The sequence below is a fragment of the Sphaerodactylus townsendi genome, linkage group LG15, assembly GCF_021028975.2.
Source record: "Sphaerodactylus townsendi isolate TG3544 linkage group LG15, MPM_Stown_v2.3, whole genome shotgun sequence".
In the NCBI taxonomy this organism is placed as follows: Eukaryota; Metazoa; Chordata; class Lepidosauria; order Squamata; family Sphaerodactylidae; genus Sphaerodactylus; species Sphaerodactylus townsendi.
This window is the reverse complement of record NC_059439.1, coordinates 3,613,286-3,740,534: the sequence shown is the minus strand read 5'-3', so window position 1 is coordinate 3,740,534 and position 127,249 is coordinate 3,613,286. Positions and strand designations below refer to the sequence as shown.

General features: G+C 44.7%; 3 protein-coding genes across 12 annotated transcripts; 2 read left to right on the top strand and 1 right to left on the bottom strand.

Annotated features, from left to right (window-relative positions):
- Positions 1-12,929: 12,929 nt before the first annotated feature.
- RMND5A (required for meiotic nuclear division 5 homolog A) lies at positions 12,930-40,700 on the bottom strand. Of its 3 annotated transcripts, none has more exons than XM_048517203.1 (9): positions 40,450-40,700; positions 36,940-37,082; positions 30,530-30,664; positions 30,290-30,390; positions 28,410-28,576; positions 23,771-23,936; positions 20,826-20,928; positions 19,401-19,555; positions 12,930-13,335 (listed from the first exon to the last, which is right to left on the bottom strand). In XM_048517203.1, the coding sequence occupies exons 1-9, from the start codon at positions 40,589-40,591 to the stop codon at positions 13,272-13,274; spliced, it is 1,176 nt and encodes a 391-aa protein (XP_048373160.1). In that variant the 5' UTR covers positions 40,592-40,700; the 3' UTR covers positions 12,930-13,271. The 3 variants fall into 3 exon arrangements, with proteins under 3 accessions (XP_048373160.1, XP_048373161.1, XP_048373162.1); XM_048517204.1 differs by having other exon boundaries at positions 40,491-40,645; XM_048517205.1 differs by lacking the exon at positions 40,450-40,700 and adding an exon at positions 40,172-40,378.
- A 6,270-nt stretch (positions 40,701-46,970) lies between these two features.
- On the top strand, positions 46,971-67,222 carry LOC125444839 (charged multivesicular body protein 3). Of its 4 annotated transcripts, XM_048517560.1 has the most exons (7): positions 47,022-47,483; positions 48,080-48,219; positions 60,582-60,642; positions 61,521-61,700; positions 63,153-63,274; positions 63,605-63,719; positions 66,799-67,222. In XM_048517560.1, the coding sequence occupies exons 1-7, from the start codon at positions 47,258-47,260 to the stop codon at positions 66,939-66,941; spliced, it is 987 nt and encodes a 328-aa protein (XP_048373517.1). In that variant the 5' UTR covers positions 47,022-47,257; the 3' UTR covers positions 66,942-67,222. The 4 variants fall into 4 exon arrangements, with proteins under 4 accessions (XP_048373514.1, XP_048373517.1, XP_048373515.1 ...); XM_048517558.1 differs by lacking the exons at positions 47,022-47,483; positions 48,080-48,219 and adding an exon at positions 59,991-60,124; XM_048517559.1 differs by lacking the exons at positions 47,022-47,483; positions 48,080-48,219; positions 60,582-60,642 and adding an exon at positions 60,009-60,124.
- A 5,153-nt stretch (positions 67,223-72,375) lies between these two features.
- On the top strand, positions 72,376-126,995 carry REEP1 (receptor accessory protein 1). 5 transcript variants are annotated; one of them, XM_048517354.1, is made up of 10 exons: positions 72,376-72,649; positions 86,628-86,700; positions 90,920-90,996; positions 93,224-93,344; positions 96,778-96,891; positions 99,751-99,934; positions 111,180-111,215; positions 116,807-116,928; positions 119,724-119,798; positions 121,463-126,995. In XM_048517354.1, the coding sequence occupies exons 1-10, from the start codon at positions 72,618-72,620 to the stop codon at positions 121,532-121,534; spliced, it is 906 nt and encodes a 301-aa protein (XP_048373311.1). In that variant the 5' UTR covers positions 72,376-72,617; the 3' UTR covers positions 121,535-126,995. The 5 variants fall into 5 exon arrangements, 4 of the variants coding, with proteins under 4 accessions (XP_048373311.1, XP_048373312.1, XP_048373313.1 ...); XM_048517355.1 differs by lacking the exon at positions 119,724-119,798; XR_007246246.1 differs by lacking the exons at positions 111,180-111,215; positions 116,807-116,928 and having other exon boundaries at positions 121,463-121,598.
- Positions 126,996-127,249: the final 254 nt, after the last annotated feature.

Below are 127,249 nucleotides of genomic sequence, written 5' to 3'. Positions count from 1 at the left end.
TAAGCCCCACGCTACTCTCTTCAAGTAGCGCGGGGTACAGCTGCACTCCCCACTTCAGGGGCGGTGAGAACGCAGCCGCCCCAACACTGCCTCTCTCGCGCCCCCTCAGCGCATGTAATTCCTGGCGCCTTTTGATGACGTGGGGAAGCTGGGGCGCGCACCAGGAATTGCGCACAGCAACCCTCCGACAGAGGTGAGTGGGGAAAGGGCCTATCAGAAAAGCCTGCAGAACTGGGGTACGGGAAAGATCCTTTTTCAGCACAGCATTCCAGAGGGCTGGAGCCACTGCTGTAGAAGGTTCTGACAGGGCCACAGGTGGGGCTCTCCCCTTGGAAAAGCTGTGCAGCCTGAGAATGCTTTTGCTTTTGGGGATGACCATTAGGGGAGAGGGTGCTTAGCAGAGGATATAGACTGCTGCTTTGTAGGTGAATGCTATTGGCAAAAAACCCAGTTGGAATGTACCAGTTCATATCCCAATGCATTAAACCTGATTTCTGCAACCCTGATTCTGGTTACTGGGAGGAGGTTGGCAGACATGACATCTTGCTGAATCAACCACAGTTCTGACAACCCTCCTTGCACAGCTGCTATGACTGACGAAGGGGATTTGACCCAAGGATGTGGACGCCCAGATAGAGAGTCTAAGAATGGGACCTACCTGGATAAGGGCTCCCAGGTTGAGGAGGCTGGTCTGAGGAAACCCTCATGTTGGGAACCTCACAGGTGGCGAGAGGCAAGGCAGTAGGATGGCAGAGAAGCTGGACCCCCTAATTAAGAGGACCTTCCTTATGAGGAGCGGCTGCATCGTTTGGGGCTCTTTAGTTTGGAGAGGAGACATCTGAGGGGGAATATGATTGAAGTCTATAAAATTATGCATGGGGTAGAAAATGTTGACAGAGAGAAATTTTTCTCTCTTTCTCACAATACTAAAATGCTGGGAGGAAGAATTAGGACTAATAAAAGGAAACACTTCTTCACACAACATGGGATTGGTGTTTGGAATATGCTGCCACAGGAGGTGGTGATGGCCACTAACCTGGATAGCTTTAAAAAGGGCTTGGACAGATTTATGGAGGAGAAGTCGATCTATGGCTACCAATCTTGATCCTCTTTGATCTGAGATTGCAAATGCCTTAGCAGACCAGGTGCTCGGGAGCAGCAGCAGCAGAAGGCCATTGCTTTCACATCATGCATGTGAGCTCCCAAAGGCACCTGGTGGGCCACTGCGAGTAGCAGAGTGCTGGACTAGATGGACTCTGTTCTGATCCAGCAGGCTCTTTCTTCTGTTCTTATCAGCAGTGGCATGGGCCCCTATATGAAGAGAGGTTGGCTGGACAGAGAGAGACATTGGCCCTTTGAAATAAGCTGAGGGAGATCAAAGACACTTCTGACACCTGGAACTACCTGATCCATTAAGAGGCCAACTTCCCACGGGCATGTGACTCAAGGGTACAGCCCCATAAATGACATTAATAAAAAATATATATATATTAATTCAACCCACTTTTTTGATATACCAACCTGCCCTTGACTGTAATAGAATCAGCTAGGTGTGGTCAAACATATATCAAAGAGGCAGCATACTGCCTTTGTATACTGAGGTATAAAATACTGCTTAATGAAGAGGGGATAATGTAATGCTTGCTAAGATTTCTTAATCAAACTTAGTGCTGAGTCATGCAGAGATGGCGAAGATAGGAGGAAAACCCAATTGAAAGTACAGTTACATTTTAAAATGTGGATTATAAATAGAAAGGTATACACACACATAAGAAAAAGTGCACACACAGTCCTTTTGGTCCCAAATCAAAGGAAACCAAATACAGACCGAATTGTGATTACGTTAACATACAATAACATATAACCAAGTTAAGGATATTCAAAATATTTGCATTTGGTCATCAGTGGATAGTTTTGTGAGAGGTTTTAGATCTGCAAGCAATAAGGAAGGTGGCTGTTGAGAAAGCTGATATTTATTATAATTATTCACTGAATTTAATATGCCACCCCTCCCCTTGACGTGGCTCACCACACACACACACACATATATAAACATCTAATATGTACAAAAGTATAATCAACTGGCATTCAAAGTTTCCAATTCAGTAAAATTTAAATAGACAACAACAGCAACAATAGATTCTGAGGAACCAACTAACAAAGTTTGTAGTCAGAAATTGGAGGCCTACATGGTTAACTATAGCTGCCTCAACCATATGCCTGTCAGAACAACTCTGTATTATAAGCTCAGTGGAACTGCGTAAGGTCCTGTAAGGTCATGGTCTCCTCAGACAGAGCATTCCACTAGGCTGGGGCCAAAGTCAAAAAGGCCCTGGCTCTGGTTGAGGCCAGCCAGACTTTCCTAGGGCTGGGGACCACCAGTAGATTGGAGTTTGCTGAATGGGGGGATGAATTAGGAGAGATGTTTGGGGGATGTATTAGGATAGTCCTGTAAGTACACTGGACCCAGACTGTTTAGGGCTTTGTATGTTAGTACAAGAACCTGGTATATGATTTGTTGCTCCACCTGAAGCGAGTGCAGCTGGCGGAGCACAGGTTAAATATGCATCCAACACAATAATATTCCCTGAGGGACTCTGCACTGCATCCCCAACAGCCTTCACCAACCAGGATGGGCACGGTTCTGAGAGGCACGTGGTCTGCTTCACAGCTCCAAATATTCTGGCCACATTGCCCTGGGAGAGTCAACTGAAGTCATCCAAACAGGACCAGAAGGCGGGTGAGGGGGCTCTAGTTTACCATCTGCATCAAGTATGGCTGAAAGGTACGGAGCAACAAGATTTTATCCACAAAAGAGCTCACAAAATCATCACAGCTAAGTGCCAATTCACTTACTATTTGTGGCCTTTATGATAAAACCATTAACTGTCACCCTAAACAACTGAGCAGGGCGTGAGCTAACGGATGTGATGTTGGCTGAAATGTTCTTGTTTTGCACCCTTCACTGCCATCTCATAGGATTTCCTAAGAGTCCTATAAGATGTTCTTATTGCTTCATCACAAGTCTTCTGCCAAATCCACTCCAGCCATCGGAGTTCTCACTTCTTCCCTCCCTGGAGCTAATTGGAGCAAGGACCCAGAGGGCACCAGGGTGTGATCTCATCAGTGGCTCCAGCCAGCCAGTCCTCTATCAGCACTTCCAATGAGTTGCTGGGAAGCATCAGGTCCTATGCAGCATTCTGGAATCCTCTTGCATCCATAAGCCTCCTAAATCAGCTCGCCGCCTATATGAGGATGGTGTCATATGGTCATGTGAGCATTCAGAGCGTGGTGATCTGACCATGGCACTTGCATTTTAGTAATCAGATCCATCTGAACTTCTGCCCTGAAAATTAAATTCAGAATGTGATCTGCTCTATGTGTGGAACTTGAAACAAACTGAGTCTTAGTACAGCCATGGAGAACTCCAGGTCCAAAGTCTGTCTGGAGAAGGTGTCATAGACATGGCTGTTAGTCCTCCAAAACGATAAGCTTGGAGAACTCCAAGGCCCAGCCTAACACCGCCTCCAGCAGTATCGTCAGCCAGATGGCCAAACTTTCCTCAGTGTTTCACATTAGGCCCACACATTGAATACCTAAAATTTCCAGAGTGGAGAGTCGCTTGTGGGAGAAAGACTCCTGCATGATCATTGCCTTCACCCCCCGCCCCTTTGTTCACAAATGATGGACTGAGAATCCTGGTGGGGCAAGTTCTTGTAGGGTGACCATCCCACCCTCCCTCAACCAGGTCTCAGTCACTCATACCAGGTCTCAGTCACTCATCCCTGCACGTGAGCTCCCAAAGGCACCTGGTGGGCCACTGCGAGTAGCAGAGTGCTGGACTAGATGGAGTCTGGTCTGATCCAGCAGGCTAGTTCTTATGTTCTTATGTTCTTATACCAGGCCCACCTTCTGCTCTGAGAAAATCTCTTGCAGAGTACTGGCCATTGTTAGAAACCTTTAATAGCATTAAAAAAATAGGTTGTTAGATCTTTTGGCCTAAAAACAAAATTAGAATATGAAATTAGGCAAACAATGGGTACTCAAAATATTACATTTTCTGAAGGCATCATTTTATTGATTCTCTTTTAAGTTCAGGATATTCTGTGTGGGATCTTTCCATTGGAACTGTGGCCAAAAAAAGTGCCACGGGAGCTGTTATCATCTTGTTCTTGTCAGTCAAAAAAGTTTGGATGAGAGATCTATCTGAACTTTTCTTTCCGTTGGCCATTAGAGGCCCAATTAAATGAGAAGGATGTCTTCATGCAGCAGGCAATTTAAGATGATGTGTAGAATCGTATCTGGAGTATCAGTGCTACAAGGGCATAGTCTTTCCTGAAACTGAGTGTGTCAGAATCTTCCTATCATTACTGAAGAAGGGAAGGCGTTTCATCTCGACAGGGAGAAAGCTCTTCTTTTTGGTGTGGTGCGGCTAATGAAGACAGTTGCTCTTATGCCATACCTGGAATACATAGGATTCACCACTGGTTGTCAGATTGCCCAATATGCCAATTTTGTTGTGGATTAATTCAGAACATCAGGTAAATTTTTGTGTCTTCTAGCAAATTTGTGATCAATTATTCCCACTGGACCAATGATGGATTTTATTAAGTACTTAATTGTTGAAATCCATGTTTTGGTCTCCAATAGTTGTTGGCTGGATTCTACACAGAGGGCCATTTCGCAAACACGTTTGAGTACGATCACTATTTTCCTTAAAAAGCTGGCTTGAACTTGTTCTAAGTCTCTGTATTGTGTCTGCATCCAGATCGGTATGCCATATAGTAATTGTATGATGGCCTTGGCATTAAACACTCGGAGCGCTGCTGGCATTAGTTGATAGCCTTTATGGAAGAAAAAGTATGCCACAGCTAGGGCAGTACATATGGTTTGCAAAAGACTGCACAAGATCGATGTCCAATTGAAATTAACTTGGAAGTTCAATCCTAGATATTTGAATTGTTCCACAGGAGTTTCCCATCTTCCATGTAAATATCCAACGACTCTTAGAAAATGTCATAACTTTTGATTTATCAAAGTTGCTTGTTAGGGAATTGGCTTAGCAGTATTGATAAAATGCCTGCAGGATCATTGGTTGGTCATTTGCACATATGAGTAAGGGGGTGGGATGGCTCCCTAACATTGGAGGACGTCTGTTGACTTTTCCCATAAATTGGGCCAGGTCGCTTTAAAAGAGGTTGAAAAGGTGAGGGGTTCGTACGCAAACTTGTCTCACCCCTTTTGTGTTGGAAATCTTTTCTGTAAAGTTACCTCTTGCGTTTGTCTTTATTTGACACGATGTCTTCGGATATAGCGGCTTGGCTCCAGTCGGGTCAGGGCCTTTACGGCTCTGGCCCCAGCCTGGTGGAACACTCTTCCTCCAGCTGTCCGGGCCCTGCGGGACCTCGGTGATTTCCGCAGGGCCTGTAAGCCTGAGTTGTTCCACCGGGCCTTTGGAGAGACCAGTTGCTGAATTGTGCCCCCTCTGATCTCCTGTTTGAGGGTCCCTTCACATCTTTGGGACCCACCGTGCCCCCCTCCTCCATGTTAGGATTTTAAGTAAAGGTTTTGGAACAAAGGTTTCTACACAAGATGGCGCTGATGAGGGCTGCTTCGGTGGAATGCTCTCAAATGGCTTCTACATTTTCTACTATTTCCTGCAATTTACAACGAATTTCATACTCCAGAGACCTTCTGCTAAGAATTAGGGAACGTTTCCATAAGGAGTGGCTCTCTGCAACTTTACCCCTATCTGTCTTTACAACCACGGAGGAAATTTCAGCACAGGAGGCAGCCATTTCCCGGCAACAACAGATCTTTACAACCACGGAGGAAATTTCAGCACAGGAGGCAGCCTCAGCCTTCCGGCAACAACAGATCAGCAAGAAAAACAAAGCACAGGCGGCAGAGGCGAAGAGGTAAAAGGGCGGGGAATTTTTTTTTAAATAGGACTAAGGAATAAGGGGAAATTAAAAAAACCCAGCTCCCTTCAATCTCTTCTTACCAATTCTATGCTCACTTGCCAACAAGATAGATGAAATACTTCTCTTTTAAACAGATGCAATTCTGATTTTTTACAACGCATCCTGCCCTATGCTTCTACTGAAACCCTGGCTAAATGAGAGCATTGATGATAATAGCATGTGCATACCGGGGTTTCTAGATATTTACGTTCAGGACATTGGGGATTGCAGAATTATCAGGGAAGAAGAAAAAGGAGGAGGATTATGTATATATACATCCAACAAAAGCTGGTGTCAGGACATAACAATAATTCAAAAAATTCTGTGATGAAAACTTGGAGTCCTTACTTATTAATTGCAAACCCTTTTATTCCCCTCGAGAGATAGAATTCCAGTTCTGTTCTTTTTTTGGTTTCACGTTCATCCCACAAGTGTCTGTAAAAAAGGCATTAAGAACTCTAGCCCGATCAGATTATGGAGGCTGAAGCCAAAATACCCTGATTCACTGGTTATTATTTTGGGAGATTTAAACAAAAGCAAACTTAAGTAGGAAAGACCTACCAAAATACTTTCAGCATGTCAACTGTCCCACCAGAGGCAAGAATATCTTAGACCACTTTGCTATACAACACTGAAAGATGCTTATCCGGTTCTTTACCACCTGAGCAGCTGTAGGGCCATTCTGATCATTGCATGATTCACCTTGTACCTGCTTTGGCAAAACAAAGATTTAAAAACCACAAAACCAATAACTAAACTCCAGTGAGAACTTGGACTGAAGAAGAGCAAGCAGTTAAAGCTGCAGGCTTGCCTTTGACTGTAAGCAGACTGGAATATTTTTAAAGACACCTCTGCAGATTTGGATGAACTCACAGATACTGTAACATCATATGTCAGCTTCTGCTGTGAAGATCTTTCCTTATGTACCAACCAGGAACTTTAGCATATATATAGTAACAACAAAACCTTGGTTCACAGCTAAACTTAAGCAGTTACGTCGATTTCCAAAGAAGAGGCCACAGAAAGGGTGATAGAATGCTGTATAATCCAGAGCCAGAAATGTATTAACAAAGCTGAGATCAGAGCAGCAAAAAAGAAACTACTCTGAAAAGCTAAAAAAATCAGTTTTCACCAAGCGGAAACAGCAAACTATGTGGAAAAACTCTCCCCACCAAATATCACCGGGTTACAGCAAACCACCTTCCCAAGCTGAAGGAAATCAGCAGAATTGGCAGATCTGACCTGAATGTGTTCCTTTACTGTAGGTTTGAAAACAATCTACAGTCACCTTTTCTCCCACAACCTCTATCTCCAGGCAGCACCAACAATAGCCTAAACTTCCACCACAACTGAACCCATTTCATTGTTGGGTTTACAACCCCTGGTGATCTCAGAAAAGCTGAAGTGCAGAGATCTATTTCTACAGACAGAAGCCTGGAAAAGCACCAGGCCCAGACAAGATAACACCTTCTTGCTTTAAAAGTCTGTGTACTGTCCAATTGGCCCCATTTTTTCACCCAAATCTTCAACAAATCTACTGAGAGATTTGCTATGTTCCTTCCTGCTTCAAACACTCCCACTATAGATCCCCAGTGCCGAAGAAGACCCAACTCCATCGAAGGAACTGAACGACTACAGAACTCAGCCGGTTGCTCTAACATCTGTAGTTATGAAAACTTTTGAAAGGCTAGTGATGTACCATTTGAAAACCATCACCGGATCCACTGTTGGACCCCTTGCGAGATTTGCATACCCGAGGGCAAACAGATGCGACCAGGCGATGCTGTTAATATGGCTTTGCACTATATCCTACAGCATCTTGAATCGCATCAAAGACCTATGCAAGGGGTCCTCTTTGTTGACTTTAGTTCAGCATTCAATACTATCAGACCGGACATTCTTCTAACCAAATAACTAAATCAGCTAGGGCAGTACCTGAGCATATTTGTAGAGGTGGATCACTGAAGCTTCCTAACAGATAGGAAACAGCAGGTGGAAAGCTAGTGGAAAAAATTACATCAGACACCTGTAAAATGAGCACAGGGGGGGCCCCCCCCATTTTCCAGGCTGTGTACTTTCACCACTTCTCTTCTCTCTGTATACCAAAGACTGCATCTCAAACGATCCATCTGTTAAAATACTGAAATTTGCAGATGATACAACAGTGATTGGTCTCATTCGAGACAACGATGGGGAAAAGCAACCCGCTATACAGACGGGAGGTTGAACAACTAGCCTCGTGGTGCCACTTTCGAACAATCTAGAACTGAACACACTTTAAAACCGTAGAAATGGTGGTAGATTTCAGGAGAAATCCCTCCCATCCTACCTCCTCTCACAATACTAACTAGACAACCACAGTATCAATAGGTGTAGGAGACCTTTAAATTTCTAGGCTCCATCATATCTCATGACCTAAAATGGTCACCTAATATCAAAAATGTCATCAAAAAAGCACAACAAAGAATGTTCTTTCTGCGCCAACTCAGGAAGCTCAAACTGCCTCCAAGGAGCTGCTGATACAGTTCTACAGGAGAGAATCATTGAGTCTGTCATCTGCACCTCTATAACTGTGTGAGGGTTTGGTTCTGCAACCCAACAAGATCTATTGACTACAGACTTCAGAGAATAATCAGAACTGCAGAAAAAACAATTGCTGCTAACCTGCCTTCCATTGAGGACCTGTATACTGCACGGGTCAAAAAAAAAAGGGCTGTGAAAATATTTAATGACCCACCAGCATCCCTGGACATAAACTGTTTCAGCTCTTACCCTCTTGATAACGCCGCTACAGAGCACTGCACACCAAGACAACTAGACATAAGAACAGTTTTTTCCCTGAATGCCCATCACTCTGTTAAAACAAATAATTCCCTCGATAATGTTAAACTATTTATTATATACTTATTATATAATTACTGCACTACTTTTTTCATCATTCCTATTACCCATCTCCTCCCACTTATGACTGTATGACTATAGCCTGTGCTGACATTTTATTTTATTTTATGATTTTACATTTTATGTTTTTATTACTATTGTTTCCTGATTGCTTACTAGACCTATATGACAATCATTAAGTGCTGTACCTTATGATTCTTGACAAATGTATTTTTCTTTTATGTACACTGAGAGCATATGCACCGGAGACAAATTCCTTGTGTGTCCAATCACACTTGGCCAATAAAGATTCTATTCTATTCTATTCTATTGCGGGATGCCAATTTAGTGTAGCAATCGCTGTTTTAAATTAATATTTTAGAATTTATGGGGCTGAGTTCTTAATGTTAGGTATTATTTATTTGTTGTTACCTACTCGCTCCTCTTGTTAATTATATTTTATGCTGATTATGTTGTACACCGCCCAGAGCCCTCCGGGGATGGGGCGGTATACTAAATTGAATTAATAATAAAAATAATGATGATGATGATGAAGAATTGGGAAAAGTAGCCTGGAACCCATTTTAATTTGTTTTGATTTCTCCCAAAGGTAGAGAAACTATCCCATCAAAAGCTCCTCTAAGGTCTAGGGACACAACCAAATGCTCCTTCCTGTGCCCGCTTGTATATTTTCCAGCTAAAAAAGCTGTTTAAACAGTGGTCAACGGTAGCTCTGCTTTGCCTGAATTTGTTCAGGGCCTGGTATATTCAAAGTGGGCATCCAAGCAAGTAATTTCATCTCCAGATGATGGGCATATGTTCTGCCAATGATTATTACCTGGTGATCTGTTCAATTTCAGTTTATCAGCTTCAGAACTGGATGGACCTGGCATTGTTCTGCCTTCTATTTTTCAATAAAGGATAATGGAGAACTCTTCTTGCCACCTTTGTATGTTTAGCTTGCAAAAATACCAATGTGGGGATGCATAGAAGATGGAAAGAGAAAGCAGAGTAGCATTTACCTATAACTGATGTTTTTGAGTCCTTCTTTGTAGACACACATTCCCTCCCTCCTGCCCGGCTGCAAGTTCTTATCGACGGACTGGTAGTGCTCAGGTGGAACCAAGGGAGAAAACGCTCTGCTGTCACCGTTTGGAGGAAACCTATCTCAAGGGGTTTTGTAATGAGTGGAGTGCTCTCTAGAGATAGGAAGCGTGAGACTTTTCCATTGCTGGCCTGAACAAGTGCAGTCCCAGTTCTGTGTGCCTGCACAGAAGACCTCAAAGATCAGTTACAGGCAAGTGCAACCCCTGTTTTATTGATGCGGTAATCAGTCCAGACCACTGGCTAACTCCCTGGCTCAGAAATGGCCCAGGGCACTGTGATTTTTCACTGTCCACTGAACCAGACCAAGGACTATCCAGATGCCTCGTCCCACACCCAGACCCTTCATGGCTGTGCCTGACCGCCTGGAAACTGCATGACAAGCATTACTAGCTGAAGAATGTTCAGAACAGCTCACATACACAACGTTATCTGAATGTAAACTGTATACATTTCATCTGTACAACTTGACCTACTTGCCAGCCATAGATTGCAAGAAAACATTAGGAGCGTCTATACCTGTCTTTCACAGATCACAAGAGCTACATTTACCTTCTTTAGCCATCACATCCAAAAGAGCAAAAAGGCATTTACTGTATCTACCCAGTACTTTGTGTATTTGTCAGGCTGCGTCACCAAGAAAGCCTGAGGCAGTGTTCCCTATCACCCAGTGATGCCAAGAAAACGGCAAATCTGTTCTTTGCAAGTAGTTGGAAAAGTGCATGTTGCTAACCAACACATCACAAAGCCTTGCCCCGCCTGAAGGAATTACAACCCACTGCATCAGGAGCACTCCTACCACAGCAACCTTCCACACGAATGCCTCAGTGGAAGACATATGTAATGCAATGATCTGGGCATCTATCATTTATCAGATAGTAGAAATTGGACTCTACGGGAGCAGCAGACTCATTCTTGTGCCAAAGGGTGACATGGTTGTCATTTGAGACCCTCCTATTCAGATGTACAACTTTGTAATACCCCATGCATGATGGCATGCCCTCCTTCCTTCAAATGAAAATGGACCATTGGACTTGAGAATGAAGACTGAAACCAAGGACTTCTTGGACCCTGCCAGGTTTTCTTGGATTGCCATCATCCAGTGGTGAGAGACCCAAACTGCCAACTGGGACGTCCTGTGCACGTTGTTCCCTTCTGTTTCTGCAGCATTACATATCCCTAACTTTGTTTAGATTATGTTAGTTAGACCAAAGGTCAGGATTCAGGAAAGATTAAAGGCATATGGAGCAATCTTTGTAGAAATACAGGAACTTCTGAGCTGAAGAGGGCAGACACTCTGCTCTCCATGGGGGGAACCTAGTTCCTGCCTCCAAGGATGAGAAGTACCTAGACATGGCCAGATGTCCTCCCTATTCTCAAACAAAATGAACCTAAAGTATAAGTCCCGTGTACTGCCAGCCTTTATAAATGTACCTCCCCTCCACAAGTATCATCTGCAAAGGGATAAGGAATCCACCTCAACCATGGGCACATTCATTGCAACTCTTTTAGGGGTCATGGATGTAAAAACTTCCACAATGGCCTTTTTTGCTTGCACCCTTCTCCCTCCTCAATGAATACCTGACAAAGGCAGGTCTAACAATCCCAGACAGGCTGCCTGATTGAGAAGGAATGGGGATGGCATGCTGCCTCTCAGCCATAAGGCCACCACTAATAGCCCTGCCACTACACAATGCCTCTGCTGAGTGCTTCCTTGCTGTCACTGCTAACTTCCTTGCCATTGTCACTGAAATCCATTCTCTCTTCATTCTTCAATGCCCAGATCAATGCTGTTGAGTCCAACTCGGACCCCTGCAGCAGCTGCATAAACGTGGGAGGGGCAGAGCGAGGATTCTGGCTTCCAGGTCCGCCTGGAAGCTGTGGCCCCTCCCCCAGCCGACCCAGGTGCCTCATTTGCTGCTGGTGCTGCGGCTGGGGCCAAACAGCTCTTTACATGGGCATGGAGCCAGAAGGGGCACCAACTCCTTCACTTGCTCCCCAGCTGCATGCTTGCAAATGCAGTCCTGGGTCAGTCCAGGGGCCAGTGCTTCATGGCCATATTTGTCGCAGCAGCCCTGGCTGCTCCTAGAGGTGCCTCAAAATATTTCTTTCGCACAACCTCTCTGCACTTATTGCATGTGTCAGGCTGTCAAAAAGAATTTCAAGCAACCACTGATGCATCCAGCAGGGATGTTTTGGACATGTCCGTGGGGGCAGCACTGTAATACCCACAAGTTGGTCTGTGTACAAGTCTGTTATGGGGAGGGGGGAGCCCGTTTTGATCCTGTGAGCCACACATACAATACATTAGCAGATTCTTTTCCCATCTTAGCAACAATAATTATCAACAGTTTATTTGGTTCCAATAACTTTATAAATAACATAACTAGCAAACTGTACAGCACTGACCAAAGTTTCTTTCCAATCCAGAGCTCCGTTTTATTGAACACTCTTAACTACACAAAGAGCTCTTGAACAGGAAATCATCTGAAGAGGATTCACTTGCTATCTTAAATTAGAAATGGCTTTAAACTCTGTATTATATATTTATGTTATTTATTTATCAGCACATTAAACTGGAACTCTGTTTAAACGCTGAAAAAGGTTCAAAAGAAAAAAAAATTCTCAAACTATTACAGCTTTGGGTTGCAAAATAAGAACAGAAATACAAATACTTTTATAACTGTTATTCAACTTATCCATTTTTTTTTCTGAAGTTTTCTTAATAATATACATACTAAAGAAATAAAACTTTCCCCACACATTCTTTATGGAGACATTTATCAATCAAGGCATTAAAATTAAAGCAGGACAAATACTAGAGTCTCCCATGGTGGCGAACCTTTGGCACTCCAGATGTTATGGAGTACAATTCCCATCAGCCCCTTCCAGCATGGCCAATTGGCCATGCTGGTAGGGGCTGATGGGAATTGTACTCCATAACATCTGGAGTGCCAAAGGTTCGCCACCACTGTACTAGACCTACAAGGAGGTTGTTTGCCATCTGCTTTAAAAAGTGAAGAAACCACAGAGTTAAGTACAAAGTTCTGCATTGAATGACAACTGCTGGTGTAGTTTCTTGGTCAGCTATGGAGACCAAGGATAGAGTAAAAGCCCTAATATATATATTACTTCAGCAATTTCCCCAATCATATGCATACAGTAACTGTGGGCAAAAAAAATCTGGTGCGTTAGGCTTGAACAAATATAGGGAACATTCCACTTTACGATGTGCAGATGGAACATTTGCCTGCTGCAGTCTTCAAAACCAAACCCATAAGTCAGTGTCTGACTCTTATCTGAACTAAACAGTCAATCTTGTCCTCAGAAGAATATCTGTTTGGCATCTCCTGGACTCTGCTCCATGGGACAATAGGGACACTTTAATCTAAAGACAAAGAAAATGGATTAGTTGGTTGCTGTTTGCCGGGTTTTTGCAATAGTGCCCTAGAAACATGTTGGAATAGCCCTTCCCTCCCCCCTTCAATGGCACCATGGTTTTCAATCAGGTTGACAGACAGTAGGCAAAACAACCAGAGGCCAAGATTTAAGAGCTTACAGTTCTGCGCCCTTTGAGTGGCTGGGTTCCACCCTTCAATTTGTCTAAAAGCAGGCATTGGGGCTATTCTAATGCACTTCCCCCACCCCAGGACTGTTTTAATTTCCTGTGCCTGTTGGATATCCCCTTGTCCCTGAGTCTCAAATCATATGAGTTATGTCACTCATTTTCATTTGTTTTTCTAATCCATCTTGCATTCCAATGCTCAAAAGAGAACATGCACAGGTAACGCCAATCCCACGCCGAGACGATTTCATTCACCAGTTTCTGAACCCATACTAATTTCCTGACAAATTTCTGCTGAGCCATGGTTAATGTTTCACACATGCTGCTTACCTTATAAGACAGAGACTGAAATATTGGACTTACAGTGAAAGGGGTCTTCTCTCATCCAGTCTGGTTAAGTCACTCCTCCAACTATTCATGTGGCCAACACAAATTTTTAGCATGCTGTCCAGGACTGTAGGGGGTTGTCTCCTTCCAGTCATAAAAAGCCTAGCTGTATATTTATCACCCTTTGGCTTTCCCTTCATATGAGGGGTTTTTTTGTGGGAAGGGGGGTAGAAGGGGATGACTTCACCCCTCTGAAAACAAGACACCTTCCCAATAAGTCCAATGCGTCATTCTCTAACAGTGGGGCTCCATCATCCCGGCTGGTCATATACCACAGCCACCTTTCCTGGGAGGAAAAAAGCACACAGAAAAAAACTACATTACATGTATATGTATGAGAGCCAGTGTGGCTTAGTGGTTAGCAGCAGGCAAACTCCAATCTGGAGAACCAGTTTTGAATCCCCACTCCTCCACATGAGCAGTGGACTCGAATCTGGTGAACTGGATTTATTTCCCGGCTCCTACACATGAAGCCTGTTGGGTGTCCTTGGGGTAGTCACAGTTCTTTGGAACTCTCTCAGCCCCACCTACCTCATCAGGTGTCTGTTGTAGGGAGAAGAAGGGAAAGGAGTTTGCAAGCTGCCTTATAGAAAAGGCAAGCTATGAATCCAAATTCTTCTTCTCCGTGTGTGTGTGTATATGCACACACATAGAGACACGATTGTACCTCAAAGTTCTTGCTCCACGACCTGTTGCAAGACTCTCCTTCAAAAGACAACCTTGATGGTTTCATGTTGATCCAAACAGTGTCTCACAAAGGTGGAAAATGATGACTAGGAATGACAAATTTCTTCAATTGGAGCCCTGGTGGTAAAAACCACAAATTCTGCCGCTGGCTGAGTTGAATAGGCAGTAACACTGCCTGGTGCCTTGAAGTTGTGGATCTCACACGCCATCCTGATGCAGGCCTTGATCCATCTGGTGACTGAAATCTTCAAGGCTTTGCACTCCTTGGTTCTATCCATATAAGTTCTGAGTGCCCATCACACATCCAACTTGAGCCAATTCTTTTCTCTTGGATGAAAAGGCTTAGGGCAAAAGGATGGCAGGCTAATCTGCTGCTACAATGAGGGGCTACTAGTAGCCCCAGAAACAAGAAAAGTATTGTCAAAGGCTTTCACGGCCGGATTCAACTGGTTGTGGTGGGCGGCCGTGTGTTCCTAACGTTTCGCCTGCATCTGTGGCTGGCATCCCTCTGTGATACACCTCTGAAGATGCCAGCCACAGATGCAGGCGAAACGTTAGGAACAAGATCCACCAGACCAGGGCCACCACACAGACCGGAAAACCCACCACAACCAGAAGAAAAGTATTTTCTCACCTGGTGGTTCTGTTTGGTTGCAAATCAGTCCATTGTTGGTTGCCCAATTTTTTTACTATCAGCTGGAAATGTGAAGGATGTAGAGACCACTCCCTCTGGTCTTCCACAGTGTGGCTGAACATGTTAATCCTAATGTTTGAAACGCCACTGAGAGTCCAAGCTCTTAGACTGGGGACATTGGCCTTGGCCCTGTCTACCAACAGCAGAGCCTCCTTGTGAAGAGACGTGCTATGGTTTCCCCGTTGATGGATATGAACCTTTGTGGTGGTGTTCTCTATTTGGACCAGAATGTGTGGTCCCTTGACAATCAGCTGGAAGGCTAACAAAGCGAACTTGACCACTCTGAGTTCTAACCAACTGATGCTGTTGATGGTGGCTTCTCTCACTGACCACATTCCCTGGACCACCTGGGCCAAACAATGAGCACCCTAGCTGCTCTTGCTGGCGTATGTAGTGACACTGCTCTGTTGTTGCTGTGCAAAGGGAATCCTTTGGTTCAGATATGTTGGGCATAGCCACCACCTTAGTTGTTTCCTCAAGGTCTCTGGAAAGACAATCGACTGGTGCCTTCTTTTGTCAATCTCCTTTTGAAAGGGGAGCAGCATCCACCGTAGGGGCCTGCTAGGGCGGTGGGCTCCAGGCACCCTGTCTGAAGTGAAAATGAGAAGCCCCAGCAGAGCTGAGAGCTTCATTTTATCCTCTGGGCTCTTCTTGCATGTCTTTTTAATCTGGTGTCTGATCTTTAACTGTTTCTCTGATGTTAAGCAAACTCTGCCTACAGTGGATACAATCCTGGCCACCAGGTGGACTAGGTTCTTCTGTGGGGGAAGATAACTCTTGTCCTTATTTATAAGGAATCCATGGAGGTGGCATATCTTTTTAGCACCCTTCAACCTTTACAGGGAGGAGAAACAGAACATACAGACGCCTCATCCCCCACCTCCCTGTCAGAGCCATAAAAGGGAGAGGGAATGCCGTGCCCATTTTGCAGGAGTGGAGTCTCTGCCTTTCAGCTTTCTTGCTGATTGTACAGTGATATTGGGCTCCCATCTGACCCTGAAGTTTCTCTTGCTCTCCCTTGTAATTGCTGGGCCAGTAGCAACTGAAGCAAGGTCCAGGAAAGCATTCCCACCCAATCTCCTGATGACATGGAAAGGGGAGAGGTGGGAAAAGGTGGCTGCAGAGGCACAGAAGATGGCTTCCTGTCAAGAGAGCAGAAGGATTTGGAAGTCTAGGTCATGCAACGGATTCCTGGCCTGATGTCCCCGGTATTTGGGCCCCCGATCTCCTCCACCCGAACAGGCATAGCAAGGACGGGTTCACCATTGTTCTGGCTGTTCAGGTTGAGTTCAGGTGATGACTCCTCCGCTCGCCTTAGAATCAGAGGGCCTGGGAGATCTCACAATGCACCCTCCAGTTCCAGTGATGAGGCTGCTGTGGGTTGGGGCAGCTCTGCCGGAGCAGATCACCCGGCCCCTTTCACCTCCGGCAAGCTTGGCAGGGCTGCTTCTAGTCCCTTAGGTCTTCCCAGGTAAGGTGTCTTTTGTCTTTTTCTTCTGTCACCGCAGCCATGGAGGCAGATGATTTAGCTCTGTCTTCACCCTTATCTGCCATTTTATAGAGGAGCTTCTCACAAGGTGACCTGTTGGATGCAGGGCTACAAGAACTGGAGAGAAGGAAGAAGGACAGCCCCCTGGAGTTCCTGGGAAGAAAAATGTTCATAGCTCTGCTTGGACAGTAGGGGGAGTGACCTAGCCATCAGTGGATGATGGAGCCCCACTGAAGGAGAACTACTTGAACAGCAGGGCTATTCCAACCGAAAGAGAACAGCCCCCTGCAGTCCAGAACGGCATGCTAAAAATTTGCAAAGCCCAACCTGAACAGTTGGAGGTGTGACATAGCTAGCTTGGATGACAGAGTCCCACTGTTAGAGAATTATTCAGTGCTTTTCTGACCAAGACACAATTTTGTTATGATTTCTATTAGCAAAGAGGCATTTGTTCAGTTCATGAATTGTATAGAAATTGCAGTATTCTTGTAGAAATGCACAGATCTATCTCCTTGTGCCGTTTTCCTGATCAACCTGGTTCTGCCGTCCCTGAATATTGTTTGATGGTCCCTTGAAGACTGGGGCAGAGGGACTAGGGGGCAAGTATCACGGCCAGAGGCTCTGAAGTTCCTGCCCAATATTTTATAGATTTTATCCGCAGGCCTAGTGGTTTCTCACTTTAATTAATCTGACTAACCTTATCAACACAAGACAATAAATATAAAGTCCAAGGCACAGTGAAGCATACATACATACATAAGCCTTTATTGGCACTTGATACGACAGCTGGTGCCTGAATAGATCTGCCTTATGAGGAAGAGCAGTCTGTCCTCAATACCAAGAGCAGCAAGCTTGGCCCAGAGAAGTCCTCTGGGAACTGTGTCAAAAGCTGCCTTCAAATCAATGAAGGCAGCATAGAGTTTGCAATGTGGCCTGCTTGCATATTTGGCTGCTAGGTGGGCTAGAACTATCGCATGCTCGAGCGGGGATTTCCCTTTGGTAAAGCCAATTTGTTCGAACCCGATGGTATGTGTTTGTTGAACCCATTTCTGGAGTTTCCATAAAAGGAGCGTCGCATAGATCTTCCCAATGACAGATAGGAGACTGATGGGGCAGAAGTTGGAGGGGTCAGAGGTGGCTCCCTTTTTGTAGATGGGTACCACTATCGGGTACCACTATCGCCGATAACCAGGATTTGAGAATTATACCAGAGTTGTTAATTTGTGTGAACACAGTGGCTAGGAGAGGGGCCCACCAATCGACATGCGATGATGGCACAGTGAAGCAATGATTTACACTGAAATGCTCTTTAAAAAAAAATCAAATCTATATGGCGGAGCACCAGTTAATATGTGCCTGCCACGAGGACCTCGTAAGGAACCTTGCTGCTGCATTCTGCACCAGGTGGAGTTTCCGCAGCAGGGCCAAGGGTAGCCTTGTGTAGCATGAGTTCCAGTAGTCCAGTCTACAGATGATTGCTGTATGGATCACTGTGGGTAGTTCGGTGTCAAACTCTCAGCTCATGGAACAACTCGCTTGATGGGCTCAAGGATTTTATTTATGACAGCAAAGTAACAGCAGAAGTCAGTTCTGGCGAGATGGTGCCAAAACTGTAGATAATATAATGTAGCAATCCCCACCCTGCATATGAACCAAAGTAACAGAAAGGGTCCAGCCTGAGAGTCAGATTCAACCACAGAACTTCAAGGGCAGTTTCATGATAAGCACCTGCAAAGCAAAGGAAAAGCAGAGCACATCCCCACAGCTTCCCTCCCCCCGTAGGAATGGGACAGGTAAAGTGCCAACTGTTCCACCTGGAGGAGATGGTAAAATGCCGAGCTTAACCATTGTCAAAGAGGCATCAAGGAACATCCCCAGATTCTTAATAGTTGATGCAGCCATCAGCTGGATGCTGTCAAGGGTAGGCAATCAGCACCTCCCACCCACACCCTCCCAGCCCAGGCACAAGACCTCCATCTTAGCTGGATGTAGTTTCAGTAGTTCCCTTTCAACCATTCAATCATGGCTCTCAAACAGCTGGCCAATACATCTGGAAGACTGTCCATCAACAGATATAGCTGGGTGTCATCAGCATATTGATGGCAATCCAGTCTAAACTTCCTGATCAACCTGGCAACAGTGTGCATATAGATGTTAAATCATATCCAACAGGGAAACACCCCTTATGGGACTCTGAATACAATGGAATGGCATGTGGAATTTCTCCCACTGTTTGCTACCCTCTGTTCCTGACCCTGGAGAAATGGGTGCAGCTACAATAAGGCTGACTCATGACTCCCAGTGTTGGCAAGGTGGTTGGTCAGGATGCCACGGTCAACCTAGCAGTAACCGCAGTGCCAACCCGCCTCATTTCAGGCTTTACTGGAGGTCATCCGTGAGGGAAATCAATACCATCCCTGTCCTTTGACCAGCACAAAAACTGGATTAGAATGAGTCCAAGACTGTTGTTTCCTTCAGAAACCCCTGACAGATATTCTTCTTACTTCCAACCTCTTTGCAGTTATGAATGTAATGGTTCAGTTACTTATCACACCATTCCTCATCTCCAAAACAAGCATACTAAATTTTGTCATGAACTCAATTTTCTAAATGAGTAGGATATTTACTTACTTGCTGCCATTAAACATTTTATTCAGAGCATCTCTTGATATAATATGACCACAAACCAACTTCATAGGAGGGTTATTATCTGTTGTTTGCTGACGAAGGATGGGGCAGGCGAATATTGAATGGTACCAGCACTTTTTACCGAGGTCGACTTCAATCTGTACAAAAATAAAAGATGGAAGGTCATGGCAAGTTTTAGATCAAAAACTCACATGGGTATCCAAAATTTTAAAAAGAAGTTCAGGGTTGCTATATTTGATATCCAAAGCAAACAGTTCTTGCTGATGAACACACAGCAGTAGCACCAACAGGAAACTTACCTTCCTGGAATGGAAAGCAAGACTACCAGTGGCCAAGTGAATGCTGGGAATAGACGTTGACTGTCCCTCACTACCTTTTATGGAGGTTAAAACAGACCAAAGAGAGCAGGAATGTACACATACTATCACATAAAATCTCATCCTATGACTTCAAGAGAAAGGAAGTCAGGATGGATGCCGGAAAAGTTACTCATCAAGCACTTGCTTACAATGTATCAGTGTTAAAATCATAAAAGAAATTTTAATTTGAACTTTTTCAACTTTTACCTCCTTACTACTCTGTTAAAGAAATATCCTTCTCAAGTAACTATCCACAATGGCTCGATTCAGACATCACACTAAACCATGATTTGTACTAATCACAGTTCTGAAGTCAAGTAAACCCATACTTCAGAAAGGCTCATGGGTTTTTTTCTGTCTCTTCCATATTCCTCTCTCTATAGTCCAGAAGCTTCCAGAGGTGAAGCAACAGCTGTAACTATTATTTGTCAATGTAAACATCATACTAAAACATACAGAGCACAAAACATGTTTTACAAAAGTATCAGTGCCTAATTCTGGTATGCTAATGCTCAGTTCAGGCACCACACCAAACTGACTTCCTAAGACAGGTACTAATAGATGTAGTTCAGTTCAGTGCTTATTATGGCTTACAGGCCATTTAGAAACAGAAAAACAAACCGTAACAAATAAAAGCAATATTATACAATTAATTATCTACATAAAACTTAGCTTAGTTCCATAGGGTGAAAATGGTTACAGCAGTGGAGCAGCAGTAGCATAGGAGGTTAAGAGCTCGTGTATCTAATCTGGAGGAACCGGGTTTGATTCCCTGCTCTGCTGCCTGAGCTGTGGAGGCTTATCTGGGGAATTCAGATTAGCCTGTACACTCCCACACATGTCAGCTGGGTGATCTTGGGCTAGTCACAGCTTCTCGGAGCTCTCTCAGCCCCACCTACCTCACAGGGTGTTTGTTGTGAGGGGGGAAGGGCAAGGAGATTGTAAGCCCCTTTGAGTCTCCTGCAGGAGAGAAAGGGGGGATATAAATCCAAACTCTTCTTCTTCTTCTTACATCAGCTTGTCTGCTTGGATACACAAAGGTACTCACCGGTAATTCATCTTTCTGATTCCAAACACCAGTGCACTGTCTCTGTTCAATCACAGCTTTGATATTGATTAGAGCAGGCAGCGCTACACAACCTGCTGAAAAGCTGGGGAACAGAGCAATATGTTAAGACCAGAGATTGGTCGGCAGAGGGACATGTTGAAACTTCAGCTACAATAAGCAGAGGACACAGCAAGAGATTCTGGCATTCCTTTGTGTACTTCTGGACCATTAGTGTTTATAAAATAATGCATAACTATGAGCCACAATGGAATGCCTTTGGGTGGACAAAAAGTAAATGAAAACAAAGAGTAGCTCCAGGCATAAGCATCAGGATTAATTTCCCTCTGTATATACAAATCCACACTGGAGCACATGTGAACTGCAACATCCTGTCCACTTTTATGAGGAGAATGGAGGAAAGAAATAAGCCCCAAACAGAACTGCTCTAAATACACCAGTACAATTTAATTTTCATTACTAATGGCCAACTAATGGCTAATGTCATTACTAATGACAACAGAACCAAGACCAAACCGTACGGCATAATCTGGGATGGGAAAAGCCATCACTCAGCACTCCTCGGTACTGCACTTGGGAGACTCATATTCATTCCTTAATAAGCTTACAGAGAAATGAACAGGCATTACAGGAGGCAGAAGACTTCAGAGAACCTGGCTTTACGGCAGTGGCCTCCACCTCTCATTGTGGGCTCTACAATCCACGTAAAGGGGTCATTTCTTCAAGCACAGCCACTTTATTTGCACCCATCTGCCAATTTGTGACGCACATTACTAAGCATTATGAAGCCAAAAAAAAAAAAAGAATCTCTGTTTACTTCTGTCTTCTTAATCACAGCAAGGCCCAATGTCACCAAGCACACCTCTCTTGAAAACGCCCCATCCAGATGGCTAACATTGGCTTTTTAAAATGCATGTTCTCCCCTATTCAAAAAGGGACTTTTTCTGCCAATTCTGCGAATTTAGGAAGATCCTGAAAGGGAGGCTAGGAAAGGCTGCACCAGTGCTTGGCTCCCTTGGTCCTTCCTTACATGCCCGGGGGAATGCCAATTGATCACCACTTTGGGGTCAGGTTTAAAAGACCCAAAAAGGTAAGTGGACCTTTCCCTAGAAATCAGCCTTAATTTCTTAAGCAAACTAGTGAAGGGCAAACCTTGTTGTGAACCGCCCTGAGCCCTCAGGGGGAGGGCGGTATATAAAACAAACAAACAAACAAACAAACAAACACACAAACAAGTACGTCTGCAGCTATGGCTAAGGAGGCTGTTGGTAACATAAGGTAGACCTAACAGATTAATTAGATAAATCTAAGAGTACACATAGTATGATAAAGATTGATCCAAAGAACAAAACAGCTGAACATAAGAATATCAGAAAATAAAGCAAGGAAAGGAATGTAGTTGTTTATTTTCTAGAGAAATAAATTATTCATTTTATTCTAACTGATGTCATTCATATTGACGATCAAATTACCTCTGAATCTCCACTGGGATTCTTAGCAGAGCTATTTTAAGAGATATTGGAAATTTCATAGTTTTAGTTCATGAGCCAGTCACAATATGATGGAAACAGAACTTAAACCACCAAAAGGAAAAACTCTGGCAATTCTTTACATATAAGAGAGTCACAGGGAAGGTCATGGAAGATTCTTCCTCGAACATCTATGGGTCAGTCATAAAACTTTGGCAAGTTTTGGAGAGGCCAGAAATGAAGTCCAAAGAGCTGGTCTGTAAAGAAGCATGTAGGAATGGCACTTTTGATGAGTTCATCTAGACTACACTATTGATAAGACCCTAAATGTTTGATGTATTTATCTGTCTTTTATGGACAATTGTTTTATTGTAACTTGGAATGCCAATAAAGGCTTGTCTACTTATTAAGTCCAAAGGGCAACAGCAGATGGGCTGAAATAATTCAATCATTCCAAAGAAACATGAATCACATATTTATTTATTGCTGTCAAGTCACAGTTGACTTATGGCGACCCCACAGGGAGGTTTTCAAGGCAAGAGACATTCAGAGGTGGTTTGCTCAAAACCCTGGACTTTCTTGGTGGTCTCCCATCCAAATATCAAGCAGGGCCAACTCAGCTTCTGAGATCTGATAAGATCAGGCTATCCTGGCTATCCAGGGCAGGGCTGATTACATGGATGAAATTGGACGGAACTCATGAAATGGAAGGAACACCAAAAGAAAGCAAAACAATCACAGTATTAAAAACAAAAGATGCCTGTAGTTACAAGCAGAAGAAGCTTTGTTTTGCTGCTAGATTTGCCCCGACTGCTGTAGAGCTGGGGAGAAAGTCCTTGCAAACAAATGACATTACAATCAACTGAGAAACAAAAGCAGCTGCCAGCTACATAGTGGCATTCTTGGCTTTGTGGGGTATTTGCCTACAGGCAAATGTTATTTTGCAAAATATTAATGGTTTTAAATCATTTATTTATTGTTGGTCAACTGATGAATAAGCTAAACCTCTAAGGACATCCAGAACAGCATCTCCCTGTCAACCTTAACACAAGGGAGGGAGGCATGACATGGGAGGTATTTTCCACTAGGGATCATGTTTTGGTATCCAACATTATTCTTTGTGTGAAATAAGAGTCTACTATGACCTTGGGCCAGTCACAGTTCTTTCAGAACTCTCTCAGCCCACACAGAGGGAGGCAATGGCAAAACCCCTCTGAACGTCTCTTGCCTTGAAAACCCTACAGGGACGCCATAAGTGAGCTGTGGCTTGACAGCATTTTACACACACACAGTTCTATGACAGATTGTCAAAGTAATCTTTTCCAGGTACAACTTCCATTTCATAGCTCTCTTTGTTTAAAGGACTGTAGGTCAATCTTCAACATTCCTGAAGTACCAGTGACGAGATGTGTTTTAGGCAGGCAACGTTATCATCATCAAATAGGAAAGCAATCATACCTAACACTTAAAGGTGATTCAACAGAGAGTCCCAGTAGAGCACAGGCATCTCTGGTGAAGATGTCGCAGATGTCTGCCCACTGGTTTGCATCCAGTAAATGGACATATGGTGAATTTTCAATTCCCTGCCTCAGGTATACTAGACTTCCCATCAAAATCTGAATATCTGTGAAAGAACAGATCTGAACATCAGATATTTCACAATATATACATATATATATATGCAAAAGATACATTCAAGCAGGAAAAATTTATTCCAGAAACAAGGACAATTTAAATACACAGAGGCAAAACAACTTGCACTTACCATCTTTCAGATCAAGTACTCTTAATACATATTTAGTGGAACTTAGAATGCTTAAATGAATCTAGTTTCCAGATTGTTCATATTTTTCAGCCTCAAGAACAGGAAGGAGTCAGAAGCAGAGGACCACCAATCCCTGGGACAAGATCTATAGAACCACAAGTTCTGCATGCTCAAAGGAGTGTTCAACGCTCACTTTGCTTGAACAGCCTCTCCCTGTCCTCAGATAGGAAGTCAACATCAACGTATGATAAGAGATGGGAATCCAAAAGTAAGAACTCCAGAATTTCACTGGGGTTAGCGCAATCCCCTGCACTTGCTTAAAAGAATTCCATGGAAACTAAAGTCAGGGAAGGCCAAATGTACATCTTTGAGAAATAAAAGTAAACAGCTTTACAAATAGAGACAGCATTGCTATAGTATAGAGAAGAATTGGGAACAGTACAGTAGTCTTGTTATTTCTTGCTTCTTGTCTTAAATGCTGCAACAAAGATAATTAAATAAAACCCAGAAAAATAATTCAGTAGATTCAGTTACCTATGTTTGCAGTGAAACGCTTTGCGCCTGCATATTGTAGCAATTCAGAAACTTATAGAGCTAGGCACAAAATCTCCTCCCCACAGAATCCCAGCTTCAGATTATGAAGGCCTAAAGAGGTGAAGTCACACCTTCCTGTCCTTCCAACTGTATACAACAAGTGAAAGGTGCCTGATATGGGGAAGGTGGGTGGGTCATCTGAATGCACAGACGAAGTATGACAGGTAAGCAACCTGCCTTTGTGGTCTCTGTGGATCACTATTATTTTTATCCTACTTTCCTCCCCAATGGGTAACTAAAGTGGTTTGTAAAATCATTCCTGCCATCTCTGTCATGCCTCACACCAACTGTATGTGCAGGCCGGCTCAGAGATAATAACATGCCCAAGGTCTCTCAGAAACCTTCGACAGCAGAGCAAGAATTTGGACCTGGTTTTTTATCCTAGTCCAGACTATACCACACTGGCTCTCCCGGTGGACATAGGCTGGTACAGGTGCATCAGCCGAACCGCACAAAACAGCCAATTCAAAAGAAGCTCATGCAATACATAATGAAGGCTAACAGCTAAGCCTAGATGGCAGTTCAACATCGTTCTAAAAGTGGTACCGCTCTGAAAAGGCCAGAGCACCAGTGAAATGGGCTCCCATTCTCCACGGAAAGGGTTTGTGGGCCAGTTCATAACGAAGTTAGACTGTCTAATAGATCCACTCACACAGTCTCTGAGATGCAGGTCTATGTTCCTTATATGGACTTGCATTACAGAGGCATAACCCTTTACAGTCACAGAAAGCCGTTTTATGCCTCCCCTGGGGCTTTCTGTAATTTTTCCATTGGAAAAAAAATGGAAGGCAAGCACTGTGGGAAAATCTCCTATGATTTCTTAATTTGGGGAAGTACCAAAAATAAGCTCATATACAACATTTAAATTTTTTTGCTTAATCATATACAATTTTCTTATGTAACTATTAACATGCTATAATGTGTTCAATGATAGTAAATTGTTACCACACAGTGGCACAATAGTTAACTTAATATCCAGATGTGTCAATAGTTCACTCACTGTAACTTAATAAAAGCACTTCCATGCAAACAAAATACTGCCTTTATTACAGAATTTATTTTCTACCTTCAGTGTTTATTGTTTCCTACCTGTCAGAAGACAAAATTAAAGGCTATGGTATCATAGGTTACAGCAATTTCCAAATGCTTTTTCAAGTACTTGGTAAATTTGCAGCTTTTCTTATAGAAAACAAAGATATGTGTGGAATTTAAATATATAAACATCCTAAACAGTACAATTGTATATGCTATGCTAAGTTTTAATTATGCATTTTATGTTGTTACATAAAATAAGTTTAGGTTTAATATTGCATATTTCAATATTTCTCAAAATTTCCACTTTTTCAGAAGAAGAAGGGAGAACAGAACATTCCCCCTTTTGTGACTTAAAATTTCTGGACATTTTTAATCTCTTCTCCTGATATCTTGGGGGAGGGGGGTCTGCTCAGAAATGGGCAAAGGATAAAAGATGGGACAGATCAGATCTTGGTTGACATGGAACCCCAACACCACTTTAGGTGGAAAAAAGGTATTTGACCTGAGAACTATTATGGTCCCTGTGATATCAAGGGAAAGGGAGTCAGCATTCAGGCACAGAGTTCAGATACCTTCTGGCAGAGTTCACCCCTAAACATGCTAATTTGACTGACAAAAGATCACATGCGGCTACTGGCTTAAAAGGCTTATCGATAAGTTGGTGAGGACAGACTGCAGGTCCTAAGAAGAGATCAAAAACCGAACTGCACAATAAAGCCCTGGAAAAATTATTTAACTTTTGTTTGAGAGAATAATGAGAATTCTTCTGTGAGAGGTTGTGAGAGAAAGTCAAGATGGCAGCCAAATGACTCCTGAGAGATGAATGTGCCAATCCCAGAAACTAGAGATGCAGCAGTCATTCTAAGAGGGAATCGCCTGTTCTAAGAAGCTAACACTGTGAAGTGCTTCTGCTTACACATAGTATCTTCTGATAGAAGGTTTTTGGGTATTGAGCTGAGCTTCCTTCAATCCTCCACAAGGTTAGCTGTAACAGATCACTAGATGCAAGGTACGGTGTGAAGAATCTGGCTATGAAGTACAGATAGCACATCTGGCAGCCTGGGGAGAATCATAAAATTGGAAGGGGCCTGAATGCAGTCTAGAGCATCCCTGACAGGTGCTTTAGGAATAATGGGTTGACCCTCAGGGCTGCCAACTCATTTATACCTCTAGCAGACATCACTGCCATGAGAAGCTCACTACTCATGGTGAGTAGGGTCAGTGAATGAGAACCAAGGGGTTCAAAGGGTGGTCCCAAAAGCTTCTACGCTTGCTACATGAATTCCTACCTGTCTGAACAGACAGAAATTTGGTGTCCAGTAACTTGTTTCCAGATGCCATCACTACTAGGGCGTTGTATAAATATACAACGCTTTATTGTTCTGAATGTATTCACTGAACTGTGTTTCTATTGTGTTTTATTGTTTCTAGCTGTGTTTCCAGTATGTTTTATTGGCTTTGCTTGTAAGCTACCAATCTCTATTTCTTCCTTTTTTGTTTTTTAACAAAATCCCAAAACCCCTTAAATATTGTGTTGCTGAGTTCCTGGGTCAACACACACACAGTACAGTGGGACCTTGGTTTTTATTGCCTTCGGTTTTCATCGATTTTTTTCAGTGAAAAATGTGTCATTTTCATCGATTTGCCTTGGTTTTCATCGATTTGCAGTAAGGTGCAGGGGTTTGTCACCCGGACAAATCACCCAGGCAAAGCTGTTGCAGGCCGTGTCTGCAACTTGTTTAAAGACAATGTCTAGCCACCTTTTCAGACAAATCTTAAAGAGGTGTCAGAAACAGACCTCTTTGGACAGCTTTCTGGTGCGACATTGGTCCACTGGCTCTGAAGCTGGTCCTAGTGTTATTGTTTGTTACTGTTTTCAGCATTAAATACTATGCTTATTCACCAAAAATGTGTTTTTGGTATGTGTTTTTGGAGTGCCTAGAACGGATTAATTGGATTTACATTGATTCCTATGGAAAAGTTTGCCTCGGTTTCCATTGGTTTTGGTTTTCATCGATTCTTTTCGGACGGATTACCAACGAAAACCGAGGTTCCACTGTATAAAGAAAAGCAGCAAGTCCTCCCTTTTGCCATCACAATCCCCACTTTTGAAAATGGCCTTTAGCAGCACAGCACCTGAGGCCACCTAAAATACAAAGAGGAACTATATGCAGGCTGCCTGCCTGACTTTCTTTACTTTCTTTTCTTCAAGTTGCATTTGACGTATAGCAACCTTGTAGGGTTTTCAAAGCAAGAGATTTCAGAGGTGTTTTGCCATTGTCTGCCTCCACATCATGATCCTGAACTTCCTCGGTGGCCTCCCATCCAAATACTGTCCAGGGCCAACCCTGCTTAGCTTCTGAGATCTGAAGAGATCAAGCTAACCTGGGCTATCTGGGTCAGGGCTGGCTACCTATCCACGACAAATTAAAACAATAGCCAAGAAACATCAAGTAGTAAGTACACAAAGAAGATCATAACAGTTGTCTGACATAACGATGAAGCCACTGTGGAAGACATAACCGAACTGAGCAGACAGCTCCATGGAGTTAGGAGTGAACAGTCAACACTGCATTAGGAGAGAAGGTTTGAAAAGCTTTCAAGCTGACCCTCTAAGCAGGCAAAACCCCAGCAGTGAAATGCAAAGAGACAATGGAAAAGTAACGCTCAAATCTAAACTCTATCACATTTAACTTCGCTTACCTTTCTGATGGTTTAGAGCAAATGGCTGAAAATTTTTAGCATACTGCAGTGCTTCTCTCTGGTTTGCAGTTCCGTCCATTAATAAACTAATAAAATATAGCCTGTGCAGTTTAAATTCTAAAGAGCTATTCTGCGCCATCAGCATTTCTCTGTTTGAAACAGCCCACCTAGGAGATATTGAAACAAAATTAGATTTGGTTCACCCTAATCAGAATAGTGGTTTATCATTTCAACATTTATCTCAAGTTTTATAGAAGGACAACTAATTTTCTGCGCTTACTTATGAACCTTAACATACAGCCAATAGAACATCCCAGAGGTACAATATAGCCCTTCTGGGGAGGGCGGGATATAAATGTAAACAAACAAACAAACAAATAAATACATACATATAATTAAAATCAACTCCTGTTCAGTCAGTTGTCACTACTTTGGGACTGTTTCATTCTGAACCCAGTGTTGAAATCTGAAGATTATTTCACAGGAGCTGCTGCCTAACAGAAGCTGTGGGAGGGGGAACTAACTCCACGACAAGCTGACAGTTACTTGCAACCAAGCCAATGCTCCGGGGAAACCCCTTTGATTCAACATCTCTCATCCTAAAACAAGCCTACTAACAGCCACTGCTCTGCACACCTCTAGTAAATAAAAATGATCACCAGGTGATCAAGCCAGGACATTTCTGTGAACTGGGGAAAAGGTGGCTTGGGGGCGGGGGTGGGGGCAGTGGAATGCATCAAAATTACTTGCATAGTGGTCAAATGGATTAAGCAGCTTTTGTAAACTTATTTCACATTTGTTGTATTCCACGATGGATCACTGGGCTTAGTTTAAGCTGAAAATTTCCCATTGTCTAATTGCAGTTACTACTAAGTTATGCTGTTCATTTCACAAGAAACTGATATTCTAAGAATAAATAAATCACCAAAACAAAATGCAGCACAGGAAGAGGCACCTATTTCAAAAACACTGTTGGGAAGGCAGTGCTGCCTGTGACTCAAAGCCAACAAGATCGCCAAGCTTATTGTCTAACTATTTCCTTATACTTTATATCCAGATGACTAACTCGTAAGCCTTGCACCATCATATTAATTGGACATAATTGTGTGTAACCTATATTTCTATCTGTTTACAACGTGCACTCTGTACCTCATACTTGCTTTAAGGTACATGACAATCTCCTATTTACAGACATAACTTTGTAATCATCAGTCTAATTTGAATATTCCACACATTAAATGAGGGTCTGATCTCATCAGCTGTCAGAAGCTAAGCAGGGCCAGGCCTGGTGAGTACCTGGATGGGAGCTTACCAGGGTGTTTATGAAGGGGCAGGCAATGCAAACCATCTGTTCATCCCTTGCCTTAAAAACCACAAGTGTCACCATAACTCAGCTGTGACTTGACAGCACTTTCCCCAGCAAAAGACAAGCAATAAGCTTGAAACAGTTGACTGGGATATTTAAAACCACACTGCAGCTTGAAGCAATATTTTTGCCATAATCTTTTATATGTTTTCAGGGGACATTTTGAAAGACTCCACAACAATGCCATCAAACACAAGCTCAAACGACAGCTCTGCTTCCTTCAAATTCTCTTTCAAACTAGAGCTCTGCCTCCTTCAAATTTTGAAGTCAGCAAGCTATTTAGATACTGCACTGGACTCAGACCATACCAGGTATCACCATGGATGCTCCAGAAGAGGTCTCCATTTTTTTCCTGTGTCCATGAAATCCTAACCCCGTTGAAACCTTGGGATCTCAGTGCAATTAGAACAGGAAACAAATTCAGCTTAATCACTTGCAAGTTCCAACTTGAGAATTTCTTAAAGGAAATACTTCAAAAAAATGTTAAAGATTCCCACGTTGCTGAGTAACTCACTCTAGTGCTGGTCGCAAAACTTTAACTTTAAGCGCTTCCAATATTCGGTTAAGCTCCACAAATGGTTCTTTTTGACTCTGATCTATTGAAAGTCCAGATTCCTGAAAAACAAAGCAACATTCATGCAGCCGTTAATCATTTTTATTGATCGACAAAAATATTTTAATATCTCACTAGAACATTAAAATAAATAAAGATTTATTTTGCTTCCTAGGAGTGAGGAATTCCAGCTGGGCTTACCTGACAAAGCTCTTCAGCTACGTCCAGCATCCCTTGTCGGAAAAAGTGTTCAACCATCACCTCATTTAGAATTTGCTGGCTGTCGGCCTGCCAGCATCCATCGATCCCCACACTACTGATGTCAGAGTCAAAATTCTGTGAAGTATAAATCCAAGAGTTCAGTTGGGGGAAAACAAGCCCTTCTGCATTTCCACTAGTGAGGCAGACTCTTGGCTCCTCTAGTCTCCTCACCCAACATCAGCTTCTTCAGTATAAAATACACCTTCAGAGTCACACAATAATAAACAGAAATGATTTGACTTATTCATCTCTATTCCATTTGGCAGCCAGTTATCTGACAAACTTTTCAGAATTTAAACACAGGAAACGCTACATGTTAGGAGAAGATTTGAGAGTTTCACAGCATTCTTTCCTCAGATACTTAAACCTCCGTCATCTATTTAATTACCTATAGCATTTAATTACTCTACAGCATTCCAATTTATAATGTTTTCATGAAGCTAAGTCTGGCAAACAAGGGAGAAAAACTGTTGCTCTTCCTCCAGGCCAAACACATCATCTGTGTGGTCAAGAATTGGGTGCCCAACTTTTTGCCCACTTATTACATTCACATCACAGGCCAGGAAAGGTCACCTATGACTGCTTCCTTCATGACCCACTATTTGATAGTTGCACTGATTACAAGAAGCTGGAGGTCTCCAAATAATTGTAGTTACCTCTCTCAAATTCCCCGCTCTGAAATACTCCACACAAACATGGGGGAGGGGCTGAATGGGCGGATTCTTTGAATTTTTCCCCACTTATTTGACTCTCAGTGACTCTGCACAGTCAGTCCTTTCTGGAGTGTACTTCATTCACAGTGAATTGTTTGTGGAATTTCCCCCTCTTTTCTATCACTTAATGTATAGAGTACTGTGGTTTAGCATATTCCAAAGGACTACCAGTCAAAAGAGAACTTTTTAAAAAGGGGGATAACAGAATGCCAGCAGGCAACCCATTTAGACTTTCCTCTCCCCATAATGGACATCTTGTGCGGTAGGTGGGGCTGAGAGAGTTCTGAGAGAACCGTGACTAGCCCAATGTCACTTAGCAGGCCTCATGTACAGAAGCAAGGAAACAAACATGGTTGAACAGATGAGAGTTCATCGCTCATGTACAGGAAATCAAACCCGGTTCTCCAGTTTAAATCCACCTGCTCTTAACCACTACACCACATTGGCCCCAGGGTTAATTAGAAGTTGCATAAGCACCTTGCGCCTGTCAGCAGTGGCTATGCAAGAACTACTAGTTAAGATAGCATAGACTACATTATGGAAGAGCATCAATAGATAGTGGATACAGAATTCAGAAGTCCAAAAATCCCATCTTTCATTCCTTTAGAAAGTCTTATGGAAAATGGGTGCAGAGTAAATTTTAAAAATCATGATGGAATGAGGACAGTACTATGAATCTTCACTGGAAGGTCTTCTCTCATGTAGGGTCACCTTGGGAAAAACCATTGTTTCAGCTCCAGTCCACATTCAGCAATACAGGAATGAGAAGACCCATCCGCCATTATAGAGCAATAATCACTGACAAGGTAATGTATGTGAAGTCCACTGCTGAGTGCTGCCTCCCAATCTAAATCGGATGCAGCCAGGTAGAAAGTGGTGATCCACTGCTATGTCACAGCCCAGCAGTACAAACTCTCCTCCCTGGGAGACACCAACAGTGGAGGTAGGAGGTTCTAACACAAGGCCTCAGGCAATGAGGGTGTTGTCACGGGCTGCACTCCTGATGCTTGATCTCAAGAGTAGGGTCAGATGCAAGGCGTGGTCACAGAGTCCAGTCAAGCCAAGGAAGTAGACACAATGCCCAAGCAGAGTGCCAAAGCTGTCCAGGCAAGTCAAGGAAACACGAAGACAGAGAGAGTCCAAGCCATAGTGTTGTCCAAGAGAGAGCAGTCAAACAGTCCAAGGTCACAGCCGGTCCAGGTTCAGGCAAGCAGGCAGGCCAAGGTTGCAGGGAGTGGGAACACAAGCCAAGACATGTTGCTCCTGCAGAGGCAGTTCACTCTCAGCTTCTGTTTTACGCCTGAGAGTGTAATCAGGGTCATCAGCTGAGCTGAGTGCCGGCAGCTGTCATCAGCTATCCCCAGACTTTCTTTCTCTCCTATACTTCTTTTCTCATACACCTGCACCTGCTTTGTAATTGGAGGTAAGGGTGGGGAGTCCGGTGGGCTGAGAACAGCAGCTGGTTGTGAGGGTCCAGAGTCAGGAGGAGCGGAAGCTGTTCGATCACCAAGATCTGAGCTACTTGTCTGTTCTGCCTTGTTAGTTCCGATTTCAGCTCTGTCAACAGCAACAGGGTCAGCCAGCACTAATGACCCATTAGAGGCTTCTTCCTCATCTCTGGGTTAGCTGCAGTTGTGTTTGTGTCAGGGTTGGAGAAGGTCAGGACAGAGGGAACTGCCTAACAGGCTGGCAAAGGTGTGGCCCAGGAAAGCCACTGATGGATTGCCAGAGATCACATCGCTTCACATCTGCACACTGTCAGCATCTTTTGGGGACAAATAATGTTCAGGCAGGCCACCAGCAGATGCCCAGATCTGGTGTGTTCCCCCCACAGCTGCTACCTACAATCTCGTAGAAGTACTCTAAAGACTTTGGGGAAGTACTACAAAGCACAAGTATACTATTAATATAATTACTATTGTGTTATTATTTGCTGCCTTGCAGCATAGCTTCCTGCCAATAGCTCATGAGCAAAAGAAACAGAATGAACTAGGTGAAAAAACCCAAACAACAAATAAATGGACATGTGCTTAATTTGACTACAGCAGAACTCAGTTTTTCCTGCTACAGAGTTTGGACTGCCTTCCTACCTGTCGTGGACTTCTCCCACAAGAGCAGGTGGAAGCCAGGAGTAAAGGGGCCCACTTGCCCACCGGTTCTGGAGCACCCTTCTGAAACAACACCACACACACTCAACCTGCCACGTCACTTTGAGGCAGTCTGACAGGCCCATTCGAGCGAAAAGCACAGCCTCGTTCACTCAAGAGCTGACCAACATGTAATCCAACTCTTTTATGCCCAGGAGATCTGGGAACAGGCTCTCCTGAACAACAGACCCTAATAATCTGGAGTAAACAGAGTTAGAAGGGAAGGTAGATGCAAGAACTTGTAGGAAAGAAATAAAGAAAACAGAAAAGGACTTCAGACACAAAGGAGAATGCAAAACGGAGAAAACACAGAAAGCTGCCACAACCTGACTAAATTGGTTCCTGAGTCTGATGGCTCACAGATCCGGAGCCATGTCCCTGCAAAGGACTCCGCCCCACTTGGTTGCTCCTAGGAAAGGCAGCAGGAACTTCCCCTTCAGGATCTGATCAACTGTGCTGCAATCACACACACATACAAGGATAGGTGAAGGTTTGTGCTCAGTGGATCGGTGTTTATTTTGTGAGAGACGTTTTGTTACCCCTGCAGGGCCTTTGTGATGTGTAGCCCTGTTCTCACTCTTACTAGAGAGACGGCCCAAGGAGCCAAAAGAATACCTGATTTGGGAACTGTATTAAAACCAGGAATCAAGGGAACCAAGATGGGGCTCACAGCCCTACCAAATACAGGACTACTCAGAATTCTATTTTTCTCAGCAAAAAGGATCATGCTGGTTTCCATTAACTTTTCTCTGAAAGCACAATGCTTCTGAGGGGGGCACCTTCAGTCCAAAAGATATTGTCCAACCCAGCTCCCACTTTTGAAAAAGCACTTTCTAAGAAGGGGACAGAAAGTCTGCACTGCCCCAGTTGAACAATGGATCACTTCCCTTACAGTTGGTGTTGCCACTTGAAAGACAGGAATCTGCACCCACAACCTGGTACCTCCTTCCCTCTTTGATTACAGCAATTTTGAATAATCAACGCCTTATAGTAACATCTATGAAACAGGAAGAGCTGAACAATTAACAGAGACACAGCCCAAACCATCCACTTATTCCCCCCACCCCCCAGAACAAAGCAAGCCCAGAAAGAAGAAGATAGCATTCTCTCTTTGGAAACTATGCTTGTCAGCCAGCCAAGCCTGACAAAATAAAACCACACCCTCTTTAAAAAGTACTTTACAAAACCTGACCAGGGAAGGTGTTTTATGCATCTCCTCTGATAGTCCACTCAGTAGGAGCACTTGTCAGAGTGGGAAGTAATATGCAATTGAAACCTTAAAGCAGACAAATGTTTCCAAACCATGTGTGTTGCCACCCCAAGAGCTCCCCCTTTGCACAAGGAGAGGATTTCTTGCAACAGGACAAGCCCATTTAAGCCCAGTCCTAAATTCAGGTATATTCTTAGAGCACAGAATCATAGAGTTGGAAGAGACCACAAGCGCCATCAAGGCCAACCCCCTGCCAGACTGCAATACAGTATCAAAGCAATCCCAACAGATGGTCATCCAGCCTCTGCTTAAAAATTTCGAAAGAAGTAGACTCCTCACACACACCTCTCCGAGGCAGCATATTTCACTGTCGAATAGCCCTGACCCTCAGGAAGTTCTTCTAAATGTTTAGGTGGAATCTGTTTTCTAGTAGTTTGACTTTGCTACTCTGTCCAAGCCTCTGTAGCAGCAAAAAACAAGCTTGTTCCCTCTTCAATATGACATCCATTCAAATATTTAAACATGGCTAACAAGTCACCCTTTATCTGTCTCTTCTCCAGACAAAACATACCCAGTTCCCTAAACCTCTCTTCAAAGGCCATGGATTCCAGACCTGTTACTATTTTGGTCGCCCTTCTTTGGCCCTGCCCCAACTTGTCAAAATCCTTCTTAAACTGTGGTACCCAGAACTGAACACAGTATTTCAGGTGAAGTCTGACCAACACAATAAAGTGGTACTATTACTTCACTTGATTCTAGACACTGCACTCCTACTGATGCAGCCCAGAACCCCATTGGCTTTTTAAGCTGCTCATCACACTGCTGACTCGTGTTCAGCTTGTGGTCTACTAAGACTCCCAGATCCCTTTTACATGTACTGTTGTCAGGCCAGGTGTCACTCATCTTATATCTGTGCATTTCATTTTTTTCTGCCAAGTATAGTACCTTACATTCCTTTCTGTTGAAATTCACTTTGTTAGTTTTGGCCCAACTGTCTAATCTTTCCAGGTTATTTTGAATTCTGACTCTGTCCTCTACCCTCCTAATGTGATGTCACCTGCAAATTTAATTCGCCTACCCTCTATTCCATCATCCAAGTAATTAATAAAAACACTGAACAACACTGGATCTAGGACAGAAATAGTCACTGTGGCACCCCACTAGTGACTTCTCTCCATGATGAAGAGGAACCACTGGTGAGCACCATTTGGGTTCACTAGGTCAACCAATTACAAATCAACCTAACAGTAGCATTGTCTAGCCCACATTTTACTGCCTGTTTTGCAAGAATATCACGGGGAACCTTGTCAAAGGCTTACTGAAATCCAGGTATGCTACAACTACAGCATTCTTGTAAGCTACCAAGCTTGTTACTCTAACCAAAAGAGAGAAAGAGAAAGAGAGAGAGAATATTAGTCTGGCATAAAGTATTTAACTAGTTATCTGTTAGTAGAAGGCTAAGTTAAGGTTTGGTGAGCCCAACAACTGCTAGACAAAATATAACCTGAAAAGCCTGTGAAGTGAATGAGGAATGGTGCAAGAGAGTGGAGAGATCTACATGCTCCTAAACATCACCAAATATACTATTACAGTGCATTCCTAAGCAGAGTCACACCTTCTTAAGTTAACTGATTTCAATGGTATTAAAGGATGTTTACTGTGCTTAGGACTGCAACAGTGATCAAACAAAGGATGTTAAAACACAGAGATCAAAACAAAATGACCAGGGCTTGAGGGACTTGAGAATGTGCAGTCGGGAAAAGAGAAGCTTGAGTGGGAACATGATACCACTCTTTAAGAATTTGAATGGCTGTCACTCTTAAGAGGAGGGCAGTGAGCTGTTCCTGTTGACAGAGGATAGGACATGCAATAATGTGTGTAAATTATGGGGAGAAAGGTTTCAACTGGGTATTAGGAAAAATATTTACAGTAAGAGTTGTGCAAGGGAGCTGCCAAGGGAGTGGTCAGCTCTCCCTCACTGGAAGTCTTTGAGCAGCTGATGGACAAATACCTTTCAGGGATGAGATTCTAGGCTGATCCTGCATTGAGCAGGGGGTTGGACTAGACCAGGGGTAGGGAACCTGCGGCTCTCCAGATGTTCAGGAACTACAATTCCCATCAGCCCCTACCAGCATGGCCAATTGGCCATGCTGATAGAGGCTGATGGGAATTGTAGTTCCTGAACATCTGGAGAGCCGCAGGTTCCCTACCCCTGGACTAGACAGCCTGTATGATCCCTCCCAACTCTATGACTCTAAGAAAATGCAAACCATGAAATACCTTGTCAATTGCTTTTCCAACTCTGGAAACGCTACTGTGAATGTCCTTATGATCCGAGGCCAATTTTTGGACAGTATCTTTTATTCGTTTACAACATTGGGTCATAACAAGCGATATTGTTCCAGAGAGATCCCCGTCTTGATCTAGATAAGAGAAAAACAAAGAGCTAAATGTGTTGTGAATAAACATTGTTAGACTGCCAAGATTTTAACACAAAACAAAATTACACATCTGGAATGAAATTTCGAAAATCCAGAGAATTAAAAGGAAAAGAAGCCAAAGAATAATTTAACATAAAGACACTATACACTATTAAAGAATGGCAAATCCTGCATACACCATATATGTATACAACATACTTTAAAAGATACGTTCATTGCTTGAATTTGGCTAGTTTTACCCACAATTAACATACTATACTAATGCACGACTTCCCTGTATTCAATGCTAACTTTTAATGGAATTCAAATATGCTGCTATGCCTTTCCTGACTTCAGAAAATAGTTATTTAAAGATGCAAGTAGTCTTTCTAGACTACAAATTGTGTGCTTTTTAACTTTCATTTTTTCATGCTTCTCAGATGATTGAAACTAAGGTTCATTCCGCACATGCAGAATAATGCACTTTCAAACTGCTTTCAGTGCTCTTTGAAGCTGTGCGGAATGGCAAAATCCACTTGCAAACAGTTGTGAAAGTGGTTTGAAAACGCATTATTTTGCGTGTGCGGAAGGGGCCTAAGTTACATGCACCAAGATAGTGTAAGGGTACAGCAGCTCACATGCTCTCTTCCAAGCACTACATGTCTTTACCACTTTGTTTGCAAGAAACAAAGGGGGTCCCCTAAATATACCAGGTAGTATGTTTATTATCCTAAATTATACACGTTATGCTGAGCCCCACTTTGAGGTGGAAGGACAGGATGCAAATTTTAAATAAATAAAGCAGTACAATAAGTTTCGGTTTGATAAGAAAGACAATGGGGTGTTGTGGGGTTACCAGGATGTGGCCGTGTTCCAGTAGCATTTTCCTCTGAAGATCCTCTGAAGATGCCAGCCACAGATGCAGGCGAAATGTCAGGAGAAAATGCTACTGGCCATACAGCCCAGAAACTCCACAAGACCCCAGTGATTCTGGCCGTGAAAGCCTTTGACAATACAAGAAAATCAATATTGCACATATTTCATTCCCCCCAAATTTTGTCATGCAAAATGGGGGGGGGGATTCAACTCTTCCCCACCCACCCCATTTTCAATATTGTCAGAAATGCTGCATTTCTAGAGATGTATGCTCATTTCCCCTCCACCTATGGCATTCACATAAATTCTAGCACCAGGCAATAGCTTCTCCATGAAAATTACCAAAAGCAATATGCTAGCTCAGTCCTACACCATCCTACAACATGCTAGCTCAGTCCTACACAGCTCTACTGTGTTGGTAATAACTGAAGTAGAGATATTCCAAGTAGCAAAATGTATGTCTCCTGCACTCAAAACCACTTTCTAGATATCCTTAGGGAAAGACTATTTGAGGGAAGGACCCTCACATTCTAGAAACACCAGAAAAGATATCCTGCAAAGAGAGGAAATGATAAATGTTACCCAGTCTGAGCTGCCAGATCAAACTTCCAATATATCCTCCTCACAATACAGTGACAGAAGAGTTTAAGGCATGTAGTGGACAGAATGTAAGGTCAGTATTAACTTATTCCCATTTTATCAGCTGCCTATAATTTTCTATGGAACATCTACAGGAATATTTACTTCCACCTTGGAGAGGAGAACAGCTGAGGCTGTTGGGAAAAGTAGTGTTGTTCAAAGTAGGAGCATACAGCCCGAGGTCATCCTACGCACATTCTTATACAAAGCAGATGCTGGTCCTGGCTTAACCCTGAATGGACACTCATATCATGGAGAAAAATCAGGCTGGTTCTTCTGAAGTAGTGATTTGCCAGAACAGACAAGAGTGACAGGGGTCACAACTGCCCTGCACCCCAGGAACACTTTCTCCACTAATTCACAAAGCAATACTTTTTATAACTCTAAGGACTTCAGAGTCTGCAGAAACTATCTGGGAAGGACTGGAACTTTGCCTCTGAAAGCCTCCCCCCCAATGCAGATCCGTGAAGGAGGCCTGGCAAGAAACAAACTTGTCAGACAAGTCGCCCTCCAGATTCTCCCACCTCAGCTGATGTGGGGACATTTCAAAGGCAGGGCTGGGCCAGTGTATTGCCTGCGCACTGAACCTTTAACCTGACACCAGCAGACCTGTGCTCTACTGCAAGAGAGTAGAGAGTGGCCATGGCGGTCGAGAGCGCCGGTTTGTAGTCCCCGCTCCTCCATAGGGAGCTGCTGCGGGACCCTGTGCCAGCCCCACAGCCTCACAAGGGGCCCGTTGTGGGAAGGGTGATGGTCAGCCCCGCTGAGACTTTCGGAAGGGCTGAGGAAAGTGGGCTGTGAAGCCAAGCTCATCTTCTTATCTCAGGAGCTGGGTGTTTTGGGGCAACAGGACGGGGGACGCTCCTGTTCTTGGTTTATTGGTAGCCTTCTTGTTATGCCAGAAGAAATCTCCGGGGCCTCCGTTTTCACTCTGCAGCCACGTGGGAACTTTGAGGAACATGGACCAGGGTTAATTTTCAAACGTTACTGGTTTACCTTACTGAGATCACATTTGTTTTCACCTTTGCATCGCTCAGTCACCCTGTCAGCTTTTAATTGTAAGTCCCAGTCAACCTAATACAACTACTTTAAGATGAAATGGCTACTTTTGAAGTAGAATTCCAGCCTGAAACCTCACTCATTTCAAAGAAGGGAAGGCACCTTCGGCTTTTTCTGGATCGCCCACTCTCAAGCCCCCCCCCCCCCCGCGTTCTTCGGCGGGAACATCATCGAGCTTTCCTGCCCATCCAGAAACGGCCTAGGGCTACCTCCTCCTTCTCTACCCCACCATGGCCAACGGCCAGAACCAGCCCGCCCTCAAGTGGGGGCTTCGCTGCCCCCTCCAAGGCCACAACCAAAGGGCCCGACATGGAGCCCCCGAAAACACAGCAGCTCCAGCGGCCTGCGGGGCGTCAGAGCCAGCAAGGCCGCAACACCGCACAAAGGCGGCCCCTCCCCCACGCCCGCTTGCCCTCCCGCCCGCCTACAGCAGGGCCTTTCGGACGTGGACCCCGGCGGAGAGGGGGCGTCAAACACTTCCTTCCTTCCACCCGCCCCGCGAGCACCCACCCACGCACCGGCAGGGAAGCGGAGGCGGCAGCGGGGCGGAGGAGGCGCAGCCTGGCCTCCAGAAGAACTCAAACGACTTGTTGCCCCCGCCGCCGCCAGGTGCCCCGGAGTCGGCGGAGCGAGGCGAAGGGCCGGCGGGGGAGGAGAGAGCGCGGCCTACAGCCGCCGCCAGAGGTCCCGAGGCAGGCGCGGCCGCCCGGCGCCTCTCCTCGGCCCGCCTCCCCTGCGCGGCGCGGAAGGGCAGCCGGGGGCAGCAGGGAAGGGATCCGCGGGGCCCGCCACGTACTCTCGCTCTGGAGGATCTCGCGGCGCAGCCCGGCCACGTACTGGATCAGCTCCTCCAGGCTCCGCTCGCACAGCTGCCCGTAGCCCGAGAACTTCTGCAGCACCTTCTCCAGCTCCCGCTCCACCGTCACGCACTGGTCCATGGCCGGCCCGCCGACGCACCGAGCGGCCGGGCGGGCAGGCTGTGGAGGCCTTTCCGGCAGAGGCTCGGCGTCGCGACTCAGGCAGCGCCGAAGGCAGCCTGCGGGGTCCTCCAACGGAGCCTGGCGCGCGCCGAGAGAACGCCCCGCCCACCGCCGCGGTCGTCCGGGCGACGAGGAAGCGGCCGAGGGCGGCGTCGGATGGCGCCGGTCTCAGCAGGAAGGTCCTCTCCGCGTGGCCGTGGCGGTCCGGAATTAGACAGGAACTGGGCGGGACGCCAACTGACTCGAATGGGCGCCACTGAGGTCTGGCCGAGCTGCAAGGAAAGCCAGGGGCGTGGGTCCTGCAGTTGCAATGGGGCTGCAATCCTTTTTCCGGTTGGCCAGCAGCCTCAATGAATCAAAGGGCCATACTCCCAGCTAGACCTATCTACGATGGCTCTGTAAATTCTCTAGTTCAGGAGTGGCAGATGATCCCAACATGGAACCTTAGTTCCTGGTGACAAGAGTGTGTGTGCTGGGATTTAAATGACAAACTGCAGAGTGTGGTAATGATAGTCAACAAAGTGAAGCGGCACTTCCACAGCGAGGAATGAGAGGACACAGACTAGTGTGAGTGCTGTGGGATGACAGGGGCAGTCTCAAGAGTAGCAGGAGTCCTTCTGGACTGAAAAAATGTCATGTAAAAATGTTGCCAACTGTCTTGATGGCAAGCCCCTCCCCCCCCCCCTCTGCACTGGCAAAAGGGCCACAGATGGAGCTGTTTTCTACTTCTGCATGTCTATCAGATGGACAATTGTCCTGGTGATGCAACAGTCTATTGTGCTCCTTACAATAGTGCAAAAGCTGGGATACAGTGAGAGCATAGTCAATCTCTGCAGCAGGGCAACCTCCGGGGGGTGGGCAGTATAAAAGTTAAACAAACAACAACAACAATAATAATAATGGTTGGTTGGTCACTGGGTTGAGGGGAAAGTTGTAAAAATCTGCCAGAGTTTTCTGCAGCATAATTTTGGGCCCACGTTGGGAGCCAAGTAGCCAGGGGGTGGGGAAGGTTGCCCAGTGATGGAGAGCCTTGGGAAGCTGAGTCAAACTTTGTCTTTCTTACCACATTCCTGATGCTACCTACTTCTAAGCTGATGCTATAGGGTTACACCAGTGCATTGTCAGCATATCTCAGGTCATTGTATTTCACAGTGTTTTATAAATATTTTTAAAGTCAAGTTGGTACAGAGTATCACCGAAAATTGCTCATTGGAAACAGGTAAAGAAAATAAAATTACATTTTTCTCATTATAAGTGGGTCTTAGCAGAACTGTGGTGCAATTTGCATAGAAGTATTTTTATTTTTTAATTCAATAATCAACACTATTATACAAAAAATTAATCAGTAATCTAGAACAAGCAAAACAACAACATAAATTACAAAGTTTTCAGAAATACATAATAGACTCAGCTTATTCACTCAAATAATCATATAACCAGTAATTTGTTCCATTATGAATTACATTAAAATCTACAACTTCTTGCTAGGGAAAAAAATTAAGTATAGTTCCAAATTCTGCTTTAAGAACATAACTATCCAGACAACACAACATAACATTTCTAGGAAAATCTTTATCGTATCTCACGCCATGATGGTTGCTGGGGCTGGAATGTATGTTAAAAAAAATGTAAATACAATTTACACAAAAGTCTACTATTTACAAATACTGAAAGATTTGGTATTTTTTCCAAATTTACAATTCTTTTCCAAAGGAGTCCAATGAGTAGCACAGTGTGGTGCTACTGATATACAAGACAGAATGTGAATCTTGTTTGAAACACTCCGCTACCATTAAACAATCAAAAGAAATCTAAGTTTATAGACTGCAGTCATTCAGATCCCAGGGAGTTCCATTCCATTCATGGGGTCAACTGCCATTCCAGTCAGTCTCAAAGCACTCATCCCAAGGGCCAGCGTACAACTTTTGGGGCTTGCATTCCAGTCCTGGAGGTACTCATTCTACTCCCAGGGGCCACCGTTCTGATCTGAAGACATTCCAGCCCCAGCAACCATCATGCAACTTGTGGAGGTTGCCCTTCTGTTTCTAAGGATCATCACTCTGGCTCATTCCGCACATGCAGAATAATGCACTTTCAAACTGCTTTCAATGCTCTTTGAAGCTGTGCGGAATGGCAAAATCCACTTGCAAACAGTTGTGAAAGTGGTTTGAAAACGCATTATTTTGCGTGTGCGGAAGGGGCCAGTGTTCTGAAGTACTTGGTCCTCAGAATTAGATTGCATTTTATTCAATGAGACTGATTCCCATGAAAGAGAATTGCCCTCATTCTGATTGAAGAGTCCATTTTTGACCAATTCCCTTGGTTTTAGTAATCTATGCCTTGTCTTATTTGCACATTGGCAGTAGTTCAATAGAGAGCCAATATAGTGTAATGGTTAAGATGTTGGACTAGGATCTAGGAAACACGGGTTTGATTCCCTGTACTGCCTGGAAAATTGCTGGGTGGCCTTGGGCCAGCCACACAGTCTCAGTCTCAACCCTGGCTAGTACCTGGATGAGAGACTTTTTAAGGAATATCAGAGTCATGACAGAGGTAGGCAGTGGTAGCAAACCACCTCTGGATACTGCTTGCCTTGAAAACACTTAGGGGATCACCATAAGCCAGCTGTGACTTGACAGCAAAAAAAAAGTCTTCCAGTGTTATCAGTTGACATTTGTGCCTCTCATTTATTTATCTTTTAATCCTATTTATACCCCACTCTTTCCCAACCAGATTGAGCTCTAGGCAGCTTCCAACAATAATACATTACAATATAAAATTTATAATATAAGTTAAAAACACACAATTTAAAACTATAAACACCAATTTAACTTAAAAGGTTATATCCAGTGAGCCTTCCGAGACCTCTAATAGTTTCCAATTGCCATTTTTTCTAGTATATTCCAAATATATCATAGGTCCACTGAAACCTTAAAGGTTTCTTAGTCTCCAAGGTACCATTTAATTCTTGTTGCATTTTTAAGATCTTTAAACACACTTCTGTGATCACACTCTTGCATTAAACTGTCAGAATTGCCTTCATATATCTCTACGTTTCTTCCTGCCACCTCCAGCAGAGGTGGAGATGGAACCCTCGCTCTGAGAGGTTTTACCAGCTAAACAGTCCCAAGTGAGGAAGAACTGGAAGTGGTTGGAAAACTCTCCATCTTCCCACTTACACACTCCCTTCTCAAAGGAAGAAACAACTCTTTGTGGAAAAAATATTTAGTTTTCTGTTTTCAAGGGAGAGAGCTCAGCTACGGTTTACTGCTGGATGTACAAGTCCAGAGATGTGCGAACATCAGTGTCGGTATCCCTGCTGAGGGAGCCTGGTTGTCATGTGTCTTCCCTAGGATGAGTCCTGGATTTTGCTTGTCATTCAGCTGATAGGGAGTGCCCTGAAGTTTACTGGGTTTTATTTTTTCTGTTTCAGTTAAGATCCTTCAGATTTTATTGGCAACACAGAAACACATGAATGGGCGCTACAGTGCTCCCATATGACTGATCTAAATGCACTTAGCAGGTAATGCTAATCACCTGCCCAAAGAGCTTCCTCACCACCCCTTGACTCAGTGTTAGTAATTGTTCTTGCTTACCCTTGTTCCAGAGCCATATCCAAATGGCTAGATTAAACAAAAATGGCGGCTACAAGCCCAATGTGTGCCAGGCAAGTCTGAAAATAGGATAGAGGTACTCTAGGCATCCCTCGTTGTCTGATACGTCACACATCCCCAAAATCAAAATTGATACGATATGCTTCGCCCACGTAGCCCCAGTTGCCAATCTCCAGGTCATAACCTGAGGAGCTTCTCACACACCTGAAAATGACCTAGCTGCGTTCCCCTCATCGTGTACAGTCTATACATATATGACATGGCTGCACCAAGTGAAAAGTTGACCCGATTAGGCTTCTTGCTTTTCAGGCAGAAAACCCCAAAAGCCCTCTTTGAAAAATAATACACACGTGTCAATGTGCCTTCCACTATCCGTCCCTAACTGCTGAAAGATCACATCCGTGCTTATCTCAGTTGATTGAGACATTTCTACCTTGCAAGTTTGGCATGTACTTTTTCATGTGTGCTTCTAAAAACAATAAAAGCCGGTGTGATCTCATTCAGCTATTTTTCAAACAGTGAGGCTCCTGTGGCCATTTTTCCTACTTACATGAGAGAAACATAACAAAGGCACATGGGGTGTCACGGCTTCAATCTTCCCCACACACAGAGCATTCACTGGCTGGCAAAAAACTAAGTTTGGCAGTGAGCCTCATAGAACACACCACCATTCCAACGGACCAGCTCTGCCTCTCCTTTCTACCTGCAGCAAAAATGCTCATTTTGGGTGAGAAAATACCCACATGCAGCCTGGGTGACCTCGGGCTAGTCACACTTCTTTGGAGCTCTCTCAGCCCCCGCCCCTCCCCCCCCCATTTCCAAAAGCTTCCAGCAGTGCGGTCTTTTGAGAAGGAGTTGAGGAAAGCTGTGCTCCTGCCATTAGTGACAGAGGGTGAGTCGTTCCTGTTTGACAAAGACAACCATAGCTGTATCAAAGCACTGACCCAACTGACCATCCATGTGGGAAGCACTGTGCCAACCCTCCATCTGTGGGAGAAAGAGGGAACATGTAGAAAAAATCATCAACTTCCCAAAAAATAGCCTCAAAGAGCCAAAAAATAGCAGGGGAGCCTGTAGCTGAGCACAGAACAGACCACGGGTCATTCAAACACCCGCACCAACCAAATACAAACACATTGGCACACATATCCCCCAGTCAGACACTTTCCCTTCCAAGTTCTACAAGGGCACCACATACATGCCCCATTGACTCCGAGGCACCAGCATCCCCCAATCAGATTTGTTCTACAATGGCCCAAAGACCTGCTCCTATAAATCTCACTCCCTTCCAATCAGCCCCGCTCTCAAGACTGTCAGATTTGATGTTGGTGTTTTGTATGTCTCTAGACTGCTGGAGTCATCTGGAGAAAAGGAGGGGGGGGCGGGGCAAAAATAAGTTGGTTAAAACCATAACCAACTTTTAGTGCTAAAAGAAGAATTAGCATCAGAATGGGGAAAATGGAGATAAAGCTTCTGGAGAGAAGCTGGAAAAGTGTGTACAAACCTGTTAGAAACCGATGAGGCAGCCAGCAAGGCAACTGATTTAAAAATATGCCACCAACAGGAAATGTAAGCTTTAATAATGTAAATTGCAATTCAAACTCTGAGATCTCAGAAATCACAGATTATACTTTTGTACCTGTGGAATTGCAGAGTCTGGGGAGAGAAAGGCCCTGTCCCAGTTTTCTGGTAAGGTGCCTCTCTGATCTCCTCTATTATGCCTGAGGAGCATAACAAGGGCACCCCCTGCATGCTCCATTGACTGGAGGCACCAGCATCCCCCAATCAGGGGGACATCAAATTGTGGGTGTGTTGAAAAAAGGACATAAGGAAGACCCTTTGCTCCCTCTTACAATGAAGCTGATGGTCAGTAAGACCAGGATACATGAAAGGAAATACTTGTCACTCAGGAGGTAAATTGTGGAGTTATAACATGCTTTAAACGCCACCATGAAGGACGGTTCCATGAATGGCTACTAGGCATGCTGACCAACAGAAACCTCCACACCCGCCTCTAAACACTTGTGTGGGATGTGGGGAAGACGCTGCCTCACCCCCACCACCCCCCACCCCACCTCCGCCCCATTAGCCGGACCTCGAGGGCAACTGGCTGGCTGCGCTTGGAAACAGGCTAATGGACGACGAGACGGCCCTTCATGGCGGGTGTCCTCTCCGGTTCTACGACTGTCGAGGCACCTGATGACCCCCATTCCAAGGAGAAGAGTCGCTGCTGCTATTCGGAAAGGGCCAACCGCTCCTGCCCCGCATCACCACAGGAGCGGGAGGGCGGGCGGGCTGCGTCGACCCTGGGTTCGGGAGCCGGCCGGGGGGTTGCCGCTTGATTGCACAGGCTGCGAGGAAGCCGGGCCAAGCGACGCCACTCGTACAAACAAGGCAGCGAGACTGATGATCTGAAACCCCCCACCAGCAGGGAGGGAGGGAGGGAGGGGGAAGAGGCGGGCGCCAGAGCACCGGGGAAGAGTGAGGGGCCCGGAACGGCAGCCCCTGCGAAGCGCCGCAAGGCCAGCGCCACTGCCGCGTCCGCGGCGGCCGAGATCTGCCCGCTTCCCCGGGGGCCTTTCAGCCCGGGCGGCCGCCGGGGCGCCAGCAAGCAGCGCCTTTGCTGCCTGCTGAAGCCTGCGAGCCCCGGCGGCCGCGCGCCCCCGTCCGGCCTGGCGCGCGAGAGCGGCAGCGTGCGCGGCCCCGCCCGCCGCCCCCTCCGGCTGCCGACGTCACTTGTTATGCCTGGGCCTGCGGGGGCTCCGCTCGGGCGCGGGGAGGCGCAGGAGTAGGGCCGCCGCCGCCGCCGCTTCTGCTGCTGCTGCGGCGCCGGGGGTGGCTGGCCAGGCCGGGGGGCCGCGCGGCAAGCAGGGGAGGCGCGGCCTGAGGAGCGGCCCGGGTGTCGCGGCGGCGGCGGCGGGTGGCTGGCCTGCCCTGCCCTGCCCGAGGCGGGGAGCGGCCCGTGGGCGCCGGCGCTGCGTGCTGCTTGCAGGCCCGGCGGAGGACGACGATGTGGCTGAAGCTGCTGTTCCTGCTGCTGTACTTCGTGGGGCTGTTCGTGCTGGCGCGGCTGCTGGAGGCCGTGGTGTGGTACGAGACCGGCTTCCTGGCCAGCCAGCTGGTGGACCCGGTGGCGCTCAGCTTCCGCAAGCTCCGCACCATCCTGGAGTGCCGCGGCCTGGCCTACTCCGGCCTCCCGGAGAAGAAGGACGTCCGGCAGCTGGTCCAGAAGTCCGGTAAGCGGGCGCCGCACCCTCGCCTGGCCGCCGCCGCCGCATCCCCGGGGCCCGCCCGCCCGCCCGCCCGCGGGAGGAGGCAGGGGGGCCAGCCCGGGCCGGACTCGGGAGCCTCCGGGGGCCCGCAGCCAGCCAGGCAGGCAAGTTTGGGAGGCTTGGTGGTCCCGACTAGCGCTCCGCTGGCGGCTTTGCGTCCTTCTGTGGGCTCCTCCTCGGCTTTTTTTTCCTGGCTAAAATACTTTAAAAGCCCGTGAAAGAAGCGGTGGGCTGCTGGGGCCTCAGTCGAAAATGGGGCCTGAACGACAAAGGGCTTGTGGAGGCTGAGACCTGTTCACTGCTTCTAGTCTATGGTAACTGAGCCTCCCGACATAAGATTTTCAGGCCTTGTTAGTTCACAAGTGGATGTGTAAAGCACCTTAATTTTTCTCTTAAGCCAGGAGTTGTTTGGACTCTAGAATGTATGTAAAAGTATTGTCTGCAGTTTTGCTCACCTCATTAAAACTGCCTCAAGCCTGCAAGTTTTTGTACCACCTTCCTTTTGACTAGTGTGAATTCTTGGAGTTTAGAGTACTTAATTTTTTTGTATTTTTATGCAGGCGACCTCATGGAAGGTGAACTTTATTCGGCTCTTAAGGAAGAGGAAGCTTCTGAATCTGTTTCAAGCACAAACTTCAGCGGTGAAATGCATTTTTATGAACTGGTGGAGGATACGAAGGATGGTATCTGGATAGTACAGGTGCGAAATATTTCTTTTGGGAAGAAACACAGTGTATGAATCATTTCATGAAACATCCAGTGAGCTCCAGCTTTTGATCATTAAGGAGATTATGTGACGTGTTTAATGCACTTGAGCAACATAAAACAACATTGTACATAGCATATAACAAAATTGCATGTAATTAGTATTATTACATAACTGAATCAGCAGTCCTGTACAGATTTTCTCAGAAGTTTCTTCCCTTGAACTCCAGAGGACATATTTCCAAAGAGGCATGCTTATAATAGGGCTGCAAGTGTCATAGGTCTGGCTTGCATTAAGTAAAATTAATATTCACAGCACAATGTGAATTGGATATCATTTCCTGTTTTCTACTATAACTGTATAGCTACTGGATGTTAACATTAATCCTTCTCCCATTTACTTAAAAATCCCACTGATTTCAGTGAGTTTGCATCCAAGTAAATATTTATAAGACTGTCACTGTCCACCATTTACATTCATAGTTCTTGCTACCATAGTTAGCTTGTGGATAGTGTGTCAATTACATCTGGTTTGTCACAGTCTGTTAAAATGTAGCCACTGCTCACTGCCCATTACTGTTAACTTTCTACTCCTCTCGTGGTCAATTAGGATACACTCAAATACCCATTTTTTTCAGTAGAAAATATATTCTATAGGCCCACATTTCTTTGCATGGTTACAGTTTATCTGCCATGTCCCCTTTACCTTTCAGGTAAAGTTCTCTTCCTCTGCTGGCTGAGGGTTGACCCTATGTCACTCTGTAGAATGTAAAAATATTTTTTTATTACCAAATGTACATTCTGCTGTAGAGCAATAGAATATTTCTTTCACATTCCTGATGAGGCTCGATAGTGGAACCAGAATTCATAGTCTGGTACAGAAAATGCCTGTTGCATCAGGTAATTCCTGTTACGGCATGAACAGTTTTGGGCTATTTCCCTTTTCCTGTTTAATGCCGTAAGAAAATGGTAGACGCAGCAGATAGAGATATACTGAGGTATTCAAAACAGAATAGAAATGACTGTACCTTTTCTCAGCATTATTTCTACCTTATCTCTAATGAAGAAATACAGAATGACTGTTTAAATATTCATTTGTACAGTCCTTCAGTACTTTCACTGATAAGATGGGCAGCCCAATCCAAATCCTGAGGTGGCAGGGGACGGTGCTGCCACCCCCCTGCCCTGCCACCTCCAGAGGGCTTTCAGGTGGTGTGGGGGAGGGGGGGCAGAAAAAAACCCTCCCCAGCCACCTGAAAGCCCTCTATGGGGCTAAAGGGTGATGTAAGTCCAGGGCACTGGCCATGGAACTCATGGTACAAAAGCTCGAGGAGGAGCCAACTCCACCCCCCAGAATACCCTGACCTCCAGCCCCATGCTGGCATCTAAACGGATGCCAACATTGGTCCATAAAGGCCCTGACTTCTGGGTTTCGCCACTGTGGAGCTGGGAATTGCAGTGTGTTTACTCCCTGCACCATGTGTGTGTGTGCCCTTTGCCGCTCCCCAAAGTTGGCTGCTCCCCAAAGCTGTTTCAGCCCCCCACTCTTAATTAGGCCGCAAAACATTCAAAGCAAACCAAAGTTCAATATATTGTACTTGAAAATAGGCCTGATTTATCATTTTTTTCCCAGTGGTAATTATAGTGTTTTATAAGTACATTTTCCTTCCTTGTTACGTTGCTTAGTCTCTATATGACCCTTTCAGAAGCTTTCTATTTGTGAAATACTGCCTAATCTGGAAAAAGCTAGGTGGGGATTTGCAGGTGTTATGCATGAGGGAAAAATCCGTTCTCCTTCTGCCCTGCCAGACCCGACTTTTGATACTGAAAATCAGGCTTCTGGATATCTTATCTTTGTTTGGCTTTTGAAATATAGACATAGCTAAGATCATGGCATTTATTTCTTTATTTACATACATAGTTTGTTTATAGTCCACCTTTCTCAAACTGGATTAGATCATTGAAAGTACTGCAATAATAGCAGTATGATACAATCAACAACAAATGTGATAGAACTGGATTACAAAATGAGAGAACAATGTGCTAAAAACAGTATAATACAGACAACAAACAAGGGAACAAATCCAGATTACAAATTGGAGAACAGTGTAATAGACAGGTGTTCGGCTCCACACCTACCAGAGTCCTATCAACACTGGCTTGGGGAGCACTGCTGAATCGGTCCAAAATTGGGCTGGAAGACAGCCAAGGGCCCTCCAGTTCCTTAACTGCATCAAGGTTACCTGGAAGGTCTTGGTCGAACAAGATTTTATCTATAAAAAAGCTTGCAAATGCCTCTCAGCTAATAGCCAAATTTCTAATATTTGAGGATTCCGCAGTGAGGGTCATTAAAGATCTAATTACCTACAACTGAACCAAGTGTAAGCTTGTTGATGCGGTGTAGGCCACATAGAATATCTTCTTTGTGGTCTTCACCGTCATCTCATAGGCTTTCACAAGCATCCTATAAAATGTTCTTATAGCTTTGTTGTGAGTTTTCTGCCAAACTTGCTCTAGTTTCCTCAGCTCTTCTTCCTCCTTAGCGCCAAGATTTACTACAGAGCTAGTTTGGACATTGGGGCACAATCTTGACAATGGCCTCAGAAAACCAGCTTTGCCAGTCCTCTATGAGCTCATCCAACAAGTCCCTGAAAGACATCAAATTCCACAGAGCATTCTAAAAACCAGTTGGATCCATGGGCGAGCATAAATTCGTTGTCCACCTACACAGGCAGGGATTGGAATTCTCAGAAGTACCTCTAGGGCAAAATGCACTGGGCCAACATCTATCCAAAGATCAAGTCTAGGGGGTGGCCTATTTTATGTGCAGGACCTGAGACGAAGAAAACGTTGAGAGCTCCAGTGTTGCCTGGGAAGACACTAGACTCATAGCCTGAGTGGAAACAGTGGTACCCACGTGGACATTGAAATCACCCAGGACTAATAACCTGGGAAACTGCAAGACCCACACAGCCACTGCTTCCATCAGGTTTGGAAGGGTATCGGCCGGTGCTTTAGGCAAACGGTACACCAGCCAGGTAGCCAAACTTGCTTTGGTGTCCCACATGTTTGAAATTGTTCATGAAACGTAGAATGGCTATGCCTTTTTTTGTGTGGTTACATTATTCCAAAACAATCCCAATGCGCAATACCTTGCTCAGGAGTGTTAGCAGAGTTGTCCAAGATATTAATCAGAATGAAGAGTGCTTTGCCAAAAATTGTATGGTTATGCTGGAGTGGTTATGCTGAGTGATTATGCTGGCGATCATGGGACCTACCTGGACAAAAGCTATGTGGGTCAGAACAGAAGCTGTAATAAGGACAGTGAACAAGATTTAGTGAAAAGCCCCAAAGAAGTCCCTTCTTCCCTGCTTCATTGCACTCCTGGAATATATGTCTCTGTCTTTATTTTAAACTTGTACCCTGCCCCTCCTCTCGATCGAAGGGCTCAGTGTGGCTCACAATATTCAATAAATATAATTGGAGATAAATGAATCTTAAAATACAATCTCCAAGAGATTATCCTAGCACAGGCATCAGAATAAAACAGGATTGTTTGCCACCTACCAACCAACATCCCTGACTGCTGTCAAAAACAAGTTACTCTGCTAATAGATGGTGGAAAACTGGCCTTGACCATCCTCAGTGAAACACCTGGTGGGGCAACTCTGTCTTACAGGCCCTACAGAGTCTAGAAAGATAATAGGATATTTTATTTTCTAGTTTCATATGAATACTACATTTGTCAGATTTCATCTTGAGGATACCTCTGAGCAGAAATGACTTGACTTGGTTTTTTTCTCTTACTGTTAATGCCTCAATGGGATCCCCCCCCCCTTTTGAAACATTCTGTGCAGATTCAGAGGAACAGTAAGTTGTTTGGAGAGCAGTGAAGTCACACTGGGGCCCAATCATGCAGTTATATGAATCCTGGCCATATTCTTTAATTCAACAATAGTCATAATTGTACAAATAAAGGAGGTGCATTTATGTATCCCCCTTGGAGTTGACTCTGGTGATATTTTCATGTATGTGAGTTTAATTATCAACTACTTTCATATTTAAGTTGAGGAGATAGTACATAAAAATTTACAACATGTAGAAGCTGATTTTCTATGATGTGTGCTTCTTAGTCTTAAGCTTGTTTTAATATTCTTTGATAAACAGGTCATAGCAAACGATAGGAGACCTCTTATGGAAAAAGTCCATTGGGAACAAATGGTTAAGAAAGTATCAAGATTTGGTATACGTACAGGTACTTTTAACTGCTCCAGTGACCCAAGGTATGTTCTTGAAATTTTATTTATTTATTTTAAGTAACCGTATCTTGAAGATATTATATAGAATTTTACACAATCTTTCCAAGTTCTGTTTGCATGTTCTAATAACTACTCTTGTGTGTTTCCAGTGGGAAAATGGCTTATTTTAAACAGCAGCCAACAAAGTTACAAAGAATGGCCAGGTTAAAACAAGACCCAACCAAAAGAATAATCAGTTTGTGCAGTGTGGATGGGGGTCTTTTCTAGCTGCTGAGGTAGAAGCAGAATAGGATCCCGCTCCACAGGGGGGAAAACAGGGGGGAAAACAGAGTTCATCTTCGGTCTTCAGAGCAGCCCCACACTGTGCAGGACTGCCGTTTGGCAGAGTTTTATTCAAGCCCCTGTCAACAGGAGGGGGCGCCCTTCCCCTCTGGCCATGATTGGACAGCTCCTTCCCACTCAGACTGTCATGTGGTCTTGGGGTGGCGCCACCTCTCCCCTCAGTTCACTTTTTGCCACCGTTGGGCAAGACATCTGTTTTAGAGCTCTGTCAGTTTTTTCCCTTCCTGCAGTGGCTATTGCCAGCCCAGCATTCCTTGCTGAGGTAGCTTTGGTTGACCTAGCCTCCCCAACTCTACTTATTCATGGGAGGGGGTTTGCCTGCCTTGGCATCCAAACCAGTATTCAAGATGTGCGCTCTAATGAACAAATGGACTCAGTCCTGGACAGGATTAGAAAAAATAAAAATACTGCTCATTTTGTGAGCATTCTTTTTCAGGCCTCGGGCTCCCTCAAGCCTAGATATTTCCTGAGCTGTGTGCAGCGACATAACAAGCCCTATAAATATCAGCCCCCAGCTTATGGGGCAGAGGAGGGCTCTTACAAATCCTCTTATTCATTTTCCCAGCAAGGGAAGAAATATCAGTCTCAACCTGAAGGGAAAAAGGGCAACAGGTCCCCCCCTCCCCATACTTGTCCTCAGGGGAAACAAGCAGGCCCAACCATTGGATTCTTTAGTATTCGTTGTTTCTGTTGGTTGTGGTGGGTTTTCTGGGCTGTGTGGCCGTGGTTTCTGTCATCTCTGATATTTGGTTGTTAAAGAATGGTTCCAGGTTAGAGTTTAAATTGCTCCCAGTCTCTTGTGATTCTGAATACCTCACAATGGACCCACCTCTTTTGTTGCAGGAAAAGGTGTCTTCCCTAATATGAAAAGTAGCCATCAGACAAGATCCTGACAATTGAGCTACTGAGGGTTTTTACTCCTGATATTTTCTTATTGTGCGGGTGGGGCAAACACCCTGTCCGAGAGTTAAGGAAGGTCAACAAACATTTAAATATTGAGAGGTTCTGGATGATCTCCCTCCAACACGTCCTCCCCCTTCTTTCTGCTGATCTCTAGTTTGCTGTCTTGGACCGTAAGAATCCCTATTCCAAATTGCTATTAGTGAAAGGCATAGGAAGAACTTATGTTTTATACATGGTACAAAGAGATATGAATATTGCATCCTACCCTTTGGCTTAGGACTGCTCCAAGTGTTTTTACAAAGTGTCTTTCCATGGTGGCTTCTCACCTGGCAGTGCAAGATTGTCAGATTTTTAACTGGTTGCTGGTAGCCCCTTCTGCTACTGAATTGTCGACCCACATTACACTTACAGTTTCCACCCTAGAATGTTTGGGTTTCATTATCAGCCATGAGAAATCTAAACTTCAACCCCTTTAATTTCAAAAGATGATTTCCAGTTTGCATTGGTGAAGGCTGTCAGCAGCTAAGATAACTAGCTTGGCTTTTACTCCATCTGCTCTTCTGGGTGCGAGTCATGATCAGACAAAGCAGATAATAAAAGGAATATAGATATAGAATGACATAGGTAGAGCTCCAGCCTTCCTGTCTCCAGCTAACAGTAGATGTGTAATTACTGCTGCTCCCCTACCTAGCTCATTTGGAACTTTATAGCCACAGGAAGACCTGTACTCCTGCAAAACGTAACTTATTGCCTTCTACTGTTTTGGATGGCCGGTTTTCAAAAGTCCCCATAGTGGAGAGGATTTGTTTTTGCAATAGGAGGTCAAAAATATTGAACATGTACTCTCTATCTTTTTCAAGTTTGTTACCCCATTGCTTAATAACAATCAAGGTCGCTCAGCTCAGGCATATGCAAGACTGTTACTGGAGGATGGGAATATAAAGATGACAGCATTTATTGCTAGGTTTTGTGCAATAGCCTCCAACAATACATTTTTGTGCAACAGCTTGTAAAATTCGTTGAATGACTGAGTTAGATATATGTGGTAATTAGGTTATTTTAATACATTTTAACACACATATACAAAATATAAATTTTAATATATTGTAAACTTTACATATGCATTTTAAATTATAAATTAAACAGTTCATTAACTTTTGTGAAATGGAGCAGCTCACCATATGTCAAAATAAATCCAAAGTATTGCTGGTTGGAGACTCTAAGAAGACAGAATGCCCTTGGAGGTTGCAGAAAATGGAGTTTGAAAAAGTTTACTCTTACAAATACTTGGGCATCTGAAATTAAGCTGTGCCAATCATTTTGTGGCTGGCTCTACCTCCTGCTGCAGCAATTTCGTTGCAGTGCCCACAATACTGTATCAGAATTCCAAATGTGCCCGCAGATTCAAAAAGGTTGGGGACTTCTGTTATAGATCCAGTAGAGTGGCCATTCACATGTATACATTTTTGAGAATTGTTTGTGCATTCTGAAATTCGTAAGATCAATTAAGCAGATCATCAAGACTTTTATTCTAAAATATTGATTGCTTTCTTTGTAGGTACTGCAAGAGGAGAGGCTGGATAAGATCCACATTGATTATGTCAGTTCCACAAACTAGAACATCCAAAGGAAAAGTGATGCTTAAGGAATATGGTGGACGTAAAATTGAGACAGAGCATATTTTCAAATGGATAACTGCCCACACAGCTTCTCGGATCAAGACCATCTTTCGATCAGAACACTTAAAAGAAGAATGGAACAAAAGTGACCAGTATCGAGTAAAAATATACCTGTTTGCTAAGTTAGATCAGCCTCCTGCCTTCTTCTCTGCACTAAGTGTAAAGTTTACGGGAAGAGTTGAGTTTATTTTTGTAAATGTCGACAACTGGGACAACAAGAGCCAAATGGCAGAGATAGGTATCTATAAGATGCCATCTTACATCCTTAGAACTCCTGAAGGCATTTATCAGTATGGAAACAATACTGGCGAATTCATTTCCCTACATGCCATGGACTCTTTCTTGCGCTCTTTACAACCTGAAGTTAATGATTTGTTTGTCTTAAGTCTGGTTTTAGTTAACTTGATGGCTTGGATGGACCTATTTATCACCCAAGGTGCCACTATAAAGCGCTTTGTTGTTCTTATAAGCACTTTAGGGACCTATAATTCACTCTTAATTATTTCTTGGCTACCAGTCCTAGGTTTTTTGCAGTTACCTTATTTAGACAGTGTCTATGAATGTAGTTTAAAACTGTTTCGGTATTCTAATACAACTACATTGGCTTCCTGGGTGAGAGCTGACTGGATGTTCTACTCATCACACCCTGCCTTGTTCCTCAGCACTTATCTGGGCCATGGCTTATTAATTGATTATTTTGAGAAAAAAAGACGGCACCATAACAGTGATGCAGTAAATTCCAATAATCTAGAGTGGCTTTCAAGCCTTTGGGACTGGTACACCAGCTATCTGTTCCACCCCATTGTGTCTTTCCAGGACTTTCCCTTCGAATCAGAATGGGATGAAGACCCAGATCTGTTCCTTGAGCACTTGGCTTTCCCTGCGCTGTGGCTTCACCCACTAATACCAACCGATTACATTAAAAACCTGCCCGTGTGGCAATTTAAATGTCTTGGTGGCCATTTGGAAGAGGAAATGGTGGAAATCTCTCAAAGTGAAAGTGATTCAGACTGTGAATGCAAAGATGTATCAAGTAGTAGAACAAGGGTCTCCGAGGACCTTCAAAAACCTCCCTGTGAAGGTGTACTTCGGTGCAGTGCCAAGATCTGTTCATGTGCCAAAGCCAGGTCCTGCCACGCTATGGAAGATATGGAGCCTGATTGGTCAGCTTGGCCTGCTGGTACATTGCATTGTACAGAATGTGTTGTATGTCTAGAGAATTTTGAAAATGGATGTCTGTTAATGGGCTTGCCCTGTGGCCATGCGTTTCACGAGAGTTGTATTGTTACGTGGCTAGTTGGGGGGCAGCATTGCTGTCCAGTCTGTAGATGGGCCTCTTATAAGAAAAAGAAACCATATATAAATTCCCATGCTTTGTCAAGTCGCAACCCATCTTAGCTGTGTAACCTCCCCACACATTTCTTGCTTGCCTTTTACATGTTAGTCACAAGCGGACCTTGTGGTTTGAAGTTTTAGTTTAAATGTTAGTATGGTGGATGAAATAAACACGATGCTAACCTTGATGACTGATTCACTTGATTGCCTTGTATGTTGAAACAATAAATACTTATTGTACAATGACACTTTCCTTCTCAACATTCTGAAGTTCAAAAGTTAGCATTATTTGGGTTTCTTTTGCTTTTTTTGCAAATATATTCCAGCAATGCTCATCTGGAGGTAATCTTAACAATTCTAATGTAAAATAATTGTTTTGTTTAAATGTTTCTACTTTTGGTCTCTTCAGCCCACCTTCTGTTGAATAATGTACGGTCTGTGAGAATACATTTGAAAACAAATCTATAAAAATAAATTATTTTAAAAGACTATCAATTTTTCAGAATCATTCCAGTAAAACGTTGTGCTTCACAGTGTGTTTCATTCAGAAGATATTTCTCTATCTGTATCCTACTCTTGTCTTCAGGGAATTTGGAACAGCTTATGGGTTGAGTGAGTTGAGTTTGGATTTATATCCCCCTTTCTCTCCTGTAGGAGACTCAAAGAGGCTGACAATCTCCTTTCCCTTCCCCCCCCCCCCCCACAAACACTTTGTGAGGTGGGTGGGGCTGAGAGAGCTCCAGAAACCCAAGGTCACCCAGCTGATATGTGTGGGAGTGCGCAGGCTAAACTGAATTCCCCAGATAAGCCTCCACAACTCAAGTGGCAGAGCTGGGAATCAAACCCGGTTCCTCCAGATCAGTGCGCACCTGCTCTTAGCCACTATGCCACTGCTGCTCCTTAGATCCAGGTCTGTGGATCTTGTTGACATTGCTCTGTAAAGTGTCCTGCACATTGTTTATTGTCACTTATTAGAATCATATGCTAAATGTCAAGATTCATTTATATCCTGCCTAATTAGATGTCTTTTAAAAATGCATCTAATTCTCAATATGGCCTTTGGATCCAGATTTACTAGGCAACCACAACATCCCAGTTCACTCCTCCAGGAGTTTTCTTGCTGACATTTTGATACCTGCTTGGAAAAGGGTGGAGGGAGGGAACTTGACCCATCCCACGGACTCTTACCTCCATTAGCATTTCTTTAAAAATGGCTGAGGTGTGGCTGGCAAGCAATTAAGCTGACTTCCCCATTACTGCTGTCAGAGGAAAAAAATGAGGCTAAAATTTCCCTTCAAACCTCAAGTGGAAAAAGCCATTTCTTCAGACCCTCTAACAAAACCTTGTGGATTCCATTCTTGAATCAGTCTAACACAACAGTTTTAGCAAGAACTCTGGTACCTACACCAGATAAAGCAGCTGACAGTGACCAACTAAGCCAGGGAACAACTGACACATCTTCATTGACCTGCAGAAAAGTTCATCTCTGGAGAGCGGAAGAGGGAGGTCCAGACACAAACCAGGCCTTGGATCAAACAATTTTTAATCTTACCTTTGAGACGGCATCTCTAGCAGAACCTCCTCTAAAAGTCTTACAGCTTGCAGTGTGGAGACATGCATATAGTCAATGTGGAGATTACAGTGCCTCTGCAGTTTTAAGAATCCTTTCCTGGAAGTAAGCCCCGTTGAACAGACTGAGTAGACCTCATTAGGACTGCATGTTTTGTCTTTCCAATATATAACAGGGTTGGATGAGGGCTAATAAACTGAACTTCAGTCCACATACGGAGAAGGTATTGTTGGTCAATGCCAAAGCTGCACAAAGATGGAGGAATTACCCTGGAAGGGCTGCATTCCCCCCATAGAAGCAGGTTTGCAACCAGAAGATGCCAGTGAGTCCTGGTCTAGGAGTGAAGGCCCAGGTCTCTGTGGCACACAGAACCTTTCACCATGCCAGCTACAATAAATAATAATAATAATAAATAATAATAATAAATTTGATAGACTGCCCACCCTTGAAGGGCTCTGGGTGGTGTACAATTCACTTTATAACAATATGAATAAAACAATTCACAATACAAATATTAATTAAAATCTATATTCCAAAACAGATATAAACTTGTAAGCTGCATCAAGCAAGAGTATGAATTGCCTAAAATAAATAGTTATAATTGGCTGTCAACAAACCGAGCATAGTCACACTCCTCAAGTCAACTGACATAAATTTGCTTAGAAAGGTATAATAGCTATTAATAGGATTTGAAACACTGACAAATAATGTGTATTAATATGACATTATATAATACAGCAGTTGTAAAATGCAAAGATAAAGTTTCTGACCAACAGATGTCTTAACAGCAGGGGCCCAGGGGGACATATGGGGTCAAACGTCCCCCGGGGCTGCAGCCATTTAGTCAGGTGGAGGCTGCAAAGCTTTTACCAGAAAGGTTCTGATTGGCTGAGCAGATTAAAAAATACATTGCTTTCAGCAGCAGTTGCCACTGGTCAAGGGTTTTCAATGAATGAGGCAAGCTGTGTGCATGCAAGAAAATATTCAAGCAGCTGGGAGCTCAGCATAATTTGGGAATACAAATGGAGAGAACCCAAGATGGAGGTTTTCTTCTCAACCAGAAACCCACAATTGTGGACTTTATAGAGTCTGTGAATATGATGGATGCTAAATGAGTGAGCACACCAATGGATCCTGCATACCCGAATCGCCAAGATAGAGAGCCACAACTCAGTCATGAAAGGGATAACTGTGTGTATATAAATAAGTTGTTCAAGTCACTGTTTAAGACCTAATCTATTGATTAGCTATTGGTCAGTCAGATAGACATTGTTTACATGTGAGTGAGCACATACATCCGAAGTTATAAAGTTAGTCTGGGTGGATTTCGCCGCATTTCATTCCACCACCTCTGCTCCAACAAGATGCGTATTTTCTGTTTTACACCACCACGATCCGGCCCGTTTCAGCAAGAAAAGAGGGTAAGGAAGGACATAGGGCTGCTCAAAGCAAAGAAATGGCCGAGGAAGGCTATTTCCCCACGGGAGGAGGAGGAGGTTCACCGAGGGGCGGAAGGGCCCTCCCCCGCAGGCCCCATGGAGCGCGAGCGGACAACCCTGCAGGGTTGGCTTCACCGGAAAAGCGAGGGCCAATTGGAGGCGTCCCCGGCTGACGGCCGCCCGCCGCGCCTTCCCCTCCAGTCACAGCGGTCCCAGTGCGCGTGCGCAGACAAGCGTCCGTTTCCGCCGCCGTCTCTTCCTGGTCCGACTGGGGAGGAGGGGGAGTACGGGATCCGGGGAGGGTCAGAGTGGGCGCCGGCGGAGGGCGATGGGCCTGTTCGGCAAGAGCCAAGAGAAGCCGCCCAAAGAGCTGGTGAGGGGTGAGGGAGGCGCGGCGGGTCCTCCGGGGCATCTTCTCCGCTCTTCCAGGCGCGGCGGCCGGGAAGGGGACTACCGCGGCGGCGGCTGCTACTCCTCCTCCCTGAGAAGGGGAGGCCCCGCGCCCTCCTGCCCGGCCAGCACAGCTTGGTGCGGGGATGGCTGAGCTCCGTGGGCCGCCCGCGATCCAGCCCCTGTACCCATGCGGAGAGTTATGCAGTGGCGGAAAGGAGGCCCCTCCAGCCCTGTTTTACTGGCTCAGTGGTGAAACTGGCGGGCAGCCCCCTGGCGACGCTTGGCGCGGCCTCTCTCTCTCCCCAGAGGGGGTTTAATCCTGGGGGCTGGGGGTGGGGGCCTTGACTGGCCCCTGAGGCGGAGGAGGAGGAGGAGGAAGACCCTTCAGGGTCGCCGTCTCCTCCCTCCCTGGAGCTGACGGCTGGTGGTCTTTGCAGGTCAACGAGTGGTCCCTGAAGATACGCAAGGAAATGAGAGTGATCGACAGGCAGATCAGAGGTGGGTAGGTTCCCGCAAGCCAGGCTTCCTTACGTGTCTCTGGCCTTCCTACAGGGCGCTTTTCTGTCCCCACAGCAACCTTGTGAGGTAGGCTAGGCTGAGAAGTGGTGGCTGGCCCAAGGTCGCCATGGGGACCTCTGGTCTGCAGAGGGCTGATCATACATCTTCCCAGCCAGAGTCCACCATTCTGGAAAGCCACATTTAAATGAGTAGACAGTGCTTTAGCCCAAAATCAATAGGATTTCAGCTGGTGAAGTATATCAGATGAGATATCTTCCCATTCACATGCTTAATAAGGGGAGCTTCCTATCAGGAAAACCAGTGGCATATTGTTATAGTTATTAAGTGGCATTCTAAACTCTGTTGGAAAGTTGATGCCATGTCTTTTATTGTCGCCATGAACCAGTGAATGTGCTATTTGATTCGGTCTTGAAGAGGAGACTGTGTGATTTCTGATGAATTCTGGTAGTCAGGGATTCACTCGGCCAGAGTCCTCAGCCTTTTTGAGCCTACAGGCCCTCTGGAATGCTGACACAGCAGACAGCAGGCAGCTGCAAAAAATGGCTGTTGAAATTGTACCTTTAGTCACATTGTGCGAAAGAACTCCAGTGTTGTGGTGGCTGCTGTCAAGGCGGCAAAGCAACTTTTAAAAAATCTACACAGCCAATTAGAAACCTTGCTGGGAAGTATCCCCACCTGGCCCCACCTACTTTCTAAAGATCCTTGGTAGGCACCAGGAAGGCTGCCAGCAGGTGCCATGATGCCCATAGGTGCCATGTTGGGGACCTCACCTTTATTTTGATTCTGCAATGACCGGGGGTTGGGATAGATGGCCTTTCCAACTCTATGATTCTATATTCATTTTCTCCCAAATGTAGATATTCAGCGAGAAGAGGAAAAGGTAAAGAGGTCAATTAAAGATGCTGCCAGAAAGGGTCAAAAAGATGTCTGTGTGGTCCTGGCAAAGGAAATGATACGTTCACGGAAGGCTGTGAGCAAACTGTACGCCTCCAAAGCACACATGAATTCTGTCCTGATGGGGATGAAGAACCAGTTGGGTAAGGACATTGCTGAGCTGGTCAAGATTCTGTCCCATCTCTTTCTTACACCCATCAAATCTCACCCATCAAATCTTTCTTACACCCATCAAATCTCAGACTTACACCCATCAAATCTCAGTGCAAAGCAAACAGAGTACAGTAGCTTACATCTAATATTCTATTTCAAAGCATTTCTGCTGATTCGGTTCTTGTTTTTTATCTGCCATGTCCTTTTCTGACTGCAGCTGTAATGCAGCAACTGATCTTGGTTTTAAAATGTGTTGGCATGATGAGAAGCCCAATTTCTGAGCTCAGGTTAAATTGATCTCATTTTTGTCCATCACATTTTTAGCTGTGGTAGCTAACAACTGCGGTCTTTCTGCCATCCTCTTAGCCATGTCTGGACATTGCGAGGTTTCAGTCTATTGCTGAAGACAATGTGAGGCTTGACTCTGGGTTGTAAGCCTGACCTGGCCTAGATTACTGAGACCTTGTTGGATGCAGTAGGAGAAGCTCATTTCTTTCCATTTTGTCCAGTCTCTGCTCACTGATCAAAGAGGGGAAACTGCTGTGGTCTGTTGTGTTAATGATGCCCAAAGTTGGCTGGGCAGGGCTCTCTGGGTGTGTAATGTTCAACCCACTGCCTAGGCATCTCCAACAAAGCTGTGGCTATTAGACCCCCGGGTGTTTTTGTGCCTCTGTTTTCCACAGGAGATCATGGCAGCATCATGCCTGGTTCTTGCTCCATTTCATCTTCATAGCAACCTGTCAAGTAGGCTCAGCTGTGAACACCCAGCACACAGACTCAGGCAGGCTCAGCCTGTGGTTGCTCCCATGATTCATGACAGAGTGAGATTTGAACTAATATCTCTCAAACCCTGGTTCAACACCCCTCACTTTACCACACTGACTTATAAGACTTTTAGTCCTTGACGCTGAAACCTCCTGGTTGGGAGACGTGACAGGATCGTTCAGGAACAAGGCCAGATTATGGCAGTTTCTTGGTATCATTCAGAGGGCTGTTGTCCAAGCCTACTAATAATTTATAAGCCTTGCAGATAGAGACTTTAGAGATGTGTGTTGTGCACCATTAAAACATGGAGGAGTGGGGAGTCAAACTCAGGTTCTCCAGATTAGAGTCTACCACTCTAAACCACTACACCACGCTGGCTCATGCTAGACTAGATGCTCCATTTCTCTGTTCTAACAGGACTTCTCTGTCCCTTAGGCATTCTTTGTTTTTTTCCCAGAAGTGTAAAGAGAAAACTCCATGGGTTTTATTAAATGTTTTATGTAAGCTTACAAAGTGACAGAAGAAATAGGGATCTTGTAATCTTGGGGTCCCTAGGCCACTTCCAATGAAACTGATTAGAAAATGTGAATTGGTGGCAAGCAATACATTCACTACTGGAAATGATCTTTCATGGATATGAACTTGACCTGAAAGTCTACCACTGTTTCCCTTTGCAGCTGTTCTTAGAGTGGCTGGGTCCTTACAGAAGAGCACAGAAGTCATGAAGGCCATGCAGAACTTAGTAAAAATTCCTGAAATTCAGGCTACAATGAGGGAATTGTCCAAAGAAATGATGAAGGTAAGCTTAGCAGCTTCTTTGTATATAATCTAGAAACAAATCATGGCAAAGAAAGAGATGTGGGCCTATACTTGCTTTCAAGCATGTCTCCTCTGCTTGTAGCAACTCTCTTCTTCACCAACTATGGCCACTTGAATTTCCATTCCATGCGTTCTGTTTTCTCTTTTCTGTATGGATTTTAGATTTAATGTAATGCATGCAAATGCTTAGACCGTTTCAAGCTATAGCTGAGAAAGAGGCCAGATTTCCAGAAAGAACTGAAGCTACATTGTCCAGTTCTATGTATATGAAGCATCTGGTCTGTTATCATCTTCATATTAATTTCTTTAGGCAGGTATTATAGAAGATATGCTGGAGGATACTTTTGAAAGCTTGGAGGACCAAGAGGACATGGAAGAGGAGGCAGAGATGGAAGTTGATAAAATTTTGTTTGAAATCACAGCTGGTAAGTATGAGAGTATACATATGCATTGAGTCTTACAGGTCAATAAGAACACCAGGTTCGGTAAGCTATGGAGTGGCCAACAGTAAACCTTCAGAGAAATCAGAATGTCACTAATTTTTTTTAAAAAAATATTATTTTGGGGAAAAAATAGAAGAAAGCATTATTACATAGAAGAGTAACATGTGGAGCTTGCTTACATCTATCAGTATTGTAAACATCCATCATTTAATTTCTTACTGTCCTAACTTTGACCTATGTAGTCCCAAAAATGTGTATCATTTTCATCCACTTTGGTATGGCTGTTGTATCAGCAGCAAGTGCTTTGGATGTCCAGATATACTTGCCACTTCTGCTGGACCTCTCAGCAGTTTTCTTTACCTTCTGTCAAAAGTACCCTTCTGGACCACCTGTGACTGATGGTGATGGGAGGCATGATGCTCCAGTGGTTCTGTCTCCTATCTGGTTGGCTGGTTTTATACGTCATGCTGGGTTCTTTTTCCCCTAAGCTTGTTAACGTTTATATTAAGCTGAAGGGAAACCATTTTGAAAGGAAGAACAGCCTGCTATATCAGTGCACAAACGTAGCTGGTGCCAGAAATCTGGGGAAGAAACCTGGGCAGTGTCAGAGATAGATGACTCTCTTTAGATTCCAGTCCGATCTGCAACAGCAAAAAGGACAGGTCACAAAACAGAAACTGAGAGACTGGGCTTATGCATCCCAAAGGTCATCTCTTGCCCCTGAATTGCACAAGGGGAGTGGTCCAGAGAAGAAGCAGAACAAGAAGATGTTTCTTTTAGACTATTTCAAGCTGGTAGTCTCCACTTTAAACTACCAAACAGAGGCGACAGAAACTACATTGCCTGCCCAAAGATTAGACTCCAGGGAATAAAAAAAACAGGCCCATGCTGGTGTGTCTCTTTACTGATGCTGATGACACAATTTTTAAAAGTGAATGGTCAATCCTGGGCAACAACAACTCTCTCATGGTGATTGCAAAAAGGTTTTACACCCTCTCACCAGACACACTGGAGGACTTAAAAGTCCCACTTGCAGTAGCACCTTTAGATCCTTTCGTTCCTATAGACCATAACTGGGCAGGGATCAGAAAGACTTCAGATTGGGCAGAATGACTTCATATGTAACTGGAGCTCCTGGAAAACAGGAGACAGGAACACACCAGCCAAATGGGCCTTTTCATGACAATCTAATAGGAGGAAGATTAACACTTTGCAGAAAGATGGTGCTTCTCCATCACAGACAGCTGCGTACTACAAATTGTCCAACAGGGATATAACATAGAATTCCGCTTAAAACCTCCTTACCTCTATCTGTTATCGTTGGTCCTGAAACACCACACCAAGCCAACTTGCTTCGGGAAATGAAAACTATAGAACAGTCAGCATCAAGTGTGGAATTTTCCAAGTAGATTCACGATACAGGGCCCTCAGAACTAGGACAAAGAGGCTTAGAGACAGCTTCTACTCTAGAGCTGTGGCTATGCTAAACTCCGCTGCTTCATATTGATGTATTTGGGGCTGTGTAGGGATGGGTGGAGGAAGGGGAAAGTGAGGATGATGTATGAGTCTGAAATTGTGTGCATCGAGGAATGTTAAAGTTGTAAATTTCTGAAGAAGGTAATAAATGACAATGGTGTTTATGCTTATTGTTCTTTACTGTTTATCATCACCATGATCCCACTGATTAAAAAACAATAACAAAGTTGGGATATCAAATGATCAAAGATTTGAAAAAAATCTCACATTTGCTGTACATGGATGATTTGAAGCTGTACGGGAAATCAGACACAGAAATCCAGTCGCTCGTGAGCGTAGTCCGAATATTCAGCACAGATATTTTGATGGAGTTTGGCCTGGAAAAGTGCACCACTGTGGCAATAAAGAGGGGCAAGATTACTGAGAGTGATGGCATAGAAATGCCTGATGGCCAACTCTTCAAGTGTAACCAAGAGGCAGCTTATAAATAGCTGGGCATTTTGCAGCTAGATTACATCAAGCACAGGCAAGTGAAGACTGTGGTCAGCAAAGAATACACCCAGAGGGTCAGGAAAATTTTTGAAAACTAAATTAAATGGCAAGAATACAATCAAGGCCATCAACACCTGGGCCATACCTGTCATCAGGTATACTGCAGGAATTATCAACTGGACACAGGCTGAGTTGGGTGCATTGGGCAGAAAAACTCGGAAGCGTATGACAGCGCACCATGCCTTACACCCAAGCAGTGATGCTGATAGATTAGACCTTCCCCGGAGATCTGGTGGTAGAGGCTTACTGCAAATAAAGCTAACAGTGGAGGAGGAGAAACATTTGCTGGCCGATTATGTGAATGAAAGTCAATGGGAAAAGTACCCCAGTGGTATATTGAGCCATAACCTGGGTTGAAATGCATCTGGTCATGCATTTCTGATTTGGGGTGCTGTGTTGTTTCCGGGCTGTATAGCCGTGTTATAGTGAAGGCTCCACACAGATGTTTCGCCTGCAGGTGGCAGGTATTTTCAGGCGAAACATCAGAAGAGAATGCGGCTAGAACACAGCCACAACACAGTCACACAGCTTGGAAACTACACAGCATCCCAGTGATTCCGGCCGCAAAAGCCTTCGACAATACATTTCTGATTTGTTTTGATTTTTATGTATACAGAGATATTAGGTAGGATAGGGGTGTTCAATTCAATTGCCATGCTGCCAAGGGACAGAGGTAGTGGCTACAGGTCCAGCAGGGGGCAGCGCTCCCTTTTTGCATATTTAAGTCTCTGCAGGCAAGGGACAATTACATATATTTAGGGTTTATATAAATATTTAAAAATCTGCTTGCAGTAATCTATGGCACAAAGATGAAACAAACAAAAAGAACACACACCAAACAGAGGCATAATATGGATCCTGGTTAAAGAAGGGATGGATATAAAATTGACCTTGTATATCAGTCAGTTTTAAAATTGACGGTGTCTATCAGTCAGTTTTAACGTTTAAAGCTTGCACGATACCTGCAGGATTCTAGTTGAACATTTTACTGCTTCTTTTCAGCTGTTGATTACTCTCCTTTATTTCTTTTCAGGTGCCCTCGGTAAAGCACCTGGTAAAGTTACTGATGCCCTTCCAGAACATGAGCCTGAAGGAGCTGCAGCAGCCATGGATGAGGATGATGAAGAAGAAGATATCGAAGCCATGCAGTCACGATTAGCTACTCTCCGTAGCTAAGAGTAGAACTCTTGTACAGTTTGATTCATTTTGCCATGAGGTGTTCAGTCATGCCTTTACTATGTAAAAATTCACATAAAATAATTTCCTGTATATATCTTTATATAGAGAATGGAAGTGGTGTGTGTGGGTATATTCTGGGGGAAAAAACCACCTATGAATCTAAGCTTTCAGTACAGTCTCTTCAAATTTACTTCTGCAGGCTGAGACAACCCAAATAGCAGTGTATGCATTTCTGAAGCAGTAAAACTAGATTTTAATAAACAGCTTTGAACATTTTACTACTAGTGAGTTGATAATTTCTTTTAGGTAAGACAGGTTGACTTTAGTTAACTAAAAACTTACTCTGCCAAAAGATAGAGCTATATTTCTCAGTGATTCCAGATGGTGGTAACTAAGGACCTTCTCCTTTGGCCTTTTATCAGAGGCCACCGCTTCTAGGTTCAGAGCAGTGGCAATTTGGAGCATCTGTTCGAAGTAAAGCCTCAGGTCTTCATTAGGTGAGACTGGGTTGGGATCTCCCACCCATTAATCGGGACGGGGTGTGTGTGTGTGTGTTCTGATTGCGCCTTTGAGCTATATACAGAGGCAGCTACCTTGCCCTGTTCACATTTGGACTCTTCTGCTGACACATGAGGTACTGTGGTTCTTGGAATACCAGGTTCATCTGTTGACTCCCAGGGAGCTTGAACCAGCGAGCCCTGATATTCCTGACTCCCATAAGCTGCCCGAGCCAGCCTCTGCCAGGTTTGATGTAATGCTGGCCTGAGGGTCACAGTTGGTCTAGCTCATAGGTGTCAAACTTGTGGTCCTCCAGATGTTATGGACTACAGTTCCCATCATCCCCTGCCAGCATGATGCTGGCAGGGGATGATGGGAACTGTAGTCCATAACATCTGGAGGACCGCAAGTTTGACACCTGTGGTCTAGCTGGTTGCCCAGGACAGGTTCAACTTCCAGAAATAGAGAAGGACGGTGTCGGGGACTCCAAATGAACCAAAGGGGTCTTTACCAGGGCAACCACCTTCTCTGGTTCTGGTGGTGAGATAGATGTAGAGGACAACTTGTTCTTAGGCTTCCTTCCCCCCCCGCCCCGTATTTAGAACCATGTTTCTTCATAGGGGTCCGGTCCCTTCCTCAGCAGAGTTTTTTTTGCTTCAGAACCAAAAGGGCTGAAGTAAAGGGCCTGGAATCAATGGAACTGATTTGATCAGAACCTAAGATGTTGGTTCTGATCGAGTTGAGCACAGAACCAAGCAAGCCAACAGCCGTTTCAAGGGTATCTTGGAAGTTGTGATTGCTGGTGCTGACCGGATGGAAATGGCTCTGCATCTGAGGACCGTAGAGAACACAGGAGTGACCCGCTGGCACCACTGTCTCACAGATGCAGTATTAAGCTTGATTGTTCTCCTTTTGGGATCAGAGTTGCTTCCAACATTTCATAAAATGCAATAATAGTATAATATCCTTAGATATAGTTGCCTAAGGAGTAGCACAGGAGTCATGGTCTCACATTCCACAGTCCGCTGCCCACCATGTCCCCTCCTCCAAAGACAAAGCCTCCCTCAGCTGCCCTCTCCCAGCCCCTAAAGACCCACACCATCAGCCAGCTGATCAGCTGGCTGGGCTGCCCTGCCACGCCTGCAGCTGCCCCAAACACACACTCACCACTCGCTATGCCTGCAGCTGCCCCAAGTCTCCACTGCCTGCCCTCTCCCAACCCCCAAAGACCCACACTCACCATGGCTTTGGGGTGCCCCTGGCAGTTGACCCCAGGGGCGTAATGAGGCAAACTGCAGCCCTGGGCAAAACCTGAGTTGGATGCCCCCCCATGGGAGGCCACTCCACCACGACCAAATTTATTTTTGCACCAGGACATTGGTGCCTGCAGGGGGTGCATTTTTAGATATCAGCACCAAAATATCAGTGTATCATCAGGAGACTGTCCTTATGCTACCCCCCAAGTTTGGTGAGGTTTGGTTCAAGGGGTCCAAAATTATGGACTCCCAAAGGGGGTGCCCCATCCCCCATTGTTTCCAATGGGAGCTAATAGGAGATGAGGGCTACAGTTTTGGGGGTCCATAACTTTGGCCCCCCTGAACCAAACTGCACCAAACCTGAGGGGTATCATTAGGGCAGTCTCCTGATGAGACCATGAAAGTTTTGAGACTGTGCCTTCAGAAATATGCCCCCCCAGCCTGCAGCCCCCATTGACAGCAATGCAGAAAACTCAATGCAGAACAAAGATTCTTGAGCAAATTTCTGGGATGTTCCTGCAGGGGGCGCATTTTTGGATGTATCGGCACCAAACTTTCAGGGTATCATCTGGAAACTGTCCTGATGGGACCCCCCCAGTTTGGTGCAGTTTGGTTTGGGGTCAAAGGGGGTCCCCATCCCCCATTATTTGCTAAGGAGATGGGGGCTACCCTTTTGAGGGTCCATAACTTTGGATTTCCTTAACCAAACTGCACCAAACTTGGGGGGTGCCATCATGACAGTCTCCAGATGATACCCTGAAATTTTGGTGCTGATATGTCCAAAAATGCACCCCCTGCAGGCCAAAAATGGAAAACCACTAAAAATACCCAAAAACGAACCCTGCATTTTGATGCCCCCCACAAAGTGGGTTGTCTAATTCCTGGGCAGCTGCCCACCTTGCCCAATGGGCATTGCACCCCTGGTTGACCCACTGCCGCAGCAGGAACCAGCAACAGGAAGAGGGAGACACACCATACTGGGTGGGGGGGAGGGATGCTCACCCGGAAGAAATTGCTCCAGATAGGAAGCAGGCTGGGGGGAGGGGCAGCTAAAGCATCAATAAAGCCCATTGCGGGGGACAATGTTGCTTGCCCCCGGCCCCCCCTTTACTAGAACCCACTGCAATGGGCTTGACTGCTAGTAAAGCATACCAGAATTATGACACAATAATTGGATTGCGTAGAACTTTTTGGATTGTAATTTATATCTATAATGTGTATATTACATAGGCTATATGTTTCAAGAGCCAGCATGGTGTAGTGGTTAAGAGCAGGTGGACTCTGATCTGGAGAACCGAGTTTGAATCCCCACTCCTCCATATGAGTGGTGGTGTCTTATCTGATGAGCAGGATTTACTTCCACACTCCTACATTCCTGCTGGGTGACCTTGGGTTAGTCACAGTTCAAGTGGCAAAGCTACAAGGGGGCAGGGGTGACCGTTGCACTGGGTGCGCGGCGCCCCCCCTTCCCCAAAAATTGACCCCCTAGCCCTGTGGTGGCGAACCTTTGGCACTCCAGCTGTTATGGACTACAATTCTCATCAGCCCCTGCTAGTGTAACCTCAGCTTGTGGGTTCTGTGGGGCAGAACCTGGAATGAGTTTGCAACAACAATTTTTAAAAACAGAATGGTTTACTTTCTTAACACATAACATATAACATCAACATTTAACATCACATTTCAAGGTCCTGTTCAGGTTGCAATTTCAAGTCCTTATATTTACAGTCTACTGATACTGCCAAGTCCATTTCTTCTTTGCAAGTGGGTTGGCTCCTGAAGACTCCAAGGGATTGATGATGAAGGTTTCAACATGATGAAGGTTTCCAGGAGAACTCTCACCCATTACAACCACAAAAAGAAACCCTGAAACAATAAACTCCTTTACAACATAGCAAAAATAAACAACTACCTTCCCAGTAGTTCCCAACAGTATTGTAGTTTACCTTAACAAGGTGTTAAGGGTTTATAGAAATCAAGGTCCGAGTCTGGTAGCCTTGTCTCCTCCAAACTACATGAGGTCAGCTGCCTCATGCTGCTCTGAGTCTCCACCCCTTACTGGGTCAACCCATTCTGAGCATGGGGGTTACACTAGCATGGCCAATTGGCCATGCTGGCAGGGGCTGATGGGGATTGTTGTCCGTAACAGCTAGAGTGCCAAAGGTTCGCCACCACTGCCCTAGCCTCACCAGGCCTGGCCCCACCCCACCAGCTTGGCCCATTTTCAACCTGCAGAAAGCTCTTTTCTGCTGACTGGAAAAGGTAAGGGGTGTGTGGGGGAGAGGCCGCAGGGGCAGAAAACACGGAGTGCACCCCAGGTGCACTCCTGGCCAGCTGCACCTCTGCACAGTTCTCTCTAAACTCTCTCAGCCCCACCTACCTCACAAGGTGTCTGTTGTGGGGAGAGGAAGGCAAGTACTTTGTAAACCGCCTTGAGTCTCTGTACAGGAGAAAAAGGGGCATACATTCAAATTCCTCTTCTTTCTTGTTACAGCAAGCTTATTGGTTAAAAATATAGCCTTTGGCGCTGTAAACTGCACCTGAGGATGATGGTGAGCCCAGGAACACACAGGGGCATCGCTGTCCAACTGGTTCAATATTAAACAGTATTAAATGTTTTTATTTTATGTATTTTGTATTTGATTTGTAAACGATACAGGTCATACTCTTTTCTATTATAGAAAGCTTATGGTTTAATTACAGTCACTGTAAGCCTGAAGAAGGTATCACAGCAAGCAGTAATTCTGGAAGAGCTTGTAGGCTTTGAAAGCTCATATGGTGTGTGGCATTACCTGTTCATTTGAAGCATCCCATTGCTGGCAGGGGCTGATGGGAATCGTAGTCCATGAACACCTGCTTTAGGCAAATCCTGCGTGGGGCAGGAGTTTTGACTAGCTGCCTTGCTTGGACCGCCCCTCCCAACTCTATAATTCTATGAATCTACCTCATTTCTCTCCTGCCTCCCTCTACTCGTGTTTTAGCCTCAACTCTTTCTCATCCCTGGTTGGCAACTTAGAACATGCTTAAGTAAGTGTAGTAGTGCATTTGCAAATCCTTGTTAATATTATGGGCAGAAGAAGTGGGGAGTTAATATTTCCCCACCATCTCTCTAAGGCACAGGTCTCAAACTCGCGGCCCTCCAGATGTTATGGACTACAGTTCCCATCATCCCTTGCCAGCATGATGCTGACAGGGGGTGATGGGAACTGTAGTCCATATCATCTGGAGGGCCACGAGTTTGACACCTATGCTCTAAGGAGTAAGGCGCACACGCATCATGGCAATGGAGCATTGGTTTGTTTTAGAGGTCCCACATTCGAAACACTGTTTCATGGGTTGTGGTTGTGTTGTCTTTGTAACTGACTCGCCGCTTCGTGCTACGTGACAGATCCGCAGGGCGCCGCCGCCGGTCCTGTCCCCTCTGTCGCCCCCATGTGCCCCTGCCGCTCTGGGGCTAGCAGCTGAAGACGCGGGGGTGGCCTGGCGGGGCCACCCGATGCAAGAAGCGTGTCCTACCTGGTCTGGCCCGTGGCTGTCAGCGGGTGCTGCGGGGGAGGGGGGATCTGTTCCTGGGGGCTCAGTGCCGCGGGAGGGGGGGGGGGGGCTGCCTGCCTGCCGCCGAGAGGGGAAGGGAGGGGCCGTGGCGGCGCTCCCCAGCCCAGCCCAGCCCGCTGCGCCTCCCCGCCCCCACCTGCCCGACCCGGGCTGTTTGCGGCGCCGTTGCCAGGGAAGACGGAGCGCGCCGCCGCCGCCGCCCCTCTGCAGCGCCTGGAGGGGGGGGGGGGCAGACAAGCCGGGCAGCCGCAGCCGCAGCAGGGCCCAGCCGCCGCCACCCCGCCCGCCCGCCCGCCCGCATGCACGATGGCCCGAGAAGCCGGGCGCTGACGGCTCATCGGCGGGGGCGGGCGGCAGCAGCGGCGCCATGGTCTCCTGGGTCATCTCCCGGCTGGTGGTGTGAGTACGCGGCGGGGGTCGGTGGGTGGGTGGGTGGGTGGGTGAGGGCAGGGCGGGCACGGGTCTTGGGGTGCGGCGGGCACGAGCGCGCCCTCCTCCAGCCAGCCTGCCAAGGGCAGAGGCCTGCCAAGGGCCGACGGCGGTGTGTGGTGTGTGTGGGGGGGGGGGGGGGGCTGCCGCCGCCGCCTGACCGGTCCCCGCAAGCCCGAACCGAGCAGAAACTCCCCCTGGGCTCCAGTCCTTCTGGAACCAGAAACACACGCACACACACACACACCACCGCTCCACCCGGTTGTAGCTGCCTGGGACCCTTGGACGCGGGTGCGGCGAGGCGCGGGGTCGTCCTCTCCCAAAGCTCTCCTGCTGCTGCTGCATCTGTGCTGCCTCCTCTCCTCCCATTGCGAGGAGCAGGAATAAGAGTGTGCAATTGTGTGCAATTGAGAGGAACAAAGGGAAGGCAAGGCCGGACCAGGTGGCCGCCTCCCCTTGGCTCTGCCGCCGGTACCGTGTGTGTGTGTGTGTGTGTGTGTGTGTGTGTGTGTGTGCAGGACAGGTGCACCATTCATTCATTGTGGGGGACAACTCATTTGTTGGGCACACTGAAAATCCACTTCTTGCCAGCAGACAACAGCTGCATTCGGTTGGGGCTTGCAGAGGTGTCACAAAAAGGGGTGGGGCACTTCCCCGGACTGTACAGAAACGGACACTTCTTACTCCCGCTCCTCCTGTATCCTGTTTTTGAAATATCTGCATAGTATCTTGATGTGATGCTGACTGAGCCATCAGTGCGGTCCCTGATTCGAGTCCAAATGCAAATTGGTGTAACTGCACAATTTGTGCACAAGATAAACATGATCAACGCTGACCCCTAACAGACCGCCAAAGATCAGATGCTTCCCGTCATGGGAAAATAGTTCTGGTTTCCATTTGTTGAAAACAACAGGTGCTAATTTAGACTAGTCTTATTTGAAAGGAACGTGGGCAGTTCAAAAGGAATGGAAGAGGATGAATTAAAAAATCTGTTAGTAGTGTTTCCCTTGGCTATGCTGACCTAAAAGCCCAAGAAAAGAAAATTCTCCAAGCAGCTGCTAGGAGAAAAACAGTTTGCACCAGGCAGGAGTCCTCAGTCTTGTTGAAGCGCTGTGCTCTTTTGCCTTTGAGAACTGCCAAGATCATTTGGGTGTGTGTGTGTGTGTGTGTGTGTGTGTGTGTGGCAGAGTTAAGCCATAACACACTGAGAGCTTACCATTTCTTCTTTGTATTGAGCCCGTTTGCTGGTGATCTTGCTAGAAGGCTGACCTGTTTTGCCTCGCTGGCCTCTGGGACTTGAAGAAGTCATGCCACAGGCCCATCCGCCAAGGCCCGTCTGCCTCTCAGGGCACGTGCCTGGATGGGCAGGAGCCGGCTGAATTGCCCAGCCAGGAGTGTGGGCAGTGCCGCTGCAGTAAGGGGTGGCAGCATCTCTTCCCTGGATCTCCCTCTCAGTAAGTCTGTGGGAGTGGAGGCTGATCCCCAAACACATTTTGCAGCAGCATCAGCAGCAGGCGCAGAATCCTGAGAGCAAGTGGGCTGGGCGGAGCTGCCAACTCTCTGGAGGTCCACCGTTTTAACCAGGGTAGGTGTATAAAAAACACTATAACCAATGCTGCACTTTGGCGTCCATCAACTCAATACTTGAGTCATAAACAAATGATTGATTTATAATCGTGACAGTCCCAGTCTTCACTTCTTCTAACGATAAATCCAGGGATACTTAAATCCAACAGGTGAAGTAACAAGTGGCTTATTAGGAGGCTTTTTAGAGGCAATAAAACCCCCCAGGTATGGTTTTATTTCGTATTCTTTATCAAGCCAATTAGATTATGTTAATAGCCTTTGATATTTCAATTGCAGGCTCGTCTTAAAGACCTAAAGCTGTTCTCTTGTGTCAGCAGGTTCTATTCAGAGAGCCTCCTAATAAGCCTCTTGTTACTTCACCTGTTGGATTTAAATATCCCTGGATTTACCATTAGCAAAAGTGAAGATTGGGACTGTCACAATTATAAATCAATCATTTGTTTATGACTCAAGTATTGAGTTGATGTACGCCAAGGTGTAGTATCTGTTATACTGAACTCTCTGGAGGTGGCAAAGTCTCTGCAATCCAATGCTTACTCATCTGTTACAAGGTCTTGCCCTGGAACTCTTGGGCTACTCTCTCAGTAAGGCAAAAAGCATCACAAGTGTGGCCAGAAGTCCTCCTGGATGGTGGTCAGATAGTGATCCACCCGTGCTTTCTGTTTCCCCCTGGCAGTAGCTTCTGAACAGGTTCTCCCTACAGATGCAACATGATTGTTGTCTGACATCACATGATTGTTGTAAGAATAAATTTATATATGATTCACTGACTTGGCATTGAAAATACCACACACTCACGAGCCTTTGAAGATTTTTGAAGTCCAAATATATCTGGAAACTGGGTTGGGTTTTCAGTATTCGGTATTTAGTCAATAGCTATCCCTGTAAAGATTAGCAAAGCAATTTAAAAGTGCTGATTAGTTCTTATGAATGCACCCTTGTCTGTATGTGAGACTTACCTGAAGATATACTGGGGCATTACTAAGACACAGCCCCTTTAATGTCTATATTGTAGATCTAGTCAACTTACAAATTATACAGGCTATGACTTCTAGCCGCGTTCCGTACAAATATTTGCTTATTTAGACATCCCTGATGGTTCATGTTCAAAATTAGTTCAGAAACTTTGAAAACAGCTTCTGCAGATAGTGTACAGTCTGTTCAATAAAATTTCCTGAATTGATCATGAAATGAGTTTGGAAGGACATCAGTTTGTCCTTGTTTGCCTCTAACTGCTGCAGTGTAGTTTGAGATTTGTTTGCAGAGGACGATGTAGAACTATGAGAGTCTCTCCTTAAGTGAGTTAGCAGACTTTCTGGATCAGTTCTAAAATGGATTTTCTGCCAATATTTAAAGGTCATGATTATTATGCCAATAAAGGCTAATGTATAATATATAAATCTCACAATCCATCCTTTAGTCTCCAAAAGATGTTGTCCTAATTCAGCATATATAGATAGACAAGGAACACATTTTTGGGGTCCTAATATCTCACAAAAAAGGATGCTTAATTTTCAAAATATCCTAACTTTCTTTTCTTTTTCTGTAATTTTTTTTGATAAAAAAAATTATTTGGAACAAAGAAAAGAAAAAAGGGCTCCTGGACACCCTCAGTGCTATTAGTAAAAGCCATGATCCATAAAAAGATTCTGTACAGAAGTTGCGATATCATTTTTGCATTAAATACTTTAACAGCAGCAGATACATATTGACTACCACCAAGAAAACAGACCTATTTAATTTGAGCTAAGCATTTAGCTAGATTTATTATCCTATTACAGTTGGTCCACCAATTAAGATTGTAGTGGAACATAATTCCTAGATACTTAAAGCTTTTTTTTACCAGCTTTTTGAAAATACTAAAAGATTGGATTCTGAGTAATTAATCAATAACTGGTTCCATTGCCAATATTGGTATAATGCTTTTAGGTATATTTGAATCCCAACTCTTGTGGAAGAGAGAAGGGCAGTGCCGTCCACATACTGTAGTAAAGGAGGCACTAAAGATCCTAATTTAGGAGGTTGGCTATTTACAGAGAACAAAAATGGCTTCATATCATTCAGAAATAGGTTGAAAAGTTGGGATGGGAGGACACAACCTTTCTTAATCCCTTTAGTAGTTAAGAAGCTGGATGATAAATGGCTATTTGATGAGATCTTAACTGACTCACAGTAGCCACATGTAGTTTTCTTATGAAGAAGAGCAGATGTGGCTAAGTTCCCAGGGAACAAAGTTTCTCCCATAGCAGCCTCCTGGAGTTGAATGCACAGGGGGACTGATTAGGGAGTCAAATAGCTAGAGAGGTCAAGACACTGGGCCACCTTTTCTCTACTGCTCTCACTATCCTTTCGATGTGTGGATTGCTACTCTCAGGGAACTTCTTTCCTTCCTGCTTCCCCTCTACATACCACCATTCTTGCATGCACACTTTTCCACACACTTGTATTATATGTGCAGATAGCATCTCTTTCCTCCCAGCTAGTTTGATTAGAATAGAGAACTTTCCTATCTAGAATGGAGTTCTTTAATAAACACTTCTCATATCAGTTTGAAACCACGATCTGGCTCTGAGTATCTTTTGTTCTTTACAAATACAAATGCCTGGGTGAGCTCCACTGTGTTTTGCCTCTGTGCGCTCTGCTGTCATGAAAAGGTTCTCTTACCAGAGAGAAATACCAATAGGAACAGCAGGCTGTAGTTTAGTTTCTAGCTTATTCAGATTTTCAGCCCATTGACTTTTTGTATAAAAGAGGTATTGGCAATGGTAGTGCCCCTCAGGTATGCTTTAAGAGTGTCCCACATAATGGGCCAGGTGACCTCATGTGTAACATTGATATGTAGGAGGTCTTTGATATTCCCTTTTGTGGTGGAGCAGCTCCTCTCTGGCCTGCAGACTCTGTGCCACCTTGTCCTCTGAGGCATGTAGGCACCAGTGGTTATCTAAGGTGTCCCCCTGGCACTTGCCACCCACCTGGCTCTCCCAGCAACCAGAGAAGCTTTTCTCTCCTTCTCTTGGTTCAACTGGTGCCACCACCTGGCCTTCATAGGAATTGTGTGCTGAAAGGACCAGGGTTCCCACCTGCCCTTCCCTGTGTTGCTGATGTTCTATGGCCCCTGTCTCCCACTACTCAGTGTCTAATTACCAAGGGGACATCTTCCCACCTTGGGTGCCACTGGGGGAGTAGCCACTCGCCAACTAACTGCCCCTCCTCTTCCTGGTGCTTCTTTTAAAATGGTGTGCCTGCAACCGTGGAGGTCTAATGAGGTACAGAGAACTACCAGCATTAGAAGTTATAAAGCCTTTATTAAAAAGAAAATTCCCACACACATACGCTCAAGTAAGGGATCCAAACAGAGAGGACAAAGCACAATTCTTTTGTTTCCCGCACTGCACATTCCCTAGTGCAGTGGTGGCGAACCTTTGGCACTCCAGATGTTATGGACTACAATTCCCATCAGCCCCTGCCAGCATGGCCAATTGGATGGGGCTGATGGGAATTGTAGTCCATAACATCTGGAGTGCCAAAGGTTCGCCACCATGACCCTAGTGGATGTTAGCCTAAGGCAGGCTCTTTAGCTTAAAAGGTTACATTTCTAGAGGATTCCTTGAGGCCTCTGCTCAGTCCTGCATCTCCTGCAAACTCTAGCTGAGAACTCTGTTTGCTTCAAAAGAATCAGCCAAAATGAGCTCCTCCTCTCCCTCCCAGGTAGTTTGTCATCTCTCTCCTCTCTTTCTCATCAACAGCAGACCAGTGATAAATCTTTGGTCTGCTTTTTTCCATGATAGTCACTTGTAAATAAACCTCCCCTCTGTCCAGCAAGATCATGGGAGAAGCAGCAGCAAAGAAAGGGCTAAATGTGGACAAATCCGATAATCCAGTTTAGGCTCTGCCATTCTCCCTGCCTTCTTCATTGTGCCATGCCCCCTTCCCCCGAGGAATGAGTATCTCAGAGAGCGTGATGTCTTTTAAGGTTATATAGAATTTGAACCTGCTGGAACTTCCCAGACCCTTGCCGTGATATGAGTGTAAGCTTAGGCATAATTCAGAAATAGGTGCTCTGCAGCAAATGCCTCTATCAATGCCAATAAGCAGAAAAATAACCCACCAGCCAGAGGTGGGATCCAACCAGTTCTCACCACTTCTCTAGAAGTGGTTACTAATTTTTTCTGAGTGCCGAGAAGGGGTTACTAAAGCGACCTCCCTGCCCAATAGGGACTGGAGGTGCATGTGTGCAGCGGCGGCGGCGGCGCCACTGTTTGAATCCCACCACCATCGGAACCTGTTATTAAAATTTTGGATCCCACCACTGCCACCAGCCCAATTTAGCAGAGTGTCAAACTCCAACTACTACTTCTATATTTGGAAGAGGAGAAGAAAGAAGAGGGAGGGAGGAGAAAACAATGTCAGGAAACAGGAGATAAATACAGCAGCAAAGAGAAATAGCTTAGTAGCATGATTAGAGTCTGAGTGAATACACCCAGTCTCATCTGAAGCTCCAGAACCTATCAGCAGGTCCAGCCAGTATCATGGAACAGAGAGAAGGAAAAGAACACACAAAACAAAATATTAAAAGAGAAGTTAGCAGATCAACAGTATATTACATGACTAACTGTAATATTCCACTGGGAACCAGTTAACAAAAGGGGGGGGCGGGCGGGACATAAGCGCTAAATTGGGAAGAAAGTGAGAAAAAAACTGGGGGAGGGAATGGGGTGAAGTACAATACCGATATTCAGTGAAGAAACTTAGTTCTAGAAGACACATGGCAATGCAATCCATGCCAAATCACACATATCAGTCATAGGAATTCCACAGGGAGATCTGTAGGCTGGTTGCTGTGAAGGTTCTCTAGACTGTAGAATCATAGAATCATAAGAGCTGGAAGAGACCAAAAGGGCCATCAAGTCCAAACCCCTGCAATGCAGGAACACACAATCAAAACACTCCTGTCAGATGGTCATCCAGCCTCTCTTTAAAAACCTCCAAAGGAGAAGACTCCACCACTCTCCAAGGTAGTACATTCCACTGTTGGACAGCCCTTACTGTCAGGAATTTTTTCCTAGTGTTTAGGTGGAATTTCTTCACCTTGAACCCATTTCTCTGTGTACTAGTCTCTGGAGCAGCAGAAAACAAGCTTGCTCCCTCACCAACATGACATCCCTTCAGATATCTTAACATGGCTATCATATCACCTCTTAATCTTCTCTTCACCAAACTAAACATACCCAGCTCCCTAAGTCTCTCATCGTATAGCATGGGTTCCAGACCTTTGGCCATTTTGGTTGCCCTCCTCTGGACCCGTTCCAGCTTGTACAAAAAGGTGATCAGCACAGGAAATCTCCAAAGTCAGATATAATGCAGACATCTTATTTCAGAAGACTGGAAAAAAAACACCTTTCAGAACTTTAGACTGTTGCATGAAGTATCACTCTCTTCAGCAGAGCTCAAGGAAGCAGGAGAGTTGAATGAAGTAGTAGTCATAGGATAGTCAAAAATGTTTCTGCTTCAGCTGAGGTTTGGAAGCTGGTAACCCTGTTGTTATGCCACAACATTGCTGGATATGTCGTGTCAGCTTCTAGAATGCTGGCATGCAGTCATCTTTTTATAGAGGGCCAACATTTCTTTGCAGAAGTAATTGAAGAGGGAAAATTTGATTTTATTTGGGTCTCACATCAGCTGACCCACTGTCACACCCCCAGACTGTTCAATAACAAGACTTTGTTTTCAGTTGATTTCGTTCTAATGAAATGACTTCAGGAAATAGCATTTAGACTTCTAGTGCCAGAACTAACCATAGGCAATTTTGCAATCACCATTGTATGCCATGTCACCCCCTACATTAGTGATGGTGAACCTTTTTGAGACAGAGTGCCCAAATTGCAACCCAAAACCCACTTATTTATCGCAAAGTGCCAACACGGCAATTTAACCTGAATACTGAGGTTTTAGTTTAGAAAAAATGGTTGGCGCCGAGGCACACGTTACTCGGGAGTAGGCTTGGTGAAGCAGCTGTGCAATGCTTCGAATGGGTGAATCACGACCCTAGGAGGGTTTACTCAGAAGCAAGCCTCATTGCCAGCAACCGAGCTTACTCCCAGGTAAAGGATCGTGCCCAAGCTAGCCTAGATGTGTGTGTGCGTGGGCGGTGATTTTATGCCCCCTCCACATGATGAACTCTGTTTACGTGTGCCCACAGAAAGGGCTCTGAGTGCCACCTCTGGCACCCGTGCCCTAGGTTCGCCACCACTGCCCTACATCATGTCATCCCATCCCAGCTGACCAGTTCCCAAGGGGGGTGGCACCCCTCCTGTCCCACGGTCTGTTGCGAGAAGAAATCACCTTCCCCCACCAGAGTCAAAACAAGCTACATTCCCCACTATTGACAAAGCTACAGTAGCCGGTGCTAGCAAGGTGATAAATGAGTCTCTGAGAGAAAGCAAAGCAGAATCGCTGCAGCAGAGGAAGGAGGGGGTCTGAGAACAGACAGGTTCTTAGATCCCCCCAGGAGGTGAAGCATGGCAGGATCAAACAGAAGCTGGTCATGACGCCCATCCCTCTGGCTTACATCAGAACATCTTTTATAGAGTGAGAAAAGTTCAGTAAGTGAAGGATGATGGCCCTGAACTGAGCTGCTGTATTCTGGATCTGATCTATGCAACGGGGGGCTGGGCGTGCAGGGGAGGCCTACACCAGTGTCTCACTGTCATTGTTGGCAATGTGGATATGTTCTGCTGTGCACACCCTGGTGTCTGGGCAAAAATTGTACAGTAAAAGCCATTTTTTACCGTAGAGTTTTCTGCCCAAATACCAGAGCATTGCTGTGATGCTGGCAACATGATGGCATCATTTAGTGCATGCCAGATGTGATACTGGCAGTGACAACATTGAGCGGTGGTGTAGGCCTCCTCCGTGTAAGCCTGCCTGCTGGTCAGTTGATTGGCAGCAGGGGGATGGGTCTGTGGGCAGGAGATGTGCAGTCCCCCAGCGCTGGGACAGCAACACTAATCCCTGTACCCTTTCAAGAATAAAAGTGCAGTCCTCAGGTAGAGATAAGGTGTCTCTCCAAATAGATTGAACAAAAGCCACCATATCTCCTTCCTCGGTTTTTTGCTGACCCCTGCCAACCGTAATTTATTACAATAATTTCTGCTTTCCATATCTAGTATTTTAGATGTTAAGGCTTTGCCTTGAGTTGGAGCTGTTGAACTGAAGTTGTGGGGAAGGCAGAAGCATCTGCTACAGTGGAGGTTATTTCTGCTTTTGTAAGTTGACTGCTTGTGAAGAGAGAGTTTAGTTCATTAATGAGTTCATTTCCCCATCTGCACTCAGCTCCTGGCACCAGTTCTGGGTGTCAGATGTTTGGATAGGGGTACGATGTCAGTGCTTGCCATAGACGCTATTTTCAGGATATAAGACGGTGTGAAGAGCATATGTTTGACGTGCAGGTTCAGTCCTTGACATTGCTATTTAAGAAGGACCAGGCAGCAGGGCCGGAGCGAAGGGGAATTCGTCTGGGGCATGCATATGCCCTGTGCCCTTCCATGCCCCTGCAACGATCCACACCCAGTGCATCACGCACCCCGTGTTCCCCTTGGTGCTACGCCACTGCCAGACAGTAGGTGATGTGGAAGTTGTCTACTGGAAATGTTGGGCAGCTGCTGCCAGGCTGGGTAGTGTCAGGAGGATTCTTATGTGAGTAAAAGGGTGCATTCTCAAATTCCTGGAACCATCCATATGTAACAATTCAATGCCTCTTTTGATATATGTAACCAGCTCTCTTATATGGGATATATACCATATATAACCAGCTCTCTTATATGGGATATGAGAGCCCTTCGGGGACGGGGCGGTATAGAAGCCTAAAGTATAAATAAAAATAAATAAATAAATATGTAACCACTGCCATCTATGTATTCTTTAAGAACATAAGAACAAGCCAGCTGGATCAGACCAGAGTCCATCTAGTCCAGCTCTCTGCTACTTGCAGTGGCCCACCAGGTGCCTTTGGGAGCTCACGTGCAGGATGTGAAAGCAATGGTCTTCTGCGGCTGTTGCTCCTGATCACCTGGTCTGTTAAGGCATTTGCAATCTCAGATCAAAGAGGATCAAGATTGGTAGCCATAGATCGACTTCTCCTCCATAAATCTGTCCAAGCCCCTTTTAAAGCTATCCAGGTTAGTGGCCATCACCACCTCCTGTGGCAGCATATTCCAAACACCAATCACACGTTGTGTGAAGAAGTGTTTCCTTTTATTAGTCCTAATTCTTCCCCCCAGCATTTTCAGTGAATGCCCTCTGGTTCTAGTATTGTGAGAAAGAGAGAAAAAATTCTGTCAACATTTTCTACCCCATGCATGATTTTATAGACTTCAATCATATCCCCCCTCAGCCATCTCCTCTCCAAACTAAAGAGTCCCAAACGCTGCAGCCTTTCCTTGACCTGTGCTTTATGGCTTTGTATGCTTTGTGGTAAACTGGGCCTCCCCTATCCCATGAGAAAAGAGTTACGGCTGTTATCTTGTTGTGGGCAGGAGACCAGGTGGCTCCACTGCTATCTGTTGCTGACCTTGGGGCAGTCTCGGTTCCAGAGGCTGCCTCTGGGAAATTGGATGGGGAGAATCTTGTGGGGGATATATGGGGCTGTGCCACTTCAGAGTCTGTTAATTGGCTTAAGGTTCCGAGACCCAACAGGTAGGCAAAGCAGATCTGGAAGGATTGATGGTCAGATTCAGTATCAAGCAGCTTCATAAATTATTTATAAATTATTTATCTGGGGGAGGGGCTGTGCCTCTGTTTGGCTTGCAGAAGGTCTGAGGTTCAAATCCCAGCATCATTAGTTAAAAACAGCAGGTGATTTGAAAGACCTCTTTCTTGAAAACCTGGACTGAGCAGACAATACTGACCTTGGTGGACCCATGGTTCCATTCAGCATAAGGCAGATTCATGTGTTCATGTGAGACTAGGCCAGCTCTGTTCCTGGCCTGCAGAAATATCTCATGTGATCTTTTTGGTTAAGATAAGCAATGTTCCCCAGTAGGCTGCGGTGGGTTTTCCGGGTTGTATGGCCATGTTTCAGTAGCATTTTCTCCTGATGTTTCGCCTGCATCTGTGGCTGGCATCTTCAGAGGATCTTCCCCAGTATTCCTGGCCATATTGGGACAATTATCAAGATGGAATTTGACAGCCTTCTTTGGCAAATCATGACAATCTGCAATGGATGGTATTGATGGAACACATACTTGCTCAAAGCCTTCTGGGTGGAAAGAGAAGTTTGGTTACAGTAGTTTCTCATGTCAGAATGTCAAATTGCTGAGAAAAGCTGTACATTTTCCAGTTTATTCTAGTGATTTCCATACAACAATACAACAACCTTTATTAGGCATATTAAAATAGGCTCCAGAGCATTACAGACATTTCTGAAGTACAAATCAAAAGCACATTCAAAACACAGACAGATAAACTGTATCTAGCATTGGACATTACTTAGAAAATTCTGTCACTTGTAAAAGAAATTTTGCTACTTTTTCCAAGAGCACGGCCTCTGTGTTATTTAACAAAAGCTCCACAACAGAGTTGTCAGAGTCTCTTTCAGATTTGTCTAAGACTCGCCCAGGAGAGAAATTCCTAATACCCACATATCTCGGACAGTCGAGTATAATGTGAGCAAGAGTCTCCACTTGGTTTTTACAGTGTGGACAGACCCGATCCTGGAGAGGGATAGATAGGTAGTGACCCTTTGTAATGGCCAATGGAAAAGTATTGCATCTGGCCCTTGTAATAATCCATCTCTGTTGGGGTTCAGTTAATAGTTCAAGATATTTGGCTTTGTGCCCCTGTTCTGGTACTATTCCGACAGAAAGGGGTGAGCATGATTTATTTGCTTGCCCCAACAAGATATGGTATTCCTGTTCTAGAAGTCTGCTTTTTAAGGTTTGCAGAATCTCTCTGGGTGACAGCATACAGAGGTCTTCAAGTATTAAACCTAGAGAGTAGGTTTTTGATTTAAGAATTTGATACCATTCAGAGGCAAATAGGTCTGGGCGCACAATATATGAGGGGACAATCTTTTGTGCTTTCCCTGCTGCTGGCTTCCAATGAGTGGCAGTTGGGCTCCCACAATGCGGCTTTCCGCACTGACAGAGTTGTACTGGTTTCTATCTAGGTTCACCACAGTGTATCTGCACTGCAACTGAGCTCAACATTGTTTTGTCTCAGTCCCCCCCCCCCGCCCCCAGAGCTGCGACATCCCTGTCGCAGTTATGAACTGCATCTTTCTGCTGGAACAAGGTCGATACCGCTTCGAAGCTTCGAAGTGCAGATGCATCGAAACGACACCTCATCCGTTCAACCAATCAGGAGCCGCTTTTGTGGCATGCGCAGAACGGGAGAGTCATGGCGGGCATGTAACTGTAAACTGTAAACTGTAAAAACTGTAAAAAAAAAAAGGAACGCTCCCAATCACAATCGAGGAGCGAAACAGGCACCAAGATGATCCCGCCCACTTAGCTCGGTTCCAGGGGTCAAGTAAGTTGCTGTGCGGACAGCCTGGAATTGCCCCCCACTGAAGGGTACCGAGTCGATCTTAGCTCCCTTCTGTAGTGTGGAAAGCCCCAATGAGAGGTTTTCCCATCGTTTCTCAGTGGCTGTTCCTCAACAGAAGCCACTGCCCTGCTGCCCCTGATTGCCAGGCCTTTTTCATTAAAAAAATAAATAGCAATTGAATATAATTATGTCTATGTAATGCTAAAGCAATGTTGTACCAGATTCTCTGAATTCCTAGCTTTTATTTTTAAGTCTCTAGCCCCTTTTGTTGTGAAGAAATGCCCACCCTTTCCCCTTATATTTCTACAGCCAAAGGGAATAAAGACTTACTTTTTTAAAAGTGTGAGGTCTTTTCCCTCCCGTGAACTCTCCACCCTGTTGCTGGGTAGTTGGTTCCCCAGTGCTGTGGCCTCAGAGTGGGTGAAGGCAGACTTCCAGCAGCCAGTGTTTTATGAGCAGGTGCTTTTATGTGGGTTGTTGCCCCACTCATTTTTCACCTTCCCCTGTGCCCCTTGTTCTCCCACATCTACATACCCCCTGCCCCGTAGATTGACCTGAACCTCCTCGAGGTTCCTGCCTTCCTTTGCCCAGTGAATGTCCCTGCATCTCATGCATTGTTCCTCCTCTGTCCCACTGACTGGCAGCTATGAGTGCCAGCCACGCCTCTGAGGGTTGTGGTTGGCCTTTGCAGCCAACTGTCCTCCTCCCAGATGCAGTATATCCCACTGAGATTGGGACTGTGGCTGGTCTGGAGCTCCTTGGGCTTGGCTGCTTTGCCTGGAGGAGGGGGGTTGCAGCAACAAGGGGAGAAGGCAGAGGGTCTTCCTGGGCCCACTGAGTCTTCAACATCTGGAATCAGTATTTCCAGTGCCATCTCTAGACAAAAATAAAAGATAGGAATGTAGAAACTGTGGTATATGCATTAAAGTTGATATAGCAATTTTTAGTTGTTGATTTTTATATAATATATTGATATAGCAATATTTAGTTGTTAATTTTTTTTTAAAAGCCATGGTGGCAGTAGGTGTGTTTTGTGTGTTTTTGTTCCTCCTAGGACTGTGGTGGTGAACCTATGGCACTCCAGATGTTCAAGGACTACAATTCCCATCAGCCCCTGCCACCATGGCCAATTGGCCATGGTGGCAGGGGCTGATGGGAATTGTAGTCCTTGAACATCTGGAGTGCCATAGGTTCGCCACCACTGTCCTAAGAGGAAATTGCCACTGAGAGAGAGAGCAGGGTCAGGGCAAATGGCTGCAGTGCGGGCAGGAGAAATCCAAACTTTCCCCCTCACAAGGAAGCCATCCAGGCTTTACTGTGATCTTTCCCAAGACTTTGCAACAAAGCAGGTTTGAGAAAGATTTAGAGGAAAGCCAGGGGAATTCTGGGAGGTGCACAAATGCACCATGATACTGTGGGGAAGCATGAAATCCCAGCCTTCCCAGTAGCATTCAACCAACAGGAAATACCTTGTACAGAAATGAACTCTTCTGGACAACTACAGCTATCCTTTTTAGAACTCATTTTGGTCTTCCAGTAGTGTGTATATTGTTTAAGACACTGGTTTGTGTGTTTTTGTTCCTCCCCCACTTTAACTCATCTATTATTGAGAGCAGAAGTGGTAGCTAGTTAACGATTTCTGAGAAATGTCTGCCATTTATTTATTTATTTATTTATTTCATTCCATTTTTAAACCGCCCTCCCCCGGAGGGCTCAGGGCGGTGTACATCAACATTTGGACTCTCCTATCTGTTTGCTTGTAGTAAATACATCCTTGTGACATAAAATGATTTCCCAAATTATTTTTGTCTTCCAGGCTCATATTCGGCACTCTATACCCCGCATATTACTCTTACAAAGCTGTAAAATCGAAGGATATTAAAGAATATGTAAGTAGCTATTTTGGGATTATTATGTGTCCTCAGCCATAGGGTACCTACGACAAGTCTCGGTTTCTGTCTGCTAAGACCTTATAATGCATGTTTCTCCTTTTAAAAAAAAGAACGTACATACTTCAGAGTGGCAGCTGTGATTCCATTCTGACATTGTGCCAAATAATGTGTATATTAACATCCATCATAGTGATTTGACATAGCACCTGCCTGAAAGGCTGCCTGACAATAGACATTAACCAGACTCCAATATTGCTAATGGTAGTCTTTATTGAAGATCTATGCAAGGCAATGCACTATACTTTTCCATAGCCAGATCTGGGAAATGTGAGAAAACCCAAGGGATTCATTTACTGCATTAGCCATAGGGCGTCACAATCAATACAGAAAATATACATTGATTAAGGTGACCAGATGGTCACCTTTGTGAACCGGGACGGGGGTAGGCGGGTTGACATGCAGTCATAGATGGCCTTTACTATACCTTCTGGGGCTTGCCGTTTCCCGCCCTGTCACAGGGCGGGAAATGGCAAGCCCCATAAGGCCGTGCTCCTGCGGCTGCATGCACGGGAGGCTGCCGCACTGCCTTGCGCCCCAGAAGGCAGTGTGGCAGCCTCCCAAAAATCGGGACAATTGAAATAACCCGCGGAACACGGGACAAATTGTTTGAAGGTGGGACTGTCCTGCCAAAAGCGGGATGTCTGGTCAGCCTGACATTGATAGACATAAATGTAAACCATGCCTGCAAAATTATACATTCAAGGGATAAAAATCTTCAATGCAAAATAAGCCAAGACATAGCAATTACAATTTTTAAAACTTGTGACTAAAACTTGCAATTACAGCTCCAATTTGTTCCTGTTAAAATTTATGTAATACCTTAAACATGGCTTTCAACTGTGTAAAAAAACAAAATACACAATCTAACAAAAGTGCAAAATATGCAATAAAATCACTACCTAATAGGATTAAAATACCAAAAACTATGTACTACAATTTGACTTTACTCAGAGTCGTTAAGGCCATCTGCTTCTTTATTAATGCTGAAAGGAAGGTAAAGGTGGCCACTTTTAGTGTAACTGCTGGGAATACGTATGTGAGAAGATAGTTTTTTGTCCTCCTGTGCCCCTTTGTATTTGTCTGGGATGTGCTCATATAGAGGGCAATTCAGGAGAAAAGCCAAAGGGAGATACATCTTGAACTAGCCCCAGCCCTCCCTTGCAGCTGGTGGGAAAAAGCAATAATCCTAAAAGGAAAAGGGTCTGAGTGCCCAAAACAGACTGGAGCGTGTGAACTTTCTCAAATGGATGGATGGGGAGCTCACGCTGCCCCTTCGGCCATTGGGTGAGTGGGTCCCAAGTGGCACCATCCATCTGCCCTTCATCTTTTCCGTATCTCACCCCTTGTGCCTTGACACAAATTAATGCTTCTGCTAATGACCCTGGCCTTGTGGCAGTTTATGTTCCATGAACCAGGATCTAGAGGCCCAGACCTTGTGAACCAAAGTTAGTCACAATGCGATCCAGAAGAAGAGCTGTTTTTTATACCCTGCTTTTTTCAACTGTAAAGAGTCTCAGAGCCCTCGCCGCGTACTCACACCACCAGCCAAGAGATGACCCAGGAGACCATGGCTCCACTGCTGCCCGCCTCCACTGATGTGCCGTCAGCGCCCGGCTTCTTGGGTCATCGTGCATGTAGGTAGGGTGGCAGCTGAGCTGCTGCGGCTGCCTGGCTTGTCTGCCCCCCCCCTCCCCCGGGCGCTGCAGAGGGGTGGTGGTGGCGGTGCCACAAACAGCCCGAGTTGGGCAGGTCGAGGGCGGGAGTCTCAGAGCAGCTTATCATCACCTTCCCTTCCTCTTCCCACAACAGATACCTTGTGAGGCAGGTGAGGCTGAGAGAGTTTAAAGAGCGCAGTGACTAGCCCAAGGTCACCCAGCAGGCTTTATGTAGAGGAGTGGGAAAAGCAGCACCTCAGTCTGCAGAGCAAACGATAAATGTGGATGACATTTGCTGCGGGTCACTTCATGATAGTGATATTTTCAAGAAAAACTACATTGATGTTAAGCTGTCCAACTGAAATTAATGAGAGTCTCAAAGCTCTCACCACTTTATAAGACCGGGTAATAGAAGTGTCATGCAACTCAGGGCAATATAAATAGAAGGTGTCATGTAATCTAAGAACATTTCCCTGTGACATTTGTATAGTTCCCTTTTAGTAAAGACTGATGAGAATAATTAGGGCTGTAAGATACATTCTAGAATGAAAACAGTGAGATTATTTGGTAGTATATTGGTGATCAGCTGTGTAAACCAAGGCTGTGTAGAAAATTCATTCTGTTTGTTGTCCCTCTTGAGATGAGAATCATCTGTGATATTTTCAGGCATGGTCTGTGCTTTATTCATTTCCATAAATAGAAATCAAGGCATACCCTTACATCTCCCCTCCCCCACCCGGCCTTGCACCTCCCAAGGCTAAATATAAAGATGGCCCTGGACACTTGTACAGCTCTTAAATTACAAGAATCATCCTTCATTTTTCATCCTTGCTTCTTCTCAGTGGTGGGATTCAGCCTATTTGCTCCAGTTCGGTAGAACCGGTAGCTAACTTTTTGTCTAGTTCGGAGAACTGGTTGTAATCCCATTGCTGAGTCCTTTCGGAACCGGTTGTTAAATTATTTGAATTCCACCACTGCTCCTCTTCCATGTGGTGTAGTGGTTAAAAGCGGTTCGGTGGGCCTCTCCCAGGCCGATATGAGAGAAGGCCCATCTATGGGTCTTGGTTCATTTGAAGAGGTAGTAGTTGCCTTCACTACCATAGAGTCATTGGATTGGGCACTAGACTATCATACTTTGGTCACATTATGAGAAGACAAGAGTCACTGGAAAAGACAATAATTCTAGGAAGTTGCAGGAAAAGAGGAAGACCCGAAATGAGATGGGTTGACTCTATAAAGGAAGCCATGGCACTCAGTTTGCAAGACCTGAGCAAGGCTGTTAATGATAGGATGTTTTGGAGAAAGTTGGAAGGGATCATGCAGACCATCTAGTGCAGGGGTCTGCAACCTGCAGCTCTCCAGATGTTCTTGGACTACAATTCCCATCAGCCCCTGCCAGCATGGCCAATGGCCTTTCTGGTTTCATGTGAGTAAGAGTTCATGTATTTGGACATAAATGTATGAATATTGTCCTCCACAAATTGAAGAAAAACTTTAAAAGAGTATTTAGCCTCCTTTTCTTTTTAAATATGCTGGACTTTCTCTCTGTGCATCTTCTCATTTTTGAAAAGGCTTTTCACTTTTCTAGCTTCAAACCATCTGTTTTCTTCACACCTTTCTGTTGTCCCTTCTCTTGGGATCTGCTGAATCATCAGTGAAAGTTCTTATTGGATTGAGTTAGTGTTTAAATTAATTTTATATTTCCTGTTTGAGAGATTTAAGCTGATGTAGAACTTTGGATGCTAACTCTGCTGGGGGGTGGGGGGGGCGACAGGAAAAAATTTAGCATACTTTCTAGTTTCAAATGTCGTTTTGGGGATCCTCAGTCCATGAAATGTGTTTCCTGTAGAGTTTTGAGCAGGTCTTTCAGGTGCCCAAATTCTTTCCTGACTTCTGCAGATTTTGATAGTAGCATTTGAAAAGCTAAATGGTTTTTGATTGCTTGGTGGTATACCAGGATATGGAGATTTATACCATCATCACTATGATAACAATACTAAAAACCCTGTGATGAGGCTTTATGATGAATACTGAAATACTGCGAAGACATAGAATGGCTCCAATAGCTTTATAATTAAAATGTTTAGGGAATGGAATGAATCCACTTTCCTGTCCAAGTGAACACTCAAATTTGATTTATAAGTTTAAAACAAGTCTCATTCATTGCAACTTGGAAGAAAGGTCAGAGCAGCTGCTACAACCAGTTCCAGACCTTCTCAGCAACTCCCATGTTCCTTTGTTTTGTGTCTCCTTTGTCAGCTGTCCCTGACCAGAGAGTGCTCAAGGCTTGTGGTATTTGATGGAGAGAATCAAGCTCATCACCTATTTGTTAAAATATAACAATCAATTAAATGTTTACTTTAAATGCTGTACTTTAATGGGTACCACAACATCTGCCTCCTTCACTTTCCTAGTGACAGAGGCCTAACCTTGAGGCACTGGAGGAATAGTCGATTCCCAGAAGAATTATCTACTTATAATGCACTTTGCTTTGCTCCTAGGTAAAATGGATGATGTATTGGATCATATTTGCCATCTTCACAACAGTAGAGACATTCACAGACATTTTTCTTTGCTGGTGAGTATCCCATCAAAATGCTTCCTTCCTTCATAAGGATAAAATAAATGGAGGGGAGTGTGCATGTTTTAAAAGGGATGAGTTGATACTTGTATTAATATTAGTTAATGCTTGGAAGAACCCATTAGCACCAGGGACATGCAAAGTTGGGCACTTCTTTATTTGGTGGTACAGTGAGGGTTAAGACCAGGGGGCAATTGCAAAAAAAAAAACAGAATCGTGAAATTGAAGCTGCAAAGAAAACTTGATTTGGAGATAGGGATTACTGGTAAAGACAACATGCTGTTAACTCAGTACCTCTGTACCAAAGTGGTAGGAAAAAACTGGTTGGAAAGACTTGGACATTCATAGTCTTCTCCCAACCCAATACAGTAACCTCCCAGGTGAGCAGATACCAGGTAAGGGTGGGCAGATAGCAAGGAAAATACTGGAAAAGAATCAGAGGAAAAACACAGGCTTATAAAAGACAAAAGGAACAGGAAGCAGAGAGAAAATGTAGTCAATAGTTTTTCCTGTTCACCCTCTTTGCCAGTTTATATACATTTATACCAGTGGTGGCGAACCTATGGCACGCGTGCCAGAGGTGGCACTCAGAGCCCTCTCTGTGGGCACGTGCACAGAGTTCGTCATGTGGGGGGCGGAAAATCACACACACACCCCACACACACATCTAGGCTGGCCTGGGCCACTGGGCATGACCCGTTCAAAGTGTTGCATGGTTGCTTCACCAAGCTTACTCCCGAGTAACGCGCGCCTTGGAGCCAACAGTTTTTTCTAAACTAAAACCTCAGCATTCAGGTTAAATTGCCGTGTTGGCACTTTGCGATAAATAAGTGGGTTTTGGGTTGCAATTTGGGCACTTGGTCTCGAAAAGGTTCCCCATCACTGATTTATACTGTTTGTTCGTGTTACTTATGGGGTAGATATGTGTCTTTATAAACGAAGCACTGAAAACGGGAACAATCCTAAGATTTGTTCAGAGTTACCTGGACTTGAAGATGCATAGACATTGGTTACAAGCTTCTCATCTGCATGCCATTCCCTGGCCTGTAAGATTTATTGCAGCCTACTTAGAAACTTTTGAGCAGTGTTGCAGCTAGTTTGCAGCTAGTTTGCAGCTGGTATTTCAGAGGACAGAAAGAAAATGCTTACAGTTGTGTTGAGTTGTTGATTTTAAATGGGGTAGGGAAGAAGAAAAGTTGAACTTGGGTTGCTCTGTCTATACACAGTGTGGTATGTTAGAAGAATATGCATTTCTACTCTGGTTTCTATGCATTGCTGGGGGGGGGGGGGAATAATGAGTGAGAAAAGCTTGTCCTGGGAATCAACATGAACATTTTTTTGTAATCTGAGTGGAAATGGAAAACAGTTTGAATGTCTAATATTACTCTGGGGTCCACTGTACAAGGTTCCTAAATGTGACTAGGGACATTAGCAAAAACCAAAAAGCTGGCAGGGGGAAACCATAGAAACATAAAAAACATAGCTCTGGAAGGGATCCCATCTAGTCCAACCCACTGCACAATTTATGGCTTGCTCTCCCTACTCGTGCCGGCCTTGAGGACACAGCAGTTACAACATTCTTGTTTGTTTCACACTGCCTTTGAAAGCCAGCGTGGTGTAGTGGTTAAGAGCAGGTGGATTCTAATCTGGAGAACCGGGCTTGATTCCCCGCTCCTTCACCTGAGTGGCGGAGGCTTATTTGGGGAACCAGATGTGTTTCCGCACTTGTACATTCCTGCTTGGTGACCTTGGGCTAGTCACAGTTCTTTGGAACTCTCTCAGCCTCACCTTCCTCACAAGGTGTCTGTTGTGGGGAGAGGAAGGAAAAGGAGCTTGTAAGCCACCTTGAGTCTCCTTACAGGAGATCTGCCTCCTGTGCATCTGACTTGAAGGTTGTGGTGACTTCAAGGGGTTCCTGCTGGTTTGTGCAGCTGGATCCCTTTATTTGGTCTTCCAGGAGATCATGTGAACTCTGTGTGTTGCAATCTTAATATACGTTTCATTAAAATACTTTTGAAACTGATGTTTATTTATTTTATTAATTTATTTTTCATATTTTTATTCCACCCTATCCCAAAGGGCTCAGGGCGAATTACAGATTCTTGATGTTCTAGATTTCCATCTTGGGTTAAATCTGTGAGGGAAAAGCTATTTGCAGAGAACGCTGATTAACAAATGTAGGACAAACACTATTTTAAAGGTAAACATGCTTTCTTTTTTGCAGGTTTCCATTTTATTATGAACTCAAAATAGCTTTTGTAGCTTGGTTGTTGTCTCCATACACAAAGGGGTCCAGCCTGCTATACAGAAAATTTGTACACCCAACACTGTCCTCAAAAGAGAAGGTAAGAGTTTCCACTTACTTCAATAAGGATTATTTAGAAGAATTACTTAGTTTATTGAATGCTACTTTGGATCATTTTTCATTTCCAGATACAGTATGTATTCTTGTCAGCTTGCTGTGTGATTATGTAGCTCAGAGTTGCTGGGGTTTATTTATTTATTTATTTTCCTCTCACAATCAGCTCAAAACATTGTCCTCTTCCCTTTACTCTCACAACACACATATGAGGCAGGTTGGACTGGGAGATAGTGGCCAGCTAAAAGTCACCTAGTAAGTTTCATTTCCATCTTCTGGGGCCAAAACACCTCATTAGCTCAGACAATACTGCCTGATATTCATTCATTCATTCATTCATTCATTCATTCATTCATTCATTCATTCATTCATTCATTCATTCATTCATTCATTCATTCATTCATTCATTCATTCATTCATTCATTCATTCATTCATTCATTCATTTTGTCACCCACTTTGTGTCTCAGAGAGAAAGGAAGACTGTACATGAAGTAAGAACATTTGTTTTGTATGCCACTGAAGATAGCGATACTGAAAAACTATGAGTACTAAAGTGATGGTGTGTCTAGTTTTAGAGCTGATCCGTTCCTGAAATTGGGACTATCTTGTCAATATAGTATGGTTGTTGGTATTGCAGTAGACTGGACAATCCAGACTATCAGGATACTGTGAGGGGTACCTTATTTGAAATCTAGAATACAGCTGCCCAGTAAATAAACAAGTTTGATCCCAACCAGAAAGTTGTCATAGATGTGATAGTATGTGGGTCCTTCAGTCTCTTCCTTTTTTCTATTTCTTTCAGTTATTTGTCACTGACGTGCAACATAGAATCATAGAGTTGGAAGGGGCTATACAGGCCATCTTGTCCAACCCTCTGCTCAAAGCAGGGTCAGCCTAGAGCAGTGGTGGCGAACCTTTGGCACTCCAGATGTTATGGACTACAATTCCCATCAGCCCCTTCCAGCATGGCCAATTGTAGTCCAAACATCTGGAGTGCCAAAGGTTCGCCACCACGGGCCTAGAGTATCCCAGACAAGTGTCCAGCCACTGCTTAAAGACTGCCACCACCGCCCTCGGTAGCTGATTCCACTGTTGCACAACTCTTACTGTAATTTTTTTCCTAATATCCAGTTGAATTGTTCTCTCCATAATATATACCCATTATTGCGAGTCCTATCCTCAGCTGCCAACAGGAGCAGTTCCCTGTCGTCCTCCGAGTGACAGCGCTTTGAACACTTAAAGAGAGCAATCATGTCTTCCTCCTCTTCTAAACAGTCAGACTTGGTCTCTAGGCCCCTGATCATCCTTGTCACTTTCCTCTGCACCTGCTCCATTTTGTCCACATCCTTTTTGAAATGAGGGCTCCAGAACACTACACAGTACTCTAGGTGAGACCTAACCAATGCAGTGTACAGTGGAACTATCAAACAAACAACAACAATTGTGTGTGACGTAAAGAATGGAAAGCAAAAAACGCGTCACACACTTAAACGGAGGTTGCACTTAGCCAATATAATATGTAAAATGATTTCTTTTCAACAGATTTTAGTATAACAATTCATAAGGTATGTGTATATAACATTCAAAAATAAGAAGACCATATCCATGGTTTAACCAACTAAGAATTGAGTTCTATTTACATGTAGAAACCAAAGTTCAATATCCAGTTCATAAATTATATCCACGAACAACTTATAGAATCAATCAGAGTAAGTCTCTCGAACGCCTCACGCGTTTCCAAAGCGTTTTCGTTGATGTCTTCCTCAGGAGAAGAACAATTTCATTCATTTTCTTTCTCACATTGCTTATATGCCGTATAGATTATGAATTGTTATACTAAAATCGGTTGAAAAGAAATCATGTTACATATTATATTGGCTAAGTGCAACCTCCGTTTAAGTACAGTGGGACTATGACATCTTGCAATTTGAATGTTATGCCTTTGTTGACAATACCCCAAGATCAATTCACTTCAGCCTTTTTTTTGTCACAGAATCATACTGGCTGCTCGTATTTAATTTACTGTCCATCCATCCCCTAAGATCTTGTTCACATGCACTGCTATTCAGTCGTGTATCTCCCATCCCGAATGTGTGTTCCTCATTTTTGTTACCCCTGATGTAGAACTCAGCACTTATCCTTGTTGAATTGACATTCAGAGGTAGACTGCCTTTGTACAGTGAAGTTCTATTTAGCTATCATAGTTAACTGCTCTTGAGTCAGTATGATTTCATGTTTAAGAATGGTGGACTCTAATGGGTTTGATTTCTCATTTCTCCACATGAGCAGCAGACTCTTATCTGATGAACAAATCCTGTGTTTGGGTGGAGTCCATTGTCCATGAACTTAGCATGCCCTTGGCCTTTGCTTCTGGTGTTTTTAAGTACTGATAGCCAAGCTTTGTGGACTCCACCCAAACACAGGATTTGCATTCACCAATGCTGCTGCTGCAGGGAATGCTAATGTGAATCTCTCCCTGGACTGAAAAACCCCACCTGAAATACTATACTATCAACCACACCTTTGCATAGCAAGTTCCACCCAAACACTTATTGATTGGTTCCCCACCCAGGAACATGAAAATGTATACCCCACTAACACATTCCCTTCTCACTGGACACAGTGTGTAACAGACTTCCCTCTGTGATGCACCTCTGAAGATGCCAGCCACAGATGCAGGCGAAACGTTAGGATCAAGATCCACCAGACCACGGCCACACAGCCCGGAAAACCCACCACAACCAGTTGAATCTGGCCGTGAAAGCCTTTGACAATACAATAGGCGTACAGTTTCTAAGACATAATAGTACCTGTCTATTCTGCATTGGTCAGATTTCACCTGGAATATTGTGTCCAGTTCTGGGCATCACAATTCAAGAAAGATATTGACAAGCTAGAATGGGTCCAGAGGAGGGTGACCAAAATGGTAAAAGGTCTGGAATCCATGCCCTACAAGGAGAGATTTAGGGAGTTGGGTATGTTTAGTCTAGAGAAGAGAAGGTTAAGGGGTGCCATGATAGTCATGTTTCAATATTTGAAGGTATGTCATGTGGAAGAGGGAGCAAGCTTGTTTTCTTCTGCTCCAGAAACTAGGGCAAGGACTAGTGGATACAAGGTGCAGGAAAAGAGATTCCATGTAAACATTCAGACATTCCAGTAAACATTCAGAAGAACTTCCTGACAGTAAGGGCAGTTCAACACTGGAACACACTGCCTCAGAGAGTGGTAGAGTCTTCTTCTTTGGAGGTTTTTAAACAGAGGCTGGGTGGCTATCGGTCAGGAGTGCCTTGATAGTATATTCCTGCATGGCAGGAGGTTGGACTTGATGGTCCTTGTGGTCTCTTCCAACGCTATGATTCTAAGGTAAAGAGATGTGATTTGAATTCTCAATCTGTGTCTTCTTTATCTTACGTGACAGGAAATTGATGACTGCCTAATCCAAGCAAAAGATCGAAGTTATGATGCCCTGGTGCATTTTGGAAAACGAGGATTGAATGTTGCAGCAACAGCTGCTGTGATGGCAGCTTCCAAGGTAAATAAGGGGGATAATACAAGGTTATATTAACATCTCCCACCTTGGTTACCTGTTCATAGCTAAAGGCAACCATGTTACCATACACAATGTTTGCTAGTCTATGTAATTTCCCCCCCATTTTTACATGTTCTTGTGAGATGAATAAATTGTGGAAGTCTGCAGCTATTTATTGGTGGGACACACATATGACTCTTCAGAAGTCACAAGATTTCCACTGATTCTTTTGAGATATGTCGATTGATAGATTGCTCAATGGGTGTGTATATCTTTATATTTAAGGAAATTTGGCAGTACTCTTACCATTTTATTTTTTAAAAATTAACAGGTTTTCTACATATTTATTTATTTATTTATTTATTTATTTATTTATTTATTTATTTATTTATTTATTTATTTATTTATATCCCACCCTATCCCCTGTGGGGCTCATAACGTTCCTGAAGTAGTGTAGAATAAAAAAATGTCTTACTGCTTTATTGTTTTTTAAAGAAAAGAGAATAATGTTATGAATCATAATGGAGCATCGATTATTACTATTCATTAATTTTTTAAATTTAAATTTAACATATTATTGATATCTGTCCCTTTTACGATAATTTCACGCATTACTATAATTTTACAATAATTTCATGTAAATTTCATGTATTATGGATGTTCATTACTTTTAATTAATTGTGACAATTACATATTTTATTTAAACGGTCGTCGCAAGGTGCAATTAAGATCTTCCTTTCAGTTGTGGCAAAGGGATTCCTTAGATACTAAACCTCAGGAAGCATATTGTTTTCCGTCTCAATGAGTAGTTAGTGAATGTGGTTGGTATAACATAACCCCCCCTTTTCCTCTTCTCTCCTAATTCCCCTCCTCTTTTCCTCTTCTTCCTCCCACCCCCTCTTCCTTCTCTCTTTTCCCTCTCTTCTTCTCACTTTCCTCCCTTTCTTTTTCCCTTCCTTATTATACCCAGTTGGGAAATGTGGTATCTCCCTTCATTCACTGGCTCTTCCATTCTTATCCCCTTGAAGTTTATATCCTTCCACAACATTTGGGGAATCACATCATTATAAAGACAAGTTTTCAATTGAGATTGAATGTGTAAAATATTGTAATTTACTGTAAGACTGTTGTAATTTATTATGGGTGTCGTGTTGGAAGCCACCTTGAGACCGGCTTCTCCAGGGACATTTCCCCACTTACCTGCTGCTGCGCGCTACTCTCCCCAAGTAGCGCGGGGTCCCACGGCACTCCCCACTACAGGGGCGGCGACAATGCAGCCGCCCCGACACTGCCGCCGTCGTGCCCCCTCAGTGCGAGTCATTCCTGGTGCTCCTCGAAACGGCGCCTTTTGACGACCCCGCGCAGAACGTGGGGTCGTGGGGAAGCCCGGGAGCGCACCAGAAATGACGTGCGCTGGGAGTAGCGCTCACAACCTTTGGTCGAGGTAAGTGGGGAAACGACCCAGGAAAGAGTGGCATATGAATTAAGTAAAATAAAAATAAACACAGAAAGCAGAAAAAAGTTCCAAACATTTAACTTAACAGCTTCTCTAGCCTGATGTGGTGGTGTTTGTTTGTTCATTTAACTAATTCTATGTATAGGCTACCCATCTCCTTGCGGGCTACTTTGCATAGTAAAAAGTGGAACAGGTGTGCATAACCAAAACCTGGGTGAGGGAGGGTCAGATAGTTGCCCTGAAAGAACTGGTGCTCCCAGGTTTTTTGATCCTTTCTCAGGTAGATTCTGCGTGGGCCAAAAACAGCGGTGTGAAAACGGTGTAAACCCTTTTACACTGTTTTAAACCATTTTACACCGTTTTCACACCGCTGTTTTTGGCCCAGGCGGAATCCATCTCAGTCGCAGACAGAGGGTCAGGGGGTGGAGGGGGCAATGCAAGTTTTTATTGATTTGACAGTAGCACGTGACCTGGTTGATTAAATTTGTCCTGCCCTGGACCTCCCTAAAGTCAATGTATAAGTGAACAACTTAAGAAACTCTCTGCTGTGTTTCTCTCTGCTGTGTTTGATCTCAGAGAGATCACTTGTTTTGTGATTGCTCTGATGTTCACTGCCTGAAAGACCCTATTTGGAAGGAAATGCAGCATAAAAACATTTTAAATAAATAAATAACTCTGCAGTTGCAAGTAAAATACCTATCAATTTTTCAGGGAGCTATCTAAAAAAAAAGGTGTGCATTTCTATTTTAGTGAGAAAGTCATATGCTTCCAATTTTAATCCAAGAAAGAACTTGTACCAAAAACGTGGAGAATGCTGAAGTGTAGACAGTTATAGGACTAGAAGGATAAATGCTCTGACCGAACATCAAGAAGAAGAAGAAGAAGAAGAAGAAGAAGAAGAAGAAGAAGAAGAAGAAGAAAAGGAGGAGGAGGAGGAGGAGGAGGAGTTTGGATTTATATCCCCCCTTTCTCTCCTGCAGGAGACTCAAAGGGGCTTACAATCTCCTTGCCCTTCCCTCCTCCCAACAAACACCCTGTGAGGTAGGTGGGGCTGAGAGAGCTCTGAGAAGCTGTGACTAGCCCAAGGTCACCCAGCTGGCGTGTGTGGGAGTGCACAGGCTAATCTGAATTCCCCAGATAAGCCTCCACAGCTCAGGCGGCAGAGCTGGGAATCAAACCCGGTTCCTCCAGATTAGATACACGAGCTCTTAACCTCCTACGCCACTGCTGCTCAAATATCAGTTCAAACTAACAAAAGACATATGACCATATTAAGCTGCTCATATTAAGCAGCTTAATATGGTCATATGTCTTTTGTTAGTTTGAATATCCTCATAACATTCTGAAGGCGGGTCATGTGAGGCTGGTTTGAAAGGTACTTCTTGTAATTTTCTCTGTTTCTGCAGGGTCAAGGAGCTCTCTCAGAAAGACTCCGGAGCTTCAGCATGCAAGACCTCACCACCATTCGAGGAGAGAGCAGCAGCGCTGTGTCCCCACCTCCTTCTGCCCCGACCATTTCAGTTCGGAAAAGCATCAAGCAGAGCCAGCCCAAAACAGCCAGAACTGCATCAGGAAGTGCTGGATGTTTAGGTCAGTGTGTCGGGGTGATTGTCAAAATCTGAGCAACTACTTTTTTGCCTTGTTTACACATATCCAGAGTAATCACTGAGTGTAAGAATTAGGACTAATAAAAGGAACCATTTATTCATGCAAGACGTGATTGGTGTTTGGAATATGCTGCCACAGGCGGTGGTGATGGCCACTAACCTGGATAGCTTTAAAAGGGGCTTGGGCAGATTGATGGAGGAGAAGTCGATCTATGGCAGTGGTGGAGAACCTTTGGCACTCCAGATGTTATGGACTACAATTCCCATCAGCCCCTGCCAGCATGGCCAATTGCCAGCATGGCCAATTGCTGGCAGAGGCTGATGGGAATTGTAGTCTATAACATCTGGAGTGCCAAAGGTTTGCCACCACTGATCTATGGCTACCAATCTTGATCCTCCTTGATCTGAGATTGCAAATGCCTCAGCAGACCAGGTGATCGGGAGCAGCAGCAGCAGCAGGTGATCGGGAGCAGCAGGTGATCGGGAGCAGCAGCAGACCAGGTGATCGGGAGCAGCATTGCTTTCATCTCCTGCATGGGAGCTCCCAAAGGCATCTGGTGGGCCACTGCGATTGGCAGAGTGCTGGACTAGATGGACTCTGGACTGATCCAGCAGGCTCTTTCTTATGTTTTTGTGTTCCCAATAGTTAGAGCAGTTCCTCAGCGGAACAGGCGTTTTTGGGTTCCTGTGGAGGTTTTTAAGCAGAGGCTAGATAACCATCTGGCAGCAACACTGATTCTGTGCATTTAGGCAGATTATGAGAAGGAGGGCAGGAAGGGACGAGCCAGTGCTTGGCTCTGGTGGCCCTTTTGTACATGCGCCAGGTAATGCTGATTGACGCTTTGGGGTTAGGAAGCAATTTTCCTCTAGGCCCGATTGGCCAGGGATCCAGGAAGGGGTTTGTTTTTTGCCAACTTATCGGCATGGAGCAGAGGTCACTGGGTTGGGGGAGGCAGTTGTAAATTTCCTGCATTGTGCAGGGGGTATGACTAGATATCCCTGGACGTTCTTTGGTGCTATGATAACTGTATCTGAGGCTCATTCCGCACATGCAGAATAATGCACTTTCAAACTGCTTTCAGTGCTCTTTGAAGCTGTGTGGAATGGCAAAATCCACTTGCAAACAGTTGTGAAAGTGGTTTGAAAACGCATTATTTTGTGTGTACGGAAGTGAACATCAGGGGTGTATCTACAGTAAATTGCAACCGGGGCAAGCTGTGAAGCTGCCTCCCCTCCTTCCCATGGCATGGCTGCTGGTGTAAAGGAATTTGCAGCAACAAATGATTGCCCACACCGGGGTTTTCTTCCTCCATGCTTTCTTTGCCCTCCCCCCAATACCAGAAGAAAGGTGGCTTTTTAAAAAAATTGATGGGGGGAGGTTGCAAGTACTGTGGACGGAAATGAGTTGAGCCAAGATCCACCCACCTTGGTGTTCAGTGGTGCTTCAATGTCTGCAGGCCAAAAAGAATGCGTGTTGACACTCAGGAGTTGCCCTTGCCTGGGCCGGAAACTGCAAATGACATCACATCCCAAGTGAAAGTAAAGCAAAGCAAAGCAAAGCCTTTATTGGCATACATAGAACAACAGAAACAAAACACAGCAAACATAAAAATTTTAAAAGGCAAAAAGGATAACCTCAGATATATACATTTTATTACTGGCTCTGAATTATTTCCGTAACAAAGCTTGCAACCTCTTCACAAAAAACAGAATCAGAATTGTTCAACAAGAGAAATAATCTAATCGAATCTGTTAACTCAGATTGGAAGAGAGGGTGTAGATTGACATATTTAGATCTAATTTAACAAATTTAGTGCAATGTAATAGCTGGTGAGCCAATGTTTCAACTACCGTAGAATTACAGCTACACAACCTTTTAGATTTTTCCAGGTTATTAAACCTGCCATGTAGTAAGGCAGATGGCATAACTGGTGTAAAGGAATTTGCAGCAACAAATGATTGCCCACACCGGGGTTTTCTTCCAATACCAGAAGACTTTGTGGTGGCTTTAAAAAAAAAATTGATGGGGGGAGGATGCAAGTACTGTGGACGGAAATGAGTTGAGCCAAGATCCACCCACCTTGGTGGTGCTTCAATGTCTGCGGCCCAAAAACAATGCGTGGTGACACTCAGGAGTTGCCCTTGCCTGGGCCGGAAACTGCAAAGGACATCACATCCCAAGTGAAAGCTGACCTGGACTCAGAGAGAAGACAATGTGGCTCTTCTGGCTCCTGACTCTGCTCCCCTCAGGGGTGGAAAGCTGCAAATGTCTTCAGCAGCCCCAACCACCCATGGGTTGCAGAAGGGCGCTTGCCTGTGTGCCAGCCCTCCACCAGCATGGCTGCCTTTTCCCTTTGGCGGAAGCCCTGGCTATGCTCCAGTGTAGGAGTTGGCCTTGCTTTTGCAGTACAAACCTTTGAAACCTTTACCAACCAGCTAGTCCCATCTCCCTGTGGAGAGCTTACCCCACTGACAGTGATGGAGGAGCACACTGTGGCTGAGCTTGGACTGAGCAGGGAGCATGTGGGCCAGGCAGAACGATGGGCTTGGCCCAGGAGGTGGGTTGGAGATACCCCCCAAGGCAAAGTGCTGGTGCCCCAGAGACACCTTTCCTCACTCCGGGTGGGTGGGTGCGAGGCACTCTCAGGCTCTGTGGGTGGGTTGGCCCTGAGCCTGTGTGGTGTGGGCCTGCTGAGACAGGTTGACTGTACAGTTCTTCAGGTAGCAGGTGGGGGTCAAAATACACCCCTCCACATGATGCGCCTGAGTGGCACTGGGTCCCACGACCCCTCTTGCCCCCCCACCCAGATCTGCATCTGGTTAGCACTTGCAATTGCCAACAGAAGACAATAGCAATTTTAATATAGAGTGGAAAATTCCACTTCACCTATCCTTTTCTCTCTGTCCACTTCTAATTTCATGGGATGCCATATTTTACTCTGCAGATATATAAATACTTTAAATACATAAATAGTCTGATAACAAAGGCTAAATGAGCACTTCTATTACCTTAATTGGTCTGTTCTGTTCCTTTAATTAGTTGAGGGAGTTAGCTTGAAACAGACTGGCAATGCGAGGGGCGCTCAGGGGTCTCTGCCAGTGTATACAGAGATCTGCCCCCCTAAGGCATCCACTCAAAACCAGAACTGGAGCAAAATAATAAGAATACACTCACAGGAACACAGAATTTAAGAAGCCTAGGAAATAAAGGGATGAGTGGCCCTTTCCCCACTCACCTTTGTCCGAGGGTTGCGCCTCGGCTACCCCATGACATCAAAAGGCGCCATTTCAAAAGGCGCCAGGAATTACGCGCGTTGAGGGGGCGCGAGAGAGGCAGCATCGGGGCGGCTGCATTCTCGCCGCCCCTGAAGTGGGGAGTGCAGCTGGACCCCGCGCTACTTGAGGAGAGTAGCGCGGGGCTTAAGGTAAGTGGGGAAAGGGCCAGTGGTAGCAGGAATAGGTGAGGGTATTCTGAAGGAGATATTTACCATTCCAGAAGTGAAGAGATTCAAGGAGAGGGTGAGAGAAACGGCCAGCACTTCTCACAGGAAAAAGCCAACAGGTGCAAGGAGAACTTCCCAGTGCCAAGGATTTGGGGGCTCTAGTTATAGGAAAAATTGACCCGTCTCTGGCAGTGATAAGAGGGGCAATCTTCTGGGACATTGCAAAGTTCCATTCCCAGGCATGATGTGGAAATTACTGGATGGGAATAAAACCTGGGAGAGCTCAAGATTTGATGAGTTTTTGGCAGTGCTGGTGAAATTAAAACTGGGGCATTCCAAGTCTTGATGAGCTTGGAGTGTCGTGATGAAATCAAAACAAAGAATCCCTGATCTTTAATAGTTGGACAGGAGGTTTTTGAGATTAAGTTAATGTTTAGGGAAAAGGCAGCAGGACAGTGTAGCAGGTTTGTTGAGATCAGGGTGTGAACATTTGCAAGTTCATTGTGGGACCAGTGCCAAGTGTGTGATCTCGAGGCTAGGCTGTTGTTAACAAGATTTGAGTGGCTGTGCCCTCAGGAGGGGTGTGGTCTGAAGTGCTGCCTTCTTCATTTGGGAGGGGGAAGAATGATGTCATGTATCTTGATATCAGACCCTTGAGTTAATGTGGCATCTATCTTACCCTTGCTCTGCTCCATGAGGAGGGCCGTACATGATATCAAAACTGGTTAGTGGATCCAGCAGAAACAGATCCATTGTTTTACTATAGGCTTGCCAGCAAAGCCTTGCTGAAATGTGATGTGACTTAAAAGACTAAGCAGAATGGCTATCTGATCTGTGCTTTTTGGTGGGCTAGTGCTTGGACTGGGAACAGGTCCTGGCCCCACAATGGAGCAGCCGCAGGCAAGATGTGGCTTTCCAGGCTCTGACAGCAGACATGATGTTCAATAATGACACTCTGTTCAGATGATTTCTTTATTGTGAAACAGCATCAAGAACAAGCATTTAGACTTCTATTGCCAGAACTAAGCATAACCTGCAAGGTGCCCTCACGTCACAACACCACCCCTGACTACTAGTTCCCAAGGGGGGATGGCACCACTCCAGTCCCCTGGCGAAGAGACAATGCAGCCTCCCTCAGTATCAAAACAACCGACAGCCCACACTACTGACAGAACTACAACAGCAAATGTCTAATGAGCTGATAAGGCAGGAAGCAAAGTACAAAGAGTGAGAAAATACAAACCACAGCATAGAGGGAGAATGAGGAGAGAAGGGATCCTAAATCCTGGGCAGGAGATATGGCAGAATCAAACATGGGCTGATCATGACAGAGGATGCTACTTGGACTTTACGAGGATAAGGGACACTGTTATCTTTATTTGGACAAAGAACACTATACCACTAAAGATTTGTTTGTTTGTTTGTTTGTTTGTTTGTTTGTTTGTTTGTTTGTTTGTTTGGTTGGTTGGTTGGTTGGTTGGTTGGTTGGTTGGTTGGGAGGTTGGGAGGTTGGGAGGTTGGGAGGTTGGTTGACTGGGTGGTTGGGAGGTTGGTTGGCTGGGTGGCTGGCTGGTTGACATTTTGTTCATGTAAGTTATTGTTCCTTGCTATAGAAAATAATATGCATTAATTTATGTAGGAGCCATTCTGTATGCACCAGCAAAGGAAGGGTGTAAAGTGATGCACATAGGGGCAAAAAATCCAAACTTCACATACACGCTACAGGGGTCAGTGCTATCAGTCACAGACCAGGAAAGGGATTTAGGCATCTTAGTTGATAGTTCCATGGGAATGTCAACTCAATGCATGGCAGCTGTGAAAAAGGCAAACTCTGTGCTGGGGATCATTAGAAAAGGAATTGAGAATAAAACTGCAAAGATTGTCATGCCCTTATATAAAGCAGTGGTGCGACCGCACTTGGAGTACTGTGTCCAGTTCTGGTCGCCGCATCTCAAAAAGGATATTGAGGAGATAGAAAAAGTGCAGAGAAGGGCAACAAGGATGATTGAGGGACTGGAGCACCTTCCCTATGAGGAGAGGCTGCAGCGTTTGGGACTCTTTAGTTTGGAGAGGAGACGGCTGAGGGGGGATATGATTGAAGTCTACAAAAATTATGCATGGGGTAGAAAAATGTTGACAGAGAGAAATTTTTCTCTCTCACAATACTAAGAACCAGGGGGCATTCATTATGAAAATGCTGGGGGAAAGAATTAGGACTAATAAAAGGAAACACTTCTTCACGCAACGCAGATGTGATTTGGTGTTTGGAATAATGCTGCCACAGGAGGTGCGATGGCCATTAACCCGGATAGCTTCTTTGCAGAGGGAGCTTGACAGATTTATGGAGGAGTAAGTCGATTTATGGCTACCAATCTTGATCCTCTTTGATCTGAGATTGCAAATGCCTGTAACAATGAACCAGGTGATCGAGCAACAGCGAAGCAGAAGGCCATTGCGCTCACATCCTGCATGTGAGCTCCCAAAGGCACCTGGTGGGCCACTGCGAGTAGCAGAGAGCTGGACTAGATGGACTTTGGTCTGATCCAGCTGGCATGTTCTTATGTTCTTATGTTCTAAGGGGAAGAGTCAGTGGCAACCTTAGGAAGGAGCTGCCCTCCTCCTCAGGGATAATTCAAGGAGTAGCCTTTGTAGCTTGCCAGCTACCATTCCACAAAGGGCGGTTGGTGCCTGCAGGTATACCCACTCATTGTTGGCAGGGCTGAAGGCTGTGCCCTCTGGTGGGCTGGATAGAAGCTTCTGGGCTCCACTGGACTCTGGTGCTCTGGCTGCCCTTCCAACAGCACCTGGGAAGAGGTAAAGAATGGAGGGATGCTTAGTGAAAGAGAATGAATGCAATCTGGGTTTGGTGCAATAGAGCACCATGTTCCCATCTTTATTCTGACATGGTGCTCACTGGGTGATTGGGGGCAGTTATTCTCTCACTCCATCAGGGGCTTATCTACAGAAAATGGTGCTGGCAAGCACTGAAATTGCGCCTCTCCCCCAAACACTCAACATCCATTGGCCCACATGCTCCCTCCCAGCAATGATTCCATCTACAGGGTAAACATGCTGGATTAGGTGGTCCAGTGTTATGATTTAAGCTATACACAAACTCCTTATATCACACCTGGAAATGAAGAAGTTCCACATTTTTCTGGCGCGCGTCTCTCGAAAAAAAGTCACACCATGGTCCAATTCCCCACTGGAAATTTTAATATAGTTTAAAACCAAGTTTCTTTAAAATAACCCTGCACCTTTTCATTGGGATTTCAACCTCCCCACTCGCAGATTTTATTCTGCAGAGACATGTAAGGTCTACATCAATTCGAAATGCAGCACTCCCTACAACAAATTGATCTCCAGCTTTTTTGCCTCTCCTGGATTGGCTGTCAGCGCTTTCGTTTGGGCTGGGTCCTTCTTTCCAAGTAAACAAGATCACGCCATAACGCGGATCCACGTCCTTATACCGTTAGGGGATGTAAGCACGTCCACCCCCCCTGCCTTTTGATTGGCAAATGGCAAATCGTTTAAGCGGCTGCTCAATCTCATGTTTACTGTGCTCGCACGTTTTCCCGTCTCCTCCCAGCACTTGCGCTGTCTTCTGACCTGAAAGGTGAAAACGAAACAAGTAAACGTTGTTCGTGCATTACTAAGTCCCGGCGACGGCTGATTGGTCAACGGGATCTGTGTCACTCTTTAGGGTGGGAAAATAGTGAAGATTAGTACCCCGTCCCTTCCCTCGAGACTGGAAAGAACCGTGGCAAAACAGAAAGTTGCTCTTCCAAGCAGGTACAGAGAAAACGTGGAATAAGGGGGAAAACAAGGGACAGAACTGGGAAGAACCCCGCTTTGTTGCTCAAGCAGTGAGGAGGCATGCCTGAAATCTCGTTTTTTCACATGAGTACCACGCAATTAATTGTCCATGGGGAATCGACCCTGTAAATACAGCATCACTTTTGAAAGTTCTCAGAAACTCCTAGACATCATCAGCATCTTGGATTTCTAGACCTTGGTATGTGTATTCAGGAAAAGTAATCTTGTAAAAAAGAAGGTTCATTTCTAAGCACTTTCATGCTTTCTACAGAAGGATACCGTAATTTGTCTTTTTGATACATTCACACAAACACTCCTACAAGACAGGCACAAATTCATTGAGTGAAGCAAAAAGACACAGCAAAAGGTAGCTTCATCTGTTTGTACTCACACAAACATCGCTTCTATAATGTAGGTTTTCACAACTGATGCTGCAGTAAGTGTACTTTGCCGTTTAAAACAGGTTCAAAAAGTAATAAGTAAATGAGCAACCCCTGAATGGCAAAATAAACTCAGGTTTCTGTACCACATTTGCAAAACTGGAACTACCATAGCAGTTCTTTTCTGAGCTGTGACACCACAAAGGCAACTCATGATTCACTCACTCTCTGAAGAGTAAACAATAGATGAAGAATGCATTTTGTGGTAATTTTTTTTTTGCCATCAAGTTACACATTACTTTTGGCAACCTGTAGGGTTTTGAAGGCCAGAAACATTCAGAGGCCGTTTGCCACTGCCTGCTTCTGCCTCATAACCCTGGCATTCCTTGTCTGTCTACTATCCAAACATTTGCCAGGGTTAAGGCTGAGAGTGTTTTTGGCTCATGGACACCCAGCAAGTTTCCACACTGGATCAAGGTTGCAGGGACAGAAAAATACAGCAATGGCGTAGGAGGTTAAGAGCTCGTGTATCTAATCTGGAGGAACTGGGTTTGATTCCCAGCTCTGCCGCCTGAGCTGTGGAGGCTTATCTGGGGAATTCAGATTAGCCTGTACACTCCCACACACGCCAGCTGGGTGACCTGGGGCTAGTCACAGTTCTTCAGAGCTCTCTCAGCCCCACCTACCTCACAGGGTGTTTGTTGTGAGGGGGGAAGGGCAAGAAGATTGTAAGCCCCTTTGAGTCTCCTACAGGAGAGAAAGGGGGGATATAAATCCAAACTCTTCCTCTTCTTCAAAACTCTTTATTAGAAGCTGCCAAGGCAAACTCAGATTGCATATACCAGAGGCCCCCAAATGATGCCCATGAGAACCACAGTGCCTGTTGACACTTTTTCTTGCACCCACCAAGTGTTGTTAGGAAATAAATGGGGCCAGGTCAGGCACTTGCCTGACTGGGTTACTGATTGGCCACTGGTGATCCAATTGACTGGGCAGATGAAATATTGTTGTTTCAGTGGCAGCTGTCCTCACAGTGTTGGTTTTATTCTAACTCCTCTTTCCAGCGTATTTTTAACTGCCCCCTTTTAATTTGTTTGTCCAGCACTTGAAAATAAAACAACCAGCACTTCCAGGACTAATAACATTTATTCCACCACAAGCTTCCTTGAGCCATGGAAGTCAGATTTACACTGGAATAACTGTAATTAGCCTCCAGCTCAATCTTGCAGCAAGGATTATTACCATGGGTGATGCCAAATGATCATGAGCAAAACTGCCACTAGCCTGCTCCTGTGCTTTTAACTGCTGCATGATCAACACACCCTGGCAAGCAAAAGTTTTCCATGCCACAGAAAGAAGTATTATTACCCAGGTTCGCAGCAGGAAACTATGCAACCAGGAGGGTCAAATGAGGGGTGCTCGCTTTTACCACAGAAAACCCAAATCCAAAACCCAAACCCAAAATGGAGCAGGTTGCCGGACTGTTCTTTGAGGTCTCTGTGCCATCTGCACAGGCAGCCCGGCATCGCTGGGTAAGGTCTCCCATCCCTCTGCTGGAAATGCTCATCTGATGCCAGAGAGCCTCATTCTCAGCCTCCAGCCATCGGAATCTCGTTCTCAGCTTTCTGTCTGGATCCGTTCCCTGACATCCAGGAATTCAGTGGACGAACCAGCCCAGACCTGTGTAGCTAATCAGGAATTATGGGAGCCTCTATATGGGGTTTGTAGCCAGTCCAATCCTGTGTATTCCTTGGAAGAGGGGTCTGGGAGGTTGTCACTCCCTCCGTAGTTATCATCAGGGTTTTCTCCAGTCAAAAGGTCATCCATTTTGGTTCTGTTCCCATCTTGGTGCCCCAGTTACCGGCAGTGTCACCTCCATTCGAGTCATTGCCCCCAAACATAGTTGTAGGAGCTGCAGGACAGATCTCCATGGGATAAACACATAGAGGGAGTTCTGACAAACTGTCACAACCCCAGACTTGGTCAATGAAGGAATCAGTACTTTGAAAGCAGAATTCTCAATTGCTGATGGAAGCATAGGAAAGCTGTTGACTTATGTTGTCAGAACTTATGTTGTCAGAATTACAACAGGCAAAGTATTATATCCCCCAGCATAGATATGTCAGGCCTACAACCCCCCACCCCCAACATGGCAGTAAGGAACTGTCCCACACTCACACACACTCAGGTGCACACATTCCTCAGACAGTGAGACCTGGGATGAACAGTCCGGCAACCTCCATTGTTGTGCTAATGAGGAAGAGAAGCAGCAGCCTTCTCTTACCTGTTTCCCTCTCTCCACCTGGGCCACGAGGTCAACCCAGTAGCTGTAGTGAGAGCCCACCTCTGGGTAAAGTGTGCACTTGCAGAATGGACACTCCTCAGAGAAAAGCTCCAGAGAAAAGCTCCAGAGTACCTGTTTCTACAGACCGCACAGCTCCCATTCCACCTCCTCAGCTGGCAACACACAGTGGCCTTAGAAAGCCACACCTACTACGCCATCATCATTCCTTGGAGAAAGCAGCCTGAGTGAGAGACAAAAGCAGCCTGGCTCCTTGTGCCACCCTGGAGCAGGTGAAGTCTGCCATGTCCTGTGCCCCAACTGCAGTGCCAGGCTTCAACTGCAGCCCCGGGTACCACAAGCCCTTCCCTTTTGCCTCCCCAGCCAGGCTAGCAGCATCCAGTGGAGCACTCCCTCCCTCCCTTGCCCATCAACCAGTGGAGCAGCAGTGGTGTCGGAGGTTAAGAGCTCATGTATCTAATCTGGAGGAACCGGGTTTGATTCCCCGCTCTGCCGCCTGTGGAGGCTTATCTGGGGAATTCAGATTAGCCTGTGCACTCCCACACACATGCCAGCTGGGTGACCTTGGGCAAGCCGCAGCTTCTCGGAGCTCTCTCAGCCCCACCCACCTCTCAGGGTGTTTGTTGTGAGGATGGGGGAAGGGCCAGGAGATTGTCAGCCCCTTTGAGTCTCCTGCAGGAGAGAAAGGGGGGATATCAATCCAAACTCCTCTTCTTCTTCATCATCATCATGAGGGCTTCACTCTGGCTGCCTCCCTTGCCTGCTGCCCCTGCTACCACTGCGGATGGAGGCTCATTTGTTTTGGAATTGTGGGGGGAGGGGCTGCCAGGGTGCCCCCGGTTAAGTGGTGCCCAGGACACAGGCCCTAGCTTGCCCCACACAATTTACATTTGTGCACTTAGTGTGACCCACTTCACAGGCTTGTGGTGAGGATTACAATGGAGAGGGGAGAATCATAGAGGCCATCTTGAGCTCCTTGGAGGAAAGGGGAAAAAAAATATAACATAGAAATATGTAGCACATATCTGGAAATCTTTGTGAGATGTCTAAGAAATTAATTGGGGGAGCAAATCGCTTCCACCTATGACAGTAAGTTTTGCCATGGACACAAGCGGAGAACGGGTGTCGGGGGCAATGGGTGCATTCTGAGCTCTGCTGTAACTAGCCAAGCGGCCGGAGCCTGCACCAAGCATGGATGGCCATCTTGTCCATCCTCTTCCTTTGTGGGGGGTGGCGGGATGAAATGGCACAGCGCGATAAGCTCTTAATACGCAGTTCCTCTTTCAGTGTGTTCATGTTGTTTGGAGGGCCGAATCATCGTAGGTGAGTACTAGATTCCCTTTCTGAAATTGACATATCTGTCCTGAGCACAGGCATTCATGTTTGCTGTGCAGAAGCTAGGTTTTGTAGTGCTGATAAGGAACTTTTGACATTTCCCCATTGCTGTGAGCTATGCAGACCTGGGTAAGGATGGCACAATACAGAGGGCTTGTTTTCAGCACTTTTAACAATTTACTATGCGCTTAGATGGCTGTTTCTATTGAATTGAAGCAATGGGATTATTTGCATTAAGCTGCCAGCCCTGCCAGTACATCCCCACATCAACATCTAAAGCAACGGCTGCCCTGAATCAGTCTGCTGTCAGCACCATAGAACTTGCCCTGTGGGGCTGGACATTTTTATTTTATTCAATTTATAGGCTGACTTCCCCCATACAGGCTTAGAGCCAGTGGTGGGATCCAAAAATTTTAGTAACAGGTTCCCATGGTGGTGGGATTCAAACAGTGGCGTAGTGCCAATGGGGCTGGGCGGGGCACGATGGGGGCGTGGCCGGGCATTCTGGGGGCGGGGCACTAATAATTTCTCAGTTACTGTAAAAAACTCTTACTGTAAAAAAAAGTTCCTAATTTCCAGCTGGTCTCTTTCTGTCCATAATTTAAACTCATTCTAGCAAGTCCTATCGTCTACTGCCAACAGAAACAACTACTTCTCCTCTAATTGACTGCCTGTCAAATACTTAATACTTTCAAATACTTAATTTTGTTTCTAGAAATCAAAAGAAGGATTATACTTTCCTTAAACAAGGAACTTTACCCTATTTCTAAAACATGTTTTTAAAACAGCCCAACAGGGAGAATTATCCCGTTTTCTACCTTCGCTAACCAGCCACATAGGAAACAACAGGACTTGATGGTTTTTGGACCTAATGGAATTTCTAATGGAAAAGCAGAGCCAATCAGTAACCCCCTCTCGGCACACACAAATAATTAGTAACCCACTCTCGGGAACTGGTGAGAACCTGCTGGATCCCACTCTGCTTAGAGCAGTTTGCAGCAATGATTAATAACAATACCAACAAACTTCAGTTTTGTCTCCTGTGCTTTTTAGATCATCAGTTGTTGGATGAAATAATTTGTGGTTTGGGAGTTGGATGTCATCAATATCCTTGTGTCACCCAGCTCCATATTTCTTTGTCCAGGCCACTGGGAGATGCAGCAGAGGTCCTGAGCCTGACCTGGCTGCCGTGCAAAATAGCTTTGAGAGACTGAGTTGAAATTGATTCCTAAGAAGACGGAGACTGTGCTGGTTGGGAGAGATAAGGTTCCAGAGGGTCACATGTCCCTGGGCACACGCCATCTTGTTACGTGGCGGGGGGAGCGCTGGGCGCCAGCTGGGTCCTTGCACCTGGCCTCTCCTGCAGTGTGGTACCCAGCAAGCCCAAAGCTTGCGAGCATGGCCCCAGCACGGGTGCCGCACCGCAGGAGAGGCCGGGTGCAAGGACCCGGCTAGTGCCCAGTGGCTCTTTCCTTGCTGGAGTGCTGCTTGCCAGCTGAGTTGCCGTGGCCGCAGGTCTCCTGCCCTCCTTGGTCTCCCTGTGGTCGCGCAGACAGCTCGGTGGTGAGCGGCCCCAGGCGAGCCAGCGGGCCCCAGGACAGCCCCCATGCCTGACAGGGAGGCTGTGAATGGTGCCAGGTGGGGGAGGGGGCAGAGGCATATCTAGGGAAAATTGGGCCCTGGGGCTGAAAACTCAGATTTTGTCTCAGGCTCCATTTTCCCTAGATATGCCTCTGCAGAGGGTATCCACAGTTAATGGGACCCCCCCCCAGTTTGGTGCTGTTTGGTTCAGGGGGTCCAAAGTTATGGGCCCTCAAAAGGGTAGCCCCCATCTCCTTAGCAAAGAATAGGGGATGGGGCACCCGCTTTGAGGGTCCATAACTTTGGGCCCCCTAAACCAAACTGTACCAAACTTGGGGGGTCCCATCAGGACAGTTTCCAGATGATACCCTGAACTTTTGGTGCCAATACATCAAAAAATGCGCCCCCTGCAGGAACATCCCAGAAATTTGCCCAAGAATCTTTTCTCTGCATTGAGTTTTCTGCATTGCTGTCAATGGGGGTTGCAGGCTGGGGGGGCACATTTCTGAAGGCACAGTCTCAAAACTTTCAGGGTCTCATCAGGAGACTGCCCTGATGATACCCCCCAGGTTTGGTGCAGTTTGGTTCAGGGGGGCCAAAGTTATGGACCCGCAAAACTGTAGCCTCCATCTCCTATTAGCTCTCATTGGAAACAATGGGGGATGGGGCACTCCCTTTGGGAGTCCACAACTTTAAACTCCTTGAACCAAACCTCACCAAACCTGGGGAGTAGCATGAGGACAGTCTCCTGATGATATGCTGAAATTTTGGTGCTGATATGTCTAAAAATGCACCCCCTGCAGGCCCCAGTGTCCTGGTGCAAAAATTTTTTTGGTCATGGTGGAGTGGCCACCCATGGGGGGGCCCCCATCAAACTCAGGTTTTGCCCAGGGCTACAGTTTGCCTCGTTATGCCCCTGTTTCAGGAGCTAGGTGGGATGTGCATAGTATACCCATTCTTCAGTCTTTTCAGTGGTTAAAAGTTCTAGGTTCAATTTAAGGTACAAAGCTCTTCTTGGCACTGGCCTATCCCACCAAGCTCCACCAATGACAACTGCACTACTCTAAACACTAGAAGACCGTAGCTCCCATTTTGTGTAGTCACCTACCTGAGGAGGACACAAAGGTTTCCATAACTTTATCATTCTGTGCAACCTGTTAAACAGAATTTTAAACTTTCAAGTTACACAGTACTTTCGCTGTCTAGGTCTCTGTAGCATGATCTTATTGCACATCTTGGTGACAGTCCATGAATTGAAGAACACTTTTACCAACAATAATTTTTTAAAAAGATTAAATTTGCATTTCATTAACCTTGAATAGACATAAATTAAACCTTGAATAGACATTTCATTAACCTTGAATAGACATGAACGTTGAATAGACATAAATCGAATAGACATAAATAGCCATATCTTAAATAGTTATAAGATACATCCTACAGTCTCCAGCATCGTTCAGCAAGAATAAGGAAGGAGATGATCCACATAGTATGTCAGATTTGAAAGAAAATTGCTAAGAATAAATATATCACTAAAATCATCCACACAAATTATATAATAGTACAATAGTACAATAGTACAATAGTAAAACAAATTAACAGTTGAAAAGTCAACTATAGCAGCAGCAAATATCTTAACAGGTATCATTAATAATGTCCAAAGGATTTTATAACATTGCTAAAAACTTGGTTACCAGAACAGTAATTCCAGTGTCGTAATCGGACAGCAAAAACTGAGTTAGCTGAACCTTGTTTTCAAATATTTTTGGACTTTAAACTAAGAGTTAAATTACTATTGTTCAACTACTAATGATAAACCACTCTCAAAGAAATGATGTTACTTTATTGCCAGATGCTCCTTTTAACAGTTTATTCTTTCTTTCCTTCTGTCTATAAATATTTTGGGATACCGATGTAAGTGTTACAGATTTGCATGACTATCCTTTTTGAGCAATTTAGTTTTAAAATTACTTCTCACACTTAACAATTCGGTAACGTAAGGCTGTTCTGCATTTGGAGTGCCTGGGAATGCTCGCCTGATACTACTAGTCTAGATTTGACTGTGTTTAATGGGGAAATCCCTTAATGAGTGAACCTTCTTAACTAATACATGATTGAAGCAGATAGTAATATTTACTAGTTCTGTTTTAATCAAGGTATATATGATGCTGCTTAAGATGCATGCACTAAGTTCTATATAGCATCTACCGCCTATGTTGCTTGAGATGAACTCTTTAGGTATGACTCCTTGTTCAGGAAACTGGAACCAGTGTGATGATATCATAGAGCTTTGCAGTCAGAAATGCTTTGAGGGTGTACCCTGGATTACCAATAAGGAGCTAGAAACACAAAGACCTGTATAGTAATCACAGGGTTTCTGCATAAGATGTTGCTTATCTGAACATCATGTAATGGCATGCTGGTACCCAGAAATTGAATCTGCTATGTAAACTGGTTCAGACTCAGGATGCTGGTGGAGTGAAAGTTATTTCCATTTCAATGAAATCTCTCAAGGGCTTCCCTTCTATGAGTCTTGGTGGTGATGATGATGTCACCAACGCATCTCAAGGAGGGGAGAGGCATTTGGGGATGGGTGCAGAGGAGACACATAAACATGTGGGCATATTGCTGTCCCAAGGCAGGGCCACTGTTCCAGAGGTTTTTACCAAATCTGGAGAAAGTCAAATGGTAACTCTTGGCAACCAGCCATGCTGTAGTCCTCAAATTATATTTGTGCTTCTCTTCGTGTTAATCTCCATGGTTTCAGATACCAATGGCAGTAGGGAAGCAGTCTTTGCCCCTTGCCTTGACACCTCTGCCTCAGTACCTCAGAGCTGAGGAAACCATACTGCACAAAATGGCTGAGGAACTAAGAGGTTAATTAATAGATCCTAGCAGAGGTGATGAGAGAAGGCAGTGAGTTGTGGCAGCAAGGGTGGTGGTCAGACATCCCAGGTTTGGTGAAGTTTGGTTCAGGATGTCCAAAGTTATGGACCCTCAAAGATGTAGCCTTCATCTTCTATTAGCTCCCATTGAAAACAATGGAGGATGGGGCACTCCCTTTGGGAGTCCATAGCTTTGGACTCCCTGGACCAAACTTCACAAAACCTGGGTGGTATCAATAAGAGACTCTCCTGATAGTAGATCCCAGGTTTGGTGAAGTTTGGTTCAGGATGTCCAAAGTTATGGACCCTCAAAAGTGTAGCCCCCATCTTCTATTAGCTCCCATTGGAAACAATGGAGGATGGGGGCACCCCCTTTGGGAGTCCATAACTTTGGACCCCCTGAACCAAACCTCACCAAACCTGGTTAGTATCATCAGGAGAGTCCCCCACATAATCCCTGAAAGGTTGGTGCTGCTAGCCCAAACAATGCGCCCCCTGCAGGCCAAAAACTGAAAAAGCACTACAATGTTTTAAAAACCCACAAACAGAGGGGCGGAGCTTCGGACATGAATGGGGGGGTTTCAAACCCGAGAACCCTCCCCTTACCTATGTCCATGGGTCAGAGGTAGCAGCCTTAGGCAACACCCCTTACTGAACCTCCACTGTGGTGAACAAAAGCCTCCATGGTAGCTTTGTCTGGGAGACTGCCTGGAGCCTCAGGACATCAGCATACTCCTGCAGGTAACTGAGGATACTGGTATTAGCTCAGGAAACCATTCTCCATTTCATTATCTCATGTAGGTTGAAAGGGATTCAGTCAGGTCATCTCTACCATCTATATGATTTTACTTTGATTTACAAATAAGGAAAAGGGGGCCTAGTTCTAAAAAAAATTATTAATATATAATAGTTAAATTAAGGCTCTTCTTATTGGAGGTTAGTTTTTAACTCTGTTTACATTATTAACCCCAGGAAGTGCATGAACAGAGCATGGACTTGGGCAATGGAAAGTGGTCAGTAAACTAATACCACCTTTGTTATCTCTGACCCTTCCATATCCTGTTTTTCTCCACCATTTAGATTGTAAATGGCTGTTGTAAATGGTTGAACTAGAGGGTGAGGCAGAGTGTGGAGTTGTATCTGAGGAAAGCAGTGAACCAGCTAAAGGCGTATTTCCTTATGATGAAAACTCTTTTGAATGTGCATCCAAGACTAAAAGAGATGAAGCCATTGAGGTATTATCATGTTTCAAATGGGCTACATTCTCACAAACCTCAATTTCTGACTTGCTGGTTTTCCTTTTGTAATGGAACAGCTGCTAAGGGCAAACCTCAACACAATAGATCTGTATTGTCAAAAGCTTTCGTGGCCTGTTTCAACTGGTTGTGGTGGGTTTTCTGGGCTGTGTGGCCATGGTCTGGTAGACCTTGCTCCTAATGTTTTGCCTGCATCTGTGGCTGGCATCTTCAGAGGTGTATCACAGAGAGAAGTCTATTATACACTATGTCCAGTGAGAAGGGAATATTTAGTGGGGTATATATTGTCCATGTCCCAGGGTGGGGAACCAATCAGTAACCAATCATGGTGGGGAACCAATCAGTAACCACCCTTGGACATGGACAATATATACCTCACTAAACATTCTCACTGGACACAGTGTGTAACAGACTTCTCTCTGTGATACACCTCTGAAGATGCCAGCCACAGATGCAGGCAAAACATTAGGAACAAGATCTACCAGACCACGGCTGCACAGTCCAGAAAACCCACAACAACAACAGATCTGGGTCAACCAAAGAACACCCCTCCAGAAACCTGGGATGAAACACTCTGCTTGAAATATGGGAGTAGAATACCTTTCTATTTACATATTATTTAACAAGAAAGCTGTGTATTTTTGTGTATTGCTGTAAATCAATAGACAGTTGAGTTGTCTCTAATCAACCATCCAAATGCAACCAGAGACTATCCTGCATCTAGGAATAATAAGCTAGGGAGGGCAAAAATCAAGCATACAGGTAGCAGACTTTGTTTCTTCAGGACCCCTAACAAAACCTGCTGGTTGGAACAACTGAAACCTTGACCCTTGACTAGATGATGTATTGGGAGTATCCCATCTTTACACTGCATCCAACTGGGAGCTCAACTGGGGTTTTATTTACAAAGCATTTAGCAAACAAGTCACAACAGCCCACCAAGGGTCCAAGATGATAATTTTTGGTTTATGGAAAGTATGATAACTTTTTGTTTTATATATGATGTTTGATTCTTTAGTTTGTTATTTGTATTTCTATATTTTGCTATGTATGCTTTGCTTTGCAAGCACTTTGTTGATTTTTTGAGTTTAAGGGTAAATAGGCACCATGATGTGCTTAATCCCTTTTGTGTCTTGAATGCCCAGCACCAGGTACCCCTGTAATTGGCACTCTACTGGAGAAAGACCCTGCTGAGGGACATGTCATCCCACTGCACTGTTGCAGCCCCTCTTGCCCCGCTAAGTTGATGACGCATGGCCTATGGTCTCATCATTGCCCACCCAGTCTCAGTGATAGACATCAACAGAGCTCTGTCATCCAGGATTAAATTGTGGTTCTGACACCATCAAGTCATGCTGTGCCATTTCTCATAGCACTCGAAAACTGCTCTCATTCTGAATGGGAGTTCTTTTAGCATTCAGCAAGGGAACATCATGACCTGAAGAGTTTCTTAGTAGTTACCCAAAATGATGGAGGTCTACCCCTTTGGAAGGAGGAATTAGTGAGATCAGACCTTGTGTAGCGAAATGTTGGGTAATTATCTTAGGATCACTGCCACCAAAGTTTACAGAGATGGATTTCCGCAAGAAATCCGCGGGAGTCCAAAGTAAAGTTTAACAAGTTTTATTTGTAAAAATGAAAACAATAAACTTACAAGCTCACAAAGAATGTACACAGTCCTAGAATATAGATAGTGTTGAGGGTAAAGATCTGGAAAAATGAGGGATTTGGGAGGAATAAGGCAATAATTATCTAGAAGAGGATTAGTCCAATGAGTAAATTTCAGCGACCTGCATTAAACTCTGGTAGAAGAATGGGGAGACGGCAATGCGTTGGGAACAGTATTAGCTAGACAGAGATACTGAACACTGAGTGCTGGGCTAGTTATAGGAAGCAACTGGCTCTCAGGTTATGCTAAGTGACCCTAATCTCCCAAGACAAAGGAGGTTTTCGCCCTCCTGAGGGAAGACAAGAGAGCGGTACTTAACTAGGACACTTAAGTTAAAGGCTCATTCCGCACATGCAGAATAACGCACTTTCAAACTGCTTTTAGTGCTCTTTGAAGCTGTGCGGAATAGCAAAATCCACTTGCAAACAGTTGTGAAAATGGTTTGAAAACGTATTATTTTGTGTGTGCGGAAGGGACCAAATGGTGGATTGTTAAACTTAATGGTTTGACACTTGGCTTAATGTTCTAAGTCAGTGAGTGCCCGGAGATAGTTAGCTTTTTAGGGTGAAGCTGATTTAATAACAATATTGAGACAATGCCAAATGAAAATGAGGGTGGTCTTCGGAAGGGTTAGTCAGAAACTGAAAAATAAGAGTAGCATTTTGACAAGAACTCTTGATGAAATTCTTGTTAGCATCTCCTTTGGCTGACAGAGGCATGTGAGTCAGGACTGGAATTGGGAACTGACTTTTAGGTTGAAAGCACTATCTTTTCCTAATCTCTTTAGGAAAAGCTGAGGCAACTTATTTTGCAAGGCTGATGTTGGCAAAGGTTAGCCCAGGCAGGCTTTTCTATCCTCATGGGTGATACTGAGCAGAGGATAGCATTCCATCTTGGCACTGCATTCCTAGGCCATACTACAAGGTTGGTGAAAGAAGTAGGGGCATGGCATCGAAAGCAGGACCCCCCCCCCTCATCATGAGTCAGCCTAGTAACATAGTTGGGATGGGTATTGAACAGGGGGACCCCCACCCTGCCTTTCCCTTGCCTGATTTCCATTGCTTTCCATGAATACAATTTGCATTGCTCTTCTCATTCCTCTCAGAGACCCTTCTGTGAGTTCCTATGCTCGCCATCTGATCAGTGCAAGATCAGTAATGAAACAGAGCCAACCATACAGGTAAAGGTTAATAAATAAAACTGTCCAAAACTCCTTTCTCGTAGTCACCAGCTGACTCCTGCCCCTTGTCTGCCTCTTCCCTCTCTCTCCTTCCCCATTTCAGTAATGAATTAAAAGCCACTTCTCATCACAGCCCCAGAAGAGCCCATTCAAAGATGCTGGCTGTTGATGGCTTTTGGCTGGACTTTTCTCTATTGGCCTAGTATACAGTGGGCGGGGCTTTTGCCTTTCCTTCCCACACAGCCAAAGGAGGACCAGAGGTGGGATCCAACCAGTTCTCACCACTTCTCTAGAAGTGGTTGCTAATTTTTTCTGAGTGCCGAGAAGGGGTTCCTAAAGCAGCCTCCCTGCCCAATGGGGACTGGAGGTGGCGTGTGTGCGGCGGCGCCACTGTTTGAATCCCACCACCATCGGAACCTGTTATTAAAAATTTTTGATCCCACCACTGAGGAGGACCAACATTTTGTAGTGGTTAAGAGTGGTGGACTTTAATCTGGAAAACAAGGATTGATCCCCCCCTCCTCTACATGAGTGGCCAACTCTTATCTGGTGAATGTGGTTTGTTTCCTTACTCCTCCACCTGAAGCCTGCTGGGTGACCTTGGGCTAGTTACAGTTCTCTCAGAAATCTCTGAGCACATCTACCCCACAAAGTGTCTGTTGTGGGGAAAGGAAGGGAATGAGCTTGTAAACTGCTTTGAGTGTCCTTGCAGGAATATATATTTTTTTTCAAGCCTTTATTGGCATAAAATAAACATACAAAATCAGCATACAAAATTTGCCCATTATTGCTCACAATTATAGACACTGGTACTAAAATACTAAATACTAAAATATATACATGGTCCTTTTGTAACTATAGGACATTCTTGCAGGAATATAAATCCAAACTCTTTGTCTGTGTCCAGTGCAAACACCCATCTTGCAGCTGGCATCTGGATGCTTTGGGACTTTCCTTGGTGCAAGGGGTGTTGTCTGTTGTCAACTGCATTTTTGCATCCCCAGAAGCTGCAGCTGCCATTGTAGAGTTGAAGATGTCAGATCATTTTTCTGCTTGCTGTTCACTCCAAAGGGGTTATAGGAAAAGTAATCTATAAAAAAGTGGAGTGGCACAAAGAGGAGACAAAGCTACCCATTACCAATGAAAAATACATTTTAAAAACTGCACTGAAAACATATAGTCACATAGAAAAGCACACACAATTACATAAATATATATGTAAATATTGGGAACAGGGAAACCCAATATAATTCCCAGAATAAATTTTAAAAAATATTTTCATTGATATTGGGCAGTTTTTTCCCCTCTTTGGTGCTGCTGTATTTTTTGTAGGTTGTTTGGAGGAATTGCCTTTTTCTTTAACTTGGATAAAAAGTTTTCTTCTTCTATGTATTCCTGTTTTTGGGGTGCTGTGTGGTTTCCGGGCTGTATGGCCGTGTTCTAGCAGCATTCTCTCCTGACGTTTCGCCTGCATCTGTGGCTGGCATCTTCAGAGGATCTGAGATCCTCTGAAGATGCCAATAACACAGAAAATGCTACTAGAATAACCCTTGTCAGGAAAAAAATAACATCAACCGCCCACAACCAAAATACAACCTATCAATATTCGGCTGTGAAAGCCTTCGACAATACATTATTCCTGTTTTTGTTTTAATTTTTGACAGGCACCACCCAGAAGCCTTAGGCCTCGCTTCCGGAAGAAAAGCACCTCACCACTTACCAGTGAAACCCTGTGAAGAGCAAGTGGCATCAACAGAATGTCTCTCCTCTGCCTTAAAGGTCTATTTCATTATTAACATTGAAAGACCAGTGGTGAGGTTGGCAGAGGGTCGATGATGCAGCGCTGCAGACTTGGCTGTTCTCACTTTCCTTCTGCTGTTTGCGGATGCTGCAGAGGCGGCCAGAACTGCTGAACAGGCAGCAGCAATCTCGGAGCATCCCCACTTCTCCTGACTCCCTGCATATTTTTCATTTTTAAATTTGTTTTTCTCTAGCCACCTTCCAGCTACACTGACTGGACTGTATATTTGTAATTATTTAGTTTCATCTTCTTCGTTTTAGCTCTGTGAATGAAAACAGGAAAACCTGTTCTAAATAGTTGAAATATTATTTATTTGGTTTTATAATATATGAAGTGGCGGGGGGGGGGGATGGATTTTTCTACACAAGCTGTCATCACCTTAGCAAGTCTGTGAATGATGTGAACAAAAACCTTTTAATTCTTTCGACATACATTGAAAAGCTTTATCTCAATTTCTGTTATCTTGTTGGTTATCACGTGTACTTGTAATGAATTACTTCATTGGAAAAGTGAGGTGAGAGTAGAGCTGAAGAAACACAGTGACAAAAAATAAGTGAACTATCACAATTTATAGCCTTAGTTTTGATACGACTAAACAAGGGATGTTTCCATACAGATGTTTTACTTTGCCTTGGCCCTCTTTTCAGGAGCATCCACATGATGCTGGCCTCTACTTGTCCTGCTTCCATGTTTTTTACCACTTTGCAACAGTCTTTCTCAAAGTTGGTTTGTTATAATTTTTTTGGAAAGATTTGCAGTCATAGTGCCTTTGGATACCATGCAGATAGGAGTATGGATTGGGGGACGGGGAGGCTTTAAAATATTAGGAATTGTCAGATAATTTTACTGCTTCATTGTTGTAATAATTTATTACAAAATGTACTAGTCCCCAACTTTCATTTTTAAAAAAATGCATTTAGCGTTTTTGTCAGAGTTATAAAGCGAAATGTGTAGCATGCACTTTCTCCTTACAACCCTGCAACAAAAAGGATCTGGAGGCTTGCTATTTTTAAAAATGAAAGATAGTATATCATTATGTGCTAACTGGTTTGGCAATTCCTGATTTTTTAAAGACCCCCTAGTAGAGGGGAAGGAATTGCTCCCTATGGGGAATAATGTTTTGCGGATGATTTAGATTAAGGCTGCTGTACAAAACATATTGATGTGATTCACACATGCAGGAGAAAGAGATGAGAATGAAATGGTAGACTCCTGAGATCATAGAATGGACTGCGCCTCTTTAGACTACACCGGGAGGATCACATTTTGGAATGCTTCCCTACAAGGAGATGTAAATTGTCTGAAAGTTTTCAAGCTCTGAAGGGAAAATTAGGTGGGGAGAATGAAATTTTGTGGGAAACTGAAATATATGGAGTACTTTCCTATCAAAGCCAAACATTTCCCCTCCTTTTACAATATAAAACATAGGATTAATAACTAGGCTAGTATATAAAATTGTACTGCCCAGCATATTTATGAATTTAGAAGTATAAATGCCTTAGTTTTCTTCAAATAAAACTGCAAATATACCTAGCACATGAGAGAGATGCACTGCTGTGCGTGCCTCTTCCTCTTTGTCATGAGAAGTGAGAAATGTAACAGCTGAAATCAGAAATAAAGAAAATATATCATTTGGACAGAAACAGTCTCCTACAATAACAATGAGGACTGCCCGCATGTCTGGATATCAAATTCAGCTTTATCACTCATTAATATAATATTATTAAATACATTATAGCTTAGCTTATTAGTCATATTTAAACAACGAACATATCCTTGAAAATATCTTGCATGTGTCAACAGTATACACAGGAATTTTAGTTAAATGCCTTAGATAAAATCTGCATATTACACATTTTCAGTAACACTTTGTCTTAATTTTTTTCACTTTTTCAAAAGAATATTTTTTTCTTAGAACTTCACAAAACTTCCTTTCCCCCCCTTTCTTTCTCAAAAGAAAGAGGCTAAAAAGGAGAGTAAAAGCTTTCATCTGTGGTGATATTTTTCTGTTTGCATGGAAATTATTTTAGAAGGAACATTTTGAATGGGTATCCATCACCAGCCAAGTGGCTCAGCCCATTCTACCATCTCATTCTCCGGCATGTGCAAACCAACCTCCATTTGGCTGAAATTTTCCAAGAAAAGATGATGAGGGTTGTGTCTCTGAAATGAAAAAAGCTTAAATGAACTTATAAATCTCAACAGCAGTTTTAGAAGACACTGGCAGAAAGCATTCAAGCATATTTTGTAATAATAAAAGCTAATATGTAAGTCAGCTCTCATTAAAACGCTGGTTGGTGTGCATGCCAACTCCACCTTGCCTGCCCGAGGATTTTAATTCTAAAGGTTTCCCCGGCATGTATATACTAGTTTCGCTCAGAGAAGGACAGCAAGAGATTGCAGATGTAGTTTGGAAAGAATTTTGACGGTGGTCTAGTTTCTGACGTATTAGATAGCAATATCATGTAGCTTAGATGATACATCAGTAGTGTTAGAGAAGTGTTAAAGGAAAAATAAAGAGAGAGTTCTAGGATATACATTTGTCCTTCAGACTAATGTATTCTGCAAGTATAAAGCATGCGAAATTGAGAATTCTGTAGCCTTTTGTGTTTGCTGTTAGATCAGTATTGTTGTCTAGGAAAAATGCAGCATGGCAAGACATAAAGATCTTGCTGCTGATAAAGATTACAAGAGATATTGCTAACCTCCTTTAGGCAAAGCTGTGATGTAGTGGCAGGCAGCACAATTTGGGGGGGGGAAGGTTGCTGTTCTGTGGCACAGCCATAGCACAGCTGGCACAAGCTCTCGTTCCGGAGATGCAGTGGTATGTGCTGCTGCCACACCACTTCCTAGCACTGGTGAAAATGACCCTTAAAACTGGTGCAAGTGCCATTTTCTTCCACAACATTTCCCCTCCCCCACACCCCTTGTGGATTGAGCTGTTAGTGTTTCAGGATCCCAAAATTAACATTATGAACTGACCTTGTAAAACCTCTGTCAGATTAAGGATCCATAATTTATTCTCCCTTTTAATGCTAGAACATGCTGAAGTTTTTGGAAAGCCTTAAAAAGCGCCCCCATGACAGAGGCGTGCCTCAGCCTCGCCGCCCTCTTGAATCCATTGTCATTTCAGTTGGTGAATCAAGAATGGAGAGAGCAGGTTCAAAATATTCAAGCAGAGCATGTGCATCAGAACTTTCTTTTGTGGGGAGGGGGTCAGCTTGATTATTTGTAGAAAATCTGTATATTTTCACACACAAAATATTTCAAAAATTGCTAACGATTGTAGCTGAAATTATATTTTATCACTATGTTGTATGTGATGGAATAAAATGGGGGGGGGGGAGTTTACAATCAGGAGAATAAAATTGGCAACGGGGAGTTTACAACTCAATTATGCCAAAAATACAAATTACAAATACAAAATACACACCAAGTTAATAGATGTTTATCTGATCTGCAGTTTTGAGTCAGTATTAGTGTAGTGGTTAAGCGCAGTGAATTCTAATTGGGAGAATGGGTTTGATTCCCAACCATGGTTCTCTCAGAACTCTCTCAGCCTCACCTATTGTGAGGAGGAGGAGGGGAAGGGAAGGTGGCTGCAAGCTGTTTCGAGATTCATTAAGCGGTAAAGAAAAGCAGGGTATAAAAACCAACTTTTCTACCTATGAAGCCTCTTTTAAAGTGATGGGACATTTTTTCCCAAGCTAGTTGGCAACCTGGAAGTATATGCAACTGTATAATCTGTTACAGATAATAATTTGGGAAAAACGGCCAGCTCAAAGCGTAACATGGAGAATAACAGCTTTTCTTTAATGGCCCCCACACAAGTGCTCTTCTAATTATCATGAAGTGGCATCATTAAGGATGCCAACAATGAACACACCCTGTTCTTAACAAAACAATTTTTGGAAGCAACTGTGGAAGTCTGTAATACATGGTATTCTGGCATCTTATTCTGGCTTCAATTCAAGGAGGACAGCAGGAGAGGGGTGAGGGTGAGCCAGCAGGGCTGCTACAACCAACAGAACGTCACCACCCATGACGACAGCCCTGGCAAAGGTCTGTACGTTGTTCTTCCACAAAGCGTTTCCCCTTGGGATCACTCCTAGCAGATGCACACAGCCTCTCCCCTACCACACAGCCTGCCAAGCTGAGGGCTCCAAATCGGTCTGATTCCTTGGAGAATCTCCTCTGCCTGCCCACTGTACCAGTGAAGATGCTGTTTGTCTGTGAAATGGGACCACTTTTTCCCCACACTTCTAAAATTTGGCATCTCATTTATAGCTTGCCTTTCTCAATGAGACTCAAGGTGGATCTCATGAGAGGGGTATCATCTCTAAAAAATTTATCCCAGTTGGCTGGGAAGTCAACAGTTACAGCTAGAAAAATTTCAGAGGGTTCCAGGCTGGTCTGCAATAGAACAGTTAGACCCAGGGGAGAAGCTTTTGAGTGTCAAATCTAACAGCTAGAAATACCCCTCGAAACCAATATAGAAGAATAAAATAGACTAGAGAAAATAAACGCATAACTATAACTATAAAGTAAAAGATTTAAAGGGCAAAATGAACTGAGAGCCAATATAAATAAAATCTGAGCGCATACCTATATTTTATTGTTAAAGCAAATCAAAGAGAACTTTCATGCAGAGCTCTAGAACTTACAAAAACATTAAAAAGGTGAGACATTGAGCCAGTGAGGTGTAGTGAACACAATGTTAGCTTAGGATCTGGGGAACAAAGTAAAAAATAGTCCAGTCTCTCTCTTTCAGTCTAACCTACCTCGCCGAGTTGTGAGAGAAATGAACTAGAGGAGAACTATGTATAGCACCTTGAACATCCGTCTTGGAGAAAGAGTAGGATAAAAAAAAAGTACTAATTTATAATAGTAGCGAAATATCTGGCTCCCTAGCAAGATATACTGCCTATTATCTTCAAACCATATTCTACAATCTGTGTACTTAAAGAACTGATGTGATAATGTACTGTGATGGTTAACTCTTCTGTTTTGATGTTTATTTTGGATATCTGTTTTGCACTTCACACACGATTTAAAATTATAACAAACACTGTATGTTGAAAAGTGATACATCTTGATGACCAATATCTGAAGTTGTATAATAGAGTTTCTTTCCTGTGATTGATAGTAATGCCATTCTAGCATGAAAGTTGTAATAATGCATGTTATGGTCAAACATTGATAGTATTTTGCTGGTTGTGTTATATTGCTTGATACACATCTTGAAAATAAAGTCTTAAATTTTCTTTTTAACCCCCCCTCCCAACCTTTACACAGTAAATATTTAACATGACTTTGTATCATTAGTATCACTATCCCTGTAGTTGTGTACCTCTATAGCATTTGTCGTGCTAAACCAATATACAAACTGAACATCAGAGCAACTCATGGAATTATTTGGTCTGAGAATCATCCACTTCTTGATTAAAAAAGCAAGACACTTCTTGCTTAAGTAAGAGAGCTTACACTTTAGAAGACCTAGGAATTTTAATCAACAAAGTAGATTTCCACCTTGATTAAATTGGAATAATGTTAAGATAGGCTGAAATCAGTTTTGGTATTATACAGCTGTTGGTTGACATGGACAGAGACGTAGTTGAGAAGCACTGGGGGGCACTGGGCCAGGTCGGAA

Excerpts from the sequence above, each read along its gene's own strand:
- RMND5A (XM_048517203.1), bottom strand. The coding sequence starts at position 40,591 with ATGGACCAGTGCGTGACGGTGGAGCGGGAGCTGGAGAAGGTGCTGCAG. Across the intron at positions 20,929-23,770 it reads GAATCACCTTTAAGTGTTAG|CTTTTCAGCAGGTTGTGTAG; the intron begins GTATGATTGCTT and ends TCTGTTCCCCAG. Across the intron at positions 19,556-20,825 it reads ATCAGAAAGATGAATTACCG|ATTGAAGTCGACCTCGGTAA; the intron begins GTGAGTACCTTT and ends ATTTTTGTACAG.
- LOC125444839 (XM_048517557.1), top strand. The coding sequence starts at position 47,258 with ATGTGGCTGAAGCTGCTGTTCCTGCTGCTGTACTTCGTGGGGCTGTTC. Across the intron at positions 48,220-52,391 it reads ATGGTATCTGGATAGTACAG|GTCATAGCAAACGATAGGAG; the intron begins GTGCGAAATATT and ends TTTGATAAACAG. Across the intron at positions 52,508-55,286 it reads AACTGCTCCAGTGACCCAAG|GTACTGCAAGAGGAGAGGCT; the intron begins GTATGTTCTTGA and ends CTTTCTTTGTAG.
- REEP1 (XM_048517354.1), top strand. The coding sequence starts at position 72,618 with ATGGTCTCCTGGGTCATCTCCCGGCTGGTGGT. Across the intron at positions 90,997-93,223 it reads ACAGACATTTTTCTTTGCTG|GTTTCCATTTTATTATGAAC; the intron begins GTGAGTATCCCA and ends TCTTTTTTGCAG. Across the intron at positions 119,799-121,462 it reads AAACAGAGCCAACCATACAG|GCACCACCCAGAAGCCTTAG; the intron begins GTAAAGGTTAAT and ends AATTTTTGACAG.